Raw genomic sequence first — 144179 nt, forward strand, 5'->3', positions numbered from 1 at the left:
AGTATCTATATTTCATCTAAAATGCAGGAAATGGTTACATGGCATTTTTGACCCATGTGTCATTCCAGTTCAGCTTGACCCATGTTGGAACGTTCTCTTATTCATATTTATTTATTTGTATCTTTGTTTGAAGATTTCTACCCTGCCTTTTAGGACAGATGTCCTTTGAAGGCAGTATACAGAAATAAACAAACAAACACAAACAGACTTTGCTGTCCACGTAACTTTTCTGGAGTTAAACCCATTAGCGCTATGTATTTGAACTTCAGTGAAGAGTCCTTGTGGCGATCCAACATTAACACTAGTACCATAGCTGCCAAGTTTTCCCTTTTCTCGCGAGGAAGCCTATTCAGCATAAGGGAATTTCCCTTAAAAAGGGGGAGAACTTGGCAGCTATGACTAGTACTGGCCCAAAGTAATATAAAACCCAGTAGAGCAGTAAAAGTTCTCTGACTTTGTAAGCTGAATGCCATCATGGCGATATAAACTCCAGGCTTGCCACTAATTTCAAGCATGCTAAACAGCAGGGGTCTCCTCTGGGACAAAGGGATGTTTACAGACAAATAAAGAATTCCCTCAGGTGTAGTAATAAGCATTGACAATCTGTTAAAACCAGAGATGAAATGACAAAGCGTTTGAAGGTCATCAAAGGCTGCAGACTACCGTGCCCTAAAAGGCATAGAAATGTTTTTGGGAACTCAGAATGAAGGTATTTTTTAAAACAGCAGCAACAAAGGTATTGATACATGTATTATTTTATGCACTGTGACTTGCCGTTGCTTTATTGATTATAGTTTAGAAATTTTTGGATTTCTGTTTAATTTTTTATATGCTGATATTCTATACTATTCTAATGGATTGTTGAATATTACTTTATTTGATATAAGTTGCTTATTTTAAATTTATGTTTTATTATCACATTTTTGCATTGGATTAGATTGTCATAAGGTGTACATTCTTTGCTTCTTCAGCTTGCAAACCGCCTTGAGTGCTGTGAAATAGACGGTATACAAATTAAAACTGACGATGATGATACAAGATAACATCAAGACCATATGTTTAAAGTTCATGGGTCCTTCCCCCCCCCCAAAAAAACCCCACTTTTGGAACTGTCGTTTACACCTCACATGGGTAAAATTCTGCTCACTCTAAACCAGGGTTTGTCAACCTGGTCCCTACCACCCACTAGTGAGCGTTTCAGGGTTCTAGGTGGGCAGTAGGGGGTTCTACGGCACAAGCTGAATTCTCCTTCTGTCAAGCACTGGTGAGCGGTAAGGAAATTTTACCATCAAGAAAGATGCATTAGTGGGCTGTAGGTATAAAAAGGTTGACTACCCCTGCTCTAAACAAACTACAGTCCCCCTTATTATTTGAGGGAGGTTTAAATGTATATTGAGGATGTAACTACGAAGAGTCCTGGGAACTTCCGTTGGATAACAGTGCTGGTAATTATAGCAATGCGAGTTCAGCACCCTTAACAAACTGCAGTCCCCAAGATGCAAATACTTGCTGTCACAGTGGCCTGAGTGGACTACTTCAGAGTAACGACGCTACGCAGCTCTGCATTTTATTCTTTTATTGGTGCTGCGTATTTACAGTGCTCAAGTCATTGCTATTTACACGGAGCGATGTTGTCAGTCGGTTTCAGAACCTCCTAATGGCTTTTGGCGCGTCTTTCTCCAACACAAAAGCTTTGGCAGACCCATCCTCTTGCCCCTCCTCTTCCTGCGTAATTCTGGAGTTGGAGGGATGGGTCTTCCCCCCTTGCTTGCCCCTTCCTGTCCCACCTGGGACCCTGGCTCCTCTACCTTGCCTGAGCCTCGGACACGACTTCCTGCTTCCCCACTGGAATCGGAACTCTCCCTGCTTTCCCCTTTGCTCGGGGACGGGCTTGAACTCAGGATGGGAGGGACTTCGCGATATCCCCTGTCCCTCACATCCACCCCCCTCCCAAGCTCTCCTTCACCCCTCCCCAGGCCCCCCCCATGTGTCGGTGACGACTGGAAGCCTAAGAACTCAGTGCTCTCCGAGCCCGTTGGTGTGAATACCTCCCCCCAGTCCTGCGAGCCCCCCCCTTCCGCCTGGGCGGACGGGAATCCCAAAAAGTCCGTGGCGTCAGAGCTGGTGGGGGTAAAAACGTTCTGCCAATCTGCTCCTTCCTCTGACTGGGTGGATCTCGGTGACACCCATACCTCATCCTCTGGTTCCTCAAACTCCGCTTCCCAGCGCCATGGTGAGCTGCTCTCCCGTGCCTCCTCCTCCTCCCCCTCCCTTTCCATGTGCCAGGGCTTGGGTCTGTGGGGAAAGAGGGCGTGAAATTCTTCCACCAAGAATTCCTCCTGTATCTGAGTGGCTGGGACCCATTCATTCTGGGACGGTGGAGCATCCTCCCATGCCATGAGGTACTCCAGTCCCCCCACCCCCCACCTTGAATCCAGGATGGCCGTGGCCTCATTGAGTTGCTCCCTGCCTTCCCTCTCCCCCCCTCCCTCGGGGGTTTGTTCGCTGTCTCGGAGCCTGCTGCTTTCCCTGTACGGCGACAGCAGCGATCTATGAAACACTGGATGCACCCTCATGTCCTCTGGCAGTGCCAGCCTGTATGCCACCGGGTTTACCTGTTGCGTGACCGTGAAGGGGCCCAGCCTTTTGGGTGCCAGCTTTTTGCACCTCCCTCTGGTGGGAAGGCCCTCCGAGGACAACCACACCTTGTCCCCCACCCTGATGACCTCCCCTTGTCGCCTGTGGCGATCTGCCCCCTTTTTGTACGCTTCCTTGGCCCTCTCCAAGTGTTCTCTGAGCTGCTGGTGCACCGTCTCCAGTTCCTCTGCCCAATCCTCAGCCTGTGGGCCCTCCTCCTCCTCCTCCTCCCTCTCCCTCTCTGGGAAAGATCTGAGGTCGCGCCCGTAATTGGCCTTAAAGGGCGACACCCCTGTGGAGACGTGCACTGCATTGTTGTAGGCAAATTCTGCTAGTGGCAAGCGATCCACCCAGTCCGTTTGCCGCTGGCTGACGTAGCATCTCAGGTACTGCTGCAGAATGGCGTTGACCCTCTCCGCTTGTCCGTTGGTCTGCGGGTGTCTAGCCGTCGACAAGCTGACCTCCACCTGCAGGAGGTTCATGAGCCGCCGCCAGAACCTGGAAACAAATTGGCGGCCACGATCCGAAATAACCCTTAAAGGTAATCCATGCAGTCTGAAAATGTGATCAACAAACAGTTTGGCTGTCTCTTCTGCCGAGACTGCCCTGGCACACGGTATAAAGTGACACATTTTGGACATAAGGTCCACCACCACCAACACTGCAGTCTTACCCCTGGACGAAGGCAGATCTGTGATGAAGTCCATGGACACCACTTCCCACGGCCTGTGTGGTGTGGCTAAGGGCTCCAGCAACCCTGGTGGCGCTGCTCTGACCACCTTCGCCCGCTGGCAGGTGGTACAGCCCCTTACATAGTCTCGAACATCTTCCCGCACCCCTGGCCACCAGAAGTGTCTCATGACTAGGTGAGCGGTTTTGTCCCTTCCAAAATGCCCCGCTGTAGGGTTGTCGTGCATCTGCTTGAGGACCGTACGTCGAAGCTGGGTGGTGGGCAGGTACAGCGCACCCTTGTAGAAAAGCAGCCCTCTGCGTTCTGCAAAGTCTTTTGCCTGCTCCCTCCCCCCTCTCAGTTCTCTGAAGATGCGGTTGGCAAATTCATCCGCTGCCGTCAGAGCTGTGAGTTCTGCCTCGCTCACCACAGCTGCTCCGCAGGACCATGCCGACGGGGGGAAAATGTGCCTTGGGGCTGGTGGCGCCTCCTCCTCCATGTACTCTGGCTTGCGGGAGAGGGCATCCGCCCTGACATTCTGCTCCCCCGGGATGTAGTGGATGGAGAAGTTGAAGTTCGAGAAGAACTCTGCCCACCGTATCTGCCGCTGGTTGAGCACCCTGGCAGTTCTCCAGAACTCCAGGTTCTTGTGGTCTGTGCACACCTGGATGGGGTGCTTTGCGCCCACCAGGAAGTGTCGCCAGTGCTGGAACGCCGCGTAGATCGCAAGAAGTTCCCTATCAAACACTGTGTAGTTGCGTTCAGGCTGTGTCAGCTTCCTGGAGAAGAAGGCACAGGGTCTCCACTCCCTGTTGGCGTCCAGTTGCAACAAAATTGCGCCCACAGCTTTTTCAGAAGCATCTGTCTCAATGCGTAGGGGCGCGTCCTGCACCACATGGAACAGGTTTTGGTCTGAGGCGAACACTCTCTTGAGGCTTTCGAACGCTGCTTGCGCCTCTGGTGTCCACTTGAACTTCTGCTTGCCTCTCAGGCAGTCCGTGATGGGAGCCGTAACGCGAGAGAAGTTCTTGATGAACTTCCTGTAGAAGTTAGCGAAGCCTAGTAGGCGTTGGGCATCTTTGCGCGTCCTGGGGCTGTGCCAGTCCAGGATGGCCTGCACCTTGTCCTTGTCCATCGCCAGCCCCTTGTCTGACAGCTTGTAGCCCAGGAAGTCCACCTCTTTGGTGTGAAACTTGCACTTCTCCAGCTTCACATACAGGTGGTTCTCCTTCAGGCGTTGCAACACCTCTCTGACATCTTTCACATGCTGCACTGGGTCATTCGAGTAGATAAGGATGTCATCTAGGAAGACCAAGCATTTCCTGAAGAGGAGGGACCCCAGGACGTGGTGCATGAAGGCCTGGAAGCATGCTGAGCCCCCTTGCAAACCGAAGGGCATCACCAGATATTCAAAAGAGCCCAGAGGCGTGAACATCGTGGTTTTCCATTCATCTCCTTCCCGGATCCTGATCAAGTTGTACGCCCCCCTTAGGTCCAGCTTGGTGAAAATCTTGCCCCTGCGTGCCGCTGTCAGGAGATCATCCACTCTGGGCATGGGGAAAGCCACTGGCTCTGTCACCGAATTCAGCCGTCTAAAGTCCACCACAAGACGGCGCTGTTGCGTGTCTTTCTTGTCCACCCAGAAGACCGGGCTGCCCCCTGCTGCCTTGCTTTCCCTTATGAACCCCCGCTTGAGGTTCTTGTCGATGAAAGCGCGCAGATCCTCCAGCTCCTGGTCTGACATGGCGTACAGCTTGGCTGGGGGTATCGTCGCCCCTGGCACCAGGTTGATCTGGCAGTCAAAAGGCCTGTGCGGGGGTAGGTGGTCGGACTCCGCTTCGCTGAAGACCTCCTGCAGGTCCCAGTACTGCTTGGGTATTGCCTCACCCCCTTTGATATGCATGGTGGCCACCGTGGCTATTGGAGGCCCCTCCCCTGGTTGGTGCTGCATGCAATGTTCCAGACAAAAGTCCGACCCAAACGTGATGCACCTCTGGTGCCAACTGATGGAGGGGTCGTGGCGCGCCAGCCAGCTCATGCCCAAGACGATGGGGGGGTCTGAGATGGTGGTGACGTTGAACGCCAGTGTCTCTGAGTGCCTTCCCACCGTCATTCTCATGGGGGGGGTTTGATGTGTGATGGCCCCTCCCAGCAGCTCCCTGCCGTCAATGGTTGCCACGTGCAGAGGAAAATCCAACTGCAAAAGCTGGATTTGGTGCTCTTCTGCAAAGCTTCTCGAGAAGAAGTTGGCGGACGCCCCACTGTCAATTAAGGCGAGGACCGTCAGGGGATAGCCATTTGGGAGCGTTAGCGTCACTTCTAGAACCACTCCTGCTCTGGGAGGGGTGGGCTGGCTCTGCACCTCTCTGTGCGGGTGGGCGGGCTGGGGCTGTTGTCTGCTGACTGTGCCTGGCTGCTGCCCCTTGTCTCCTGCAGCCAGGCTTTCCCGTTTCCCTGCTGTGGTGCTGCGTCAGTGGGGGAGGGCACCACCGTTCCCGCCTTTCCTTGCCACTCCCTGCGATGTGGGCAGTCTCTGACGAGATGCTGGGGTGAGTTGCAGAGAAAGCAATTCCCGCCCCTTCCCTCCTTGCGTCTTGGCGCCGCTGGGGTTTGAAAAGCCCGCGCGCGCGCGCTATCAATCTGCATGGGCTCCTGGTCCTGGCTGGCTCCAGGCGTGGCTTGAAAGGGTTGTTGAGGGAGTGGCTTCTCCTGCGACCGTGGGAACCAAGCCCGCTTTGCGCGCGTCGCTTGCTTGTCGTTCCACCGGGATTCCTGCCTCACCCCCACCGCCAGAGCTGCTTTGCTCAGCTGATCCATAGTACTGGGCTTTGGACCTCTCGAGAGTTCATCCTTCACCTCCTCGCTCAAACCCAAGTAAAACGCAGCTTGCATGGGAGGCGAATCCAAAACCCACCCCAGTCTGTGCACCAGCATGGTGAATTTCGCCCAATATGCGCGAACTGTCATATTTCCTTGGCGTAAATTATGCAGTTCCTCCTTAGTCTGGTCCAAATGACTATCGGACGAATACATCGTCCTCAAACCTTCTAGAAATTGTTGGACATTTTTCATGCAAGGATTCTTGGTTGCGATTAATGGTCTTAGCCACTCCCTGGCTGCTCCGGTGAGATGTTCCACAATAAACGCTACTCTGTGCTCATCATCGGGGAACTCATTCTGGTGCAGCTCAAGAGCATACACGATCTCAGTCTCAAAGCCCTGAAACTCCTTCGGGTCTCCATTGAACTTGCTTACAAGGGTCCCTGCTCTCCTTCCTGGCAGCACTTGGACTTGGGGAGCCCCTCCCGCCTTGTTTTTCTCTGCATCCAGCTTGTTTTGGAGGTCTACCGCCACCGCCCTTAAATGCTGCTCTTTTTCCTGGAGCTCTCTCACCTGTTCCGCAAGTTGTAGCCGGTCGTCCTGGACCTTCTTAGTCTCCTCTTTAGCTGCCTTCAATTCTCCCTGCGCCTGCAGCGACAGCTGTTGCAGTTCTAGCTGGGCTTGCTCAGCAATCTGCCGCCACTTCTCCGCCTCGGACACGCTCATCCCGGCAACTCCGAAGTAGCCCAAAAATGATTAGGAGGTTGCTGTCACAGTGGCCTGAGTGGACTACTTCAGAGTAACGACGCTACGCAGCTCTGCATTTTATTCTTTTATTGGTGCTGCGTATTTACAGTGCTCAAGTCATTGCTATTTACACGGAGCGATGTTGTCAGTCGGTTTCAGAACCTCCTAATGGCTTTTGGCGCGTCTTTCTCCAACACAAAAGCTTTGGCAGACCCATCCTCTTGCCCCTCCTCTTCCTGCGTAATTCTGGAGTTGGAGGGATGGGTCTTCCCCCCTTGCTTGCCCCTTCCTGTCCCACCTGGGACCCTGGCTCCTCTACCTTGCCTGAGCCTCGGACACGACTTCCTGCTTCCCCACTGGAATCGGAACTCTCCCTGCTTTCCCCTTTGCTCGGGGACGGGCTTGAACTCAGGATGGGAGGGACTTCGCGATATCCCCTGTCCCTCACACTTACTCTAATTAAAAAATACTAGATTAGTCTAGAGGTTTTAATTCGTGCAGTGCTTGGCATTACAAAAAATAATAATCAGGAGTGTACATTGTCAAATGCACATTTCTGGAAATGCCTAGAAGAATGCAGTTCAGTCACACAAATAGCAGGCCCAGCTATCTTCATTTAGTTTCTGGGAGGGTGGTTCTCCGCCTACCCCCAGTGATGCTATTACTAGACCTTGTCTGATCCTGTGAACAGCTGCCTTTTAACTTTCAAATGTATGAATAACAAGGCAACCCTGGTCACGACATGACCCCTGCAGGTTAGATGCAGAAGTAACTTGTACCAGTTAAAAGCAATAAAAAGTCTTCTGGCACCTTAAATTTGTTGCAACATAAGCTTTCTTGGGCCAGAACAGACTTCATGAGATAAGTGAAGTGTTGCAGGTGTATACCAGTTAATGCAATTTGAGGTGGGGGTGGGAAGTTCATTCATTTGGAACTCATAGGAACATTCGGCATCTTGAATTGGAGACACGAGTTTATGGGAAAGTCAGGCTAACTCTCAGCCTGAGCTCTCAACAATAAAACTTGGCCTTTCTATTGTATAATCAACAAACACATTTAGTAATGCTGTTTTGATCCTCCTTCCTCTCTGCCGCAAAAGCAGGAGGAGAAGGAGCTGACCATTGAAGCCAAGCCACTCTTGGCTTTGTGCTTTACCTCTGTGCTTTTGTGACATTAGGTGGGGTGTGTGGCCCCTACCCCAAAAATATTGGGGAGGGGGCAAAAGGGCTCGGTCCCTAGGATCCAACGCTCCTGACTCTGTGGAAAATGTATAGTCCAGATAAACAAAACAACAATCGCTCTGCTTTGTGCACCTCTCTTGTAGGAATCATTAAATGTCAGCAAATTTAAACAAAAGTGTAACCTTATGTACTCTTTTTGCAGAGTCTGATTGCACAGTTCTCATTATTTCTGGAGGGTTGTAGACGGGCTTTCAACAAACACTCTGCCAGACCCTTCAGGAGGCCATAGAATAGTCTACAAATGCACATTTTAATTACAATCTTTGCACCGTTACTCAACAGTTCTGAAATGACCTTGGCTGATACTGAGGCTTCAAACAAACCTTCCCCCTACATCTCCCAATCCAAAGCAGCCCACACGCCAAACAGGGCTCTTTTTGAAGCTTCGGGAATGGTTCTGTGCATGCATGACTGGCTTAAAAGCCAGCTACAGTATTTCAATTTGGTTCGAAGCTAGTTTGGGGGCGGGGGGCGGAGTAATTCATAAGAAACAACAGGATAGGTGGACAGCTAATGTCATGTGTACACTACTTGCCCAATCAGCAGTAGGAGCGCACTGGGCACAGAGCAAAAGGGAGTGTGCACACAGCTTGGTGCGTCTGCGAAAACTGAAAGACCCCAATGCTCTCTCTTGTCAGGTGATGGAAGGAAGAAGACAGGTTGCATTTTGTGATTGACAGTTCCGGATTCCAACCAGTGAATAACTTCAACAGGGCTCCCCTTTGTTACTCCAGTCACATTGTTTTTGGGAGTGAGGTAGAAGGAATTTATCAGGCACTGTCAAATGAGCAGGAAATGAAAACAAAACTTCAAACCTGTTTCCCTGCTCATTGCAACTCATTAATCCTGCACCAATCTGTCGAATGTTTTGTGGGTTATTTACCATTATGGGCCCCATTTTCATTCAAAGAAATGTAAGAGCCAAAAATATATATGAAGTTACAGTATTAACAACTCCTTTTTGAAAACTCAAAATGTTAAGGCTATTTGCATGAGAACACCTGTTTGTATGTATGAAATTTGGCATCGACCCAGGAAGGCCTGCTATGCTTGCAAATTTTCTTTCAAAGAGTACAAAAACAACAACAATGGCATAATCATTTGTGCATTTCCCCATGTAGGTCAGCTTTCTGAAGCACTTAAGTGGGATTCGAACTAAATCTTGTTTTCAGTGCACATTCCCCAATAAATATAATTTAAACATGCACACACAGATGTTGCAGTTACGAGAAAGTAGGCTAATTTGGGGATTGTTTTTTTCCCCCTAGGAGTCTGATTGGTTTTTATTCTTAAAGATATAATTTTGGTTTGTTCTCTTATTTGCATTCCACTGCCTTTGTTTGTTTCTTCTGAGGATTAATGGTATATTCCAGACAGTGTTGCTGAATAAGAAAATAGGATAAAGCAGCTTCCCGATTCTGGTATGGATCCAGCACAGCAGAGGCAAATAAACAGATTTTTATTTTGTTTTTAACAATGTGTGTGTGTGTGTTCAAGTCATCTAATTGAGCAGGAAAGGCTACTACCAATTGCAGTATGTCATGCCTGCTATATGAATGTTTACAAGCCTAATTCAATTCACTTCTGTCCGAAATAATGTTCAATAATAATAATAATTTTTATTTATCCCCCGCCCATCTGGCTGAGTTTCCCCAGCCACTCTGTGGATCAGGACCTTAGAGGCTACAATACCTAGAAGAGGTGGTCACTCTTTTACAGCTAAGGATTTGCTAAGAATTGAGAGAAATTAATTAAGTTGACTTGCTCTTCTGTTATTACTATCAAACCTTTATTAGGCATTTTACAAATAGAATTGCAAGAAAAAGAATCACATACAAAAGTATTTAAAATGCATACAAAGCGGCAACAGTAAACTGCATATACTAATTGTGTGTGTGTGTGTGTGTGTGTGTGTGTGTGTGTGTGTGTGTATAATCTGAGATTTCTTCCTATTAAACTATTCCTTGAGACACTGCTGCCAAAAACTCAGCTACTCCTGCAGTCACCTTATTGTCAATGTCAGACAGGCAGAATCCAACATTTCCACCATGCTGGGGTGTCAGAGCACCCAGAAGGGGGGACAACACACGTTCACGCAGCATGCTGTGGAGTGGACAATGAAAGAGAATATGCTCTGCACTATCCGGCACATTCAGAGAACATCTACAGTATCTCTTGTCTCTGGGAGTGTTCCGATATCTACCCCTGACAAATGCCGAGGGAAATACATTCAGTCGGGCTAGCATAAATGCCCTACGTTGGTCTGGGATTATTAGCTTTGTAATATAGTTGACCCTATTATCTAAGATATTTAAATCATAGAACAAACTCTATTTGCAGCTGCCACAATGTTTTGTCTTTCCCAGCCACTCTGTGGATCAGGACCACAGAGGCTACAATACCTAGAAGAGGTGGTCATTCTTTTTACAGCTAAGGATTTGCTAAGAATTGAGAGAAATTAATTAGGTTGACTTGCTCTTCTGTGCAAAATAACTGAGTTGGGTGGTGATTGGTTCCGAATGGGAATTGTATCTTTGCTTAATCTTTTTTAAAACAACAACAGCAACAGCAAAACACTGCAGAGATTATAGCGAATACCTGTTGATGGCAGCTGTTTCCTGTTTAGTCTGAAAAGCTTGCTAGGAAATGTTTCTGTCACTAACTATTCAGGGATTGAATCCAGCAACAGCAAACATATGCAGCATCCTATGTGAACAAATAAATGGCCAAAATGGACCATGCTATATACATTAAGGCCATACAGCTTTGTATATAGTAAAATGGCATGGGCATTCCATGTTCTCCCACTAATACTGAAAGCAGATACCTTTATAATAATAAAATACTCGAGATTAATTGTCGTGTATGTTGGCCGAAAAATGCCTGTATTATTACTAGCACAATGGTAGTGCACCTGGTTTTCTTATAGAAAGTTCCAGGTTCAATCCTTAGCATCTTCAGGTAGGATTGGGAATGTCTGGGAATGTCTCAAGCCCTGGAAAATCACTGCCAGCCAGCCAGTAGTGGCTTAGAGGGACACATTCTGCCCCCAAGGCCTGAGATTTCCACCCCTGACTACAGACAGCCCTGAATTTCCTACTGGTTAATATAGGGGAGATACAAAATCACACTTTGCACCGGAAAGTTCAAAGCCTTGGTTGTTTTTTTTTAAATAATACCTTGTTTCACTTTGTCTACCAGCTCCATCTGGTACGCAGGCTGAGACCGTACCTGCCTGCAGACTGTTTTGCCAGAGTGGTGCATGCTCTAGTTATTTCCCGCTTGGACTACTGCAGTGAACTCTATGTGGGGCTAGCTTTGAAGGTGACCTGGAAACTACAGTGGTACCTCTACTTACAAATAACTCTACTTACAAATGTTTCTACTTACGAACGGAGCTCCGTCCACCATCTTGGATGCAGTTTAGATAGGATTTTTTCTACTTACGAATTTTTAGATAAGGTTGCTTCGACTTACGAATTTTTTCTCCCAATGCATTCCTATGGGATTCGACTTACATTTTTTTTGGACATTCGAATGTGCATTCGGAACGCATTAAATTCGTAAGCAGAGGTACCACTGTACAACTAATCCAGAATGCGGCAGCTAGACTGGTGACTGGGAGTGACCGTCGAGAGAGACCATACAACACCGGTCTTTAAAGACCTACATTGGCTCCCAGTACATTTCCAAGCGCAATTCAAAGTGTTGGTGCTGATTTTAAAACCCTAAACGGCCTCGGCCCAGTATACTTGAAGGAACATCTCCACCCCATCGCTCAGCCCAGACACAGAGGTCCAGCACTGAGGGCCTTCTGGCGGTTCCCTCAGCCTCCCCTCGAGAAGTGAGGTTACAGGGAACCCAAGCAGAAGGCATCTTGGTAGTTGCACACACACACACACACACACACACACACACACACACACCGTGGAACGCCCTCCCATCAGATGTCAAGGAAATAAACAACTGACTTTTAGAAGACATCTGAAGGCAGCCCTGTTTAAGGAAGTTTTTAATGTTTGATGTTTTACCGTGTTGAGAGCCGCCCAGAGTGGCTGGGAAAACCCAGCCAGATGGGCGGAGTATAAATATTATTATTATTATTATTATTATTAATTTGCAAGTGAATTTAGGTTTGGTGCTTAGTTAAGGATTCCTCTATAGTTAAATGTTGTTGTTTTTTGTCATTTACACAATCCCCTCCCCCTCTGCCTGACATGAACCTTCGAGATTTCTGTGCTCCTTGAACCAATTGTCAATTGCTGTTTCCAGGAATGGTTTTGAAAATGTCTAATAAATATTTTTGGTGACACAATATGGATTCCTAGAATTGCTTTGCAAGGCTTAGGAATGCTGTCCAAACAAGACAGGATAGCTTAAAAGGGCAAAGTGGATGTGAATAAACAAAATCGTTTTAGGCTTGCCCTTAAAATGGTGACCCAACCTATAAGAATAGGAAATACACAAACAAAATTGAGCATTTAATGAGAACTCTGGCAAACTCATTTCAAAGGCAAATAGTGCCCACTTGGATCAACAGACGAACTTCCATTATTAAATCGTAAAGCTGTCAAAGCAGACTGGAATGAATGTTTGTTTTTTCTAGATCTGCTTGCTGAGATATCACAAAAAGAAAGACCCAGACACACCACGTTGGTTTTTTACCAGATTTCCAACTTAATTTCTTTCCCCCCTCCATTTTGTTGTTTCTTTCATTTATATCTATCTATACTGCAGCTTTTAAAGTTCTAAAGCAAAATAAATAAAATATAATACCCACACTACACAAAAACATAAAACAGCACTACTTCTGAAACATCTTAAATAATCATGTCAACATCTCCAGCCAAAACCAACCAGTGCATAACTAAAGGCCTTTACAACATATAGAATGTATAATTTGCAGTATAGCGCATTAATTAAAATCACGGAGAAACACAGAACAACCATTAGTGACCATGTGTACCATTCTCCAGGCGGTAATGAAACATTGGATTAAAATGTATAATACATTATAATTCTTGGTATTAGTAGAACACAACTTCGTAGCTGGCAGTGCAAATTTAGCTCTCTGTTGGAAGTTGGCCCTCCAGATGTTTTGGGACTACAACTCCCATGATCCCTAGCTAACAGGACCAGTGGTCAGGGATGGTGGGAACTGCAGTCCCAAAACATCTGGAGGGCAGAGGTTGCCTATGCCTGGGTTAGAGCATTGTGATCGAAAATCCAGTTCCTAAAAGCGTATGGTTTAAAACTAGCCATTAGAAATGAAGCATTTTTCAAACCCCACTTAAGCACATAGGCCTGTAGCAGAAACATTTGGAAAATGGAGTGAAAATTAAATTTAAAAAGCAGAAGACAACCAAGCCAATAGACCACTTCTGCTCTATGATACCATTTCCACAAAATCATGGTGCTTTAAATGTATAGTGTGGCTGTCCCCTCTGTGACACTATGGCAAGCAATTCTACTCAAATGAACCACCTGTGAACAAGAAATTCCTGTTTACATGAGGTTAGGATCCTGCTCCATCCAAAATGAAGACAAACAGCAGCAGGAGTACTGACACAGAGCTCTGTGTGCATGCAAACAGGAAGAAGAGGCCAACAAACTCAAAGGAAGAGAGATGAGGTGAGGGAATGCAATAACAAAAAAACTTGTAAATTTGTTCTTGAACATTGTTTGCAGGGGAAGCGTATCAGACCCTCCAAGTGTCCCTGTTTTCCCGTGATATCCCTGATTTAAAGAAGCCATCCTGATTTCTGATTTGATCCTGGAATGTCCCACTTTTTGGATGTCCCTATTTTCATTGGAGAAATGTTGGAGGGTATGGAGTTATCCGACCCTGAGCCATCTGAAGGCAATCCTGTATAGGTAAGGGGTTTTTTTTAGGTTTAATGTTTTATTATGTTATTTATATATGTTGGAAGCTGCCCAGAGTGGCTGGGGCAACCCAGTAAGATGTGTGGGGTGTAAATAGTAAAATTATGGAATGGGACATTCCCTATTTTCATCAGAGAAATGTTGGAGGGTATGGCATATCAGAAACATAAAGGGCAGCCTATTTTAGAAGTCATTATTCTTGACTTTATTCTGGGGGGGGGGACACAAATATTCTAAGTCACTGAACATGAGGTCCAGTACCGAGGGCCTTTTGGTGGTTCCCTCGTTGCGAGAGGCCAAGTTGCAGGGAACCAGGCAGAGGGCCTTCTCGGTAGTGGCACCTGCCCTGTAGAACGCCCTCCCATCAGATGTCAAAGAGGAAAACAGCTACCAGATTTTTAGAAGACATCTGAAGGCAGCCCTGTTAGGGAGGCTTTTAATGTTTAATAGATTATTTTATTTTATTTTTCTGTTGGAAGCTGCCCAGAGTGGCTGGGGAAACCCAGCCAGATGGGCAGGGTATAAATAATAATAATAATAATATATTATTATTATTATTATTATTATTATTATTATTATTAAAAGTTTATATCATATGAAAGTGGGGATGGAAAATAATTTCACCCAAACTTGAAATATGTCTGATTTTTTTGCCATGACACACACCCAGATTCCTTTTCCCTTTTTGGTGATGCTGGATTTCCTTTTGGGGCAGGTCAGTCAGGGAAAGAAAGTAATAGTTATGTAACTTTCACATTTGTTTTACAATATCCTGTTTTTCATGGACTGTTTACGTACAGCATTTCCTTTTATTGATGGTTTTATTGAAATCATTGGTGCATTTTCCAAAAGCGACACTTGGTGGTGCTGTTTTCGACTGCCAGATGTGCAGCCTTGTAAGTACATCAAGAAAGATGTACTTGCAGAAGAACATCGCGCTTCTGTTTAAAAGCCTCCAATGAAGGAGAGTCCACTATCTTCTGATGTAGTCCATTCCACTATCAAACAGCTCTTAACATCAGACAGTTCTTTCTAATGTTTAGTCGGTGTCTCCTATCTGAATCCATTGGTTCAGGTCCCACTCTCTGGAGCAGCAGAAAACATGCTTGCTCCATCATCCATGCGACAGCCCTTCTGAGATTTAAAATGTCTCACCGCTCAGAATTCTGGCTTACCATTAAGCATGACCCATCATCCATGGTTTCTTTCTTTGCAAGCCATGAGAAGTCAAACACAAATCTTCAGGATTTGGAAATGTTCCCAGTAATAAACATAGTTAGACAGTTATAAACGAATGATCACCAGTAATTTATGGTGGAAATTGCATAGCAATACAGTCATACCTCTTGTTACAAATGCTGTGGGTTGCGTATGACCCGGGATACATACGCGCTGAACCCAGAAGTACCGGAACATGTTACTTCTGGGTTTGGTGGTTCGAGCGTGCACAGACGCAACAAATGATGTCATGTGCATGCACAGAAGCACCAAATCACACCGCGCACATGTGCAGACGCGGCACTTCATGTTGCATACTGCTCATATTGTGTACGGGGCTCCGGAACGGATCCCATACACAACATGAGGTACCACTGTATTAACACTCGACAATTGGAAGAGCAAAATTGTGTGCAATGCTAAAATAAAGCACTGCTCAAGTGTAATTAAAAGGTAAAGGTAAAGGTACCCCTGACCAGGTCCAGTCGCGGATGACTCTGGGGTTGCGGTGCTCATCTCGCTCTATAGGCCGAGGGAGCTGGTGTTAGTCCACAGACAGCTTGCAGGTCATGTGGCCAGCATGAGCAAGCCGCTTCTGGTGAACCAGAGCAGCACACGGAAACGCCGTTTACCTTCCCGCTGGAGCAGTACCTATTTATCTACTTGCACTTTGACATGTTTTCAAACTGCTTGGTGGGCAGGAGCTGGGACTGAGCAACAGGAGTTCACCCCGTCATGGGGATTCGAACCGCCAACCTTCCAATCGGCAAGCCCTAGGCTCTGTGGTTTAAACCGCAGTGCCACCCGCATCCCTAAGTGTAATTAAGAAAGCCAATAACAAAGGTGTGAAATAAATGACTAGTGATTACATTAAATATTATATAAACATAGGAACATGCTATTTGCTGTGTCAGCTCATAGATCCATGTAGTTCATTTTTCTCCTCACCGACTAGAGTAGAGACTTTCCTAGCCTTGGAGAAAGCAGGGATTGAACTAGAATTCTCCGCATTCAAACCTTTGCTTTGCCAACCCTGCCTGATGGCTGCATTTTACTTAATAAATAGTGCAAGAGTTCCTGATCATGAATTTCGCATGTCACATCCAGTTTGACCCCAGGGGTGGCATGGCACTAATTTTAACTCAGAGGAGCACTATTTAAGGCTAATGGGCCTTATTTAGCCATGGGCATAATGTTAATGGGTCTATTCTGGGTAAAATGTAGTTGAATGCCACCCTAAAAAAAAAAAGTCAGCTTTGTATAACTTACAAATCTATTGCAGAAAAATGTAGTGATCAGTAATGGGAAAGCCCCTGTACAGTCTGCCAGAAGATCACTGGGTGATTGCTTACTCTTTAATCCCTGTTATCATTTGTTACACAGTCTGTCTGCCTCCATTGCCCACATTCTTGTCTGTGCATACACTCTGGAACAACAGAGAAATATTTCCAGCAAGAACAGCAGCTTTACATTGATGCAAAACACCCACTCCCCCACCACACAGACTTCAAACATAGCCCAGTGTTGCAATTACCACAAACACTTCCACTTAGCTACGATGTCAGCGTCAGGAAATATCACATTATTAGACAGTCCTGTTCCTCATTTCTCTTGCTCTCTTCTTCATTGTTAATATGCACAGGTGTTCTTCTGGTGGCACCACGATTATGGAACACGGTCCTTACACCCAGGAACTTTACGAGGGTCATGTGTCAGGTACATTTTATTTGCCCAGGCATTTCTATTCGGTGTTTCGTAGCCTGCTGCTTTTTAGATTTCTATCTTATACACACAAAAGGTAAGACCCTTTGAGTTCAATGAGACTTATTTCTGAGTCCTAACGGATTTTTTTGTGTGTGGGGAGGGGGTGGAATTCAACATAGCACTCAGGAGAACAATACTCACCCTTTCCTTCCCCTGCATGCTGTCCTGACAGAGCAAATTTTGGGGGAGCTGTGGGCACTGGCGGAGGAAGAGGAGTGCAGGCGGAGCACACCGCCCGCAGCAGCATAATCCTGGTGGAGTGCCATCGTGGCTCCCCCCCACGCACTGGGCACCACGCCCCCGCAGGTGGCGTGCCACACCCCAAGGACACGCACCACGCCCCGGCGGGCGGTGCGCCATGCCCCTGGGACGCATGTCAGCCCTGCTCCTGCCTGTTCTCTGCCCCCTGGTGCCGGAGCATGAAGCTCCGCCACTGGTGTGGGAGTGCATAGGAGGTAGAAGGAAGAAGCCCCTGTTGTGCTAGCAGGAGTCCAATAACAGAACCAGGTAGCTGAATCTGGACCTTTATTTGCTGTTCAACACTGCTTTTCAGATTTGTGTGGATATTTATTATTGACTTACATTTTGCTTTTCTGTTTCAAGCTACCTCAAAGATTTCTCAGTCGAAGCAGGGTAGAATAATATGTTAAGCATACAAAGTAATGACACATAGCAAATAGCAGCCACCTTTACAGAGTGGAGGATATTGGGATATTTCCCCCCCGGATGGCCTCTAACCCAACCTTCAGAAGACGACACATATCACTGATAAGCAAAGGAACAGTTTATCCCTTGGCCCTATCCCTCCCTCTTAAGACAAAAACGTCCGACTGAAAACTTGAGAGCCCCAAAGATGAAAACAAAGGGGAAAATTGTGCGTGGAAGAAGATGACTTTCAGACTTGATGCTGATTTGAAAACTAAAAGGAGAAAGCATCCTTTTACTCAGTGCTCTTTTGGGGGGGGGGTTAAAATGAGGGGCCAGGACTCATATTTTGATAAAAGTGTAATGGGCAGCAAAAAAAAGAGGGGCAGGAAAGATTGAGGGCACAAGGAGAAGGGGACGAGATGGTTGGACAGTGTTCTCGAAGCTGCGAACATGAGTCTGACCAAACTGTGGGAGGCAGTGGAAGACAGGAGTGCCTGGCATGCTCTGGGCCATGGGGTCACAAAGAGTCGGACACGACTAAACAACAATACTCCACCACAGTGAATGCTGTCATGAAGACGCACTACTTTTACCCATTCTTGCAATACATGCACATTCTTTGACTCATGTTCTGCAGTGGCATTTGCAGGAGTTCTGAATTAGCCCTTGTATCACAGACAGCCACAGGGAACGGTCAAATTCATCATGTGCTCTTCACCCAGGCACAATGTTGCTTATAAAATCTCTTACTGAACTATTTGCCAGTCTTTCGCAAATTGTGAATGAGTGGGCAGGGACTAGGCCCTGAATAGTCCTTATAGTGAGTGGAGGATATTGGGATTCCCCCCCCCCAATGGCCTTTAACCCAACCTTCAGAAGACGACACATATCACTGATAAGCAAAGGAACAGTTTGAAAACAGGATAGAGTTGGAAACAAGAGAAGAGACCATTGGGAATGTCTAACGAAAGTCCTTCAAATTGCTGTTATCATGCTTACATGAGACAAATGCCCCTACACACACACACACCAGTTACGTCAGGGAATATGCCCTTCAGGAATAGAAAAGACTGGGAAGAATATAGCTCAAACATACTGAGGGTTTCCCACTGCAGCCTCAGCTCTGTTTTGCCAGAGGGCAGGCTGTTGTCTGTCTGGTGCAACTGGCTCAGAAACTAGCACGGCTACGAATATACACAGGATTGCAGCGTAATTATGCATTGTGACATGAGAGTGCTCATTGCTTGGGAGAGCAAGCGATGAGACAAGAACTTCTCAACAATTGATTTTTATTGAGAAAGTATAACTACGCGGCAATTTAATAGTTAACTGCAAAGTCTACCCCAGGGACCCCAGCAGCAGAGAAAGGGATGAAAAAACGATGCTGCAACAAGGTTGCTTGGTGTGAATTGCTTTGCTTTTCAGTGGGAATTGAAAGGCTGGTGTGTGAGAGCACACATATGCACATAAGAGAGAGTTTTACTGTTTCTTCTTTATGCAGAATTATTAGCAATTGGGGAAAATCCAACATGAAGGTAAGAATAAGAGACTTTACTCAGCAGTGACAAGGCTTTGCTAGACAGAATCCACTGGAAGTGGGAGTGAAGGAGAACACTTAAAACTGGGATCAGTCGAGCTGAGTTTATCCCAACAATACCTTTTCTGGAATCACATAGGAGTTCATAAGAACATATGCAGCTAGGAGTTCTAAAACTTTGACACAAGTTGTTACCAAATGTATGAAGAGCCTCTCAAGAGTGCGATAGGGGGCGCCACCCCCCAGATACCGAACTGCCTGCTGGCCATATACACAAACACACCATCAGTTTCATTCTGAAGGCACTGTTGCAACAACAGGTGTAAAACTGTTAGAGAGGTCGTTCAGTGAAAGGTTGCATTATAGAGACCTGTCCTAAGTACCTGTCCTTCCAGGGGAGCGGGTGGCACTATGGTCTAAACCACTGAGCCTCTTGAGTAGTACCAGATTTACGTATAAGCTAAACAAGCTATAGCTTAGGGCCCCAGTCTCTTGGGCCCCCCCCAAAAAAAATTAAAGGAAAAAACCTGGATGTACATTTCCAAAATATAAGATAAAAAACAAATAAAATAAAACCTACATATAGTTAGAGCTTTAAAATTATTTCACTATTTCTGTACTATACTTCTTAATTGTATTTCACTACAGTATTGACATACTTCTTCTTAATTGTATTTCAGTTCAACAATTACTTTGAAAAAATAAACAATTTGTTATGTGCGAATGGCTTTAGATACCTATTAGGTCCATAAATTACCATATAGCATATATTCAACACAAAAACCAGTGACAATTTGTTGTTGACAAAGGACAGCTGGACATAAAAAGGGCCCCATTACCTTCAGTAGCTTAGGGCCTCATCAAACCTAAATCCGGCCCTACTCTTGGGGTTGCTGATTGGAAGGTCGGCAGTTCGAATCCCATTGCTCTGTCCCAGCTGCTGTCAATCTAGCAGTTCGAAAGCATACCAGTGCAAGTAGATAAACAGGTACCACTGCAGCGGGAAGGAAAATACTGTTTCCGTGCGCTCTGGTTTCCGTCACGGTGTTCCATTGTGCCAGTAGCAGTTTAGTCATGCTGGCCACATGACCCGGAAAGCTGTGTGTGGACAAACGCTGGCTCCCTCGGCCTGAAAGCGAGATGAGCGCCACAACCCCATAGTCGCCTTTGACTGGACTTAACTATCCAGGGGTCCTTTGCCTTTTACCTGTCCTTCCAGAAGGACAGCTGCTAATAAATCAGAAACAAATGAAGTAACTGCTGTTGAAGTCAGGAAGGAAGGATTGCACAAAAGCTTTACCAGGAAAGGTATTATGCGTGCAATTTCAAACAAGGCAGTGTTTTTCAAACTGGTGTGGGTAACCACGGATTCTTGCAAGCTGAAAGCCTGTAATAGTAAACAAATCTCCCGGAAGGACAACTTCCCAACACTACTGATCTTCTTCCGCAACATGAAGCTGCAGGGTGAGTGTTTGAGGGCGTATTATCAGCCCGCCACAGGCTGGTGTCCTATGTGAACTATTGCTTAAAACCATACCCAGAATCCTGTGCAATGCTCAGGGGTTTGCGGCAGATATGGGATTCCCCTGCAGGGAAGAATGATGTAGAAAGGACTTCACGGAATCAGAGTTTTTGTAAAGCACTGTCTTAAGACAGCAAATGCCTGAAGTGGTCAAGATGATACCATCATCTAATTGTGATTTGGCATCTAGGAATTGTTACTGAAATAAGTATGTTGTCTTACCTCCCATCATATTAACTCAAGCAATTTCTTTTTTCTTTTTAAATACTTTTTATTGATTTTCATACATAATTCCTAATACAGGCTTATGTGTTCTTCTTCAAAGTAAATATCCATACCAAAATAATATCAAGATATATTCAAGACTACAATTACAATGCCAATAACCGTTATTTCACAAAATATAATAAAAGAGAAAAAATGGAAAAATGGAAAAAAAACCCTTTCCCCATCCCCTTTATTATCTTAACATCTTTTCGTATTGTCTTTCTCCTTTAGTTCCGCCAAACCAGACTTCCACCTTCTTTTACATTTGGTTTTCTATCCTCTTTTATCTATTACCTGCTCTTCATCCTTCGTTTCTATATATTTTCTCTTTCATCAAAATCTCAGTTATGTTCCATTATTACAGTTGTAGATGTTAATTCATGCCAATTAGTGTTATTGTTGGTTTACCATGTTTTTTTAAGATATTCTGTAAATTTTCTCCATTCTTTTTGGGCTTCCTGATCTTTTTGTTCTCTTACTTTTCCAGTCAGTTTGGCCAATTCCAGATATTCTACCATTTTGACCCTCCACTCCTCTGCAGTTGGAACCTCTGTTGTTTTCCATCTTTGCACCAGTAGCACCCTGGACGCTGTGGTGGCATACATAAGTATTTTTTGATCCTCTTTTTTAATATCTTTCCCCATTAGTCCCAACAAAAACAATTCCGGCTTTTTGGGGAATGTATATTTTAGTAATCTTTTTAGCTTGTTGTATATTTGTTCCCAAAATACCTTAACCACATTACAACGCTACCACATATGGTATGTATCCCCATCCTCCAACCGACATTTCCAACATTTCTTGTCTTTTTTCTTATAAATCTTGGCCAACTTGACTGGAGTCAAGTGCCACCGGTACATCATTTTCATTAAGTTCTCCTTCAGTACCGTGCATGCTGTAAATTTAATATATTGGTTCCATAATTTAAGCCAGGCATCCCCAAACTTTGGCCCTCCAGATGTTTTGGACTACAGTTCCCACCATCCCTGACCACTGGTCCTGTTAGCTAGGGATCATGGGAGTTGTAGGCCAAAACATCTGGAGGGCCGCAGTTTGGGGATGCCTGATTAAGCCATAAGTCAATTTCAATATTGTGTCCAAAATCCATAGCCCACTTAATCATAACGTCTTTTGTTTCCTCATCCTTTGTATTCCACTCAAGTATATGATCATATGATTTAGATAATAATTAACTCAAGCAATTTCTGCTAATTTAATACACTGGATGTAGTGAGGTGCTGGTGTGGTACAGTGGTTAGAGCAAGGTGCTCCATCCCAAGGGCCACATGCAGCCCTTGAGGCCATTTGTGGTAGCCCTCAACAACATTCCTCATCCTGCCTTTCCCAGGCTGGGTAAGCGAGGCCCTGGACTTTGGGAAGGAGACGCAAAAGCTCTGTCAGGGTCATAGAGTCCTCTCTCCTCCTTCACAAAGCTTAGTCAACACCATCCTAGCATTGGGAAGGAGGTGGGAGGGGTGTAGGACCCTAGTGACCAGATAGAGGGTCACTGATCCTCATCTATACAACTATACCATACCCTCCAACATTTCTCCGATGAAAATAGGGATGTCTTACCATACTCTCCAACATTTCTGATAATAGGGACATCCTTAGGAAAAGTGGGACATTCCAGGATCAAATCAGAAACTGGGACAGCTTCTGAAAATCTGGGACCGCCCCTGGAAAATAGGGACACTTGGAGGGTCTGCTATACAACCTTTAGAACATCTCAAGGCAATCCTGTATACTATAGGGATGGGGTTTTTTATGTTTAATGTTTTATCATGTTTTTATAGATGTTGGAAGCTGCCCAAAGAGGATGGGGAACCCAGTAAAATGTGTGTGGTATAAATAGCAAAATGATGATGATGGAATAGAATGCCCCTATTTTCATTGGAGAAAAGTTGGATGGTATGTTGTTTTAAGGGCTTCCTTTTGGACAGGCATCCCCAAACTGCGGCCCTCCAGATGTTTTGGCCTACAACTCCCATGATCCTTAGCTTAACAGGACCAGTGGTCGGGGAAGATGGGAATTGTAGTCCAAAACATCTGGAGGGCCGAAGTTTGGGGATGCCTGCTTTAGGACATCAAAAGGTTTTTTCCCATGTGTTTACTAATCATTACACAGGTAGCAAGATCCTTAGGGGCAGAAGGTGCCGGTGCTGATGTTTGCCTGCAGCGCAAAACTTCCAACGTTTCTCTGATGAAAACAGGGACGTCTTCTTCCAACAACAACAATTTTATTTATACCCCGCCCATCAGGCTGGGTTGCCCCAGCCACTCTGGGAGGCTTCCAACATATATAAAATTTTCATAACAAAACCAACCGCCTCTATCCACTCCAAATCTAAAATTCCCCACCAAAGCGAGCGAGAAAGAAAACACAACGCACGCCCCCCGCTCTCTCTCCCCACGCATGCGCAGTGAGCCAGCGTGACCTCACGCCCTCCCACCTCCGCGTCATCTCCTTCCCCTTCCGTCGCCTGGAAATAGCGGGCCGAACCCGGCGAGGAAGGAAAGGAAGAGGAGCTTTGGCGTGTGTGCGCAGGCGCGTCGTCGCCGCCGCGGCCGGGAATTGGCTATCCTTCGTCGTCAGCGGCTGCTGCTGCCGCTGGTGGTAGCGCGGCGCTCCGGGGACCCCGGCGTCGTGTTTTTGGCAGATGCTTGGCGGCGCCTGAGCTCCGTCCGCTGCGCTCCGGGCCTCCCTGTGCCGCCGCCGCCCGCCCCGCCGGGGATGCTGAGCAAAGGGGCGCTGCAGCGCGTGCTCTCCGCCGTCAACAGGAGGAGGAGGATGAAGCTGCTCATGGGGCTCGCCCTGGTCGCCTACGTCGCCTGTAAGTGCCCGGGCAGGCAGGGTTCGGGCTCCCATTCATTCGCCCCTTCCCAAAATGGAGGGGAGGGTCACTGCGCGCTTTCCCTCCACCCCGCACTCGCCTCTTCGGTTTTTCATTTTTGCAAATTGCAGCAGCCGAGGGGTTGCACCAAACGCAGGGAGGGAGGGAGGGAGGAAAGAGAGCGGCGTGGTGGGGAGACATATGTGACATAGCAATTCCGGGAGGGTTTTTTTTTTTTTTTTGCAAAAGGTTCTGGGGGGAGGGAGTCAAGAGTTTCTGGTGGAAGTTTGCAAAAGTCCCCGTCGCTTCTTTGCGTATTTGTTTTTCAGCGGCAGCGGGCAGGAGGGAAACCTCTTGATTGCGCTTTCTGCCCCTTTGGGTGGCTCTTTTTTGGAGGGGGGGGGCGTGTTGTGCAAACTTTTGCAAAGTCTAAAAGCAAAATGCCCCAAACCTCCGACCGTGAACGTGCCTCCAGGTTAGGCCCCAAGTCCGTATTTGAACACTGACCAGAGTGTGCTTTGAGATTTTGTGGTGTGTGTGTTTGCCAGTGGAGGAGAGAAGCTTCTCTGTGTTCTCAGGTGATGGCAGTGCAATACTTAGTCATGTCTACTCAGGAGTAAGCCCTGCTAAATTCAAAAAAACGGTAAGTGGAGTTGGGATCGCAGGCTGAATCAAACAAAAAGATGGTTGTGTGGCCTGTGTTTACGATTAGTATTTACCACAGCTGTGTCTTTTTTCTTTTTTCTCTTTTTGCTGGGAAACCTAATAAAAACATTCTGCTGCTGGTTCTCTGAACTAAACTAATGGCTTGTTCACAGAACCTGTTTCCAGTTTCTAGGCTTATATTCTCTCTCTCTCTCTTCACCTGCCCCCCTTCCCCCCCCTGCCAGAGTTGCATTGTGGCAAATGTCCATCGTACCACCACAAGCAGGGCTTTCCTTTTCACATCCATTATAAGGTATTGGTCAATTTGAGGATATTTTCGGAACCATGCTGGAAACTGAATCCCGCACATAAGGAGGCCAGCTTGTGGGCTTTTTCCACAGGGGTGTGTGTGCGCAAATGCCACAGCAGTAGATCCTGATGTTTTGTACCATTGCAAATGTCGGGTTTGACTGGTAACGAAGTACCTGGCATTGTATGTGCAAAAGAAGGGTCAGATGACCTGTTGGAAGTAAGCACAGTACAGTACAACCTGTAAGCACAGCACAGTGCCAGCCTGTAGAAAAAGTTGGCCATGTTTGTCTCGGCGTCACATAGGCCGAGGAGAACCTTGTATATATGCCATCCTGGCGCCACGGAGGAAGGGCACTATAAAAGTGTAATAAAGAGAAATGGCAATTTTTCACATCCCACCAATTGAAGGGTGTCAGCCTGAAGTAATTAAGTAACAACTTGTACTTTAATTGACCTTGCATGTTTTAGTAATGTGAGGGCTGAAGCAGCGAGGAAGTTGAACATATATCCTGGGAGAACCCTCTTGTCCAGCCTTCCCCAACCAAGTCCCCCCTCAGATGTCGTTGGACTAGAGCTCCCATCATCCCTCACCATTCGCCACAGTGGCTGGGGCTGATGAGAATTATAGTCCAAAATATTGGAGGAACAACAGATTGGAGAAGATGGCTATAACCAGGGCTTTTTTTCCCAGCTGGAACTCAGTTCTGGTACCTCTCAGGTGGGTGCTGTTGTCTTCATAAGAGAACAAGGGAGGCATTCACAGTGGGCACCACTTTTTCTAGGAAGATAGCACAGGATATAACCCACAGGGCTAGATCAGGCAGGTGCCTTTCCCATGGTCTGCTACTGAAGTAGCAGAAGATCACACCTGAGACTTTCTGAATGCAGATCATCTGCTTTCCCACTCAGCTGTAGTTTAATGTAGGCCTTGCTTTAGAGTCTGCACACTTGAGCACTGACATGACTGTTGTTTTTGCTGCGGAAGGAAGGCAAGAGTCCATTTCTGCTTTAGATAACAGTGGTCAAATCCATGAATGTGGTGGCAGTGGAAGGAAGTAGTACAATAAAACACAATATAGCATTTTAAAGCAATAAAAATACAATTAAAAGTCAATATAAATATTTAATTTGATGTGCTGTTTTTTCTTCAACCATTAATCCACAGACACCCTGCGGACCACCTGAATGATGCTTGTGGAATAATGATGGTCCAAACCATGGGCCACAGTTTGGAAACCTATGATTTAGGCCTTTTTGTACATTCAGGCTTACACATTTCAGGGTTGCAATGCAGGCACATCTGATGCACTTGTCTTGCTGTCTATCTTGTTGCACTGATAAGGAGTGAGGAGAAAATCGCCAGAGGTTTCCTGGTGGCTCATAGCAGTTTTCCGCTCTGCTTAAAAGGAGAAACAAACAACAGGCCAGATAGAGCAGTAGGCTAGCTAAGGGCACGCTCTTCCTTGCGCAATGCAATGTCTCCAGGGTTTCCTTATTTAGGGGCATTGTAGTCATTTAATGTAAGGAGAAGCCCTAGGGCTTCAGCTGATTACTTTAACCGGTGAAATAATGCTTACAATCTAAAGTATGTTGTAGACGTCACCTCTTGTCTTGGGTGGTCCAGAATGGCCTAGAAATATTTAAGTAAGTGGATAATAAAAGAAAGTATTTGAATGTGTTTGTTGAAAGTGTGCCTCGGGTTCATTTCAGCTACTTAACTGGCATAGCCTTTTGTGTGTAGTGGAATAAGCTTGTAATCTTCAGCAAGATGTGTTAGTTGTTACAGTTGCTGCACATTTGAAAACTTACTTATCAAACCTTTATTAGGCATTTTGCATTTGAAAACTAGTATTAATAATAGTAATAATAATAATTAAGAATAGAAATGTTTCACAAACTAGTTCACATAAGCAGGAGGATGGTGATGTGGAGGAGGGACTTTTATTTTTTGTCCCTAGTTATGGTACAAACAATATCCACTTGGTGCCTAAGATGCTAATGCTAACTAGTTTTGTGACACAGCTCCCATCCCGCCCGCCACACAAAGTGTTCAATTTTAACAGCGGTTTTTTTGATGGACATTCTATAATTTGTGTAAATTGCTTAGAGCTTGCGGGTGGCTAAGCAGTATGTAAATTCCCAGGAGTAAATATTCCCCATAGCAGTCACAAGAGTTTGCTAGCTAGGCAAAAAGCTGTCAAAAGGCACAAAATATTTCCCCCTCTGATTGCTCAGAAATTGCTACTCGGCAATAAAAGCATTTATTTAACATAAATAATGCAACAAATTTCTCTTGATAGCACAGAATCCGAAAGGCCATTGAAGTGAACTTTTAAGTTCCTCTGGAATGGTAGCAGTCTCAGTAGCTTAACTCGAGGTAGTAAATTATGTGTTACTAAGAGGAGGGGGGCTTGCCGATCAGAAGGTCGACAGTTCGAATCCCTGCGACGGGGTGAGCTCCCGTTGCTCGGTCCCAGCTCCTGCCAACCTAGCAGTTCAAAAGCACATCAAAGTGCAAGTAGATAAATTCCAAGCGGGGAAGGTAAACGGTGTTTCTGTGTGCTGCTCTGGTTCGCCAGAAGCGGCTTCGTCATGCTGGCCTTATGACCAGGAAGCTGTACGCCGGCTCCCTCGGCCAATAACACGAGATGAGCGCCGCAATCCCAGAGTCGGTCACGACTGGACCTAATGGTCAGGGGTCCCTTTACCTTTGCCTTTAAGGGGGGGGAGTGATCATCGCGCTGACTGATGTTCTATATATTGTGTTGTTTTTCTGTGTGGGTTTGCTTTGTGAGGGATTGTCCCCGGAGCAACAAATAAATAAGTATTTTCTGAAAGGGTGATACGTTTTGTTTGTGCTGGTTTTCCTCAGTTTTCTGTAGAAGTCAGATAACACTTAAGTGCAGTAGCTTTTAATAGCCGAGAAGATCGATCCACTTCTGCAGGTCGATGCGCTGGCAGTAGCTGTCTTGATGCTTCCTTGAAAAATGATTAAGTGGTTTTGTGGCAATGGCCTGTCTCCACCCCCTTATTTCAGCATTGTCATTACAGAAGTGTAGTTCTGTGGATGATGCATATTTGCAATATGGTAAAATATCAGCACTGACATACTGAAACAAAAAACTAGGTGCAGTTCATCCAAAACAAAGGCATTATTTAGATTCTAAGGAACATGTACTTGTGGCTGAATGTGTTTCAGAGCCATCAAGATAGCTTTTATACCAGAGCAAGGCTGAGATCCAGGTTCAGAGATGTCCAGTTAATGCGCTACAGTGGGTAAAAAAAGCCTGCCAAGTCAAAGAGACGGGGTGGGATTCAACTAAATGTGTCCCATCAGCTCAAGGATTTCTGCTTGTGGAGTGGGACTTTTGCATTTCTCCTCCCCTTGCATGTCCCCATACCTGCCCAAAATGTGCTCCAGGTGGTTGGAGTGAACCCCTAGAACAGTTTTTTTTGGGGGGGGGGTATGGGTCGGGGAAGAGAGAGAAAATTTTCCGAGGTGCAAGCAGAAATCATTGCACTGACAGACGGATCAGCCAGTGCTAAGGTGGAAGCAACCCAGTGCTAAGGTGGAAGCAACCCAAGTTGTCATCCACTTTTAAGCGAATGCTTGCTTGCTGAACCTTGGAGCATAAAATCAAACTTAATCTTGGCCTTCACGGAAAGTATATCATTTTTTTGACACGTCTGCTCTTAAAGATAGGTGCACCGTGACTTAGTCTGGTGTGGTAAAGGGCCTAAAATTGTAATGTGTCTAATTAACTCTTATGGTTCTATAATTAAATCGCGACAGGAACAATTGGCTCATTGTCCGCTGTAGTTAATGGTAAAAGGCAGCTAATGGATTCGCAAGCAGGGCTTTTAGGGCGGGTTGGTGGCTTTGAAGTTTCTTGAAGTTAATAAAAGAATTGCCTTTCTGTTTATGCAACCCGATAGGGTCTTGTGACTAAATATCAGCTCGATCAGAGTAACTGTTGCCACAGCATTTGTTTGAGCTTTTGTTTCCAGTGTTTTCCGTCAAACAATGCACACCCGTTTTGCCAGAATGGAGCTGCTTGGAACTATGTAACGAGGCAGTTTTTAAAGTAGAAAAATAAATAACTATACTGCTTCCCTCCCACCTCCAATACGTGGTATAGCCATAGCTGCCAAGTTATCCCTTTTTTAAAGGGATTTTCCATTATGCTGAATAGGCTTCCTCGCGAGAAAAGGGAAAACTTGGCAGCTATGGGTATAGCATGTGAAGCAAATTTTTTTACTTAATTTGGGTGCTTCCCTATCTTCCCAGTTATTGCCCATTAGTTTATTCCCTATTGATCACCAGTTTCCTCATTTCAGACTGCTAAATTGCTATGTTGCTCACTAGCTGTCTTCTCTCACCTACATCAGGAGAGTTTCTGGGAGCTGCTGTTGCTTGCATCCAGAAGGTGCGGTGTCCGTTGTAAGGTCCTACTGTTTTGGTGGTCCTGGTGGGACACGTTTAAACATTTTCAGCGTTGCCTATGCTCGATTCTCGCGAGCGCTTGTGCGCGATCTGCTCGCAGGCATGGTGTCGGCTCTCTTTCAGCGGATGTTTTGCATCCTAAAAGGCGAGTGTGGGCAGAGCGCAAGAGGGAATCCTTATCCGGGGTTTTAGTTCATTTCAGTTACGTTCACTATATCTGTGGCACCTTTGAAACGAAGTGCTCACTCACCTTGGCTTGGAGGCTTCTAGCATTAACAGATAAGAAAACCACCTGTCCTTGGCGTCTCTTTCCAAGTCTCTCCAACATGTTCATTTCTCCCCATCTTTGGCAACCACCCTTGCACTGCTTGAGTCTACCACATCCCCTTTGGACAACCATAGACATTTTTGCCGCCGGTTCTTGAGAATGATTAATCCCAAAGTAGACAGCTCACCAGCTTCTGTTGCCTCCCCGCCCCGCCCCCCCCCCGGATCAGTTTAAAAGCTGTTCTACCACCTTTTTCGCTTTAAGCACCCATCAGCCATACAAAATACCATCCTTTTCCGTGTATAAGATAAAAAGTGATGGTTGTCTTATACATGGGTAGTGCATAGGGTGGATGTTTGATTGGTTGCTGCCGTGTCTGTCAGCAGCTTTCGTACGTGTGATTGGTTGCTGCGTCAATGGGTGGTGTTGATTGGCTGACGCTCAAGCAGTTGGGCGGGCAATTGGCAGCTTCTGCCGGCGATGGGACAGACGGGAGGCAGATTTTGTGATGTGTGTGGGTGAGCGATTTTCGGCAATCCCCCCTAAAAAAAAGCTCAACAACCCTGGGTAATCCCCTCCCCCAAAAAAGTTCAACAGCCCTTTGCCATCTCCCCCCATTTTCTTAAATTTGGCTCCCCCAAAATAGGGGGCGTCTTATACTTGGGGGCGTCTTATAGCTGGAAAGTATGACACTTTGATTCTGCGAAGGATGCATATTATTAGGAAGGCATGCTTAAAATCTGGGGCAGGTTTGTTGATATGTTCCCATGGCTCTTGGCAACCCGGCTGGCTAGCAACCAGTCCATTGAGTGTGTCTTGTGTAGTGAATGGGCCTTGGAAGTGTGTGCACATGCCCTTAAGGCAAATTAAGGTGATTGAATAAATGCTTTGTGGTGTGTGAGTGTTTGTGTTCTGTGTGCTCCTCAGGGCAACATGCAACAATTTAAATTACAAGGCCATAGAGTATACTAAAATGCACACACACACTGTTCACATAAGCTTAACCGGAAACCAAAGAATTTGAATGTTTACTGTGCCTGGATTCAGGATATATTAAAGAGAAGGTTGGAATTATTGCTTTGTTTCGCACATAATGGTCAGCTTGTTAATTTTATAAAGCCATCGTCGATATAACAAAATTTCACTTTACTGAAGATGTTTCTTTCTGTTTTCTCCCATATTTTCTTAATAGTTTTAAAGTAATTAAGTGTTTCTGGGTGCTCTTACTGTGATCAGTAGCTTAAAATAACAATCGATTTTTTAAAAAATACAATAACACTAATTACAGTGCATTTGATACTATTTTCTCTGTAGACAAATAAGGAGGAGCTAGCATTCTGTTTTCAGTTGCCTTCACAGCCAGGAAGTGTTTGGAAGGTTGCTTGTATTTCTTGTATATCTTTAACCCACTCACCCATAGGGGAACTTAATAATAAATCATGACGCAGTGAAATATGTCACGTGCTGTTATTCATCTAAGGTTGTATTTACCTAATTTTGAGACCTGCTAAGGAACAGATGGTTGTTATTCTGTCCTGATATGTAAAACCAGAGAATTCAAAGAAGGCAAACTCTTCCCCCCCCCCAATGACTGTATATCTGACTCTGTCTATGGGACACAGATGACGTTGTGGTCTAAACCACTGAGCCTCTTGGGCTTGCCGATCAGAAGGTTGGTGGTTCGAATCCCTGCGACAGAGTGAGCTCCCGTTGCTCTGTCCCAGCTTCTGCCAACCTAGCAGTTTGAAAAGCATGCCAGTGCAAGTAGATAAATAGGTATCACTGCGGCGGGAAGGTAAACGGTGTTTCTGTGTGCTCTGGTTTCCATCACGGTGTTCCGTTGCGACAGAAGCGTTAAGGTTAAGTCATGTTGGCCACGTGACCCGGAAAGCTGTCTGAGCACCGCAACCCCATAGTCGCCTTTGACTGGACTTAACCGTCCAGGGGTCCTTTACCTTTACCTTTTTTTTGCTCTGTGTCTTCATGTCTACGTTCTGCACTCATGTCTCTGCATGCACAAGAGAGAATGTGGGGTAGCTGCTCCCTCTTCTGTTTTGGGCATGCTCTGTCACCACCAGGAGCTGGGTTCTTGGGAAGCGTTGCCCAACAGCGAACATGGCCGTCAGCCGGAGAAAGGAGTTGGCCACTCTTAACTATATGTAGAATATTTCCACATGAAACGAGAAAGCACACAAGGAACAAGACAAATGCTTCATAAACATCCATTCATTCCTCACAAAGAGAAATTGTCCCCCTGCCCTCAGTCACCGTTGATGGTCAAAATTTCAGTACAGTACTGGCTAAAATAGGCAAGAAGAAAGGCTGATTGCCGAAGAATTGATGCTTTTGAATTATGGTGCTGGAGGAGACTCTTGAGAGTCCCATGGACTGCAAGAAGATCAAACCTATCCATCCTGAAGGAAATCAGCCCTGAGTGCTCACTGGAAGGACAGGTCCTGAAGCTGAGGCTCCAATACTTTGGCCACCATGAGAAAAGAAGACTCCCTGGAAAAGACCCTGATGTTGGGAAAGATGGAGAGCACAAGGAGAAGGGGATGAGATGGTTGGACAGTGTTCTCGAAGCTACGAACATGAGTTTGACCAAACTGTGGGAGGCAGTGGAAGACAGGAGTGCCTGGCGTGCTCTGGTCCATGGGGTCACGAAGAGTCGGACACGACTAAACGACTGAACAACAACAATAAAATAGGCACAGCCCAGATGCGAAAATGAGACCCAGGCCCAGCTCTCAGGTTTTGTAAACTGAAGAGACAATCTGCACAAGGGAGGTGCAGAGGGGGGGAATACACAGAGAAGAGAAATGTGTTTGACAATGCCAGAATAAATTAGGGAATTGTAAGCAGGCATTTATATCTATCTGACGTTCTTCCTTGACTACAATGGTATGAGTTCTAGGGGGTGAAAGTGGCTTTGGTCTTCTGGCCAGCAGCAGAAGCCGAAGTTGCTTCACACTTTGAAATTCTTGGAGCAGCAGGGGTTCTTTGTGGACAAGGAACCCAATGTGGGGGGGGGCCAGGCTGGCATTTTTTTAAATACCTCTTGAGTTCTTCCTCCCAGGGGTCCTTGTTCTTCTGGACTAGGAGCAGGGGACACCAGGCGGTAAGGATTGAATGTGCCCCCCCCCCACTCTCTTCACTGGCTCTGCTTTGCCCCTCAAGCATTTCTGCCAGGTTGGAATGCGTCCTTGAACTGCCACAATGCCTCTTTCTTGCCAGGTTGGATGAGGAGAGAGATTTGTGTCAGTGTGTATGGAAGCTAGCTTACTGTGCAGAGTTACATCCATTGCTCTGCCTGCTCTTGTCTCTCTGCCCACCCCCCACGGCATGTGACCCATAGAAGGTTGCCCCTCTCATAGAATTGTAGAGTGGGAAGGGACCCCAAGGCTCATCTAGTCCAGCCCCCTGCAATGCAGGAAGCTTTTGCCCAATGTGGGGCTCAAACCCACAATGCTGAGCTCAATGGTCTTCATGGCTCCCCTTTCAAACATGATGTGTGCTCAGGGGGGCATATGATGCGGGAAAGTGGTAAAATGAAGGGCCACTTAGTTTGCTATAAGATTTCTATGCATATGGTAAAGGTAAAGGGACCCCTGACCATTAGGTCCAGTCATGACCGGCTCTCTGGGGTTGCGGCGATCTTCTCACGTTATTGGACAAGGGAGCTGGCGTACAGCTTCCAGGTCATGTGACCAGCATGACAAAGCCGCTTCTGGCGAACCAGAGCAGCACACGGAAACGCCGTCTACCTTCCCACTGTAGTGGCACCTATTTATCCGCTTGCACTTTGACATGCTTTTGAACTGCTAGGTTGGCAGGAGCAGGGACCGAGCAACGGGAGCTCACCCTGTTGCGGGGATTCGAACCGCTGACCTTCTGATCAGCAAGCCCTCGGCTCAGTGGTTTAACCCACAGCGCTACCCGCGTCCCATGCATATGGTACTTCTGTAAATAAAATAACTTGTAACCTGGTGGTATCTAGTCATATCTGATGGCATTTTTCTTGTGTCTCCCCCGCACCCCGGCCTGTGGGAAGCTTCACAGAACAGTCTAGTATGATTGTCGTATGTGATGACAATATACGTGTTGTACGTTATTTCCTACTTGGAAACCTTCTGTGAAGTAATCTGTATGCGAAAGAGAAGTATATTAAGCACATCCAGATTTGGGCTGCCTGAAGCTTGTTGCAGCTTCAAATGCTGAATGTTTTCCTGACTGTGACAATTAACATTCAGTACTTTGGGAGGGCTAATTACTTTTGGGATATTTCAGCATCCCAATAGTCCTATAATCATTTGATATATACAGTATGACTTGTTTTCTGGAATACCTGCTCTTACCCTAATGAAGCTCACCTCGTTAATACTGTACCTGAAATGAATGTCTTCTGAATTGATTTAAACTATTTTCAAGCAACACTAATTCATTCTTCTTTTTCTTTTCCCACAGCTGTATGGGGAAATGTACTCAACATGAGGTAATAATGAGTGCTTCTTTTTCCCCCCTTTTGTATGTCTGTGAGGATGCGAAGTAGAATTATTTTTTCTGTCAGAACAACAAAAAGTATCTTTTTCTCCAGCCTTTCTTTCCTTCTTCCATGGAATGGAAGGTAACAGGAAACATTCAGTTTCTCTGATTAAAAATGTTGTTGTCACCCACAAATTTTTGGCACGAGAAGAAAAAAAGTGGCAGTTGAAAATGAGTAGACCTATCCACAAGTGTGGGACAAGGCCCTATAACTGTTCTATTCCCCCCCTTTACTATCTCTTCCCATTTCTCCTTCCTGGGGTGCAAACTCAGGAACAACAGTGGTAGATTTGTTATTAGTGAAGGCATTGCATGCGTCCTTACAGGAGCAATTTTTATGCTGGAGATAATAATATACGAGTGGCGTGCTGCTGGTTTGAAAGGATCATACCTCTTTGAGCAATATCTCTGTTGGGATTAGCCATGCAAATGTCCTTCAGAAGTTTATCAGAGTGGGGAAGAGATTGTCACTGTCGTCTTTGCAAAAACTATGGGCCGTATCTAATGTTAACCATTCCATTCACTCTATAGACTTCTTGCTTGTGTAATGGAACTTCTTTCTCTTCTCCCTTTGCACCCTCAAAAATCTGCTCTGGATTGTCTGGAGCAGAATTTGTGGGAGTGCAGGAAGAGGAGAGGGGAGAATACATCCTGCCTGTTTGCACAGTGTTAGATACAATTCTATATCCTTGACTCCCTCTGCCCCAATTCTTTTGTGTGTGCTTTGCAGTCAGTGTTCCAAAAACCTTTATCAAGTATTACGAGATTGCATTCAGCAGAACTGTGTTTCCGAAAAGAACTGTATGCTCCTTCCAAAGAAAGAAAGAAAACGGCCACTTCTGCTTCCCGTTGTAAGTGGAGAGTCAGATTGAATTACAGTGGTACCTCGCTAGACGAATGCCCTGCTAGACGAATTTTTCGCTAGATGAGTGGGTTTTGCGATCGGAGGTTGCCTCGCAAGACGGAATTCATTTTGTGAAAAATTGATCTAGCGAATTGCAGTTTCCCATAGGAATGCATTGAAATTCAATTAATGCAGTCGGACACGACTAAACAACAACAACAATGGGCATTTTTTAAAAAAAAATTCAATGCATTCCTATGGGATTCGCAAGACGAATCGACTCACAGAACGAATTAAATTCGTCTTGCGAGGCACCACTGTACTCCATTGGTGAAAATAAACATTTACTGGTGCTAATCCTTGGCTGAAAGTGAGCTGGGTTCTTTGCTGTAGAAAATCCATTTAACTGTGTGGGTTTCATAGTCTCTGATTGTGTTATCAGCACTTGAAACCCATAAGATTAAACATGTTCATCTGGGGACGTATGTGGTTTCACCCAGTGAACCTTTTTCACAAATGACTCTTAAGGTAACAAAACAGTTCTAACTCTGGAGTAGCTAACCTCTGGCCCTTCAGAAGTTGCTGGACTCTTGACACCCAATATCCCCTGTCAGCACAGCCAGCTGGGGATGATGCGGGTTGCAGACAACCACTGAGAGCCATAGCTTAATCACTCCTGGTTTTAACTCTCTTACTCCAGAACAAGGGCATATAGCCACAGGTTTCTGGTGTATGAAAGGGCACAGGATTGACTTGTAACTTTCAGGGGCTTCCCACACTTTTTATAGAGTGTCATATCTGGGATAGCATTTATGCAAAGGTGTGCATGACCCAAGCTTCAGATCACGCATGGCATTCTATGTGCCAGGAGCTGGGTCTGCGCGAACCCAGGAGTTTTTCTTTGTGTACATCCTACATGCTATGCAGCCGTGTCAATATGTTTCCCCAAACTTGGGTCTCCCAACTGTTCTTGGACTACAACTGCCATCATCCCTGGCTAGCGGGACTGGTGGTCAGGGATGATGGGAGTTGGAGTCCAACGATCCCCCATCTCTACAGTAAGTCTGCAACTTAAACTCATTTAACTTGTGCGCATTCAGTTTTATGTGCTTAGCATTGTTTTTTAAACAAAATTTAAAAGGGGGGCGGGCCTCTTGGGCCGGGAGACTTTAGCAATCCCACCCACCATTGCACCCAATGACTATGCCCAATTTTGGCTTTAGGTGCAATTCCCGTAAAGTCACACTCATGTAAATTGAGGGCTTACTCTATCTAGCTGAACTTCTGTTGCTGGATCCTTGGCCATTTTTAATGTTTTCCTTATGGTTTTCTGCCCAACAGGTCTATCCAGGATAATAGTGATCAGAAAGTAGAAATTAAGATTGAAGAGGTCAGTATGCTGGATATCCAGTATTATAATTCTTGCTATCCCCACAGTCCGCATTTTGCAGGCTTCCACTGTTTTCCTTTCGTTGTCTGCCTTCTTTCCTTTCAATTCTGTCCCCTCGATGGAGCTGCCACTTTTATTTTCCTTCTCTTCAAATGTTGCCAAAGTTCACAATCATTCAGCTCCACGCCAGTGTGTTGCTTTGTAGAGGTCTTCCTTTAACAGTCATACTTTGAGATCCTACTTGTTAGTTGTAAATAATAATATATATAAAACAATTTCTGTTTGCCCCCTCCTCCCCCCATATCCTCAGTTTTTGTGAGTGGGTAGTAACGCATTCATCAGTCTTTGTAAAATAAATAAACACAGTAATAATGCAACCAATATAATGCAGCCTCGGCTTCTCTTCGCACACCAAACGTCTGCTCCCAGTGTATGTCAGGATTGAAATGGGTCATGGGAGTGAAATGCTGATTTCCTGTTGGCCTTCTTTATCTTAGTTTCGGTCGTGCTAATATGTAGCAGACTGCAGCACCCACCCCTCAATTCTTTATGGCTGTGTCATCTTGTACAGCTAATCTAAACCATGGCTTAATGTAACAATGGAGGAATGGTTGTTAAAATTAATGGACTTAGCTGAGATGGCGAAATCGACGTGTTTAATCAGGGGAAAGTCAGTGTTAACATTTACTAAAGATTGGTTTTAAATTATTGTTGGAAGCCGCCCAGAGTGGCTGGGGAAACCCAGCCGGATGGGCAGGATACAAATAATAAATTATTATTATTATTATTATTATTATTATTATTATTATTATTATTACCACCTCACCTGCTTGTGCTGGTCTATAAAGATTTGATTATGAGTAAAGATTGGAAACCTCTCATAGACTTTTGTGTGGAAAAAAGGAAATAATGACACTTGGATTTGGGGATAGAAGATAAAGTTAGTTCATAGAAAGTGGTTTTGTTGGGTGTTAATATTGGAGTGGATGAAGTGAATATTGTTTATATATAGCAGACAGATGAAGAATCAGAAGTTCTTCAGTTTCCAAACTTTGTCTTTTCTGTTTTCTCCTAAGCAATTTTATATCTCTTTCTTGTTATCTCTCTTCCTTCTTTTTTCTTTTTCACTACGTCTTTATCTTATTCTGACTAATTTTGGATAAGAAATATATTTGATATTAAGTTTTGTATTTTTCTCTATGAACACTTTTATTTTAATTAACCAACTATGGCTTAATGTGAAAGTTCTGGTTCCCAAGGAGGAGATAGCATCTGCTCTGCTTTTCCCTTGTGCTTTAGCTCAGTGTGGTGGCTAAGCCAGAGTTTGGCGTAGGATCGCAATTAAAGCTCTCTCTCATCTTTTAACTATGACCTGTAGTTTAAGAACAAATCTTGATTTGTTGTTCTTGCGGGGAAATATATTGATGTAAGGTGTTAACTGTCGCTTTTGCCTTTAGGTTGTCGCGCCTTTAAGAGAGAAGATCCGAGAACTGGAGAAAAGGTACCTTCAAAAGCCATGGCGACTGAAATGTCTTCAGATAGGGCACTGGAGACACAATGAAACCTTGCTTGACCCCACAGCACAGCTGCAGTGGAGCAGACCACAGCTCACTTAATGCAACTCTTTGGAAATAGTTTTGCAGGTAGTGACAGATCAAGGAGAATTAACTGGGACACAGTCCCCTCTCCTAGTGTCAGAGCAACCAAAGCTGTGTCGGTGCTGAAGCCAGGTTGAAATGAATGAATGCAAACTTAAAGTGTGACTGCGGTTGTATGGCTACAATCTTCTCGAGTACCTTTCCCAAATAAAGGATATGTTAGTGATTAAGAGGTAGCTGCTTAAATCCTCAACAGTCTAGGGAGTTTAGAACTGTCACCACATCCCCCCCCCCCACTTCACTGCATGTTTATATTTATAGTAGCCCAAAATAGAATGTACTATTGCAGACTTGGTGGTACATCTGGCATCCAACACTGTGTACCAATGAAGCATTTTGTATTCCTGTTTTCATCCAGGAAGATAAGTGAGAGAAGCTGCAGATCAGTTCACAGTATAAACAAAGAACTCGTGCTTTATGCCACAACATTTGATATTAGTGACTTCTAAGGAGGCTATAAGGGATGCGGGTGGCGCTGTGGTCTAAACCACAGAGCCTAGGGCTTGCCGATCAGAAGGTCAGCGGTTCAAATCCCCGTGCTGGGGTGAGCTCCCGTTGCTTGGTCCCTGCTACTGCCAACCTAGAAGTTCGAAAGCATGTCAAGTGCAAGTAGATAAATAGGTACCGCTCCGGTGGCAAGGTAAACTGCATTTCTGTGTGCTGCTCTGGTTCGCCAGAATAGTCATGCTGGCCACATGACCTTGAAACTGTCTGTGGACAAACGCCGGCTCCCTCAGCCTATAGAGTCGTCTAGGGGTACTTTTACTTTTACCTTTTAAATAGGCTATAATGTTTGATCACCTAAGTCTAATGTTGGATACAACTCAGTATAGTAGCACCTCGGGTAACGTAAACTTCAGTTTGCAAAAGCAGCAAACCTGGAAGTATTTCACCACATGTGCATGCATAGAAGCAGTCTACCACTTCCCCTCGGGTTGCAAAAACCTCGGGATCCGACCAGACCTCCAGAACAGATCCCGTTCATGTACTAATTCATATGTATTGGCTTCCAGGAGTTAATGGTCTGTGATTCTCTTATGTAATGTTTACTGGGTATCGTAGGATAAGCACATGTGCCAGTGATAAGTCTGCCAGCTTCAATAAGGTTTAAAATTTCTCATTCTTTCATTTTGAAATGTTTCATAGTTTTACTCAGAAGTACCCGCCAGTGAAGTTCCTATCCGAAAAGGATCGTAAAAGAATTTTGGTAAGTTGGCAACTTGCTCAGAACTAATCAGTGATCTAAATTTCTGCATAGGTTTAATAAGAAGAAACGACAAGGTGGCCGATCTCTTTGTGGCATGGCACAGATTGAAAAGAAAATTCATTGTACTTAGCTTTTTGGCTCCCGAACACTACAAAGCCAGAAGTGACTGTTCTGGTTTGCGAACTATTTTTGGAAGCCGAACGTCCGACAGGGCTTCCGATTGGCTGCAGGAGCTTACTGCATTCAATCAGAAGCCGTGCTTTGGTTTCCGAACATTTTGGAAGTCACATGGACTTCCGGAACGGATTCCAAGGTACGACTGTACATGTCTGTTTGCGTGTATATAGTCTTTATACACACTACCTGCACATTCTTAGAAATAGCCACATGTGCATATCTCACATGGCAAACTGCTACCACATGATGAAATTATTTTCTACATATAATATAATAGTGATGGTGATGTAGTTTTCATTAAAGGTGAAATTGAGCAGCTGATATCGGTAGAATTGCTCCGTGTCAAACATCTAGAAAGCCTTTTGAAAAGTGAGCCAAATGAACAGCTGACACCAGTAGAAGAACGTTGGCTGTCTTGAATCTCTAAATCAGGGTTTCCCAAACTTGGGTCTCCAGCTGTTTTTGGACTACAACTCCCATCATCCCTGGCTAGCAGGACCAGACGATGGGAATTGTAGTCCAGAAACATCTGGAGGGCCAAGTTTGGGAAACCCTGCACTAATGTGTAGGAGCTGCAGACTGTAAATGCAGGCCTAAAATATTCCTAGTAATTAAATGACATGGAAACTAATTGACTCTTAGCTAAGAGCAGTGTGTTGGTCCATGAACTTTCCATTAAAGCTGTGAATCAGAAATTCTGTTGATGTTACTGTGAGCACAGCATTGGGCTCTGATTAAAGATTTGGTGGTCCTATGTCCTTTTGATAAGCATCCTGTTGTTTGATAGAACTGGAGCTTTGTAGTTTTGGTGGAGTAAACATATACGTAGCAACCCAGGATTTTTGTGAGGCTTTAAGAACGCTTTGACACCCTGATTAAAAACCCATTTACTTACACGAAGACCCATTGATGTCACCTCTCCCGAATGTGCCTGTGTTCAGCCTTTAAATGCAGTCTTGGGGAAAGTGCAGGACTGTAAAAACTATGTGATGTTGCTCAAGCTAAGAGGGTCTGATCTTAACCAGTGAGTGTTTGATGTGAGACAGCCGGGGAGCCATATGTACTGTATGCAAAACTGAAGAAGAGGAAGGTAACCCCAGAAGGTTATTTTTATCAGGATGAAGATGCATATCACACAGTTGCCTAGATTTCCTGAATGACTGTGCTAACCTTGAACAGGTTGTGTCAGTCAGAATGAATAACTTGTGCAGTACGTGTTCATCAGGAATGGTTTTTCAGGAGGTGCGGGGAAGTAGAAAACAGGATTCTGACGAAATCAAGAGCCCTTCTACTCATACAAGCAAACACTTGGGATGCAATCCAATTGCTGTGGTGTTGTACAAGAAGGACACTTTCTTTTCACGAAGATCACGTCTATGGATGGGAAGAACCACATTGTCAAGTAATTCAGTCAGTTGACTACTATTTGTAGCCTCTGGTCTGGTATTGAGTGCAAATCTCTTGGGTTCTGATCAGCAGCTGGCCATTGTGAAGAAGCATTTCCTTCCTCCAGCCTGATCCAGGAAACTTTCACTCTGACCCAGCAAAGCTGCTCTTAATTTACTGGGAAGGGTGTAGTGCAGGCTTCCTCAACCTCGGCCCTCCAGATGTTTTTGGCCTACAGCTCCCATGATCCCTAGCTAGCAGGACCAGTGGTCAGGGGTGCTGGGAATTGTAGTCTCAAAACATCTGGAGGGCCGAGGTTGAGGAAGCCTGGTGTAGTGGTTTCCTCACAACACTTCTAGAATGGTTGGGCTTCCTGATTTGGCTTTGAATGCTAATTCATGAATGATCCTAGTGATGAGGTCAGTCGGAGGCGGGTTCTTCCTTGAACACCACCCCAGCAATGCATGTGTAAAGGAACGTAGGTAGGACCAACCCCAGAATATGTTTCTCGGACACTTTCGGGTATTGCTTCCTTTATGGCTGCCATAATTTGCAAAGTGATACATGGATTGAACTATAACCCAGGCAATATTGTGAATGTAAAACCCAACCTTCTGAGAATGTTGGTTAGCTTAAAAGTGGCTGAAAGATTTCTCAGTCTTTTATTAGATGGCTGGAGATGTATAGAGTCTCTTGCACACAACTCTCTTACTGATGGCATTGTTGTCAGACATTTGAATCAAATAAGGGGAAAGTTAGATTTTAAATTGCTTGGCCTGTGAGGCAAATTAAAAAAAGTTCTTGGTGTGTGTTTAAAAATATATGAATTCAGCAAATTTAATTCCCCTATTATGAAGTAAGGATCACCTTTGCAAATATATTAATTAACAAACAAATAGCCAAGTTAGTGCGGCGTTGGGAATCATCACACCTTTTCGGTAGCTGTAAGAGTCTTCCACTGTTAATTGTTCAAAGCGTTAGTAATCACTTGTAATCTCACAGCTGCTATTTGGATTGCCTTAGCAGAGTACTGAAATTGGCTGTTATGTAATTGACCCTTACGAAGTTGCCACATCAGACTGAAGCTCATTTGTTTTCTTCAGCGGTTCAGTAGTGCTCGGTTATTTTCCTCACCCTTTGGAATGTTGTGTGAATTGAGTGAACTTTTAAGTGGCACCAGCTATGGACCGGGTGACCTATAGTTCAGTCTCGTTGTCTGTGCACTAAGTTGATGAGAGACACTTGCAGGAAAGACCGCAGCGCAGGGTAAATAAGCATTTGCTTAAAAATGCATAACTTTCTTCTGGATGCATTATCTTTCTCAAGGTCCTAACCCGCATTGTGAAAATGAGGGTGTAGCCATGTTAAATTTATTGGCATTTTCCATAGATTTGCCCAAGTCGTGCTTCAGTCTGGTGATAACTGTGTCTGTGAAAATGTCCCTACCTCTATGAGAAAGCTAGGCTGTCAGAAAGATGTCCAGATCAACACTTTTCTCCCTTGATATCTCTCCAGATATATGAAAGTTTTCCACCTGCAGAGAGAAGGTGTGGTTGTTGTTTTTTAAAAAAATATGGGAGTAAGTCAAATAGGCAATCCCATCATCACAACCACCTTCAGTCAGACTTCCATTGCTATTTCTGGACATCTGCACCTGCCCTCTGAGTTAATCCACACCAGGAGTAGCCAGCCTGGTGCCATGCAAATGTTGATGAACCGCAACTCCCATCATCCCTAACCAATGACTTTGCTGACTGCGACTGATGAGAACTGTAGTTCATCTGGAGGGGAACCACATCAATTATACCTGGTCCAGACAGATCTAATTTAAGTAGAATGGGATGCAACAAACAACAATGCATTGCAGGAATGCTTGCTGTTTTCTCATCCATTCCTGGAGGGATGGGATTGTGAAAAGAAGCATGCATTTTGCATGATGGTCCTTGGTGAAAATCCTGTGTGGATCTTCCCTAGTTTTCCTTGTATTCTGGTGAATTTAGGGTGGCGTGGGATAAACCTCTAATTCCTTGAGTTTGGAACATGCTATTTTACCGAACAGGGGGCATCAAACTTAACTTTTGACCTCCCAGGAAGAACTTTGAGTCTCACAAATTCTGTGGTTGCATGAAGTGAGGAGGGAGATGTATCTATTACTACTCTGAAGCTTAATTTAAAACAAAATGGAGTTGTTTTCCCTTCCCCATCCCCTATCAAGATGTAAAAACAAAAAACAACACTCTGAAAGCTGCTGTTGATTTCATTTCATGTTTGTGGACTTTTTGTCTGGTGTTTTCCTTTTAAAAGAGAAGAAACATTTATATGCAAACTGTCCTAATGCAGATAACTGGAGGAGCAGGGTTTGTGGGTTCTCATCTTACTGACAAACTAATGATGGATGGCCATGAAGTTACAGTTGTGGACAACTTCTTTACGGGCAGGAAAAGAAATGTGGAGCACTGGATTGGCCACGAGAACTTTGAACTGATTAATCATGATGTCGTAGAGCCCCTCTACATTGAAGGTGAGTCCCTGCCGAGAGGACACGAGCTGGCTTGCTTCACGCATGAACATTAGGGACCTGTTTCTGTCATCTCATAAACGGACACCTCTGTGTGGCTGGCAAATTCTGCCAGTTTCCTAAAGTCCACATGCAATTGCTTCTGGGAGCATGGAAAGTACCACTGCCCTCACGGGAATTGGGCAGCTGAAGATACCATATCCACAAAGTTAGCCGAGAGGGGAGGACCCACGATGTTTGCGCAAGGGCTTCTGCTTCTGCCACAGAACTCCCCTCTCCTTTCCCCATGTGACTCCCGCAGCCCCCCACCCCACCCTCAATCTGATTGGGGGATTGTGAGGAATTCCTGTATTAGATTTGGACGACACGGGGAGGAGACGGAGGGGAAGTTTAATTTACCTGCATCTTGACATCACAAGTACATAATACTGTAGTTCCTCAGTGAAGGCAGTGAAATCACACTGGAATAAAATTGCTTGGGGATGTACTTGAGTTCTCAGATCTGCTTATTACAATGCAAGTGGGCTTAGGAAACATGAAAACAGGTTCCGATTCTGTAACATCCTCATGGTCAAGCAATTATAGAGGTTGAGCTGTTTAATTCTCTGCTGCCTCCCCTTCCCTTTTAACTCTTCACCCATGCTGTTTTCACACTATGACAATATGGGTGAAATTTAAAAACAAAACAAAAAACTGTGCCCATAATACTAAGCTAAGCCATTACTTTGTGTGAATGACTTAATCTGTGGGCTCCTGGTGAAAAGATCACAACTGCTAACCTCCTTCTCTAGACCTGTTGCTGTGAGCCAAGCCATGGTTTGGCTTAGCATTATGTCTGAATCCATGCTTGTGGCTTATTTGCCCCAGGCAAACTATGAGTAGTAACCCGGCTTGTGAATTTTCTCAACTGAACTAAACCATGAGCCTCGGTTCTGACATAACACTAAGCCAAAACATGGCTGCGTTCACAGCTGTGCAGTAACTAACATCAGGAGTGGAAGAGAAGAGAAGCACGCCCAATCTTTTCACTGGAAAGCCCACACATTTGATTGTTCATGCTGTAAGCTTTGGTTTGGCTCAGTGGTACATACAAACCAGAATGTGAGCATTGGAATAATGCCATATATCTTGCCTTTTGAGGTTACACATGCCACAGGCATGTTTTGCCTCCTTGCCCTCACGGTACAGGTACTACAAATACACGGTGCAAATATACTGTATTTGCAGATATTGTCAAGTTGAGCGAAAAATACATGAGATAAGTACTTTTTAGAAGCTGGAGTTATTTCACTAGGACTACAGAACTTCATGAATCTTTATCTAAATGTACAGGAGGCACACACTGTCTTGAGAAGCGGGGGGGGGGGCATTTGCCATGTTTGCAAGACTATAATATAAATGGGGGTTAATAAGATTCTCCACCTATCCCAGACTCCAGTTTAATTAGATCCCCTAACGACTTTGTTTCTGGATCATGAGGGTGTAGCTGTGCAGTTGGAATTTGCTAATGGTCTGCAACACCTCCCTCGTACAATCAAATGCTTTTGGTTAAATAATACCAGTGGGACGTTATTAAACCGGCAGCCTGTTTTTAGCACGCAATTTCAGCCTTAGCTGGGTATGAATTATATAGTTTCTTTTTGTTGGGTATAATGAAAGGCAATTCCGGTGTGACTCTCTCTCAACAAGAAGATACTTCACAGTTCAAAGTGTTCGCTGTGTGTCTGTGACAAGGGGAAAAAAACACAGAATGCGGAAATCACACAAGCCTGTTTAAACAGCACCCTTAGAACTAGCTAGCCAAACACTTTAAACAAAGATTTCTCTGTAAAATTGTTTTGAAAGTCAGCTTTCATCCCAAAAGGTTAAAAAGAAACCAGCGATAACCCACAAGGATTAAGTTAGTACTAGAAAAGTTTTTCAATCATCTTTGCATCGCTTCAGTATAATTGGGTGAGAATTTGTCTGGGGGAACAATTCAAACCTAAATCATTTGTATGTGAAATGGGATTTGGAAGAAATATTTATTTGGTTGTACATTCTGAATAGAGTGGTGTTTTTCTCCTCTTAAACTAAAAAAAAAATGATATAAGTTTATATTCTCACCACTTTTATACCATCTTCCTAGTTCTACACCCATAGGAACAAGAGAAATGTATCATACAGTAGTTCCTGGTTCTCTTATGGAGAGGAGCCAAAGAACATCTTCCTCCTTTCCCCCTTTTAATGCAGCCTTCCAGCCATGCCTTTGTCTTGCTTCGCTTGTGAGTAGACCCTTGCAAGTAGGCTCTTGCTCATGAGAGTTAGAAGAAGTGATTGTATCCAAATCTGGGCTGCTATTCACTCTTGGACTCTTGCCTTCCATTTTCTTCTGTCAATTCAATTCTCTCATTGGCTCTGTTCCCACATCCGAGAGATCTGGCATGGTGGAAGTGTCCCTGAGTACCTACAACTCCTTCCCACTTTTTTAATCTCCTAACTGAGTTGGTGTAAAATAAACGCTCTTCTCTTCTTCTTCTTTTTTGTCATTGTTTCACAGTGGACCAAATTTACCACCTGGCCTCTCCAGCCTCCCCTCCAAATTACATGTATAATCCCATCAAGACGCTAAAGACCAACACCATAGGGACGCTGAACATGTTGGGTGAGTCAGTGAGTGGATTATGTGAAATAAGCAGCTTGACGTTCATTGAAATGGTACTGTGCATCGCTACTGACTTTTACTGGAGAAAGGCGCAGCATCCTGATTCCAGATGTTTGCACCTGTATGTCTGTTTGTAAATGACTTAAATATTCTTTAGAAACACCCAGCAGGGCATTCATTTTTTGTTTCAAGTTGGTATCCCTACGTGAAGCTAAGTACTTGCATGCCAAAACAGCAAGCCTTAGGGCAGGGGTGAGGAACCTGTGACCATCTGGGGTTTGTTGGGCTCCAGTTCCCATCTACCTTAGCCATCATGGCCAGGGATGATGGGATTTGTAGTACAGGCGTCATGACCAATGGCAGGGATAATGGGATTTGTAGTCCAGCAGTATCTGGCTCTACAGAGTTTTCTTGCCCCTAATTTTAAGGGAAGTCAAACAGTATATTTTTGCCATGCTTCAGTCCCAGGGTAGCCACTTGCATGAACAAGTGTGATGGGGTGAACCAGGGATATGCCCAGTGATGCAGACTGATGGCATTACAAAGAAGATATTCTTGGCACTTGAGGATAGTGCAGGATATTTGCCACAAATAACTTCCTATACCATCTCAAGTCACTTTTCATGCCATTCAGCGAGTTCTAAGAGTTGGCCAAAGATGTATTCTCTTGACTTCCTTTTACAGAAATTTGGGGTACTTGGGAGTATCCTTACCTTATTATATAGACGCATTAACTGTTTTGGATACTTGTAGTCTTATACCAAGTAGCAGGGAATTTCTTGAAGCATTCAGAAAACCCTTAACTATGCTTTCATCCCTGCTGTGCTAGGCTTCCAAATGGGCAGGATGAGAGTAAGCATTTTTGGATATTTTATTTTGCATTTCTGTCCCATCTTTTGTTCCATGGAGCTCAAGGTGTGGGATATATGGCTCTCCCATTCCCCGTTAATCCCCGCAACAACCCTGTGAGGTAGGTTAGCCTGACAGAGGCATGGATTGATCCCCAAAAGCCACATGTTAAATCTCTCTTAGCAAAAACAGCAACGATGGCACCCATTGAGAAGAGCTCTCGCTAAAGCTTGTGCTGCAATAATGAACCCTTACGGTGCCACAAGGCTCTCCACATCAGTTCTGCAGAATCACAGGAGGTCTGAACTGCTGGAGTAATGCAGAGCCACTTTAAAGGATAGTTTTTAAAGGGGTTTTTTGTGGATGAGAAGTTACATTTCGGTCTGAAAGCTTTTACAAAAAAGCCTGCTACTGAACAGAATGTGGAACTCCTGGTTGCTTAGCCCCCTTTGGTCAAAATTAAATGAAGATAAGCATGAGTCCGTTCGTTTTGACTAATGTTCACCCTCTTTTTTTCTTTTCTTTTTTAAGGGTTAGCAAAACGTGTTGGAGCTCGGCTTCTTCTTGCATCTACCTCTGAAGTATATGGAGGTAAGAAGTGGACTTGGCAATGGCTGATTTGGCAGCTAGTCTTTTACTGAAGGGAGAGGTCCCACAAGCATGGAGGCCTCCAAGCATAGTTTTAAGCAAGGCAGGGAGAGCTGTCAAGGGTTCTTCTCCACCTGCTACGTTTTTTGGTCAAATTTGACCCCCTGCCCTGCAGTCAATGGATCTTACTATGCTTTTGTTGAAGATATTGTTTTAAAAATGTTCCTTTTGCTCACCTACACAAACAAAAAGCTTGATCTTGGGGGCATTAATTTCCATGGATAACTGGGCTTGATAGTACCTCAGTACTCCAGGATCAATCCCTCCTCTACCTTTTCAATATACTACGGTACTATCCTTTTCATTCTTCGGTCCCAATAATATTTTTGCTGCGTTCAACAAATAGAACACCAGTGCATGGCATGATATGGCTTAGTTGATTCCGCCCCATAAAGCCTTGACGCATCCTACTTGATTTGGGAGTTTCTGATGTGTTTCCTTTGGTCACCACTGAAGTGTGTTTAGGTGCCTCCTGCTTGGGGGCTACTGCATTTGCTTCAGGTCTCCCCCCCCCCCCTGCATTCTGACCTGTGGTGAAGGTCCTGCAAATTAGGCAGAACGTTCGACTTGCATAATATGTGAAGTGAGCCAAAGCCATGGATAAATTATTCTTGTACCACTGTGAGCTAATGGGACATCTGTAGGTTGTTTATACACATGCATGTACCATATGTGTCTTCCTGTGAGTTACTCTGGCCCAGCAGTAAGCAAACCTCTGGTCATTTTTAGCAGGTCACACCCACCTGTCCTACATCTGATGTCATATATGACATCGTATGTGGGACGAGGGATGATGGGGTGCCAAAAGGGCGGTTTGCGGGCACATTCATAGCCCCATGCTTTTTGCAAGCTGATCATTGGTGCTTGGGTAGGAATCACGCTGAATTCATTTTCCTACCCCAGTTTAGCCTTTCTCTAGCCATCAGTCCTTGGGAAAGCATTTTAGAAGCTGAGTGTGGTTCCGTTAAATCTTTTCAGACAGAATAAAAATGGCCAGCTAGCTCTGAATAACTTCTTACGTGACAGACTATAGGAAGCATTGACCTTGCTCTAAATGGGCTTCATTTGCCCCTCGTGGAGCTGGCAAATGCCCAAGCTTTGCTCTGTAGTGTCTTCACATTGCATCCCATATGTGGTCCTTGATTGGCTGGGATCACTCAGGGAGCAATGAAATGGGGGAAATTGCATCAGAGCAACAGCAATGGACCAAACGGTATCTGAAAACAGCCCCAGCAGTAGGAACAAGGCTTTATAGAGGTGGAGAGTGTCACTTTCTTGAAATTGATATTGTGGCAAAAAAACTTAAGACTATAACTCAACCCTGGTACCCACCACTCTGTAGAGCATGGGTAGGCAAACTAAGGTCCAGGGGCCAGATCCGGCCCAATCGCCTTCTAAATCCGGCCCGCGTACAGTCCTGGAATCAGCATGGTTTTACATGAGTAGAATGTGTGCTTTTATTTAAAGTGCATCTCTGGGTTATTTGTGGGGCATAGGAATTCGTTCATTCCCCCCCCCCCCAAAAATATATAGTTTGGCCACCCACAAGGTCTGAGGGACAGTGGACCGGCCCCCTGCTGAAAAGGTTTTCTGACCCCTGCTGTAGAGAGTACCTTAATAAGTAATCCTTTCTGTGCTGCTGAATAGTCAAACTCATGATTGCTTTCTCCCTCCCCCACTCTCAAGATCCTGAAGTTCACCCACAAAACGAAGATTACTGGGGTCACGTGAATCCCATAGGACCTAGAGCATGTTACGACGAAGGAAAGAGGGTTGCCGAAACAATGTGCTATGCCTATATGAAGCAGGTAATGATTGTGACATTTGGCCGGCAGAATCAAAAACGTTCGGAACTTGAGAGTTGCAACACATGATACAGAAATACAAGGTCACTTAGGTGGTGTGAGTGAATGATTCTGGTGAAATCCAACATTCTCCCGCATGAAAGGTTGCTGTACAATTGGTATAGACTGCCTCCTATTCCTGGTGCTGCTTGGGTACCAAACATGGTTCGCTTAGAGGCCAAACCCAGCAGTATTAGTTTCGCTGGTTTGCTTGAAGTGTTTCATGCACCTGGCAGTTTAGTAGATGAACAATAAATAATTAGGAACCCATTTGGTTGAAACCAGGACCCCTTTGGTAATACCGGACTGATCTCTGAGAAATAGATCCAAGAACAGCAAAATTATGTAGGTAGTATGGAATATGCTAAAACCATGTTAAGTGACTTGGGTTTTGGCATAGAGGCATGATAATTGTAAGATAACACGGCAATGTGGGATTTGTCTCCCCCTTTTCATAAGCAAATATAGAACCTGGCTTTGTGTGTCTTGTCAACTGTCATCATCCTTCTGGGGTAGGGTAGCAATAGAGAATTTTAAAAAGCCCAGTGCATTTTTTAAAAACAAAAAAAGCTTTTTTCTTATTCTTCCAGGAGGGTGTAGAAGTAAGAGTTGCAAGAATATTCAATACTTTCGGCCCACGGATGCACATGAATGATGGCAGAGTTGTTAGTAACTTCATCCTGCAGGCTCTTCAGGGAGAACCCTTAACTGTACGTATTTACCATCCTGCCCTCTGAACTCAATTTGCTGTTCATTGGATTTCCGGGGAAGACCCAAGTAAAATAAATTGTCGCTTTGTGAAATGTCACTTGTATGAATTGTGTAGGTTTAAGAACATGAACCCTGAGCTTGAACGGTCCTGTATCAGTAAGTTCACTAAAATCTCTTAAAACGGTGCAGAACTTCAAGTTATCTGGATAAAGAATTTGCGCTGAACCACGTAATCAGGCTATTGTGATGGACAGTCGTTTGATTCAGGTCTTCAGTTACCTTTAGAGCGCAATCTTTGCATAGTTCCTCACTGTGTTCAATAGGACTTGATCTCAAGTTAAGTGTGCATAGGATTGCAGTCTTAGTAAATATACTAAAAGACAGCTTTCCACAGAAATCTGTTTTTATGTCCAGTTCTATTCTGCTTGAGGGGGGGGGGGAACCCATAACATCAAGTCATTTATTTGGCTATTAACAGGAGTTAAACTAGAGCTTCAGTGTAATTATTTGTTTTCCACACAGGACTGGTTCAAACAAGCATGCACATTGTTGTTGGGGTTTTTTTACCAAAATGAAATACCTCTTTGCTAAACATGTGAACTGTCCCAATTGAAAAGGACCTTGAGCTGATATTGGGTAACCTGGCAGTTGTGACTGTGATAATTTGTCTGTGACAGCTATTCATACACCCAGCCATCCCTTAATGCTGCAGTCAAGAAATGGCGAGGATGTATGTGTTGGACCGGTCCTTAATCATGTCTAGTGTTATGAGATAGCATCTGGTAGCTGGGTGCTTGAGTTACTGTTTTTGTATCCAGTGGTGGCTCTGCTGATGAGAGGCATCCATCAATGCAACATGGAAGGGGACAATCTTTGAAGATTTTCCTCCCAAAATCTGTCCAGGGCTTCCTGGATGCTTAGAGCAGATTTAAGGGAGGAACTGGGGGGGAATTGGTCTTCCAAAGACAGATGCTTTCTGTCCGTCAAGTTGACACCATTGGGTACCACCCAGTAAAAATAAGAAAATGAAACTTCCTATTAAGTTGTGTTGTTTTTTTAAACTTAGTGACCATAGTGGATTAGTTTCGTGACCAGCTGTTACATTAATACTTTATATTAGTAGGACAGAGCTGGGATGTGTCGCAAAGTCAATAACAAAAGTTTTTTTCAGGAGGGCTCTCCTGCAGATATTTTGATGTGCATTTTGAAGAGCAGTAAAATCTCACGAGATTCACTCCAGAGAACTGCAGAAGACTGGCACGCTTTGCTTTCTGGCAAACAGCAGTGTACAAGCAGGGCTCTTGTAGCCTGCGTGTGTTTTGAGAAGACTGTTGCTGGGGAACAAGCTGATGTGCCCAATCGCTCAGCTAGCCCCAGGAAAACAAAAAAGGGTGTGAATTCTTCCAACTCTGCAAACCGTCAGCAAAGGTGCAGGGGATGACTTCAAATCTTGTTTCCTTTTGTCAACCCATATACAAATATCTGTTCCCTTCCACTTGAGGAAACAAAAATAAAATTCATTCCATATGAACTGGAATATACTCTTTTCTTTAAAAAACAACTTTGTTTTGTAAGTGGCACATTAAAGATGGTGGAGAAAAACTTGGTCCAGAGATGCTATAAAAAGTAAAGGGAAATAAAATATGTAGCTAGATCAGTCTGGATCTGGCCAAACTCTGGATACAAGACAGCTTGGTGAAACTCAATTATTCCACCCTATGACTATCAAAATGATAGTGAGGCGTACAGTGGTACCTCGGTTTGCAAACGCAATCCGTTCCGCGGAGGCGTTCGCTCGCCGAGGTATTCGTGATAGAGCACTTCTGCGCACACGCTGCGCAGATCGCTTCTGCGCATGCATGAGCTGCGCAGATCGCGTCTGCGCATCCAACGCCGCGGAACCCGGATGTAAACACTTCCGGGTCCGCAGCGTTCGTAAACGGAGGTAGTCGTAAACCGAGGTTCCACTGTATATAAGCTAGTTTAACCCGTGCATCTAGCCATAGATCAGACCAGGACAGATTTTGCTTTCAACACACTGTCACAAACGAATTGGAGAGGAATTACATGTTTGTCAGTGAAAGTTATGGACATATTGATACTTCTTATCAGTAATACTCATTTTATTTTATTTTCCCCTAGGTATATGGGCCTGGGACTCAAACCAGAGCATTTCAGTATGTCAGGTACATTTCTTTCGCCTTCCTTGTTTCAGTATACCTGAGGAAGGGACACTGAAAAAAAAAAAGAATGAATGTGGAGTGCTGGGGAAGAGAAAAGCCTATTTCAACATTAGTCATGCAGTGATGTCAGAATGTTGCTTTTTATTTCTTTTTGGTTTCATTGAATGCCGCTGTGGTGCTAAATAAATGGTCAAATTTTGTTAAAAACAGAATAGCAGACACTGAAGTAGGAAATAGGTGCCTTGACAGTCTGAAGTCCGAAGAGCAGATTTTCAGTAGACACTAGTTGATATTTCTGATTACAGGTAGGTAGCCGTGCTGGTCTGACATAGTCGAAGCAAAATAAAAAAAATTCCTTCCAGCAGCACCTTAGAGACCAACTAAGTTTGTCATTGGTATGAGCTTTTGTGTGCATGCACACTTCTTCAGATACACAGAATATCTGAATATCTGTAGCTGAAGAAGTGTGCATGCACACGAAAGCTCAGACCAATGGCAAACTTAGCTGGTCTCTAAGGTGTTGCTGGAAGGAATTTTTTTATTTTGATATTTCTGAGTTGAAAACAATCATGCTAGAGGACTCAGTCCATTGCTGCCATCTTGTGTTTGCACAATGGATATGCAATTTGTATTTGGAAAGAGAAACCAGTGATTTTAGCCAGTGGGGCTTTTAATATTATGGTGCACCGACAATGGTGGTAGGCTCTAGTCTACAAAAGGCACAGTAGATTGCTTAACCTTTAAAGTGCTGCTGTAGTCCCCTATTTTCTCCTTCCTTCCTTTTTTTTATCTTGCTGTATCAAAAAAAACCTTTAATAATAATAAAATTCTGCTACAGTCAAATACGACTTTTCCGGAGGTTTTAAATCATGCTGTTGATTATTGTTGTTCAGTGACAGCTTGATTGATTTGGAAGCTGAGGTGGAGAAGAGGGGAGTCTGATTTCCCTACAGGTGAAACTCGGAAAATTAGAATATCGTCGAAAAGTGCATTTATTTCAGTAATGCAACAAAAGAAATGGTTACAATAATACAAAAATAAACAAACATCGCTATTGCATTTCTTTAATTACATTCCATTTATAATTGACCCGCCTAACGACAAATAATTACAATTACAACAAATAAAGGCTTGACATATCTTGCTTTGCATGTCATGCATCTATCCCATATATTGGTTTCACCTTTTAAGTTGCATTACTGAAATAAATGCACTTTTCGACGATATTCTAATTTTCCGAGTTTGTAGCTGAATAGCAGTATATTGTCCCATCCTGCACTTGTCCAAATTTAGTGCGACAAATACATGAAAGCGCAGTTTTCTTTAAAAAACAAAACAAAAACTAGTACTACTGGAATTCTCTGCCCAGATTAATGAACACTGCATACTTAAGTAGAGGGCAGACACAGATTGTGTTTGGGGCCAAGTAAATCAGTTAAATTGGACGTGAACTATTCACATGGTTCCTTCCATGCTCTACTTGAATGCATCTTGTTTTGGCCTGCTGCTTGGTACTGTATGGAAATGGATAAGGCAGAAATTTATTGCCCCAGTGCAGAATGTGCTCTGCTGGGAGCCCACCTAAGGTTCCATGGTTTGGTTATTTCAGGACCGATACTCTGTTAAAGTTGCCACTGCACGGAACTGGTGCCATTAGTCGTCGTCCCCCGTCCCCGTCCCCAAAACCCAGCATTTTGGACAGTCAGGCTGTAAAACGCATGAGGAAGTAACTCTGCTCAAGCTGTGTTGTCATGTATTGTTTTGTTTTTCCAGCGACCTTGTGAATGGGCTAGTGGCCTTAATGAACAGCAATGTCAGCAGTCCTGTTAACTTGGTAAGCAAGTGGTTTTCTTCTTTCCTTTTTCTCCTTGATCTTTTAAGACCCTGTGTTGGAATTACCTGCCCATTCTCTTAATCCGTTGAATCTAGTAACGGGAGAAACATTTGGCACTATGAAGTTCTGAGAATAATGGTAGCGATGTACCCTCCCTTCCTTTCCTCCTTTTGCCACAAACATGCTCAGCACACTGAGAACAATTGGCATTGTGAATTCACCAGCGTTCTTCCTCCTCTTCAGATACTTATCGACTCTGATTGTGAGCAAAGCCTTTTGCAAAACAGAATTTATAAGTTCAGTTCAGCGTTGCAGTGTGTGGACGTCGGCATATGTAATGCTAGAGACTGGGCCAGATTCTGCTAACCTAGTGCACTAGCAGAAACCGCCACAAGGACACATGCTGGCACCATGGGGCTCCCCCCACCTTGCCCTCGTGTGGTCCACTCAGGATGACCCCCAGAACAGCATGTGGGGGGAAGAGAGCAGAGATTGTTCCATCTGGCAAGCAGAATTGCTTGCACCGGTGGAAACATCTTATTAACGCAATGTCAGATTCCATGCTGTGACTTACCCCACCTAAGTTTCCTCTCTCCCAGGATTGTATTATGGAAACAAAAATTGCCTTAAGCAGTTTAGACTCATGTTTGTAAATATTACCTGTGGGCTTTTTATTCCTGCTCTGAAATGTGGTAATGACTAGTGACATCATTTTTGGTTGAAGGTTGCTGGTATGTGATGGGTTCCTCTATTTGCATAAGAAAGGGGAATCAAGGTCGTCTAGCTATTCCTCCTCACACAATTGCCATTCTGTTCGTGAGGGTTTGTTCACTCCCACTCTCAAGACAGCTCTTCACGGAGGCTGCAGAGAGAAGGGGGAGGCAGGAAACCACATCCTGTTCACAGCACAAAAGTTAGGATCTAGTCCAGGCATAGGCAAACTCGGCCCTCCAGATGTTTTGGGACTACAGTTCCCATCATCCCTGACCACTGGGTCCTGTTAGCTAGGGATCATGGGAGTTGTAGTCCCAAAGCATCTGGAGGGCCGAGTTTGCCTATGCCTGATCTAGTCCTTTTATTTGCTAGTTACCTTATTGCAAAATAAAGCTTTTTTTTTGGTAAAATGTCATTTTAATAGTGCTTCTTACATCCTTAGGGGAATCCAGAAGAACACTCTATTTTAGAGTTTGCCCAGTTAATTAAGAAACTCGTTGGTAAGTATGACATATAATTGCCCTGAATAAACTTGGAACAGCTTGCCTACATGTACCTGTTGGGGTTTATCCAGTAGAACTGCATGAGTGGAGAAGAGGTTCACCTGGTGGGGTGGAGCTGCAACACTAGCTTCCCACCAGTGCTGCTTAACCAAAAGGTAGTGCCCGGGAAGTTGGCCCACCAGGAAGCAGCAGCAACCCTACTGCCAGGAAGCCACTTCTGCTTGGTTGCAGACTTTGGGCTGGAGTTACAATGAGGGAAATTATAAGAGATAGATGCCTGGTGCCAACTTTTATCTTTTTAAGGTATCAGGCAAAACCTTCCCATTTTACCTGGGCTTTTAAAGGCCTGTAATTTGAAAGGTTTCAGGCATTTGGGGCCTCTCTTAGTGGGATGTGTTCTGTAAAGCCTAACTTCATAGTACAGTGGTACCTCGACTTACGAATTTAATCCATTCTGAACGGACCTTCGTAAGTAAAAAAAAAAATCGTAAGTAGAAGCCTATGGGGGGGATTCGTAAGTTGAAGCAACCCCTATTAAAAATTCGTAAGTCGGAAAAATCCTATTCGCGCCGCATCCAAAATGGCGGACAGAGCTCCGTTCGTAACTCGAAACATTCGTACGTCGAGTCATTAGTAAGTGAAGGTACCACTGTAGTGGGTTTAAGTTTTTTTATTGGTTGGTTGGTATACTTTTAAGTTGCTTTGGGTCACTTTTGTGAGGAAAGCAACTAATAAATATTAATGATAAATAACGCTATTGCCCTGTTAGGGTGTTCTGATTCCCCACGCGATTGGAATCACACGAGGTACAAGCGAGAAAACGCATACTTGCTTCCTCCACGCCACTTTTTACACGCCTGAGGCAAATGGCTGAACAGGGGGACCTTGTGTGATTCAGAATATTACAGTATGCAAGTAGTATACTTCCTGCTTCAGAAGTTCTCTCTCCAACTTTATGAAGGGTGGCAGGAATTACTGGGGACATGGGGCAACTACTGGGGAAGACCAAAGCCCAGCCCTCTCATCGATACTTACCTCAGCAGATGAGAAATTAGAACTGCTGAATAGGACTTAGGATAAAGGAAGGGAGAAAAAGAATTTACCTGGGCAGAAGAGATTGTGTGCCCGCAGAACACAGGCTTGGAGCCAGCTAAGCTTCCATGATGGTGCACCCCTGTACCTCAGCCCTGCCCACTTAGCAGGTACCCCGACCCTCAGTGGAACATTTTAGGGGTGCATCAGGAGGAGTGGACAAGGAAGCTACTTTCTGCCAGAACTGTTACTTGCGCTTAATGTTGGGATGAACCTTCTGGGTTTCCAACAATAAGGATGATGGGGCTGCACTGGACCTGTCTGGTCTCTTGGACTTTGCACACCATAGTTTAGGGGAGCTGTAGGTGTGTGAAGCCTTTGTTTCAGCCTGTCTTGGAAAACGTGTGTGGTATAGGGGGACATTTGAAAACTACCTGTTTTGATTTGTTTCAGACTTCTGAAACTGTTAGTCGATCACCAGGAACCAGTGTAGCTTTGTAATATTTGCGAGTTTGGTGTTGTTGTTTTTGGCAGGCAGTGGAAGTGAAATCCAGTTTCTGTCAGAAGCTCAAGATGACCCTCAGAAAAGGAAGCCGGACATCAGGAAAGCCAAGTTACTACTTAGTTGGGAACCTGTGGTATGTAATTCTAGAGTTAACCAGTGTTGTGTGCAAGTATTTTTGAAAGGCAACACCATCAAGAACCGAATAATGCTCAGTGTTCCTTGCTGTGCAGGGCAAATCCTTCCATGTTGTGCTACCTCCTTTTGGAAAGAGTTCCCCCCCCCCCAAGAAATCAATATTGCTACTGCTCCTTGATAGATAATAGCCACACTTCCTGGTATTCATCTTTAAAACAAACAGCTAAGCTAGTTAAATCTAGAGCAAATAAGCAGGGGCCCTTGAGAGCGAAAGCGATTTTAACAAAGGCAGTGAAGGAAAATGTGTGTTTTGTGGATCTGACTCTGCTCCCATTGAAACCAGTTTTATTGAACAGTAGGTCATTATAGAGTGGTAATGATTAATTGTGCTTTCTACCTTTCGGACAGAGATGCCTTGAGAATCCTTAACATCCATTTTCTTAGCAGTAACACTGCTAGTAGGAAAGCAGAATGCTTTTTTTGTGTGTGTCTGCATGCAGGTTGGGTGTAGGTTTGAAATTAAGCCTGTGTGAAGCCCTGCTATCCCCCCCCCCATAGAAGCTAGTATACTTTTGTACTATATAGTTCAGTGAGGGGTAAACACTAGAGGTGTGCAACAAATACCTGTCCGCCTTAGTTTAGACACATTCTTACATCTATAATTTATCATCGTTGTGGTTTTGATTTTTTTCAGAGAGCTTTCTTAGGTTGTACCCTACTCTTGTGTCGATTTAATGAAGAGCAGGTTATAAATTACCTAAATTATTATTTTATTTAGGTAATTTATAACCTGCTCAACATTATAAGGGTGGTAATTCAATGGTGCATCTTGTACATAAATAATGCCCATTGAGGTTTACTTCTGAGTTTTGGCTTGCGGCTAGCTTGTTTCTAGGTTGCGTATTTTGTAAGTAGGCAGAAGAAATAGAAAAGCATTAGAGCAAGAGGCTGAAAATTCCTTATTCAGAACAGATCATTGCTGCAATCCTAGCTTCAGTTTATTCAAGTGAGTAACAATCCAAAAATTTCTGAGGGAGCTTGATTATTCGTTTTGTCAGCTGCATTCTTCATTATCTATGAGCAAGTGCTATGCCCTGTCTGCTGAAAGGTGATAGAGGTACGAAAAGGTAGATATGGCGAAGTTGGGCATTCCACTTATTGGGCCCTCAAAACCCACCAGTTCTTCTCAGGGAGAACTTTGGGAACCCAACTTACCATCTTCTAGGTAGCCTTACAAATTCCTATAGGAGCCCAACTCTTCACTCCTGCCTTAAGCTATTGGAAGAGGCGGTGCCTGGAGACTGTGATACTTCAAACACACTCCACAGTTTTCCATATTTGCAAATTTTATCAGTTTGATGAATGACGTACTCTAGTCTATGGTTACTGCCAGAGGTAGTTGAAGAGCTCCCAAACTTATGCCATAGCAGTTTCTTCTTCTCTTTTCCCCCTGTGGCCAGGGATGATGGGAGTTGTAGTCCAGCAAAAGCGGAAGAGGGAGGTGTGCTTCTCCCCCCTTCCATATTTTGCTAATGTAGAGGAGGAATAAGTCAGAAGGGGCAAATGAGAAGGTTGTACCTAAGGACTGCCAGTTACCTACCTCCAGCGCCTTTTTCTTTCCTAGTCCCAAAGGTGTGGACCTCTCTGAGAAGACCCACCGCAGAGCCCAAAGAGGATATCTTTGGGCTGGTGTGTGTGTTTGTCTCCTCGAGAGCCAGACTCTATCTATCATGCTCTGTTTCCAGTGTTGCCTCAGCCGGCTTTGCATGGGCTGTCTTCCTCTTTTCCCCAAGAGGCAGCTGTGGTGGAGGCATAGAGAGATTGTGGGGGTGATGGAAATGTTCCTTTGCCCGCATGCCAGATCTCCCCCGCTACTTGCCACTCATACAATCTCAGGCTCTGTGGGCTTGGCTGCTGCAGTGCCTGCCTTCCCCAGAGCCTTTCCTCTTGATGCATTTCGTCTCCCCCATGAGGAAAGGTGCAGCAAGCCTGCTCAGGGGAAGGCAGGTACAGTGGTGCCTCGCTAGATGAATTTAATTCGTTCCGACGGTCAATTCGTCCAACGAAAAATTCGTCTTGCGAGGCACCGTTTCCCATAGGAACGCATTAAAAGTTAATGCGTTCCTATGGGCTCCGGGGACTGGCGGCAGTGGCGGCGCTTGCTCGCTTGGCTCCCTGGAAGGCAGGAAGACAGGCGGCAACAGCCCCGCAGCTCTCTTTGCTGTCGGTGGCAGAGGGAGAGGAATGAAGGAGGAGAAAGCAGCCCTTTCTCCCCGTTCGTTCCTCTCCCCCCCCCACCCGATAGAAAGCACAGATCCTGGGGTTGCCGGATCTGTCGGGCGGGGGGAGGCACAGTCCGATCCTCCGCTTGTGCCTCCCCACGCCCAACAGAGCCAAATGCCGGATCTGTCAGGCGGGGGGAGGGACAAGTGGGACGATCCCCCGCTGTGTCGGGCGGGAAGCGCAGGATCTTTCCTGCGTTTCCCCCACATCCCGCCTGTCCCTAAGCCGAAGTGCGGCGCGGGAGGGGGCTTTTTGCCGTTTACCTCCCCCTTGGGGGAACGCAAACGGCGAAAAGCCCCCGCCGCTGACTGGCTTGGCGGCGGCGGGAAGAATTCCTCCCCTTCTTCCCGCCGCCGCCAAGCCAGTCCCTGAGCCGAAGTGTGGCGCGGTGGATGCTTTTCGCCATTTGCCTCCCCCTTGGCTTGGGGAAGGCAAACGGCAAAAAGTCCCCGTCGCGCCGCACTTTGGCTCGGGGACTGGCTTGGCCGCGGCGGGAAGAAGGGGAGGAATTCCCCCCCTTCTTCCCGCCCCCGCCAAGCCAAAGCAGCAGCCGCCGCTTTGTGCCGGGCGCAGTTCCTCTGCTTCTCCCGCCGCCGCCTGGCACAAAGCCAGTTTCGTTTCCCTCGGCAGGCACCGCCTAGCTTCAGATGGCGGCTGCCAAGGGAAGCAGCTGTGTGCCAGGCTGATGCGGGAGAAGCAGAGTAACCGCTTCTCCTGCCCGACACAAAGCCAACATCGGACGGGGCTTCAGAAAGGCGCTCTTCTCCGAAGCCCCGTCCTATGCTCCCGGGTGGCCATGGTGTGGCGGTGGGGGAACGTATCCGTTCCTCCACTTCTCCCCCCCTTCTTCCCGCGCTACAGCCCTTTGTGTTCCGCTGGTCTCTGCCGGTTGCCCCTCACTGGCAGAGACCAGCGGAACACAAAGGGGAACCAGCTGCAGCACAGGAAGAAGGCAAAGGAAGATCAGCTGAGAGGCGCTGACAGCTCTCAGCTGATCTTCCTTTGCCTTCTTCCTGCGCTGCAGCTGGTTCCCCTTTTGCTAAGTTTTGCGATCGGAGGTTTTTATGGCCACGCTTTGCAAGACAACGTCCGATCGCAAAACCTATTCATATAGCGGAAAATTCGTCTTACAGGGCATTCGTCTAGCAAGGCACCACTGTAATTGCCATCTACTCCAGACACGTGTGGGTGAAGGAGCAGCCTGCTCCCCACCCCCACGATCTCTCCACCTACCATGGAGATCACGTGGGGTGGAAGGGATTGAGTTTGGGCTACTCCTTCATTCATGATCTCCACACACACACACCCTACTCCTGAGAAATCTCTCCCATTGATCAGGAAAAGAGGCAGCCTGCCCCCACTTGCTCAGGCCAAAGAAGCAGATGATAGAGTACCTTCTCAGGCTTCCCCCGCCTGCCTGTTCCACTGAAAATCCTCAGCAAAGCCCTGCTGCACCTCCAGCTCATGAGGAGACCCTCTCTGAAAGGTGCCAGGACACCATTCCAGCTGGGGGGAAAAAGCCCTGCCTACTTCACAGATCTTAAGGTATGAACTACTAAGTTTTCGCAGGAATTGCCGCTGGATACAAATGCTATCTAAGTTATTTTGGTGAAGTATCTGTAAATGCACCACCTAGAGCTCCTTGGAGGAAAGGTGGGATATAAATGCAATAAGCAAATTAAATAAATAACCCTGCTTGACATACTTATGACAATCACAATGAGCAAATAAGAAGCACTTTTACAACTTGACTTATTTGTCTGTATCTCTCTTTGGTAATAGGTCCCATTGGAAGAAGGCTTAAATAAAGCAATTCATTACTTCCGCAAAGAATTGGAATATCAAGCAAATAACCAATATATTCCTAAACCAAAACCTGCCAGGATAAAAAAAGGAAGAACCAGACATAACTAAAAACTCTTTTAAGTCGGAAAGGAATTGAAAACCTTTCCTTGTGTTTGAAAGGTGTAATTTGTCTTTTGTCAAAAAGACTTCCGAAACAGGTATCATGAAGAAAAACTGGAAATTTCACTCTGAAGCTTGCTTTAAAGAAGTGGATGTGCCTAAATAAGAAAACTGCAATCTTTGCCTTGCACTTTTTAAATCTGTCTTTTTATGTAAAATAGGGTAGACGCATCCTTTTTTTAGTATCTTCAAGTTTTTATATCTTGCTGTGAGATCATTTTGTTGTGACTGTCCTTGACAGTTTTATTTACTGGTTTCTTTGTGAAGCTGCAGATGGGATGGGAAAATGCCAATTTATTTATAAAAAGTGGGTACTTTAAATGAGAGATACTATGCATAAAGAAAAAAAGAGCAAGCAGTATTGTCAGATGATTGAAAACACTGGCATCTAGTATTATAGGATTATAATAAAAAAAGAATTCTGTATGAGAGCTTTATGTATTCTTTTGAAATTGGGTTTTCTTCCCCCCCCCCAATGTTTAGTTCTAGTTGCACACTTGAATTTGAAAATATTTTCACTGACTTCCATGGATAAATGCTATTTTAAATCACTACTGTGTTGTGCACAATCTGGGGGAAAGTTAATGTATTATTGGTTACCAGTGGTTGAATATGCTATTTTAATAAAATATTGAAACTTACAAATATCAGTTTTTCATGTAAGAATGCTGCAACCATGTGTTGCATATTGACAAAGTTACAGAAAACTTACATTGGTAGTCTGTTTTTCTTTCAGTAACTGGTCCTCTTGAGTAGTAACGGTGTATAAGTACAACCTAATCAAAGATAATTTCATGATCTTAAATGAGTTAAGTAGGCACTTATGGTTTATATAGCCTAGTCCACTTTTTTTCTCCACTGTAGCAAATGCAGAGGAAACTGCATTGCTATTTGCAGTACTAATTAACACATTCACACCACTCGTTCATATTCCCCTAATTTAATTATAATGCAAAATCCCTACACAAACAGTATCTTACTATTTTATTTAAAGTAGTAGAACATTATTATAACGGCGCTCATGCTATACTGCTAGCTTGGAGGATTAAAGACAAACTATTTTGAGGGCCACCAACTTGGACATCTTTAAAAATGGGATTTGACAAATTCATGGAAGATGGTCCTACCTCCATAGTAAGTATACTTCTTAATACCAGTTGCTGGAAACAACAAGAGGGGAGAGTGTTGCTGTGCTCAAGTTCCATTTGCGGGTGGCCCATAGTCATCTGGGAGATGGGTCACTGTGAGAAGTGGCTGCTGGACTAAATGGGCCGATGGCTTGATCCAACAGGCTCTTTAAGTTCTTGTTGCAACCCTGTAAGCAATGGTTTCTGCCAATATATGAATGTTTAGGGTCTGATTATCAATTCACACTTTTGGGAGGGCGCATTGATTTTTTACCAAAGCCATATGCCACCCACTGTTATAGTAGACTGGAACGTCCTTCAAGATAACTGAAATTTCATAAGGTAACCATTCCGTCTTACAATAATTTCACCAAAAATACTGGGAAGAATACTTATCAAGAAATTTTAATGCTAACGTTTATACATGTTATGCTACTGAGTGGATATAAAAACATTCCATAACTACTACTTCTTTGTTATTAATGTTTATAACAAACTAGTTAATTTCAAAGAAGCGTAAGAGGCACCTTTGGGCGGCATCCGTATTCCTGGCGTTCTAATCCAGAGAAGGAGAGATGAGATTAATAATCGTCATAATTGACACTTGCTCCATGCCTAAAGGTATGTGGGTTTCGTGGGCCAATAGGTGCATCTTCATCATAATGGTGATGGTAATAACCCCCGTAATATTCATGGCCACTACGGCCTAGATTTGACCAGTAGGAGACATCATCTTCAAATTTCTGCATACAAGAAAAAAATAAGTGCTAGCAATCAGCTACTAGCTGCAACTTTGCCATGCAAAGGGGTCAGCACCTTTGTAAATAGTAACAACTTCCTGTATTGCATTGGAAGGTTTCTCTTTTATTCATACTGTTACCCAAATCAACTTATGCATGCAATTCTGTTATATGCAGTGCAGAATAATTACGGGTCTGAGAAGAAACAAAGCAAAGCTTTAGGATAAAAAAAAAAACCGTTGAAATGATTTGAAGCCTGCCCAATTATTTAAAAAGTTGATTAGAAGCCTGCACAATCTTTCATATTTGAAAACTAGATGACTCTTGGGGGGGGGGACTTCTATGAGCCTATGCTTATGCAACATCACACGTGTTGACTCATTTTCACTGCTCTAGACTCGCACCCATTTTGCACAGTATTCACATTAAATTAAAAACCTCCCTGTATTTAAGTACTTCGTGGCCCGGAAGCTGTACGCCGGCTCCCTCGGCCAGTAAAGCAAGATGAGCGCCGCAACCCCAAAGTCGTCCGCAACTGGACCTAACGGTCAGGGGTACCTTTACCTTTTACCAATTTAAAATTCCTAGACATGAAGAGTGAGTATAGGCTGTTTTCAACAATTTACCAAGCTCAGAGAGGTTTCAAAACTTTAGTTTCGCATACTAACTTGAACTCTGAAATTCTATAAAATCAACTCTACTTCAAGTTCTGACCTATATCCCAAACCCTCAAAATGTTTGCTGTATATTTAATCACTTATTACAGTAGTACCTCATTTCACTGCTCTTAGCCTATGATGATGCTATATCACTCCAAAGAAAACAGTCTCATTAATGTTTATGTTCATGAAAGGATCCCAGTTTTGTTTGTTTGTAATCCAAATTATGATATCTTTAAATAAAGCACAATGTGCCTTGTTACTTATGAAGAAAAGGAATAATTAATATTATTGGATCTTTTTACCTGCCCAGGTGTATGAATTCTTTTGATTCACAATTGTTTTAAAAGATATTTAAAGGTAATCAAATTATGTAGTGGGGACCCAGGTGGCGCTGCGGGTTAAACCACAGAATCTAGGGCTTGCTGATCAGAAGGTCGGTGGTTCGAATCCCTGCAATGGGGTGAGCTCCCGTTGCTCGGTCCCAGCTCCTGCCAACCTAGCAGTTTGAAAGCACATCAAAGTGCAAGTAGATAAATAGGGACCGCTACAGCGGGAAGGTAAACAGCATTTCCGTGCGCTGCTCTGGTTCGCCAGAACCAGCTTTGTCATGCTGGCCACATAACCCAGAGGCTGTCTGCGGACAAATGCCGGCTCCCTCGGCCTATATGAGTGCCGCAACCCCAGAGTCGGACACGACTAGACCTGATGGTCAGGGGCCCCTTTACCTTAAATTATATAGTAGTTTACATTTTTGTAGTTTTCTTAGGCTCAATATTTAAGCTACTGTTAGAATATCTCTCCAGTCTACAACAGCCATGGAACTCAATAAATTTTCCTTTGCTATATTCAGGTACTACAATACATTAATGTAATAAATTGCTGCATTTTAATTGCTGTATAAATCCCCAGAGCAAAATCTGTAATAAGTTTTGTTCCACACAATATTTAGAAGAAAACTATCCAAAAGTTTCCCTTTGTTGTTACATTTTCTTTTTAAAAGGCGGGAACTGCCAATGCTACTACTGCAATAAAGGTAGCATTGAGCAGTGGAAAAGTTGTATCTTTTACTTCCTGTTTTGTGTATATACAAAGTTGTAAAATTGTTGCTTTCCTTGATTGCTCACAAGATTGCCAGTCTTGTGTTTGTGAAGCTGTCAGTTGCCTTCTACATTAAAGTCATTGGGTCAGCTGCTGTTTCCTTTAAAAGGAGGAAAACACGCCGACCTGCCCCGCTCTGACAGTGTTATTAGGTGTTGTGTGTTCAAAATCAGAAACTTGACACCTTAAATGGATGATGGGCAGTAGGCACCTGGAGTCTCAAAGCACTTTTTAACCTGCATCAAACTATTTGCAAGCAGTGCAGGGTGATGTCATATGACTGACAGGTAGGTAGTGCCACCCACCCATCCAATCTGACTCATGAAGGGTAAGGGAGATGACGACGTGGCCACTGGCCCAGATCAGGTTTCCTAGTTCTAAGAGCTGGGGTGGACTATCCGATTCCTGTTTCAATGAACTTCACATAATCAGACCCAAGTTAACCACTAGAAAACTCCCCTTTCCAGACCATGCCTGCTTCTATCTGAAAGAAAAATACTCTAAACCCTGTTTCACGCGAAGACGACGAAAACAATCATAAAAAGTAAATTAATTGACATAACAATTGGAGGGGGCTTCAGTGAGTTGCCTTTTCGGATGTTCCAAAATAGAAAATGTTGCCACTTACTGCTTCATCAAAGCCTAAGTAGAGAAATTGCTGGTACCACTGCTGTACATCTGGTTGACTCCTATCCCACAGCTGCCGCTTCTGACGTTTCAAGCTGCTCAAAAACTCCTTGGCCTTATCTTCTTTGACAGACACATCTGCCTTAACCGGAACAGGAGCTGAAATGCAAGAGACGGCAGACCCAAGAACGGTTTAACCTAAAGGTTGCTTACTCTCTAGATAATGTCACTTGTCACAAGCAGATATCAATTACATGTTTTGGATTGACAGGTGGAAGGGGCTGGTAGGAGTTGGGGGTCCAAACACCTGACAGGTCTATAGGTTCCTCATCCCTGCTCTGAAGTATCCTACAATGCTTATAAAGAACAATAAATAAAACTCCTAATCCATTCTGAAGATCAAAATGTATAAAACCTTTGCATGTGGATCTGTTATGCAACTTTGAATGCTAAATTCTGTGTTGCTTTGTGTGACAAGCACATACTGGACTGTATATCAAACAACATGAGAAGAGGTATTCTGTGATACTGGACAATTGCAGTGAAGTATCCCTGGGTATTGTACTGGCATATGAAGGATGACTCCAGACAAGAGCCTAGAACTACATGTTCTGTCTTCCTCTGATTTGCAACAGTGGCCATCATAGCCTGTAAAAATTAGATTGAAGGGTGCTTTTGACTTTCACTAACTTCGTATTTCCCACAGTCCCTAATGGGACAGTTGTACAAGGGGAAAGACAGGTGGGAAATAAATAATAATAATAATAATTTGTACCCCGCCCATCCGGCTGGGTTTCCCTAGCTACTCTGGGCGGCTTCCAACAAAGATTGAAACGCATTAAAATGTCACACATGAAAAACTTCCCTAAACAGGGCTGCCTTCAGATGTTTTCTAAATGTCAGGTAGTTGTTTATCTCTTTGACATCTGATGGGAGGGCATTCCACAGGGCGGGTGCCACTACCGAGAAGGCCCTCTGCCTGGTTCCCTGTAGCTTTGCTTCTCGCAGTGAGGGATCCGCCAGAAGGCCCTCGGCGCTAGATCTCAGTGTCCAGGCTGAACGATGGGGGTGGAGACGCTCCTTCAGGTATACTGGTCCGAAGCGGTTTAGGGCTTTAAAGGTCAGCACCAACACTTTGAATTGTGCTCAGAAACGTACTGGGAATTAAGTGTCCCTCTTTTTACAAGCCATTTAATCCCTTGAAAATTTCTCCCACTTGCCCCCAGGGCCATCTTAAGTGTATCTGGTGCCCTGGCGCCATGGTGCGAAGATCCCTCCGGTGCCCCCCCGCCCCGTTTCCCGGCACGGCTGTCTGGTGGGTGCAGCGCGGTGCCCCCCTGGCGCCCCGGCGCCCTGGCGCATTGCACCACCCAGCCTTGCCGCCTTCTGAAACAGACCCAAGATATGGGCAGGAGGTGTGGCTCTGGTTTGTGTTAGCTGCTGTTTCTCTGGCAGGTAACAGCTGAGGCAGAAAGAGCCACGAGTTGGGAGACAGAGAACTTACCTTCCCGTCTTTGGAGCATCAGCTTAAGTTTATTTCCTCTTGATACACCTAAAGGAATCCAAAATCAAAATAAACCAGGATTGAAATAATTTACAAGGTTTCCTGCAAAGCACTGCTCTCTTAGCATGAGTTGTGAATGTATTTGTTTGAGAAAGGTGAGCCTGCAGAAAACAAGATGCTTCTGTCGCCAAATGAAGGTCTTTCTCTCCCCCCCCCCCAGTGCTTACTTACAATAGTAAATTGTAGAAATTTGCCTGTCTGAAGCCCCACCCCAATCCAGGGAACTAAGGGGTCTCATTCCAGAAAAGTGTAATGTTAGAACCCGATTAGAGAACCGAGGCAAGGCTAGCCAATGTGGTACCCTTCAGATGTTGTGTACAACTCCCATAATTTCCGACCGCTGCCCTTACTAGCTGGGGCCAATGGGAGCTGGAATCCAGCCACAACCCCCTTGTCTAAAGGATGGAGCATAATGAACTCTGTTGGTAACTGTCAATCTGCAAAGGTTGCTTTGCTGTATGCCCGCCTAGAGATTACACCTATGCCTTTGAAACAGACATGTCAAACATAAGGTCCCCAGTTTTTTTGGGGGGGGCAGACTTTGTGACATGGAATCATATAATTATAGAGTTGAAATAGACCCTGAGGATCCTCTATTCCAACCCCCGCAATGCAGGAATTTGCAGCTGACCCATACGGGGATCCAACATGCAACCTTGGCAACATATATACGACGTGGCAATATTGGAGCTACGGTATCAGCAGGGTTATAAAGGGGATACTTTCTGGAAAAAGCGAAGAGACTGTCCTGGGCTGGGAGTGAAAAACATGATTGCTTCCACAGCTGGCTGTTTAGGCGAGGGAACACAGTCTCTTTCATCCAGCAAAGCAAATCCACATTATATGCATCACATCTGAAGTGTTGTTTACACATTTAATAATATGGAGTATTATTAGCAGCGGTATGGAATGGGCTTTGTTTTGTTTTGAAGTGTGTGTCTGGGCATCTGCTGGGGGGGGGGACATCCCTCCTGGATGCAAAGCTTAGAACCTCGTTTTTATGAGCAAGGGGACATCAGATCAGGAGTTTCCTACTTCCCAGCTCCAACCAGCCATTCTCCCTTGGGGAATTTTGGCGGGAAGCTGCTGCCTTGCTCAGCCTCAGCGTGCGCCCGCTTGCCTTGGGGGGCATCATCCTGCGTGCCCGCCGCCCTCTTTTCCCCCTCCACACAAAAATGCCTCCCTAAGCCCCACTTCCCCGGCCCCTTTCCAGCGTGCGGGGCTGACTCACCGGGACTCAGGCACACGAGGAGGAGGACCAGCGTGAGCGCAGCCCACGAGAGCGCCCGTCGCCCGGGCACCATTTTGGCGGGAATCTCCGTCCGGCCGAGTTTCGCCTGGCGCTGCGCTCTCCCTTCGCCTGCGGGGAGAAAAGCGAGATGCGGCTGGTGCTCTGGACAGGGGGAGGAGCCGGGGATGGGAGGGAAGGAGGGAGCGCGCTAAGCAACGGGCAGGCTGAGCCGGGGGCGCGGCGGATAAAGCGACTGCAGCCCACCTGGTTGCGCATGGAGGAAGGGGAAAAAAGAAAGAACCGCTCGGCGGGGTGTTTGTGTGTGTGTGTGAGAGAGAAGGGGATTTCTGAAGCAGCAAAGCGGCAGCTGGCGCGCTTCCCACATTCCAGATGCGTTTTGTTTGGTCGCTTCGGGGCCACCTGCTCATTGAGCCTCCATGGCGTTTGCATAAAGGTTGTGCGACGCATGTTGCTTCTTGAGCATGCATTCTATCATAGGAGCCAACTCCTTGGGGGCTGAGGTCCCTTCGCCCCCCCACCCCCTTAAGATATTTGCGGCGGGGCTTGCCTCCGACCCCAAGATGATGGACACTGCCATTCAAATCATCATATTAATAAAGGTAAACTGGACCCCTGGACGGTTAAGTCCAATCAAAGGCAACTATGGGGTTGCAGCGCTCATCTCGCTTTCAGGCCAAGGGAGCCGGCGTTTGTCCACAGACAGCTTTCTGGATCATGGCCAGCATGACTAAACCTCTTCTGGTGGAACAGGACACCATGATGGAGACCAGAGCGCATGGAAACACTGTTTACCTTCCCGCCAAGGCAGTAACTATTTGTCTACTTGCACCGGTGTGCTTTCGAACTGCTACGGCAGGTTGGCAGAAGCTGGGACAGAGCAACGGGAGCTCACTCCGTCGTGGGGATTTGAACCGCTGACCTTCCGATCGGCAAGGCCAAGAGGTTCCAGTGGTTGAGACCACAGCACCACCTCCACCCATTCAAATAGTGTGCAGTGCACCACATCATGTGATGGAATATGCAAGGCGGGGCTTACCTGCTTCCCCCCCCCCAAAAAAAATATTGTTTTCAAGTTGGCATCCCTGGTTTGTTATTGAGGTGGCATATAAAAAACACTGTCAAAATGCTTTTTTAAAAAAAGTGCTTTGAAAAACACATTGAATTTGGCGTAGCTCACTGTTGCCATCGAGTGTCACATTTGCATATTGCACTTTACAACACATTTGAGACATTTTATTTGCTGCCGAGTCCTGTCAGTTCCAGCAAATGTCCAGCCACACTTTCCAGTGTATGCAGCCCACACTTTCCTTAACGCGAAATAAATATGAGTTTGGGTGGGGGTAGGCTAAATGCCTGGGGCCCCTTTTAATTCGTGGAATTAAATCATCTCATCCTGGTGTCGGCTTTAGGGTACTGCAGGCAGTTAGCCCACACCAGGCACCAACACAGGGCACCATCGTTCTGCCCGGACACTGAGGTCCAGCTCCGAGTGCCTTCTGGCACTTCCCTCACTGCAAGAAGCCAAGTTACAGGGAACCAGGCAGAGGGCCTTCTTGGTAGTGGTGCCCGCCCTGTGGAATACCCTCCCATCAGATGTCAAAGATAAACAACTATCTGATGTTTAGAATTCCCAGCATCTCCAGGTAGGTCTGGGAGAGAGGTCCACCTGAAATGCTGGAGAGCTGCCGCCGGTAGACAACACTTAGCTAGATGGACCAATGGTCTGGCTCATTATAAGGCAGCTTCCTAGATACTGCAATCTGTTCCGCACATCATGCTAAGCCAAAACCTGACTTGGCATGAATAAGCAGACTCTGGAAGAGGAGAATGCAACCGCTTTGCTTAGCATGGTGTTTTTGCTGCTGCATATAGTTTGGCTTAGTGCCTTGTCCAAGCCTGGACTTGTGGTTTGGCACTCTCTAGACAAACCAAAAACTAATCAAGGTTTTGTCCTGTGGTTCATGGCTCGTGGTTTGTCTGGGAGAGCTAAACAGCTGAGATAAACTGCATCTGGGCAAGAAATTAAACCAAACTATGGTTTAGCTCAGCACAGCACAGCAGCAAAACGAAGAGAAAGGGCACGGACTCCTTTCTGGGAGCTCTCATACTAATGCCAAGGCACACAGTTTGGAAAGCTCTGTATTCGATTTATATACCACCCTTCATCAAAAGATCTCAGGGCGGTTCACAAGATAAAAACATGAGATAAAAGCACAAATAAATTGCTTAAAACAGACACAACAAAACAATCTGTGCATATGTATGTATGTATGTATGTGTATGTATGCATTCATAACCCACAAAGGGAAAAGATGTTGGCTGCAAAGTACATCAAACTGACTACGTGGAGGGGCCTGGACAATGTCTGAGTTTTCAATTTACTAGTATTTGTTTAGGTATGATAGACTGTTAAGGCATCAGTGCTGCAAATAAAAGATAACTCGGCAGGTTTGTTAAACATATCCACACAAGAAATCAAGTTCTGAACATAAAAGCAGGCATTCAGGGCAGGGTAGGAACACATTTCTTTCAAAGGTTCGCATAATGCAAGGCCTATAATAAAACCACCAGTTACCAGCATTGCCCCAAATAAAAATAAACACATTTTGCCAGAAGCCTTAATAAGAGAAAACACTTTCAGTTTTGTGAAGCCCAGTAAGGAATTTTCAATGTCCACGAGGGGCCAGAACTTCTAATTGCATAGTACATAGTGTCTGACATTCTGCTGCTATTAATTTCTTCTAATGAGTGCTGATATATTACCTTAATTGAACCAAGTAGGTTGCAACTTAAATGCACTTGGCATGGCAAATTGGTTTCTAAAGTTAGTTCCAAGAAAACTACAGGAGTCATGAGTTTCTTCCAAATAACAAGAGCATTAAGCTCATCAGTCAAGGCCTCCCGAAGTATTTTGACTCTCATCACTGTGTACTGCGGTTTGCTTTTTGCTGATGCTGAATGGAGGAGGCTAACACTTGACCTTAGGAGGGAAATTACATCTAAACAAGCAATTTGCATCTGTATCTTAATAATGTTCCAGATGTCTGTGCTCAAGCATGTCTGTCTGCCTATTTACATGTCTTGAACTGTTTAATTGGCATAAGCAGGAGAGGTATGGTCAGGAATCTTAGAGGGAGCTTAAAAGACAGGCTCCTGTTAAGGTAATTTGATCTTTCATCTGGGAAAGCTCCCCAACTATTCTTAGAACAATACTGACGATAAGACTCCAGGCCTACCAAGTGTCCCTATTTTCCAGGGATAGTCCAGGATTTACAGAAGCCATCCCAGTTTTCTGACATCCCAGAATGTCCTACTTTTCTTAGGACGTTCCTGTTTTCATCAGAGAAATGTTGGACAGTATGGAGTTATGCGGCCTCCGAGCCAAGGAGATAAGTAACTATACAACCTTTAGAAGACATCTGATGGCAGCCCTGTATAGGGAAGTTTTTTAAAAAATGTTTTATTATGTTTTTATATGTGTTGGAAGTTGCCCAGAGTGGCTGGGGCAACCCAGTGCTCATTGTGAATTTAAGGCAGGAGTGGGGGGGGGATCTTTTTCAGACTGAGGACCTCATTCCCTTCTGGGTGGGTCCTTTCTGTGGGTGCATCCAGAGGTAAAAAGTGAAGGAGCAATGAATTTAAGTCTTACTTTTATATAGCAGGCTCATTTCTAGTCTGTGCACACACACCCCTCTATCCAGGAAAACCAAGAATTGTGGTCAGGAGTTCAAGAACTCTTTCCAGCCAGATAAAAACACCCAAGAGAATATGAAGCTAGATTGTTGCGAGACATAGCCTGGAGAAAGGGGGTGGGCTCTGAAGTGTCCCAAGGACAGACAGATCTGGACAGTAGCATTTGTGCTCCGGGCTGGAAGACCCCCACCCGTTTCAGACCCTCAAAATGCCCCTATTTTCCAGGGATTGTCCTGGATTTACAGAAGTCATCCCAGTTTCTGATTTGATCCCAGAATGTCCCGCTTTTTGTTAAAGGTAAAGGTACCCCTAACTGTTAGGTCCAGTTGCGGACAACTCTAGGGTTGCGGCGCTCATCTCGCTTTATTGGCCGAGGGAGCTGGTGTACAGCTTCCAGGTCATGTGGCCAGCATGATTAAGCTGCTTCTGGTGAACCAGAGCAGCGCACGGGAACGCCATTTACCTTCCTGCCGGAGTGGTACCTATTTATCTACTTGCACTTTGAGGTGCTTTTGAACTGCTAGGTTGGCAGCAACAGGGACCAAACAATGGGAGCTCACCCTGTTATGGGGATTCGAACTGCCGACCTTCTGATCGGCAAGTCCTAGGCTTTTCGTTAGGACGTCCCTATTTTAATTGGAGAAATATTGGTGGGTATGGAGTTACGCAGCGCCCGAACCATCTGAAGGCAGCCCTGTGCTGTATAGTGAAGTTTTTAAATGTTTAATGTATATATATTGGATCCTGCCCAGAGTGGCTGGAGCAAGCCAATTAGATGGTAGGGGTATATATAGTAAGATGATGATGATGATGATGATGATGATGATGATGATGATGATGGGGTAGAATGTCCCTATTCTTCACTAGAGAAAAGTTGGAGGGTATGTTGTTTTAAGGGCTTCCTTTGGGACATATAAAGGTTTTTTTCATGTGTTTCCTAATCATTACCTTAATCTGTTTTGGCAAAATCAGTTTTGGTTGCTCAGTGTGTTTAGTTATTGAAAAGTCAAGAATTATCATTATCATCCATCCTAATAACTGCATGATGAAAATGTTTTTACAGGTTGTTCCTTGTGCCTGTGTATCAAGATTCAGGATGCAACTAGTTGGGCTTGAGTGTTACTACTGTGCTGTTTGTCATGAAGAAATACGCTTTCCAGCCACTGCCTTAGGGCTCTGCATAGCTGAAGACCTGCTCCTGGTTTCCCCCCACCCCACCCCATTTCTACTTCAATTTTCTCTCCATAAAAACAGCAATTCAAGGCAAAGCTACAGAACCCACAAACAATTACAATCCATTAAATGAATCAATAGTGCAGCAAAAATATCAGCAACAGAACTATAAAGTTAATATTCTATTAGAACACCGAAATGCCACAAATAGATCAATCCTCAAGAGCCCAAATGAAAATGTTTTATGCGATCTTCTAGCGGTGAATAGATTTTGGGCTCTCGCTGAGATTTGGGCACGCCTCATTGGAGAGTGGATGTCACAGACAGGATGCTACCCTTCTGAAGGGCCTGGAATCTGCCCCAGGAGATGCAACTTCTCAGCCAGATGGTGCAGAGAACAGAGTGCTGCCCATCAATTGAAATTGGCAGGAATGTTCAGTATGGGAGCAGCAATTGTTTCAGTTATGCTGGACAGTTTGCAGATCTCATGGACCGCATTGTTCCTGGGTTTTTTTTTTGGGGGGGGGGCAGATTGAAGGAAGTGTTCCTACCACTGAAGAGGAGGGAAATAATACAGGTGAAACTCGGAAAATTAGAATATCATCAAAAAGTGCATTTATTTCAGTAATGCAACTTATTTTCTTTTAATTTTTACAAATACTTTCTTTTGGAAATTCCACAGTAATAAAACAAATAGTTACAATAATACAAAAATAAACATTGCTATTACATTTCATTAATTACATTTCATTTATAATTGACCCGCCTAACGACAAATAATTACAATTACAACAAATAAAGGCTTTGCATGTCATGCATCTATCTCATATATTGGTTTCACCTTTTAAGTTGCATTACTGAAATAAATGCACTTTTCGACGATATTCTAATTTTCCGAGTTTCACCTGTATATACTAGATCAGGCATCCCGAAACTCAGCCCTCCAGATGTTTTGGGACTGCAATTCCCATCATCCATGACCACTGGTCCTGTTAGCTAGGGATGATGGGAGTAGTAGTCCCAAAACATCTGGAGGGCTGAGTTTGGGGATGCCTGTACTAGATTCTATAGCCTCATTCTAATTATCTTTAAAACCTTTCAGTTCTGCAAGCATGTTTCCCTTAGGATGCATTGTCCCCTGATAAATGGAAGCCTCTACTTAATAAAGCATTTGTGAAGCTGCATTAAGTTTTGGATCTAATACACAAAGCAAGGTAGGACCGGACTAGGGTAATTGTGCGGAAAATTATAGCTTTGCCTACACTAAAGCACTTCCCATTTCATTTCTGTCTCTGACTCTTGCCCTGATGCAGATGCACAAAGGAATACCAGAGAACAGAGTTGCAGTAGGGTAGTTTATTCAGCGTGCAAAGATTCAGCACCAGTTAACTGCATGGTGATGATGTGAAGAGAAGCTCTCAGAGGAGATTACTCCCCCCCCCTCCCCCGCCCAACTGAGCATTCTGAAATATGAATGCTTTTGAAGAAGTATCTTCTGCTGCTGCTTAGCACATATTTTCGTATCAAGTATGTGACAGCATGTGTGACCAGTGTAATTTGGTGTGGGTAATCACTTTGTAAATTGGGGGCAATAGAATGGAATGCACAAAAATCCTCTCTGTGAGCAGAAAGTCGGGCAAGTACAAAGCGCTCATTCTATGCAGTGTGAAACCACATTTATATAGAGTGGAACTCCCGTACCCAAGAGGCCACTATATGAGCAATTAGGACAGACTTTACATATTAGATACTGAAATGTTCCAGTAAAAAGACTATATATATATATATATATATATATATATATATATATATATATCCATTTTTTTAAATCACTGATCATTTATACCAGGCATCCCCAAACTGCGGCCCTCCAGATGTTTTCACCTACAGCTCCCATGATCCCTAGCTAAGAGGACCAGTGGTCGGGGAAGATGGGAATTGTAGTCCAAAACATCTGGAGGGCCAAAGTTTGGGGATGCCTGATTTATACTGTGAACAATGTGGGGGGTGGGGATTTCCCTGGCAGGGCATTTGATTTAGTTTTCATCCTTTTTACAAACCTTTTTGACATTTGCAAAGAATCTTTGTGCAAATGAAATGATTAAAAAACAGCAACCAAGTGATCTCAATCTTAACCAAAAAAGGCTTGCAGACCATCCTTCCCTCAAGCAGCAAATGATTGGCTTGGAGGGAGCAGGAAGTATTTTTCCTTGCAAATTCTTCCAGTGAACAGTTGGGGGTGGAGAAGTTCAGGAAGAGGAGGAGGAGGAGGAGGAGGAGGAGGAGCTAAATTAACAGAGTGGCTCTGCACACCTTTTCTTTTTTTAATTACAGACTGAGGTGATGCCAGGAGAAGTTAGTGGAAGGAGGAGCCTGGCTTCTCAGCAGAGCAGATGGTGGCCCTACTGTTTTTCTCTTTTGGATGGAGGTACAAGTAAGGGCATTTTAACAGTGCAAGAGAAGTTCTAAGATGATTTTGTAAAAATGGCTTCGAGAGACTTTTCTCTCGTAGTATGAGAAGCATCAGGGCACGTTTGTGCACCGACCCGGCATTTTGCGCATACACAAAGTTATATGGCTTTGTAACTGAGCGGCACAAAGCTTTCCCTGTGATGCTGTCCTCAGGACCTTCTTGGCTAGCAGAGCACCTACACCTTTGAGCATAGGGGGATTTGAACTCCCCTTGAGGGAAGTTCGGCCCTTGTGTGCTCAACTTGAGGAGGGAGGGAAGCATACACAACAACAACAACAACAACAACAACAACAACAACAACAACAACAACAACAACAACATGGCAAGCATGCTCCCTGCAGCCTTAGAAACAAAGCCTACCAATCAAGGACTGTGCCACCCATGCACAGGAGCCAGCAATCTCATTGTGCCCAGCGCATCTTTGCACACACAGCGCTCAAGATAACAGCAGTGTCTCTACTCCAGCCAGTGGCAGAGGTATCAAGAAGCTCAATACTACCGGTACTACTAGTTCCTTGGCATATCCAGACAGGAATTTAAATCCTCTCATGTTGCTCATGAGCACAACAGAGAAAAGGGAGGATACAGCGCCCACATTGCTCTCTGAGCAGGAAGCCTGCAGAGACTCACCTGGGAAAGGAAAGTGCCTTTTCACAAGCAGGTAAAAGGAGGAAGTTAGGGGATGTGACAAGGGCAACCAGAGCCACACACTGACAGAAGAGATCTCCAGAACCTCACTGCAAAAGGCACAGGATATTGCCAACTCCATTGTGGTTTCTGCAGTGTACCTGAGTCAGCCTTTTCTCCTTCCCTGTGGTAAGACTTACTTCGCCAAAACCTTTCCTAGGCATTACAAGTATGGGCCATCATGAAACAGCCATATGTATAATTTTAAAACATATACACATAAACAGCCATGTAAAATATGTAATAGCGAGGATTTTCATTGGAATTTCTTCCCGCTGAATAGTGCCGTTCACCCCTGTGGTAAGTCAAGTTTCTAGCAAGATGAATGTTCCTCTAGAATTTAGTCTGTGAAAGAAACATTTCTCAAGAACAAAAGTTTACCCCTTGAGCCTTAGGCTAGTAAGGTAGTCCTCTCCCTCCCTCCCTCCCTCCCTCCCTCCCTCCCTCTCTCTCTCACACCCCCCCCTTGCTGAAACAGATTACTGTACAGTATTTCCAAAGAGTTCCTTAATTGTTTACTAAAAATCTGCTCCTTTCTAGATACACGAACTCACTGTGCAGAATTCAAAACACAAGCATAGCTAAACAGTGCTAATGTTAAGGGTGAATAACTATTTGGCTTAAAATAAACAGTGTTAAGAGAGTATCTAAACCACATGCAAATCTTCCTTAGCTGCATTGTCTAGTTCTGCTTTTCCTCTTCCTCCCTCCCTCCCTTTTTGGTTTAGACAGTTTTTAAATTTTACTTTGAGCTTGGACTACAAAATCAGATTGAATGAAGCTTAAAATCAATCCAACCATGTCACATTTCTGTTCATCAGTAAATGCCTCATGTAAAAAGATTTTTTTTACCTTTCTAGAAACAAATTACCAGTAAATGTGAAACTGAGGAAAAATTTATTGGGTAACACTTGGATAGTAAGACTTGGATAGTAAGGTATGGGAAAGGTAAAATGTGCATAAAAATCTAGACATGAGCACAACCATTGGAAAAAAATTCAAAAAGGGAGCAATCACTTATGTCCAAAATGCCTTCTTAAAGAGGAATGATTTGTTGTTGTGGGAACCTGTGTGGCATCTGAGGAGAATTTATAAAAACCAGCACAGCATCAGCCCTTAAAGATAAAAAGTGTATTTACACCTACAGCTGATACCAGGTAAAATATACCCAGAACTTGTGCGAAACCCCCACTAAAGTTAAGGAGAGCAGCAAAAAAAGCCAGGTTTTTCAGTCATGCAGAACCCTATGCATATTTGTTTGGAATTGCCTTGGATATAATGGTCCGCGACTCTTACCGCTGTGTGTATAGGATTGCAACCTTTAATTAAGCAAGGTCCTTTGAATTGGGCCCAAGTCTTCAAATACCAATGTAAACAATGCTACTTAATAATGTGCTTCATATTTAGATTACATAATAATAGCGAACCGTTTTCCAGCTATTCAAAATGAGTAATTTTGCTGCTATATAATTTCTAGCCCCTGTTCAGAGGCTGATCTATATATAATAGAGCTAGAGTAGTTTTGGAGTAAAATCACATTGAATAGGGCAAATGTTATGCGAGTAGTGGGAGGGTTGTAGATAATGTATACAGAACGAACTAAAAGAAACCTCTGTCGCAAGCTATATTTTCCTGAGCAAATAAAATACTACAAGTCCATGACATTTAAACCACAGTTCCTACAATCAGCCTGCATTTGACCTTTCAGTACAATAATATAAAGCAGTCAATTTTTCTCTTTCTCTATCTGAATTCAAATTGCTGTTGTTGTTGTTTTTTAAAAAAATCCCATTCCTATAGTAAACACATACTCTTATTTAATAAAATTACCTTTCCAGTAATCAGCTTCCTGCCTTCGTGCTTGGCCAGAAGAAGTGACTCTTTATTGAAGCACACCTTGGACTTCTGAAAGAAATAAGAAACTGGGTAATGGGGGGGGGGGGAGTATTACAGCTTTTTTTTAACCGCTAGGACCAATGTATGAAGGACATATTTATTCTATTTTTGCAGAAATCCAACCCTTTGCAGAAAAAGCTCCACAAAGCACTTCGTGGATGAATTAGGAAGAATCACATTTCTGCTCAGGCAGGAGGACAGCATTTCAAAAGGGAAAGAAATATGATTGCAAGCAGATGCTCCCTCATGTTCTCATCTTAAAGGAATGAATACGTGTGTGTGTGTGTGTTCAGGCAGAATGATGAACAACAGATTTCAGGGTGCATTTAATCTTAATTTCTTGCAGATGAGGGAAACAAGTATATTTTGGCACGACTTGTACACTGCACAGGCAGTATTTCTCTGTTCTTGCTGGAAATAAAAATTTTGCTTCTGGATGTTGCTGGAGACCACTTGTGTCATGGGATAGCAACCGATTAAGAAACAGGAAGCAGAGAGTAGGAATAAATAGATAGCTCTCCATTGGAAGAATGCAGAAAGTGCAGTTCCCCAAGGATCAGTATTGGAACCAGTGCTTTCTAACTTATTAAGGATTTAGAGTTAGGGATGAACAAAGTTTGTTCGTGATGCTGAACTGTGTGCGTTTCCTACTAGAGGGGAACAAAGAGTACAATATTTAAGAAACCTTTCAATTAAAGTTAGGCAGAGTATTTCAATCAGCTATATTTGCATCATATTTTGCATTTTCAGTTCTAGGTGTTATCTGAGCCAGCATCATTATCTATGCTAGTTTAGTTGTAAGGCCTTATCCAGCGGCAACAGGTACATGGGGGTGAAGGGGCTTCAGCTCCCCCAATATTTTTGGGCAGGGGGCAGTGCTTCCCCCAATATTGAGGGGACTGCCACCCCCTGCTGCCACCGGGCACCCTCCATGCACCCCAGAGCCAGGCGGTGGCTGGGACAGGCACGGAGGGCAATCTCCATGCTTGCTCGTCACAGTCGCAGCCTAGAAGCCTAGGAGCTGCGCTGCAGCAGGGACGAGCAAGCACCAAGATCACCCTCCTCACGTCCCACCACCTGGCACATGCCAGTGGCATCACGTGACATGTCACATGACCACGCCCCCTCAATGTGGAGGGCAAGTCTCATTTTATCCTTGGCTTGATTTCTCTTGCAAGAGAAGTGCTGCACCTGTTTCTCTGCCATTTGCTTAGTTACTGTATTTATTCCTGAGAATCAGACATTCTGTCCTAACACAATAGCACCCCTGTATCTTCTCAAATGGGCTTCCATTTCCCTCACACACACACCCAGTGCCGTTTTAGCATTTTATGGCTCTGCACGCCCCCGCCCCCCCCGAGAGACAAATCAGAATGTTCCCTTCTAATATTGTTTGCAGTAAGTTGTAAAGAAGTGCTAGTTTGGACGACGATGACAACAAAGCTAAGACGTACACACCACCCACTCCAATCTTTGGCCTTTTGGAAGAAGAATTGCAACTTTGATGTTTCCTCCAAGTCATTTCTATCTTTGTTCTTTTAGAAGAATGTTGTTACCCAATGGAAAGATGATTAGCATAACACTGTAAAAGAAACTACCACTGAGATCTATAGCCTGATATTGCATGCACCTGTTTACTCAAAACTTTACTCTTCCTCAGAAACTAAGGCTGCTATTTGTTCTGCATTTCCCCCCCCCCCTCTTTCCTGCCTTGCGTACTGTTCACAAATAACATCTATATTCATTATGCTCTGTATCCAGTGACTGAGCTAGCTACGGTAACAGGGAAAGATATGTTCTCCCTGTTTCCTTGGACTCTCCATTAGTGTTGGCCTGCTCCCTTTGCTTCCTTGCATTCCTGTTTACACAACAGTACTTCACAGCTTCTGGACCAATAACTTAAAACCAGCAGACATTTCTATGGCTCCTTCACTTAGACCAGTACACAGAAGTGATGAATGTCTTCTTTGTGTGGTTTTGTAGGTTGAGACAACATCAACAGCGATGAGGCTGAAGCCAGATTTTAGAGGTTTTTCGGGGAACTAAAGGTGGAATGGCAGAATCCTTTTGCCCTTGCTGTTCTGTGCCCACTCATCCTGCTAGGGTCTCTGGTAAATGGTTTTCCTTCGAGTGCCTTGAAAGATGCCTCATCACCTAATACCGAGAGCAAAGTGGATTACAGTGGTACCTCCACTTATGAATTTAATGCGTTCCGAACGCACATTCGTAAGTCGAAATAATTTGTAAGTCGAATCCCATAGGAATGCATTGGGAGAAAAAATTCGTAAGTCGAAGCAACCATATCTAAAAATTCATAAGTAGAAAAAAATCCAATCTAAACCGCATCCAAGATGGTGGACGGAGCTCTGTTCGTAAGTAGAAACATTCGTAAGTAGAGTTATTCGTAAGTAGCTGTATAAGCAGCTTCATCCATGAAAACTTTGAAAACCAATAATCAGAGCAAGCTCCGCTTTTTATAAGTTGTGCTGGGTGAAAGCTGCTTAGTAAGCCATTTTATTCTCAAGTGAAAAGAAACCCTCCTGCTGCACAGTGGGCTGCAAAACTTAAGGGATGGCGTTTGCAAAGAAATGGGATTTGGCTGCAGATTGAGCTCTGCTCCCACCTGCAAAGGCATGCACAACCTGAGGATCGAGGGGGAAAGCCAAACCCCCCTCCCACTGGGGTGGCTTTGTGGAGTGACAAGGCAGCCACCACATCTGCAACTCTCCTGCTCACAGCAGCTGCAGTGGAAGGCAGGGGCAGGGAGAGAATGACTCAGCCCAACGCCATCGTGCATTGAAACCAACTCATGATCTGGTCGATACTAGGCCAGCTCAGCTTTTTTGCTGACTCATTCCAGTGGTTTTTCCTGAATACTTCCAGTGGGCAGAAGGGGCAGGGCTGGTGCCAACAGGGTGATGCTTCTGCTATTCCTTCAACATCATGGGGGTCTGGCTTGCTCTGGCTATCCAGGTCGTTTCTCCTTTCTTCTGTTATGCTTTATGCAAGGCTATCTGCTTTGATAGGGACCCAGGTGGCGCTGTGGGTTAAACCACAAAGTCTAGGGCTTGCTGATCAGAAGATCGGTGGTTCGAATCCCTGCAACGGGGTGAGCTCCCGTTGCTCGGTCCCAGCTCCTGCCCACCTAGCAGTTCGAAAGAACATCAAAGTGCAAGTAGATAAATAGGGACCGCTACAGCGGGAAGGTAAACAGCGTTTCCGTGCGCTGCTCTGGTTCGCCAGAAGCAGCTTTGTCATGCTGGCCACATGACCCGGAAGCTGTCTGTGGACAAACGCCGGCTCCCTCGGCCTATAGAGCGAGATGAGCGCCGCAACCCCAGAGTTGGACTCGGACACGACTGGACCTGATGGTCAGGGGCCCCTTTACCTTTACCTATCTGCTTTGAAGTATTTATTCTTCCTCAAGTGCCTGGTCAGTTGACCTGCTAAAATAGGTTGTGTTTTTCCTCCCAGTGCTTTCTCCTTTTAAACAGCGTTGTTGTTGTTTTTTGGACACACTTTAATTTTTATTTATTAAATTTGTATGCCGCCCTTCATTCGTAGATCTCAGAGCAGTTCATAACATAAAAATACAAGATAAAAACACATTTTAAAAAATCAATTCCCCCCCCACCTCCCACAAACACATCTGAATTGGCCCCAGAAGGTGGGACGGGATTAGTGCAATATGCTCAAACTGTCTTGCCCCTGGGAGCAATCTGGCCACTGGATTTTGTTCCAGCTGAAGCTTCCGAACAGTCATCAGAGGCAGCCCTATGTATAACACATTGCAGTAATCTAACCTAGGGGCTATCAGAACATAGGCAACATAGGGGCACAATAGGGCCACCAGCCCAAGCTGATGGAAGGCACTCCACGCCACTTTAAAACTCTTAAGCTGAGTGCTTACTGTGGGTTTTTTTTAAAAAAAAATTTGTATAGAGGCTTGTGTATACAACAGTAGCATTTTTACTCAACTATTGTTGCTAGATTGGAGAAAATAATATACAGCGTGATTATATTTTTATAATATGTTATGATTCTGTTATGAGTCTGCTGTCCCTTGAAAGCTCAAGCGACAAAACCTGAGCATCTTTACTTTTGTTTTGTTTTTAAGTAACTTATTTAACCTTTGCAGACACAATTTGCAAAATTTCTGATGCACTTGTACTCTGGGGCAGAGCGAGATTGTTACTTTCCCTTCCATGCTGCTCAAACATTTGGAGCACTACAATCTGGTTTGAAGATGAATTAACTGTGACGCATCTGAAGATCTTGTGGCCACCACACCATTGCTTTCTGCACACATCTGGCGAGTATGTGTTACTGCCTGGCTCTCACATTTATCTTCATCTGTTCCATATTCTGCAACTCTGGTCATAATGCCAGAAACCATTTTCCAGCACTGTAAACATTTGTTAGCAGATAGAGGACTGGCAAGGCTATATGGCTATGCCGTAGCAGCTCTTTCAAGAACAGGGTGCAGCATTTAAATTTTTTTTTTCTTTTATTGTATACCCAAGGCATACATTTTCACATTCAAGAGTAAAGGTTGTATCCAATGCTGCTGTTCTGCTCACTCTCCTGCACAGTGAAACTCCACTCTCTTCTCCTACAGCCTGCCATGCACTCTCAAAATATTCTCCAGAGGTTTGGGGAACCCTCTGGGGACAACTGGGGGCACAGGGAGAGTAGAAGAGAGGAAAGTCCTTTTGCCCAAGCAGAACTCTGCTTGCACAGTATTGAGATACAGGTCAAAGCCCAGATGCTCAAAGAGAAAATACAGTAGTAGATGTAAGTTTCAGTTTGTCAATGGGGCCTTACCCTAAGTAAAGCCATTTTTTGTCCATGTGTAATTTATTTTGTAGCGTTATTCATGCCGCTTTCCTTATGCCTGAAGAGATCATTATTGTTCCTGGACGCAATTTATATGGTGTTCATTTCAGGAGGAAAATAAGCAGCAATGGGATGTGAATTCTACAGGGAAAATTATTTGAAGCTTGTGCAAATATTCCAGCAACCAAAGACCAAAGGGAGAAAAATACATTTTTTTGCTCACAAAAGCAAATATTTTAAAATAAACAAAATTCATTTTCAGGTGATTTCGTCTGTCACTATTTGGGTTTTATTTTGTTTTGACACTTACTCCTTTAGTTATCACAGTGGAGGTGTCTGTCCTGCACTTTAACAAATTGCGACTTGGGGAGTAGAAAAGGCGAAGAACTGTGAATGGGTACTGTTCAATTTAATAGGAAAAAAGTGACTTTCCTTATGGAAAATGTGGAGCCAGTTTGGACATAATAGCCAATAAAAGTGAGGGAAAACATTCCTACTTCAATGAAACGGATTTTTGAGGCAGCTAAAGTTATTTTTCTTCTTTTTGTTTTACTTTTGATTACCAAAAAATGTGCTGTATTATAGCACCAAGAAGCCCTAGGCAGGACGAGGGCTGCACTGCGATCTTGACTTCAAGGCGTTGCAAGCTTGATACTAAACAGGATCTTAAGTTGGCTTTTACACGGGGCCTTTGTTTCTGGTCCTGTTCATACCCCAAACATGCCTTTAACTTCTCATGTCTGGTGAAAACATGGGGAGTGTTTTACAAGCTGCTGTCTAGCAATCCTAACCTGCTACTTTCTGTGAACTTGGGTTGACGAGGCTCAGCTCCACACCATGAAGCGGGAAAGAGCTACTTTCTAAAACAAATTCAGGCTTGACAGATAATTGCACAGCAACATGCTCAGGTTCAGCCCCTGACAGTGCAAGACTGTGTTGATGCACCTTGATATTGAGCCGAGTTACTTTGTGAGAAGATACTGTCAGCCTCAGCTTTGTAGTTACCACAATGGGTCAGCTTTTGAAAGGGCACACTTCAAAAAGCACCAACGCACAAAAACAAACTCATTTACTACCACATGTTCACGAGTCACTTACCCAAAGCGTACAATTTAAGCAGGGCAAACTGACGGGGTGTGTGTGAATATGTGGCAGATTCCCCACCTCTTCTTGCATTTCCAGAATAAGAATGTCCTCTCCCATAAAAGCTTTTTTATGGAAATGATGAATCATACTTAAGTGTTCTGGAGCAGCACCTACATCTGTATGTATAAGGGAAGCAAATCAAAGAAGGTCTATTTCTCTGTGCTGACATCTCTTTCATCAGCCAGTTCCCCGAGCCAGTTCCCATCGGCAGCTCCTTCTTTCCTCCCACTTCGGGAGGTAAAATTCTGGTTCCTGCACCAAGACATCACATGCCAGGAGCCAGAAGAGGCTACATTAAGCACCTCCACACATCTAATATTATGCATCCTTGGCTGTTCCATATCATACAGGGTTGGGTTTTAAGTTACTGTTGGATTCACAGGGCTACCCATTAGTAAAACCAGTAGTAAAAATATGTGGCTCACGGCATCAAGAATGGCTTCACTATAGTAATACCATACACCATTCCATACCCTTCCAACTCCCTGGCCAAGAGCAGCTTAGAATAGATGTGTATGCTTCTCACAGGGCAAAACCCCCTTTTCCCACACCTCTCTTGAAATGAAGGGACTTTAAGGAGCAACTGGTGGTACAGCGCAAAACCCTCCTGGAATGACCTGCCATTTAACTATGAAGATCAAAATAACAATGGGTGGAATATTCAGGTTGTAAAACAATTTTTTGGGTGTGTGTAAAGCAGGTGTGGGGAACCTTTGGCCCTCCAGATGTTGGCTGAACTTTAAAACTCCCAGCAGCCTTAGCAAGTCTGACCAAGGGCTAAGGAATGATGGGAGTTGTAGTTCAGCAACATCCGGAGCGTCGAAGGCTCCCCACACCTGGCCTTAAACAATTATTTGGCTTTTGGTGGTTATGAGTGCACAGACCACATACAGATCTATGTCTAAGATGGGTTTATCTCTGATGCCAAAAATGGGAAAAATGAACCCTGATGTGTTTATAAATCCCAGTTGTCATAAAAGACTACTGCCATACAGAAGATTTGAGGTGGGGCATGGAGGGTGGCAGCAGGCCTTTTGTTTTGGCTTAAACGTTTGGCCAGCTAAAGCTGCAAAATATGAAATACATCCATTTCCTCTTGCCTATTTTCCTTCTAACAATAGCCCAGGCTGAAGCGCTTGTGTAATAGAGAGACTGCTATTCAGAAAAGGAAAACTGGCCTTGCTCTCCCTTCCTCCCCCTCTTCTCTCCGCGCGCTCATTTTGGGCCCTGCTTCCAAGCACATGCGCGGCCCCTCTGTTGCCCGCTGCACAAAGCTCTGGGTGGATTATAAAGCCATAAGTGTGTGCGGCTGTTCTACATTGTTTTATTCAACGCCTGGTGCTCTTGTGACAGCCTCGCTCGCTCGCTCGCTGCTGCACATGAAAGAGCTGTCTGTGTCCTTGATTCCTCCAAATGGGGCCAGAGCCCGAAGCAGCTATGCACAATCCCTCAGGTGCCTCACTCCACTTCCTGATACTTCTCCGTCAGCAAAAGTATTTACCACTGCTTTCGCTGTTCCACTTAGCTCTCAGTGTTTTTGCCAAAAAACCCTTTCTTTGCACTCTCTTTTAACGGTGTGCTCAGAATTGTAATTTGGAGTTCACAGACCCCCCCTTTCAAATCTCAGTTCAGCTATAGCGCCGTACTCTCCATATGATTGCAGACCCTCCAGGTGTCCCAATTTTCCAGGGACAGTCCCAGATTTACAGAAGCCGTCCCCAGTTTCTGATTTGATTTTGGACTGTCCTGCTTTTTCACAGGACGTTACTATTTTCATTGGAGAAATGTAGGAGGGTATGGAGTTATGCAACCCCTGAGCCAAGGAGATAAGTAACTATACAACCTTTAGAAGACATCGGAAGGTCGCCCTGTACAGTGGTACCTTGGTTCTTGAACGGCTTAGTTGCCATACAAATCGGCTCCCAAATGCCGCAAACCCGGAAGTGTTCCTGTTTGCAAATGTTTTTTGGAAGCCGAATATCCAACGCGGCTTTCCCCACTTAACTCTTCTTTCATTACAGCTCCAGCAAACACTGCCGCCACCACCCCTCCAACAACAAAGCAGGATTCTGGATGCATGCTTAACCTCACACAAAAAAGTTGGATTTGTGCAAGTTTGTGTGCAATGCCTTGCTTTTGAGGGGCTCTATACTGTGAATGAAGAGGACGTGGGTGGCGCTGTGGTTTAAACCACAGAGCCTAGAGCTTGCCGATCCGAAGGTCGGCGGTTCGAATCCCCGCGACGGGGTGAGCTCCCGTTGCTCAGTCCCAGCTCCTGCCAACCTAGCAGTTTGAAAGCACGTCAAGTGCAAGTAGATAAATAGGTACCGATCCAGCGGGAAGGTAAACGGCGTTTCCATGCGCTGCTCTGGTTCGCCAGAAGCGGCTTAGTCATGCTGGCCACATGACCTGGAAGCTCTCTGTGGACAAACACTGGCTCTCTCGGCCAGTAAAGCGAGATGAGCATCGCAACCCCAGAGTTGTTTGCAACTGGACTTAACGGTCAGGGGACGCTTTACCTTTATTATACTGTAAATGTAGCAAGTGCTGGATAGCTGTCAACAGGAGCATGCTGCAAAGCACCTTGTCTGCTGATATTTGCTATAAAAAGTGGTGAAAGAGTGGGTCAGGCTGTATTCTTGCACTTCCCGCCTCCCCCTGCCACTAAGACTCGTTTGCAAACAAGAGAGACATCCAAAACGCTCTAGAACAGAATTGGGAAACCTGTGTGACCCTGTCCATTATCTATGTTGGGTGGAGCTGGTGGGATTTGGAGTCCAGCAACAGAGGTTTCAGCCGAGCTATCTCTTAAGCACCTTCGCCACTTGTGTCTCAGCTTGAAAGATTGTGTGTTTGCAAGTTTGCATGTCCCCATCACTGACCAGGCAAAAGTTCAGAAAGTTCAGAAACCACGAAGCCCTCCAAACAGATGCTGACTTGTAGTCTGCACAGACCGCAACAAGGCAGGGCTAATAGACATGACCATTTTTGCATAAACGGGTGCCCATAATTTAATTTCACACTGTCTGTTTTGATGCCCAAAGTTCTTCAATCAAATTTTATGCATGCCAATGCCAACTTTTGCTGATTCAACCACCATAATTTCCTCTTAAAAGCAGCATCAATTTGACACCTCCCGGAAAATCCATCATAAGACCCTCAACACACTGCAGCTCCCAAGGAAAACCGAAGAAGGGACATAAATTTTGAAGAGCCAAGCTGGTTTATAAACACTAATTCTCAAATAACTGTTGGAGACCAGAATATTTGCCCTCTCCCACTCTCTAAGGTAAAACACTTGCAAAAACTCTGCACAATCACATCTGGTAAACATTATCCGAGAAAGGCTGGAGAACTTTGATCTCAGAAGAATCTTCTTGACTTGCCTATAAATGCCAGGTCACCATTCTACTCATTAGAAAATGAACAAGAACTGTTATAAGTCTGAATATTTCAACTAACCCCATTGAGAGATCATTACACAACCATCAAAGGGGAAAAATAAAATAATATGTGTTTAAAGTAGGCATGAAAGGGAGGACAACAAATTCTAATTAAATGTTAAACTCAATGGTTAAGCACCTCAAAAAGAGATCTTTCCCACCCTAAGAACACCGTGAACTTAATAAATTGAGTTCCACCCCTCAGTTTATTTCATGCTAACCATTTGCTCAATCCATACTAAACCACCATCATCACAAACACAACAACACCGTGTGTTAATTTCCTGATTAAAAATGGCGAACGAAAGCTAGCATTAGGCCACAAGGAATAACTTATTGCCTGTATAATTTGTTCTTGCTTTAGTACAATATTTCATTAAAGACCTATTCAGAAGCAGCTCTGCATAAACCAAGTCGGTTTCAATTGCTCATATAAGAGCTGGCCTAACTTCAGGGGGAAAATAAAATCTTTTGACCTTTGTAAACACATCTGAGCCTCCATTCTCCTCGCCCCTCCTCCTCTTCCTTTTGGCAACGAATTTCCCGTGCAGCTAAATAAGAATATTTGAACAGTCATTCTTTGTAAAGTGCCATCCAAGCTTTTAGCGTTTCTAACAGTTATCGTAGCTCTGTTCATCACACTGGAAATAGTGTGCGGATATTATTATTTTTAAGGCTGTGAAATAATTTACTGGGATTAATCAAATCACTGCAAAAAAGAAAGGGGGGATCTTGATTAATCCCAGCAGGGGAGGTTTAACTTCATGTATGAACCTGCCTTGGAGGAGGGGGGATTTTCAGTATCAACCAGCAGATCATTCGAGTTTGCTTGAGTTTGATCTGCACTTTATCTGAATTTGAATGTTTTCAATACTTATGGAGCATTCAGCTGGTGAACATAGGTTTGACCTCTGAGGTTCTGTAATGATTTACACCACCTGATCAAAGGCCTGGACTTAGTCGAAAAACGACTGGTGATGATTCAACTTAAGGTTTCTATTTCTGAAATGAAGGATGTGAATGGACAGTAATAAATGGCTCTGTTGCAATAGGAACTTGACATTTTTAAGGGCAAGATAGAGTTCTATGGTTATTGCACTTCTTGCTTTTTTTAAAAAAAAACCTTTCTAAATATTTGAGAAGTGCAGAATAATAATAATTAGAAAGATGGGAGTGTTGTTTTTTTTAATGGATCACTGGAAATTTTATTCAGTTTGCAATTGCAAACTTACAGAATTTGCACTTCTAATACATTACGCCAGGGGTTGGCAAAGTTTTTGTGGCTTGGGCCAGTTCACGGTCCTGCAGATGCCGCAGTGGGCCAGTGTGTGTGTGTGTGTGTGTGTGTGTGTGTGTGCGCGCGCGCATGTGCAAACGCTATTTCTGGTGCTCCTTCCGGTGTGGAGGAGGTGTGCACAGCTTCTCATTGGCTGCAGGAGCTTCCTGCAGCCAATGGGAAGCCGGCCAGCGTCGCGGAAGGTGGTCCCCACTCTGCTCCATGCCAGTTTAGTGCGGCACATGGGAGCCGACCAAGCAGGCGGTGGGGGTCCATGGGCGGCTTAAGGGACCCCCATGGGCCACTTGTGGCCCATGGGCTTTAGGTTGCCGACCCCTGCATTACGCAAACAAAAACACAGCTATCTTTCAAAATCCACACACCCCCAATTTTTGTAGCACAGATCTCCAGCTAAGAAATGTGCAAGAACTTGCATATACTAGGGTAAAATGTGCGTATAAATGCATTTATTAGTGAAAATAAATATCCAAACCCACATTGTATTAGTCAGAATTGCTTTGCAAATCTGAGTGTTAGGAAAAGTTGCATTCAACATGTATATATTAGGAGTTAATATGTTTACTTATACCTATTCATCTGCTTAATTTGAAGTTATTGATCATTGCAAAAGAAAAAGTATGATTGGAGTTGTCCTGGTCTTCAGTGAAAAATGCTCTATTACAACGCAGGCAGTATCTCGTGAATTTCAGCATCTCAAGGGCAGCAGAAGACCAATTTGCATTTGATCTTGATGGTAGTTCTTGAGCAAATACTACCCTTTGTGAGACAATAACTGGACTGGCCTTCTAAGCACCCCCTATTTCATACCCCTTCTTTAAAATTATAATATTTGTATTATAAGGCAGAACTCTATATACACCAGCACATTCGGCAAAAAGAAGTAATTAGTAGCTCAATTCATTCAGGCAATTGAGTTATGCTGGGGAAATTTCCAGGTCAAAAGTTGCACCAGCTGCTGAACATTTGATACTGATACAAATGAATTTAAGTATTTTACCTGCTTAATATATTTCTTGTGTAAGGGATTTTGGGTGCTGCAAACTTCCAGCACTTCACATAGCTCCCACCAACACAATTAAAAATACAGACACAACAAAATACACAAAGCCCTTATAATATTGTTAAGTGCTCCCAGTCATAGAGTTGCGAGTACCCTTGTCAGGTTGCTGAACAACAACATGCAGGGCTCAGTGAAGTGGGAGGCCAACCAACCAGAAGAGTCTCTGAGGTGGACTTACCTGGAGGCAGAGGCAGAATCTGAAGTCAGGTCCAGCCCTAGGGTCGAGCGAATGGCAATCCCCATGGTCAGACAGTCCAGGGGTCAGGGAATCGAATTTCCATGAGATCAGGGCTCAAGACTAGCAGGAAACGGCAAGCGAGGGCCAGGAACTTACAACTGTAATTCCCAGCACCTGACTGCTGCTGGAAGCTCTGCTTGAGAAGGCTGAAGCCAGCTGGTTTTCATCAGTGTCCTCTCTCCTGTGTCCTTGAAGGCTGATCAGCCTCAGGTGGAGTCACTCCACCTTCTCCCCCATTCAGGCTGCTGTTCAGCAGGAGAAACTGAACCCACTGACACCTAGCACACACCTTGGGCGAATGAATGAACTTTATTTGCGTCAGCCATCGGCCATAGCAACAAATGAGCATTGCGATATACACAGGACAGATATAAAAAGTTGATTATATCAAACGCAGTTTAGGGTCCTGAATCAGCAGTCAAATAGTGGAGCTTATTCTGATTGCCCCAGCTAAAAAAAACCTTGAAACCTTTGCTGTCATCTGCTCCTCTTGATCTGCCAGGAGAAAAAGACACTGTGGCAGAGCTTGGGCGACCTGGAATGGACAATAAAAGAGGGGGTAATAATCTCATCCCTCAAGTCTTTATAAAGAGTGCAAGCCAGAAGGGCGTGCGCCACTGATTCGGTGCTGCCACCTCCACAGGGACATAAGCATTTTTCGTGTGGATCTGTTGGAATCGTCCCTCAAGCACAGCCGAGGGCAATACATTCAATCTTGCGAGGGTAAAAGCGCGTCTATAATTTGGAATTGTAGGTTATGCAGATAGGGTGCCAGGGAATCAAAATGGGAAGGTGGAAAATAGTCATACCATGGGCAAAATTTCCTTATTGTGGCCAAGTTGTTCTGATGCTTGATATCATTTAGCTGCTGGCCTTGGGTTTGGTTCTCCTGAAGTGAAGGTCTTTGGAGGCCAAGGACCATAATGTAAGATTTACACACACACATATACACACACAGGCTAGGCATAAGATCAGGCTTCCCCAAACTACGACCCGGGGCCCGTTTGCGGCCCATGAGGCTCTTCTATGTGGCCCCTGGCGACGCCCACCGCCCGCTGCTGCCGCCCACTTCCTGGTTCGAAAAGCATCGGAAATAGCTTGTGCACATGTGCAAGTGTCATTTCCAGCGCACTTCAGGGTCTGATGAGGTCCATGCACATGTGCACAAGCTATTTCCGGTGTTTTTCGAACCCGGAGGTGTGCCAGAAATAGCGTTTGCGCATGCACATGGGTCCACGCTCCCGTGCGCTCCCCCACCTTCCGGCCCACCGCACGATCAGCGCTGCGGGCACCGGCCCGAAGCCGGGTAAGTTTGGGGACCCCTGCATCAGATGGAAGGCTCACAGTATTAACACTCCATTAGAAGCTGCTCCCCCATTCTAGGGGGAGGTCCCTTTTGTTTTGCTTCACCCACAGACACCTTGATGACTTCTCCTTTACTAAAGGGAGAGGGTAAGAAAGACACACTCCTTTCCAGAAGAATCATTAGCTCCTATGGCAACAAATCACCTGCAATGGGCCATCTTTTTAGTGAGGCAGAGGCCAACTCTCCCAGCAAATAGGAACATACTGTACCAAGCTATTTACTTAACAAAAGAAGCCAGCCTGCCCATCTCTTTTCTTTTTTTAAGAGGCAATCCTCCTCTTACACATACTCTGAACGCACACAGCTATAAAAGTACAAGGCTGGAAGGGACCCTAAAACTCAATTCAAGTCTCATTAGAATAGATTCCCTTAGAAATTAAGTTCAACGAGTTAACATTACGTATGCTCAGAGTTTTTGGCATGTCTGTTGGGATTCCTTCCCACCAAATCCCGGCTACACTCTCTTACTGAGCAGCGCTAGTCGCAAATTGCTTTGAAATAGTCTTTGGTTTCCAAAATGGCACCCAAGAAAGACCAGCTCAAAGCTTCCATGTGCAGTACTAGATTCAGTGCAGGCGCACAAAAGCTTATACCAATAACAAACTTGTCGTTGTTGTTGTTTAGTCATTTAGTCATGTCTGACTCTTCGTGACCCCATGGACCATAGCACGCCAGGCACTCCTGTCTTGCACTGCCTCCCGCAGTTTGGTCAAACTCATGTTCGAAGCTTCGAGAACACTGTCCAACCATCTCGTCCTCTGTCGTCCCCTTCTCCTAGTGCCCTCAATCTTTCCCAACATCAGGGTCTTTCCCAAGGATTCTTCTCTTCTCATGAGGTGGCCAAAGTATTGGAGCCTCAGCTTCACGATCTGTCCTTCCAGGGAGCACTCAGGGCTGATTTCCTTAAGAATGGATAGGTTTGATCTTCTTGCAGTCCATGGGACTCTCAAGAGTCTCCTCCAGCACCTTGGTCTCTAAAGTGCTACTGGACATTTTTAAAATTTCTAAAATATATTTCATGTGCAGTACCAGTTGCCCTGTTCTTTGGCTAGGTACTGGGTAAGTATCATGGATGAGGGACCTGTGGCCCTGCAGATGTTGCTGTACTACAGTTCCTATCAGCCCTGATAAGTGGTCATGGGAGTTGAGTCCAACAAAGGTCACGCGTTCCCCATCCCTAGTACATGAGGAGCACGACTGGTGCAGGATTTACTGCAATATCTCACCCACTAATTTTACCAGGGGTAGGCAACCTAAGGCCCGTGGACCGGATCGCCTTCTCAATCCGGCCCGCAGATGGTCCGGGAATCAGCGTGTTTTTCATGAGCTTTTTATTTAAAATGCATCTCTGGGTTATTTGTGGGGCATAGGAATTTGTTCATTTTTTAAAAAAATAGTCCGGCCCACCACATGGTCTGAGGGAGGTGGACCGGCCCATGGCTGAAAATGCTGCTGACCCCTGAATTATACTCTTTCTACTAATGAATGTAAAGGGAGCAAACTGTTATTACCTCTTCTTAACCAGAAAATCAAAGCACTGTGTTTGCTTTGTTTATACCAGGGGTGGCCAACTCCCAAAAGACTGTGATCTACTCACAGAGTTAAAAACTGGCAGTGATCTACCCCCTTGGGGGGTGTGTGGTTCAGGTCAAAGTTGAGCTTTTTTTTTGAAGGAGGAAGACCCATTTTGGGGGGGGGGGTTCGGGTCAAAGTTGTTGAGTTTTTTCAGGGAGGGGGTAAAATGTTGAGCTTTTTTTTACGGGAGCCACAGTTGTTCAGGTTCTTTGGGGGGAGCCAGTGACCTACCAGAGATCTACCGCAGATGTCCAGTGTTCTACCGGTAGATCACAATCTACCTGTTGGACATGCCTGGTTTATATCAACTTCTTACAAATTAGTGAAAGGTCGTGCCCGTTTTAACAAAGCTGGCAAACTGAGCATCCCAAGACTGTTTTATATCATTGCGTTTTACTGATCTATATTACTGATGACTGTGTTCTATTTATTACAAGGTTGTCACTTGTTCCTCTTGCATGGCTATCACTCTCTCTACAGCAAACTACCTCATGTAAATAGACATTAAAGCAGTGCTATTTTTCTAGAAAAAGAGGTGCCGGAACTCACCACGAACGCCTCCCTTGTTCTCTTAGAATGGCAATGGTGCCCACCTGAGAGGCAAGTTCCGCTGAAAAAAAGCCCTGATTACAAGACTCAGAAATCTTTATGGAATTAAAGACATTGAATTCTGTCTAAACACACACGCACACACAGCCCTATTCCCCTCTGACTATTCAAGGGCACCCGTGTTAGATATACAACAACGATGATCTATTGAAAGAATTCCATCTATAAAGCACCCCCCCCACACACACACAGTTAAGTCAGTGGAGGGGAGGGGGAAGCCAATGTTGACTAAAGAGCCATCTGCTTTTCTCTTTGCATAGAACTTGCTGCTAAATCTCCGGGGGAATCGGAGTTGAATGACATCCAAGGACAGAAACGATCACTGTCAGAGTTAATGGCTATGCATCTGCAATTTAAAAAACAACAACAACGAGCTTCTGCAGTGCACAGCCCTGGAAGGTTACCAAAAAAAGGGCCTGTTGTTTAAAAGTATTTATTTGTGCCTTAACGACGCCCTCTGTGCCTAATCCAATTAGTAAAAGAAGACGAGGCTGTATCATTAAAGATGATCTCATTAAAAAAAAGGGACGCTAGTGGGAAGCTTACTTGCATATAAGGCGGCTGTAAATCTAAGCTCCAGTATAGCCTGACTTCCAATGGTGTTTGCTCAGCACATTTTAGTAAGCTGTGATGGAACGCCAGCATTCCCAAGGTCCAAATTAATAAAGCAGATGAAGTCATGCATTCCGGATGCTGCATGAAAAAGAGGGGAGGAAGAGGCGGAGAGGCGAAAGAGAGAGAAGATTCAGTGTCCTAATAAAATTATACAATTTTCCATCAAAAACTCAATACATGAAAACAGCCTAACAAAATATTTATGGGCTACCTTGGACTATCGTCTGGACTAAGCTATAATAGAGGGTGCTGGGAAAGATCCACAGTCTTCAGAGGATTTCAGATTTAAAAGCTTTCCAGACAAAAGCAATAGTGTAGAGGATTTCATTTATTTTTTTAGTGCTTTACTAGCAATAGCTCTGATCCAGAGCTGGAGGTGAGATGCACAAGGGAGGGAGAGGCTTCTTGTTGTGCAGGAGGATATACAAGATTTGTGCTTTGGGGCTGGGGGGCAGAGCTTAAGAACACATTTTTTAAAGAGGTGTGACGAGAGGTCAATGATGCAATTTACTATGTTTCTTGAGTGTTCAAAGCCCTTCGCACACATTTATGCAACAATCCGTACAACGGCCGTCTAAAATGGGCCAGCTTTCCTATTTCAGACAGGGGGTAAAGCCAGGAGAATAGTGCCTTGCTTAAAAGCCACCTAGCAAGTTTGCGACTGGCATTAAGAGTTGGCGTGGGTGTGTCTTGGATCATTCATGTAGCAATGACACTATTCCAGCTCCCAAGCATCTGCATAGCAGGACGATGACACGCTTCAGTAATACAACCTTGCACAGTCCTGAAAAGGTAAAAACACCTCTGAAATTATGACACAGACAAGAGCTGAGGGAAGTTGAGACTCACCAGCGTCTCAACAGGCCACTAGCCAATATATGCCCATGACAACTGCACAGCCACATTCCATATAAACACCCCCTTCAGTGATGGATGTCATCATACCTGGTGGAAGAACCCTTGTTTCCAAGCAACAGAACACTGCACTTTTAAGGAGGGTAGAGAAGCAAATTCGCTTAAAAAACAAGAACCCCAGAAGTACGTTAGGGAAAGACCACCCACATTTATTGCACACCAACATTTTACCTGAGAGGCCTTAGTCGAGTCAGTTATGGAATGTCCGAGCGAAAGCTGCTGCAACCTATAAACTATTAGCTGCCTTGAATGTCAACATTACTGACAGAAAGGCAGGGTATGCATTTTATTTTAGTGATCAACCAGTGGTCTGAAAGGAGAAACTATGATGCATAAGAGATTGGTGCCTCCACCACACCCTATAAGAAGAAAAAGACTCACCTGTGGAAAGGTTACTGGCTTCTTTTTTAAGCTTTTTTCTCCAGCATTCCACAAGCCTTTTATAGATCTTCTTGCTAGCACAGTGTGTGCGTCGAATAACTCATCGAATGAAGTAGAATCCAAATGCACTTCTAACTCAAATGTGCACGGCCCAGCAATAATGTTGATGTTGTTGTTGTAGATGATGATGAGGGCGATGTTGTTGTTGTAAATTAAATATGTATACAGTGGTACCTCGGTTTACAAACACAATTGGTTCCAGAAGTCTGTACTTAACTTGAAGCGTACTTAACCTGAAGCGAACTTTCCCATTGAAAGTAATGGAAAGTGGATTAATCCGTTCCAGACGGTCCGTGGAGTACTTAAAATGAAGCGAACTTTCCCATTGAATGTAATGGAAAGTGGATTAATCCGTTCCAGACGGGTCCGTGAAGTACTCAACCCGAACTGTACTTAACCCGAGGTATGAGTGTAATTGGTTCCGGAAGTCTGTACTTAACTTGAAGCGTACTTAACCTGAAGCGAACTTTCCCATTGTAAGTAATGGAAAGTGGATTAATCCGTTCCAGACGGGTCTGCGGAGTACTTAAACTGAAAATACTCAAACTGAGGCATACTTAAACCGAGGTATGACTGTATACTGCCCTTCATTTGAAAATCCCAGGGCAATTCACAAGAGACCATCCAATACCTTTATTTAATGATGTAGTTTGCTAAATTAGCAGTTGGAACATGTTAAAAGAATTGCAAGGAATTTATGAATTAATATTACAATTGAATTGTTATTGCAGTATTAAGTGTTCTCGACAACTACTGTGGCTTAGTGTTGAATAGTATCCCAAATTTTATAAAATACAAGCCAAACATCTCAGACTTTAATTTTAAATGGACACTATGGACTTTTAAATGAAGGAATCCTTCACATGTATAATGTTGTTGTTGTTTAGTCGTGTCCGACTCTTCGTGACCCCATGGACCAAGTATAATGTACACATACATTATAGGTTATATAATCCCAGATATTCTTCTCTGGCAAGGTTTGGGACTCCATCCGCCTGCCCTCTTTTCAGGTATGCAAAGTATGCAATCCTTTTAATTGAACAATCATCTCTTGGCAAGTGGACAAGCTTAAATAATTCAGAGCTGCGGCCTTCCATTCTATCTTGAAAAGAGTAGAGTGGGGGGGGGATCAGGTGGTTTGCACATATCGGCCAACTGTGGCTTTGGATCATAATCAAGAGACAGCAACACTTGATCAATGTGTACAATTCATTCCACCTCTCTCCCCATGAAGAGACTCAGACCTTCCTCTGTACACATTCCAAGCTTGTCAATATCCTTTGTAAACTGTGGCACCCAGAACTGGACACAGGACTGCAGGTGGGGGCCTGACCATGGCAGAACAGAATGGTACTATTGCTTCCCTTTATCTGGGGGCTGTTGATGCACACTTTCAAGTTGTGCATTAAGAAAAGAAAGAAAATCAGTTGAGATTCTGCCAACTAATAAAAGGCTGTAAATAATTTTCATAACGAGATAAAATAATGTATTTGGACGAAACTTTCTAAGTCACGGGCACAAAGGGATGGATCAATTGTGGACTTCCTTGTTTCCTTAGCCATTTTCTTTTTAATTCATAGAACTCTCTGAACAATGCATTTAAATGAAAATGAATAATCGCCCACTTAACAGAAGTCATTAATCCCCTTTAAGTGCATTCCTGCATGAATCTATTACCATGCATTTCACAAGCTTCAGAGCTAAAATAAATGTTTGATGTAATGTGTGCTACCTACTCTGTTTTAATTAAACAAGCTCCTCAGCCTTAGCTGGTGAAATATGTCATTAGTCAGTAGCACATTCATCTTCAAGGAGAAAGCTTTTGAGGGCTGCCTGATAGATACACTTCTGAAACAGGGGCGTACCCAGGATCAAAATTAGGGGGGGGCAAGGGGCGGGGGCAAGGGGCGGGAGGGGAGGGGCCACAGTGGGAATATGGGCGGGGCTACGTGGCCTGCGTCCTCCCAGCTCTTCTGAGGAGGCAGCCCCAGGCTCTTGTTCCCGGCGCGAAGCTCCAGAGGCGCGCGGGGAACGCAAGCCTGGGGCTGCCTCCTCCGCACCTCCCAGGTCTTCCGAGGAGGCGGCCCCAAGCTCCCGTTCCCGGCGCGAAGCTCCAGAGGTGCGCGGGGAACGCGAGCCTGTGGCTGCCTCCTCCACTTACACTCCCCACTCCCGCTTAGCGCTCCTCCGCTTACGCTCCCCTCGCGCCTCTGGAGCTTTGCGCTGGGAGCCGGAGCCTGGGGCTGCCACGCTGCGCCCCTTAGCCTTTTGCTTCTGGGGGGGCAATTGCCCCCTCCTGCCCCCCTGCCCACGGCACTGGTCGCCCCTCTGGGCAGCTCGCCCCATCCCCCGGGTGCGCTGTTTCCCTCCGTCTCTTACGTTTACACCCCACCGCTTTTGCAGCTCGATAGTGGGAGGGGGAGAGGAGAAAGTGCGATGGGTTATGGAAAGGGGAAAGGGGGGAGGGCTGGTCTGTTTCTTTCTGGCTGGGGCCGCGCACCCCACTTTTTGCATTGAGATTTCTTTCTTTTTAGCTTGGGGGGGGGGCGGGCAGCTGGCTTCTAGAGTAGGGCAGCTGCCCTAACTTGCCCCGTGGTGGGTACGCCCTTGTTCTGAAACAGTGGGAACTATCAGTTTAGCCTTCCCAAGCACTAATGTCCTTTAATGTAATGTGAACTGGTTTCCCTCCCAACTCACCTTTGTTCTGGGCGCAATTAACCAACATGCCATGTTCCCCTTCTCCGAAAGGCAGAAACAAATGATCACTGGAGAAATTTATAAGCTTGTCTTGGGCCTATGACTATGAGGTATAAGGTATAAGGTAAAGGTAAAGGGCGCTCATCTCGCTCTATAGGCCGAGGGAGCCGGCGTTTTCCGCAGACAGCTTCCGGGTCATGTGGCCAGCATGACAAAACTGCTTCTGGCGAACCAGAGCAGCGCACGAAAACGTCGTTTACCTTCCCGCCGGAGCGGTCCCTATTTATCTACATGCACTTTGATGTGCTTTTGAACTGCTAGGTGGGCAGGAGCTGGGACCGAGCAATGGGAGCTCACCCCATTGCAGGGATTCGAACCGCCGACCTTCTGATCAGCAAGCCCTAGACTGTGGTTTAACCCACAGTGTCACCTGGGTCCCTTAATATACTCCATAACTATTCCATTTATTACTGAAAGTCTGTGGTTTCTCAACTGAATCGCCTTTGAAAGATGTGAACTCTTCTTCAGCCCTCAAAAGACCCATCTCCTTTGCACAGCTGTTGGCATGCGTCTGTCTTGGGAAACAAAACAGACCATTGGCTAATCCTTTTTCAAACCAACTCTGGGCTGAGTGGGACTTTGGCCCGCAAGATTTTGCTGCAGGTTCCACCTACAACACTGTTTAAAAACGGTGAGCTGACACTGTTTAAAAACGGTGAGCTGACACTGTTTAAAAACGGTGAGCTGAAAATGATCAGCTAAGTGCTGAGCAGCCTAAAACAAACACCCGTGAGTTAGCAAACACAAATTTTCAGTTGTGCATTTCTCCAGACAAACATCCAAGAAATTCAAAGTAAACTTTAGCAAGTTCACAATATGGTATTGCCTTCTGGTCGAGGAGGAGCTACAGCTTTTGACTGCAAGTTCCTAGATTTGTAAAGGGAACAAGGGAAGACTTCCTGCCATAAGCTGGAATTAGTTCCAGCTGCTCCCTTGTCTCAAAGGATTTTTGATGAGAAATGCAGCGTGGTGAGAGACCAGGGAATGATGACGACGGCAATGGCAGGAAATGCTTCCTGAATAAGCCAGGCTCTCTATAGCCAGTATGGATTTTCTGTCCTAGCACAAGGCATGAGTGTGGCTTTATTTATTTTGTAAACTATTTTTAGGGGATTTTGGAGCCATGAAGCAGGATGTTATTTTTTACACACACAGTAGAGAATGTGTATTCCAAGTGATCAAATTTATGCATTTTGAGAAAATAAGTTTGTTTCAGAATTTCTTGAACACTAAAACAAGTTGGGTCAGCACTCCTCAGTATTCCATTTGTATCTGTCACTGCTTCTGGAAGGCATGTAGACATTTCTGTAAGCATTACAGCAGCCATCCCCAAACTTCGGCCCTCCAGATGTTTTGGACTACAATTCCCATCTTCCCCGACCACTGGTCCTGTTAGCTAGGGATCATGGGAGTTGTAGGCCAAAACATCTGGAGGGCCACAGTTTGGGGATGCCTGCATTACAGTGTCTCTCTTCACTTTCAGACATTTAATCAAGTTGCATACAACAATTACTCATATGTTAGCCATCTTCAAATATATTAAGGGCTGCCGTGTGGAAGGCAGAGCAAACTTTTCTCCTGCTCTAGAGGATAGGACCTGAATCAATGGCTTCAAGTTACAGGAAAGGAGATTCCGACTGAACATCAGGAACATACAGTGGAATGGTCTCCCCTCCGAAGGTGGCAGACTCTCCTTCCTTGGAGGCTTCTCAGCAGAGGTTGGATGGCCATCTGTCATGCATGTTTTAGTTGAGATTCTTGCATTGCAGGGGATTGAACTAGACGACCCTTGGAGTCCCTTCCAATTCCAAGATCCTACGATTCTATATTGTGCAACAGTGCTATCATTGCAATAAGTGCTATAAATTATATACATGCCATTATACAGCAACATTGCTGCTTTTGTGTCATTTTGCAATGCAATACAAAGCCCATTTTCCGTGTCAAATTCACTTTGCATCCATTAAGTAAAACCAATAGGGTTAGGTATTTTTGGAAATTGGTAGATCATCACTTCTGAGGAATGCAAAGAGGTCGCTTCACCTTAATTCACAGAAGAAGAATAAACATTTCATTTCTCATTTTCACAAGTAATGTAAGGAAGCAAATTTGTCCAGTAAATTGATTTTTTGATACAAATTCCTGTGGGAGGGAGCTTGAGAAATACTTAACATTCAGAGCAGCTTCCTTTTGGTGCTGTTTTGTCAAACTGACTGCTCAGAATTCCTGAAAACTCCAACACCACTAATTTGAAGATACGGTAAGCTCCTAACACCTGCAATTCCAAAACTCACTGTTTGTCCTCCTCAGAGCAAAATTTTAATTACCTTAGGATTCTTAAGACAAAAATAAATGGCCCAATAATGTTGGTGGCCTAGGCAGAGGAAGGAGGTTCTGTGGTATTCACATCAAAGTAAGGTAAAGGTACCCCTGAATGTTAGGTCCAGTCGCGGACGACTCTGGGGTTGCGGTGCTCATCTCGCTCTATAGGCCGAGGGAGCTGGCGCTTGTCCACAGACAGCTTCCGGGTCATGTGGCCAGCATGATTAAGCCGCTTCTGGCGAACCAGAGCAGCACACAGAAATGCCATTTACCTTCCCGCTGGAGTGGTACCTATTTATCTACTTGCACTTTGACGTGCTTTTGAAATGCTAGGTTGGCAGGAGCTGGGACCGAGCAACGGGAGCTCACCTCGTCGTGGGGATTCGAACCGCCGACCTTCTGATCAGCAAGCCCTAGGTTCAGTGGTTTAGACCACAGCGCCACCCGCGTCCCTTTAGTATTTGCATCAACATAGTGAGTAGCCCTGTTAAGGTAGGCATTTTAGATTGTGGTAAGGGAAACTCATCAAGATAACTAGGAAGTTGTAGTGCTGCTACATTTCATATACAGATCGGAACACTTCCGAATCATGGACTTACAAACCATGAGTTTGATTTTCTTCTGCTTCTTTCAGCTGTCATTGTTCATGTGAGATGAGGAAAGGACATTTTGTAAAAGGACTGCAGCTTCTGTGCAGTAGTAGTATCCTACTTCACAACTTTAAAGATTGAAATGCACCTTTTACACACACAGAGAGAGGGCACAATGACTGAATTTGATTTCCTTTTCACATCAAGACAAATGAGTCAGCTATATCTGAAAAATCAACAATACCATTAAATATTTTTATGAGCAACTAAATAAAGATCAAGGAGAATATAATCAAATTAATTTACAAAACTATAAGAGGGACATCAGGCAAGACAGTCAATGGACAATAAATACAACTGGAAGATACTCTCATTCAAGCCAGCAGTTAATTGTAAAAAGTTGCCCACAAAGGCAATTTCCTTGGGAAAAGAAAGGAATCTAATTACCAGATACTGTTTCTTTTATCATGCTGATATATTAATCCGTCCAATTCAGTTGTTGGGTTGCAAATCCAGCCCCAAAAAGTTGCCCCAGAATTTTCAACATGTATTTATTTTGGGACATTCTTATACTCCAATTTCTTGTACTGAAAAGATGGTATGAAACTACCCAGCGTCAAAGTCCTTTGAATTATTATTCCTGTTTGAAACAGAGCCAAAGCACATGCCTTATTATTGCAAACCGGCATAAATCCTGGATCGTTTGCTAAATGAAAATATATTTCACATTCCTGAAATGACAAAAGGTTAAGCAAGTGGCACCTCTCTGGCTCCAAGGCTCCTGGCAAACCCATGGTTAGTTACAGTCCAAACTATGGCTTGCAGTATGCATATCACTAACTGCAATGTCATACTTGACTTTCTTCACTAATGTTTTGTTCTGTGTTGTTTAATCTGTTGTTTTAATGCTTTATAAGCTGCTTTGAGATTTATTCGTAAAAATATTAAGCGGTATAGAAATGAAGGGCACAAAAACAAGATAACAAACGTTCGGCAGCATAGTTGCCGATTTACTTCCAAGCTAAAATATCACATTGCAATAGCATTAAACATTGCTTCTCGTGACAACTGACTCTGGATTACAGAAAAGCATAAAGGCTCTGCTAAAGTTGTGAGCATAAGGAATAATACCGTGTTTCTCATATTATAAGACATGTCTTATATTTATTTTTTCCTCAAAAAAACCCACTATGGATTATTTTCAAGGGATGTCTTGTTTTTTTCCTCCTCCTCCTGCCACGGCTGGCATTGCTGCTGCGCCTATCACTATGTCTTATTTTCGGGGTATGGCTTATATTCCTTGAATGCTTAAAATCCTGCTATGGCTTATTTTATGGGTATGTCTTAAAATATGAGAAACAGGGTAATAATAATAATAAATTTATTTATTTATTTATACCCCACCCATCTGGCTGGGTTTCCCCAGCCACTCTGGGCGGCTTCCAACAGAATATTAAAATACAATAATCTATTAAACATTAAAAGCTTCCCTAAACAGGGCTGTCTTCAGATGTCTCCTGAAAGTCTGGTAGTTGTTGTTCTCTTTGACATCTGGTGGGAGGGCATTCCACAGGGCGGGTGCCACTACCGAGAAGGCCCTCTGCCTGGTTCCCTGTAACTTGGCTTCTCGCAGCAAGTGAACCGCCAGAAGGCCCTCAGCACTGGACCTCAGTGTCCGGGTTGAACAATGGGGGTGGAGATGCTCCTTCAGGTATACTGGACCGAGGCAGTTTAGGGCTTTAAAGGTCAGCACCAACACTTGGAATTGTGCTCGGAAACGTACTGGGAGCCGATGTAGGTCTTTCAAGACTGGTGTTATGTGGTCTTGGCAGCCGCTCCCATCACCAGTCTAGCTGTTGCATTCTGGATTAGTTGTAGTTTCCGGGTCACCTTCAAAGGTAGCCCCAAATAGAGCGCATTACAGTAGTCCAAGCGGGAGATAACTAGAGCATGCACCACTCTGTCAAGACAGTCTGCGGGCAGGTAGGGTCTCACCCTGCATACCAAATGAAGCTGATAAACAGCTGCCCTGGACACAGAATTGACCTGTGCCTCCATGGACAGCTGTGAGTCCAAAATGACTCCCAGGCTGCGCACCTGGTCCTTCAGGGGCACAGTTACCCCATTCAGGACCAGGGACCCGCCTCCTCTCCCCCACAAGTAGTACCTCTGTCTTGTCAGGATTCAACCTCAATCTATTAGCCGCCATCCATCCTCCAGACACTCACACAGGACCTTCACCGCCTTCACTGGTGTAATAATGGTTATTACATCCAGGGAGAACACCTAGCTGTTTGACATTGGTAAAATTCTGAAGCAAGAAAAGAAGAAGAGCATAAAGATGAAAAAGAGATGGGTGTAGTAAAGTGAATTAAGCTATACGATGTCAGTTCGCAAACAGAAAATAGCCGATGCATAGGAATAAGCTTCCCTCTTGCCACTATTGGAGGCCTCAAGCTCCACCTCCATTGCTCCCCACCAATGGTACAGCAGCTGCAAACTTATTTTCTTAAAGGCTCTACCTTTGTTTCAGCAACAGTCAAAAAAGGAATCGTTGCGTCACAAGGACAGGTTCAAATGCTAAAGAAATAGGTTTGTATATAATAACAGGAGCAGCGGCTTTTTTCTTTGAAACCAAGCCAGCACCTTGCCAAGCAGTCTGAAAGCTGATGGAAGGAAGAACCTTCCCCCCCAAAACCATCTCTCAGAATCACCAACAGCCAAGTGGAATACTCCCATCCATCACAAAGCGACTGCAAATCAAGCCAGCAGTAACTGCACTAGCTCTTTTTTGTCTATCTATCTATGTTCCAAAGCAAACAAGCAAACAAAACAACAGGCAGAGCAAAACTGGTAAAGACAGCTTCCCATGTCCCCTGAGGCTGGAAAAAAACTCCATTGTCATGTGGGGAGTTCATATGTTTGAAAACATCCCCACATCTCAGACAGAAACTTGCTATTGAAGGGAGAATACAGAGAGCCTTCAAAAAACCAATTTAACATCTGAAAACTGCGATGATGCAACTGCATGGAAGGACTGTGCGACTTCGATGGCTGAACATCTGAAATGGGCTCTCCTTCACTATCGTGAAAACTGTCTCTCTCTCTGGTTTTTTTTTTTTGTAAAAGAAGGTGCCACCTTAATAACTTTAAATGTTTTGTAATGAATTTTTGGTTTCTATCATTTAACCAAAAAAAAAAGGGCCGGTTTTAAAACACCAAACCTTTATGCCTGCAAAAGGACAAATTTGGTTTTTTTTTAGATTGATACCAAAGTGGTGAGGAGCACCAGGAAGAATTTAAAACCGGTTTGTAGATTGATCAGCTAGTGTTGACAAAGTCAAGCTGTTACTCACTGGAAGAAATAATCTGAGCTATTTATTTTGCATTTGAGGTGTGATAAATTAAGCTACCAATTGTTCGAAGAAAAAGGGTCCACATCTCACTATCAAGAGCTCAATCAAGCAATGCATTTTAACAACAAAGGCAAATATTTTGTTGTATTGAAATAGAAAGCAACATGGAGAACAACAGCTCATTGTATAAAACTTATTGCATCCTGTTCAACCCAAGTAATTTGTAGAGTTCCGTACCCCAACCTCTAAAGGGTTTTTTTTTTTTAAAAGTAAGCGTTCAACATAATTAATAAGGAACTACACAAGCACTGTTGCAACAAAGTTCAATAGGGCTGAATCAGAAAGTTTTGGTGCATTGCATTCTTACTCATTCATAAATATTCTCAACTACAGTGCTTACTCAGACTATTCAACTTGAATAAATATAAAATAGCAATTCAAAAAGAATGTATCTGGTAAATACAGAAAAAAACTGAAATGTACTTAAAAGCAATACAATTTAACATTAGTATTTTTTTTAAAAAAAGCAAACAAACCATGATGAATGTCTGTGGATCTACCTCTGTACAAAGGCCATGAACTTATTCAAAATACATTAGACATTCATAAGATTAGATCACCCACATTCACATCAGATGAGCTGAAATTGTTTTCGCTACAGTGCTTATTGCATTTATAGCTTAATCCAGTCATTAAATGGTGGAAGAAATTTGCCACGTGGAGAAAAGGATCCCCTGCCAACTGATTCTCATGTGTCTGCCACCAGCTTCTGCCAGGCTAATGCGGCAATTTTTCTGGTTTGGCTTCAACATTTATTTGTTCCTGACCCTTGGCAATGGAGCACATTCACAGCTGTGGCACATAAGGAGAGTGATCATACTTGGGACTCAAGTCTATTTAGCACCACTGAAGTTTAAGGCTGTAAACATCCAGCCTTCCTTCAACTGTAGGGAAATTCTATCAACGTCAATGCGAGTGCTTCAGAATAAGTTACTGTGGCCTGAATACGTTTAACACACATACTCTGGGCCAGAATATAAGGTGACTCCAGTGAGCTGTGTCCCAGTAAAATTCAGACGAATGTCACAACTGCTCTGCTGGATTCTACCAAAGGTCCATCTAGTCAAGCATCTTCTTTGCCAGATTGCCTCCAGGAAGCTTGCAAGAAGGGCTTGAAGGCAATCATGTTGCGCTACCGGTTTGTCCCCCTACCTTTGCACAAGCAACCAGTGTCCATAAGGATGGAATATGGATTCTCCATTTAGCCACTGCAGCAAATAGACCCCTTTCCCATGAAATTGTCTAATCCCATTCTAAGCCTATTGGAACTAATTCAAGAGTGGTGGGCTTTTGATCATCTTGAGAAGGTAACTTACATATAGAAAAGACCATTAGGTACAATGGTCGTTGGTGACATGAGTTAAAAGAACTTGAAAGACTACCGCAGCGAGAGGCCCTTTGACTACAGGCAGCAGGTCCCCAACGTTCGTATTATATTCAAAGAAATCAAACAAAGCAACTGTCCATACATTTGGCATGAGTTCAAGATTTAAATATAAGAAGAACATTGCAATTTGGTTTGGCTGATCTGATCAAACTACCCAAATCTCACGGTCAGTATATAAATGGTGACATTTAACCACATTTCATCATGCTATAGGACTCTTAAGGATAAATTCAATACTCCATCTTCACATGATACCTTTTTTATTACAATATCCAAAAAGCTGGGTAAGCATGTTTCTGGGATCATCAAGGCCCCCCCCCTTTTTTTCAATGTTCAATTTTCAGGAATGTGCCATCAAGACTATATTTAAAACCATAAGAAGGTTAAAAGTAAAGAAAAAGGGAAAAAAGCATTTTCTTCATATAACATTCTGTGTGTCTTACTACCAATCACATCACCGTTTGTAAACCCTGAATTTTTGTTCCGTTATGCATATATAAAACGTATGCATGTTATGTGTTGGAAGCCCCACCCGCCCATAATTAGCTATGTTTATTAAATGTCTGTATTAGTGTCAATCAGCTACAGATACATATTACTTTAAGAATTAAATACATAATTGTTTAATTCAAACAAGCAGAAGAAGGGCAAGAAAAGAAAGCATTATGTGGATGGCACATTTGGTTGTAGATTACCAAAACATTCAACCATTACAATTCAATGATTCTCTAAGTAATCGACTTTCAATGAAACATCTCTGTTGCAATTACATGTCAAAGTATGCTAGATAGTTTTCTTATTACTACAATTTTTACCGTAGTAGTTTAAGAAGTACTATTACAAAATGCTTTAGTTAGTGTACTCTTCACAAAGAACCAAGGAGGCAAATGTAATAGTTGAGTAGAGAATGTAAAGAGTGCTTCTAGAAACTAGGAATTTCTGGAGTATACTACTTGGTAAGCAAAATAGCTACAGAACTCACAGCCACAATTGTTATGTCTACTATATTTCACTTAGTTAGCTGCAGGTTCAGTGCATTCAAACTGTGCCCAGCCTCTTAATGATGTGTTCTGCCAGCGTGAGCTATCTGAACAAGTTAACACTGTTTTCAATTGAGAAAAAAACCCTTGTTTATGTGAACTAACTATGTAAACGTACACAGAAGAGCTGAGCTTAGAACCTAGGGAAGAATGGTCACTTAAGTGATATTTTCAACCTGAGGGAAACATGAAGCAACCAAATTTTCCAGAGAGGAAAAAAAAAAGACCAAGTAAGCAAGAAAAAAAGAGAGAGAGAAAAAATGGGGTGGGGTGGGGAAACAAAAGAGAAAGAATATAATCAACAGAGCCAATACTTTAGAAAGAGGTCATTCTCTGAAGACTGTCTCAGACTGGACTGCTCTGCTCTATAAAAGTGAATTTAGGACCTAAGGCTTGTAAGTTATAAGAGGCCCCCCAACAGGCCTAAGTCCATCTTCAACGTCACTGAAGTGCTTTCACAAGATATAACTTTTCCCCATGTTCACTGGTGAAGATAGGAGCCTTTTTGTAGTGTTCCACCAACTCATCCATAGTATTAAATCGACGCTGCCCAATGCAATAGACACTGTCCACCAGCTGCACCTTGAAATGTTTATTCTTCCCCGACGCCTTTAGAGACACTGAAAAGTCACTGGGCTGCAAAGAGAAAAAGGAAAGGAAGTGTTTAATGATAATATCAAATGTCCAATTTTAAAGTCTGCTATGGAACGAGGTGAACGAGCTGTGAGTGAGTTTTCCCCCCACTGGGCTCAGCGCTCTGGGTACTTCAAAATACGAATTGCTATCATCATAATCAGCATCTTCAGTGAAAGAATCTCAACAGCACCATATACAGATATAAATTATGCAGCTCAAATGCAAACACCGTTGGTTTAAAGCCAGAGGCCGACAAGTGTCGAGAGAAGTACGCCTATATGCATTCGGAAATACCGAATATTCCTATGCAGAAAGAGCCTAACTAAAAGCAGCATGCTGTTTGAATCCATGGCCACAAGAGGGCCTTTCTTGATTTATTCTGCGGTAAGTAGCTTTTATACATATAAAAAGATCTAACAGTTCATCCTATTTAACTTTAAACAACATGGCACATCTGCTGTATTGTATTACTTACAAAAAATGGTAGTTAAAATCAGTGTCTCTTATTCCACCATAAACTGAGCCGCCAACATTTCTTCAGGAATGGGTGTTTCAAACACCTGCTTACTTTTTTAGTGTGTATATATATATACACTTGTGCGGACAGAATTTATTCCCTCTGCTTTCCTTTAACCTGGGATTGGTGTGCTTTGGTCACCAGCGCAGCATCCTTTTTTTCTGCCGCTTTTAAAAAGTAGATGAGTTCCCAATATGCAATTCTGTGCCAGATTTATTTACTACAATTAACTTCCCATCTGGCTTTACACATTTAAGGCCAATGTATTAACCCAGGGTTGTATAAATGAGCAGAAGAAACAGCAATGTTAAACACTAGCAGACAAAACAATTCATTTAAGTTTGTGTGCCCAGCCATGGATTGCCGAGAGCTTCTTTCAAGCTACAGAACTGGGTAAGAAACAAAAGAATATATCCCTTACTTAGAGAGGATATAAAGAAGCACCTCTTTCCCTACTAATTTCAATTGGCAGTAACTAATGAAAAACAATGCAGTGTTAATTGATAATTGCCTATTATTTCAAATCTTTTAGCTCCACCTTAACAATGAGGCCAACCAAGCTATATATTGCTCTTAGCTAAAAAGCAGTAACATGAATTTTACTGGCAGTTATTTTGGATTACACTCGGTTTGTGGGTGGAGGTTTCCCACTACACTATCCAGGCAATCTGGAAATTCCAGTGATTTAGACCCCTCTGGTTGTTAGCTGTCTGTTCCAGACATTGTGTCGTTCACATCCAGCCCAATTTTCCTAAATTGCCAGCCAGCCTACACACTTCTGGCTGATTCCTCACACCAGGAGGAAATAAGTACACTTAGACAATACTACCTGGAACCAAGGCAGAGAACATGAACTGTAACATCAAGTTACAGTCGTACCTTGGAAGTTGAACGGAATCCATTCTGGAAGTCCGTTCAACTTCCAAAATGTTCGGAAACCAAAGTGTGATAAAGTGCAGCCAATCAGAAGCCCCGTCGGATGTTCGGCTTCCAAAAATAGTTTGCAAACTGGGACAGTCACTTCCGGGTTTGCGGTGTTCAGGAGCCAAAACGTTCAAGAACTAAGATGTTCGAAAACCAAGGTACGACTATATTACTGGTGTAATCCAAGGTGTGTGTGTGTGTGTGTGTGCGCGCACGCACACACACACACACTGTAGAAAAATATGAAAATGAGACAGGAAGCAAATATCTCAGAAGAATCAAGAACATTTCCAGGCTTTTCTGTTGAAATAACTAAAACAGCTTAACAATCTGTGTCATTTTCCAGCAATAAATTCTATTAGGAAAAAAAAATTACTGAAATTACAAGGGATTAATTATGGAAAGCATAACTTAAGTATGAGAAATAACATCACTGGCTACTGGAACACAATTGGTATCTGAAGAAGTGTGCATGCACACGAAAGCTCATACCAAAATAAAAACTTAGTTGGTCTTTAAGGTGCTACTGAAGGAATTTTTTTATTTTACAATTTTTATATTTATGTAATAACAAAAATTTAAGTTATGTGTCATTTGTCAAAATGGGAACCTGACAGATGAATAGTATGCCAAAAGCACAGCTCCCCCGGTCCTCCCTTTGAGAGCTGACTGGGTTTGAACAGCCTTAGTGCTCTCCCGAAAGCCTTAGAGCAGCCATCCTATATAATAATCTCCAAGATGTCCCTGCGTCCAGTTGTCCCGTGTGTCCCTGGGGTACTGCGCATGGGCCCCAGGGACACAGGGACTGGACAGCAGAGACGACGTACACACACGCGCACACGATCTCCCCCCCCACCCCTCTGCCAACTGCCGCTCCCGGCCGGACAAGCGCCTCAGTGTGCTTGCGCTAAAGAGCGAGGAGGAGGAGGAGGCTGCTTTAGCCCCCTTCCCCCCCCCCACGACCAGCAGACCAAGGGGCTCAGTACCTTGGATGCCAGTCTGGTGGGACATGACGGCAAGCAGCCACCAGGAACTGCCGCCTCTCGGGCCGGGGGCAAAGGCAGGAAGCGGCGCCGGGGAAAGAGAGCCGCAACTCAGCGCCTCGCTTGCCTTCGCCCCGGCGGAGGCTCCTTCGGGCCAGGCAGCGGCGCCAGGACTCGGGCCGGAGACACCGGGAAAGCGGCAGAGACGTCTGCTTCCTGTCGGCGGCTGCGGGAGAGGAACGGAGGAGGAGAAAGCAGCGCTTTCTCCTCCTCTGTTCCTGTCCCCCTGCCGCCGACAGCAAGGACGGGTCCCAGGGTTCGGAGAGGCGCTGCACAAGCGCTTCTCCTAACCCTGGGATGTCTGCTTCCTGTCGGCGGCTGCGGGAGAGGAACGGAGGAGGAGAACGCAGCGCTTTCTCCTCCTCCGTTCCTGTCCCCCTGCCGCCGACAGCAAGGACGGGTCCCAGGGTTCGGAGAGGCGCTGCACAAGCGCTTCTCTGAACCCCAGGATGTTCTAGCGCCCGTTATTAAACGGGCTGAAAACCACTAGTTTATAATATTAAAGTAAAAGTAATTATAGGCAGAGCTGTAAGGAAACAAGACTGGAAGCCAGAGACACCTGCACCAGGATTGCACTGTATTTTCCATGGTATTAGGGCAACAACATCAACACTGTGCTATGGCTGCTTTCTATGGCAGCAGCAGATAATAATCTGGGAAGGGGGGGGGTGGAGAAAGGAAGAGAGAGAGAGGGAGAGAGAGAGGGAGGGAGGGAGGGAGGGAGGGAGGGAGGGAGGGAGAATACCTTGAACAGGAGATGTGCAACTGCCCCAGCCTAATTATTAACAAGGCAGACAGGGAAAACTTAATAGGGCTTTTCCGTCACTCGAAATGAGTTCCTACTGAAGGACTGACATTAAAGCAATGATCGCCTTCCAAGATCCAAGATTTACTACCTAAATTTACATATAAAATACAAGTACGTGTCACTTTTCTTCCATCAGGCTACAAAAATGAGATCCTTTCGGGGGTCCTTACGCATTTTTTTTTAAAAAAAAGCAGCGAAAAGGCACTTCAGTTCTTTCGAGAGAAGCACAGTCAAAGAGGAGAATCTGAAGAACTTGAACAGCTGCTGCAAAAATGCCAGGCTCCTGTTCTCCTCCTCCCCACCACGGGCTCATATTTTAGGTAACGCAGGAAACTCGAAGAAAATGTAAAAGTAATTCAGCCTGTTTATTACTGTTTCCCCCTACAATGCAAATAGTTCCATTAAAGTCTAAAACCTCTCTCTTTTTGCATCTTAGCACTGTCATCCTATATACTGCACTGAAGCTAAAATGCAGCCTCAAACTATTCCCTGCTGTCTGCCTTGAACTTGTTCCAAGAGTGTTTATTTTTATATTTTGTGTCTGTTTTTGCCTTTTTCGTTTCAGCTCTTGGCAGATATTTCTGCTCCTTTTCCCACTGGACATAGCTGCTACAGTCGGATGGCTCGCACGCAATCTTTCCCATGCTTGGGCTTCTGGAGTTGTATAGTAGTAGGTCACAGGCACTGTTAAGGGCACATCTGAACTGGTTATTTGCTAGGGGTCAATGCTTCTAAGCGGCATCTAGAAGACATTGCCCGCACTATAATGAAGAGCCGACCTGCACTATCCACACTGGCATAATAACCTAAACAAATATGTGTGATGATATTGTGCAAGGATTAACCAAAACGCAACGAAAACCCACCACCTGCTATTGTAAAAGGAAGTTGCTTGATAATAAAATTGTTGGAAAGCGCTTGAATAATGTTATAAATTGTATGGCGTGAAAGGTTACTGACGCACCTACCTTTTCTACATTCACTTTTTTACACTCACTTTTTCATAGACAAAAGGTAATGCCAGTCACAGTATGGTTTTGCAGAATGTGTGCCCTGTTTTGCACCCCTTCCCGCTATTTCTTGTAGACGAAGGTAAAACAGAAAATTTCATTCCAGCCCACGATTCTGCTGTCTGCTTTCTCACATAACCATGATCTTTACAGCTCTTCTCGGCAAAAGCCTCAATCATTTCCTCATTTTGTAGACAAAGTAATGCACTAAGTCACTTTGGGAAGAATCAAAACACTGAAAATCGCATACAATCCACTCAGTCAAAATGTATTTAACCTATATCTATGGGCATTTAATTCCCCTCATCTGTGGTATGAGGCTTTACTGTAGATCCTTCCAGTGTATGTGGTTCTAAGATGTAGGATAAAACTCCCTGCCCCCATATTATTTTAACGAAGGGAGCAGCTACAGCTCTGTTCTGTTTTTGAGCAGTGGACAATTGTTGAGTTACCAAAGTATACCATGGCCCGACTTCCTACAGGAAAAAAAAACATTGCCTTTGCCTTTGTACTTGTCTAATTCTTAAGACTAATTCCCCACGCAACAAGCCACTTTCAAGGAAGTTCCTCTTGATAGCTGTCCATCACGATGATTGTGCAATGTGCATCTAATTTGTAAGAGCGGGTTCTGAACTTGGTCGTTCCGCATTTGGAACCTGCTGGTGACATTCTTAGTCAGCAGAGAGAACTGAGAATTCATAGGTAGCAAGTTGCCTGAAAAACAAATCTGGGAACTTGGGAGCCACAGCTGGTTTCCTGCCCTGTCTGAAATTCAGTGGGAAGGTTAATTTGCCTCGTAACTAAAGGCCTATGGAAGGATTATTCTTGGGGGATTGCAAACAGATGGATGGGGGCAAAAGACATGGGGGAGCATCAATGGATAGAGAATGCTCACCACTTCATACAAGTATCTTTTGAAAGGCCATGGCGAGGGGAGGGGGAGAGGAGGCAGAGTTAGAGCATACACACAAACGAACTTTAAGGTCTCTTAACACCTCCACAGATCTTGAGATGCTGGCAGGGACTCCAGGAAGAAGTGAAGGTCTGTAGATGCCTCCATATTCCAGGGTTCAACTCCCTCATCTCACATTCTAAACCGAAGCTCACAAAAGGCAGCATTTTAATTATATTATTTATTTAATTCCATTAATTAATAGTTTATCAAGAATGGCATGGAGCATATGAACAGCGAATGGCAACTTAAATGTCATCTTAGCCATGAACTCGCCAGCTACTGCTCTCTTGTTCCCCCTCTCCTCATCTGAAAGAAGGGGTGGCAATAAAAATGAGCCTAACAGGGTTGTAAGGACCAATAAGAGCCAGTGGCTCTTATTGAGAGCCAGTGTGGTGTAGTGGTTAAGAGCGGTAGACCCATAATCTGGTGAACCGGGTTCCCGTCTCCGCTCCTCCACATGCAGCTGCTGGGTGACCTTGGGCTAGTCACACTTCTCTGAAGTCTCTCAGCCCCACTCACCTCACAGAGTGTTTGTTGTGGGGGAGGAAGGGAAAGGAGAATGTTAGATGCTTTGAGACTCCTTCGGGTAGTGATAAAGCGGGATATCAAATCCAAACTCTTCTTCTTCTTCTTCTTCTTCTTCTTCTTCTTCTTCTTCTTCTTCTTCTTCTTCTTCTTCTTCTTCAATAAGAGGATGTACATTAAAGTGTGGTGAACATAAAAAGTTGCAAATATTATACGTTGCATAATACTTTTGAAGGGGTTTAATAACAAAATGGCAAATGCTGTGCTTGTGTTGTTCCATGCAGTAAAATCTGCATTGCATCCCTTTGGAAGTCTCTGGTTAATGGGTGTGGCTTTATTAACCAGGTTTAAAAATTATTTATAATATTTATTTTATTCAAACATTTATTATATTGTTTTAAAATATTTGCTTTAAGTTAATATATGGAGTTTACCAGCCCGCAAAGTCCACTATAATAATAATAATATTTATACCCTGTCCTCCCTGGCCAGGGCCAGGCTCAGGGCAGCTAACACCAAATATAAATTACAATAAAATGTAATGGGGGGGAGGAACAGTTAATTAAAATACGGCTTAGAATACAGCTTAAAATGCAGCCTCATTTTAGTAGTAGCCCAGTAGCTAGAGGAACACTAGCTTGACCATAAGAAAAATACTGGCTCAGGGACAAAATGAACTGCTCCCTGAATCACAAAATGGAATAACCTGCATAAAAAGGTAAAAGGACCCCTGACCATTAGGTCCAGTTGCAGACGACTCTGGGGTTGCGGAGCTCATCTCGCTTTACTGGCCGAGGGAGCCAGCGTACAGCTTTCGGGTCATGTGGCCAGCATGACTAAGCCGCTTCTGGCGAACCATAGCAGCGCACAGAAATGCCGTTTACCTTCCCGCTGGAGTGGTACCTATTTATCTACTTGTACTTTGACGTGCTTTTGAACCGCTAGGCGGACAGGAGCTGGGACCGAACAACGGGAGCTCACCCCGTCGCGTGGATTTGAACCGCTGACCTTATGATCGGCAAGCCCTAGGCTCAGTGGTTTAACCCACAGCGCCACCCACGTCCCTGATAACCTGCATTGTCAACTACAAATTTAAATTTACATCCGACTAGAGATGCTAGAACAAAATTCTAAAAGGTTTGCAGCAGTGCTGCACAAACAGCCGGTTAAATCAATTAATCTCATATTTTATAGGTGAGGAACACAGAGTATAAGTGAGAAGAAATTAGCACAAGGCTATATTTTAATTTTCATTTTCATTTTTCCTTGCTTTTCTAGCTGCACTAGAAGGTTCTGGAGAACCTCAGTATCTTGCAGTCCTACTTCATGTCAAGCATAAGATCTAGATCCTTCCTAACCTACCTTCTGCCATCCCTTTCATAGGAAGCTGAAAGTATAACTTTAGATACCTATGTAGAAAATAAAATTTTATTTTTGCCTTGGAATTTGTAAATTTCAGGACAACGTACATCCTCACACTTTTATTCTTACTCCTTTATATTGTAGCCTTTTTATTGGCATTGTATACTATGTTATTTCACCTTACTTGTTTTAAAACAAGCAGTTAAAAAGCTAAGTATAATTTATTCATCCTGGATAGGGGAATGCAAAGTGAAGAGAATTCGGGTGTCCTAACCTTCTTCCCAGGAAGCAATCATAGGCTGGTACAAAGCACATCCGTTGCCCCTGGGAGGCTGAAAGGGTCAAAATAAGATCTCTTGTTTATCTGCCCTATTCTCTTGCTGTGCAATAGAAGCCTGACAATTTTTTTCCCTTACTTGCTTCTACTGCAGCTGGACTCAGTTTCATGCCCTGACCACTCAAGCACAGCTATTCCCTTAAGATGACTCTTTTAAAAAAAAAAAGAACACACAAAGTCTCATGAAGGGAAAAGCAGTTAAAACTAGGCCGTTGACTATTTTAGTAACTCTGCTACTGCTAAAAAGCAAAAGCAAAAAATATGCAGAGAAGAACAATCAGATTGCGCTGTCTTGTACAGTACACAACTACTGAAAATGTATTACCAGCTGGCTCATACATATGTGCAATAGGGCAGGGGGTCTGGCAAACTAGTTGCCTGCAGAAACAGCTAGCTGCCCTGGGCAAAGAGCGAATTGCAAGGTTGCTAGAGAAGGGTTATTAAAACCACCAACTGCTGCCAAAGCCAGCAGCCGAGGAGACACACATGATAAATGATACAGGAAATTCAGTAATCCTGCTTGACACATGAGAGAATATCTTCTGTTTATAATATACAAACAAAACTCTCGAGTGTGATATAAGGTAGTGTGATATAAGGTAGCTAGAACAAATCAGAAACTGTATTAAAATAACTTCTGAAATTGCCGGGGACGTGTACAGATTTGAAATCCACCCAAACGCATGGGCTTTTCCATTCATTGTTATTTGAGATCGAGTCCATCTTGAAGTGGTAGCTGTGGAAAGCCTGCGTGTGAAACCCACAGGAAGTGGCGAGAAGAAAAAGCCCATCTGAAAAAGAGCTGAAGGGTTATTCAGCTGCATCCAATGACAGCTGTTGCTGCAATAAATTAGTCTGTTTTGAAAGGTGCCACAGGGACTCCTTAGCTATGTGTAGATTTCAGGAAGATTACTCCCAAGTATGCATAAGATCATAATTCTACTCTCTGCTGCAAGAGACCAAACATGGCTGTTCTCTTAGATCAGGGGTCGGCAACCTAAGGCCCACGGGCCGGTAGCGGCCCACGAGGTTTGTCTAACCGGCCATGGTGACCCCTGTCGCCCCCCCCCCCGGTTGATGGCGCCTGTGCGCATGTGCACGGTCACTCCTCCGACCCAGATGTGCATCAGAAATAGCATGTGCGCACGCGTGTGGGACGGAGAAGCGCTCGTGCGCACACACTCCAGCCCATCCACGGACGGAGCGTCGACTGGCCCATCCTCGGATAAGGTTGCCGACCACCTCTGTCTTAGAAGCTTTCAAAGTTAGAAGCTTTTCAAAGTTCTTTCGATGAAGAAGCCAGAAGAAAGGAGAACTTAACTGAGAGAACTTTTACACAGTCTGCTCACATGTAGAATACACACTGCAATATTGGAATTTCAATTGTATTAAGGAAATAATTCTAGTAGAAACAAAACAAAGCCAAGAAAATTATATTAACAATCCAACTCAATTAAAACTTTCACACGGATATTTTGTCATGACCTCAGGTGCATCGGCATCGTTAAACACTTGTTTTGCAAAATAATTTATAGACTCCGAAAAGTCGCTGTAAAAGCTATTTAACAGAACCTCTACCTGCATTCAAATTTTTTAAAAGTATAAAATGACACTGAAATTTCCATTTGCATTTCCCCTTTAAGATGTACTGCACATCATATACTAGATTTGCTTGCTCTGTTTTTCTCTGCCTGCGCATATAACAAATATATTTATACATTAGTTTTAACCAATATAAGGTATTTTGAGATGCAGGCCACTTTCTTTAGCGTAAGAGAAACACTCACTTTCTGTACTATTTCATAAGACCCGCACAATACATTGCAAAATCAAAATACAACGCTTCGCAAAATTTCAGATTCTGAAATGGGTGCCACTTACCGAAGATTCGCTGTCTCTGACAAGGAAGTCCCCTTCCGCTCCCCGTTCATTTAGAGCACATTCTGCCTGATGTCGAGTAACATTCCCATAATACCATTCTCTTCCTGCAAACCGTCCCGTAGTAGCGGGCCCCGTGTAGCTTATCGGAGGTGGGTGGGAACTGTTACTTGTAGGGCCATCGCTTAAGATTACTACATAGTTTTTCGGAACGAGGCCAATTTGCCCTCGGGAATTTTTACATTTCCACCATTCCGGATCATTCTCAGGTTTCTCTATGACTTCCATGGTTTCGCCTTTCTCGAAGTTGAGCTCTTCTTCCGTGACAGAACTGAACGGGTACAATGTCTGAACAACGTGAAGTACTTTCATGGCCTGGCCATTGCTCATGGAGGCTCCCTTCCTCAAGCTGAGAAAACTCGGCGAATCGGCAGTCGCTTCCTCGACTTCTTCTACCACGTAGTTTGAAGGAAACCATCCAATTTGTCCGTTGTAACTCCCTCTCCACCAGCCATCGCTGCACTTTTCCATAACAATGACTCGGGATCCTTTCACGAGAGATAGTTCATCTTCCCTTTCTGCTACATAGGCAAACTTAACATATGCAGGGATGTTCAGATCATAAATCCGATCGGTGTTGCTACCGTTAGATGGGTATTCTGCATCGGTACTAGGGGTCGGTGAGGCGTCTCTGGCACTTGTCTTCCGCTTTGTTTTCCCCAAACCTGTTAAAAAAAAAGTTAAGAAATTTCTAAAAAGCATTAAACAAAACATGGTTTGTAGATCTAATACAGAACTTGAAAACGCTAGGGCTGGATCTAGGCCAGGGGCCAGCAACCTAAGGCCCATAGGCTGGAAGCGGCCCGTGGAGGTCATCTGACTGGCCCATGAGCCGCCACTGAGTTGCCCACTGGCATGCTGCGCTAAACCATCTGCACAGACACTGAAAATCGCAGGAGTGCACGCTCATGCGTGCGCGCGATCCAGCCCACAGAGGGATCTCCGTGGGACTGATCCGGCCCAGGCAAGATAAACATTGCTGACCCCTGATCTAGGCACATCAAAGAAGTGCTTTATTTAAACATGTTGCAAACTTTGCATGAGAAATTGGGTTGGCAAAAACAGAACTCCACAGCGCCCTCTGGTGTCACCGTGTTAGAATGCATAAATAAGGCACATAAAGCTTTTTTTTCTTTGCCAATGTAGTCGAGTCCTAGATGTGTCAACAAAATAATGAAGACATAGAAGAATTGTTCTATGATGCCAGAAAACTGCCAGAGGGGGGAAAGAACCCTGTAACTTTTTAAGAAGCTTCTTTTCATCTCAGAAGGGTAGCTACTAAATGAAGCTTTGATGTGCCCTTTCAGTGCATTTCTTTCCAAAGTCACTAGAGAATTAATACACACAGAACTGTTGGCAGCATAGAAAAGGAAATTACTATTTTTATAACCAGCTAGTATTGCATTGTGGGAATAACAACTCTTTAAAAATGCAACCAACCGATTTTCAATCCATTTTAGTTGCAGAGAAAGAAGTTGAAACAAGGTACCAAAATGTAAAGTTGGTTGTCTAAAGGTTCTACATGGCTCCCATTAACATTCAAATCGATTCTACTGCAATTTCATAGAATTAAAACCATTTAAACCAAGAAATGGTGTAATCATGCACAATGCATATACAAAACTATTTGTGCACATTTTATTGGTAAATTTTGACACTAAGATATGTACATGACCTACATTGTGACATGCAGTGAATTCGTGCAACTTGCTAATGTGCAACAAAACTGAGATCTCAATTGCAGAGTACAGCAGAATAGCAATCACTAGGTATGGTTCTGGGTAAGAGTCAACACAGGATATTCAATGTCACAGCATTTCAGATTTTAGAGGTACTGTGCACCTAATAATCTCCTATTTTGCTTTTAGTTGTGTCTGATCTGCAGTAGCCAAAGGAGCTCACAATTACTTAAAATAAATCCCAGAGGAGTGCAATATTTTGAAGCACAACACTTTCAAAACCTGCAACAGAATATAAAGGTATTTATTAAACAGCTAGCAGCAGTATAAGGAATAATACAACCTTCACCAGCTAAAACAATAATATTAAATTCAAATGTTACTGTGATAAAGAGTTAACACAGGAACTATTCTTTAATGCTCCGTGCACACACACACACACACACACACACACACACACACACACACACACACACAATTTTGCTTGTAAACCTCTGAAGGTAGTGAATTTCATTATGGAATTTCAATTAGGTTGCAGGCTCAGTTTATCTGGGACAAGTAGAATCCAAGCGCTGTTTGGGATTTCAACTGTGGAAAAACAAGGACAACACATAGAAAAAAACCACCCAGCCATAATCTTACACATATATTTGGACTAAAACTAGAGTGAGAAAGAATCCGACTCCCCCCCCCCCAGCTTTCAGTGTGATACAGGATCTAATTAAAGTGCTTTGGTTAACATAAAGGAAATAATTCTGATATGAGCAGCCAAAAACACAAGGTGGAAAATACAGAACAAAAATAAGGTAAAAAAAACCCAACCTGCAGTATTTTAAAAATAAATCCTATTCTAAACAGTTGTCTCTCGCACATGCCATTTTGGGCTGACTACATCACCGCTTAATTACACACCGAATAGTTCAAGTTAAATGCCTGTCTAGGGGTAGCTGAACACCTGATGCATTCTGGCAGATTATTCACCTAAAAGGCATAAACAAAAAATCTGCTGTACAAAAACCTAAGTTGAAATTGCAGCAGGAGGAAAGGGGTGGGTGGGTGGGAATGACACACAAGTATGCTTGTCAAATTAATCTACGGAACGTCAAGTGTCACATTAACTAAATGAGGAAAATGTCAGTGATTCCTCCCGATACGTTCCACAGCTAACTCCCTTTCCCATCTTTCTGCGTGCTTATCTAAAGAACTGTAACTAAAGACTTCCCTCTAGCCTAAAAGTCAGTGGCCATGCAAGTTGGCAAAGTGACAGCAAAGAAACCCAAGCTATTGTGGCGTGTGATACAATTGCAGGAAAACAGTACAGTACTTCAGTCTGCAGTAGAAGTTGGCCACGGTCTGATCTATGATGAAAACTTCTCGCCTGCCACTGATCAATGTCTTGTGTATCAACATACAGAGCACTATTAAAAGGAACCAGAGATGGTAACTGGAAAGATATTGCTATCAAGAGAATGGGTAGTAATTGGACAAAGTACATATCTCAGGTTAATGACCTCATTATCTCCGCATTCAATGGCAGTGACTAAGCCATTTTCCACTTGAATGTACACTTCTAGCAATTAAGATTTCCAAATATTTATAACAAGTCCCTTCTAACAACAGTGAGAGTGCAATTAACACCAGGCACCAGCCCTAAACCAACAACAAAAACCCATGAACAATTTCCCACAAAACAAGGCACTTGATACGTTCCAGTAACTAACAATTCAACAGTGAAATCATGCTTGAATTGAAGATTGCAACCTACCTTCTATTAAATGCCTCGATACCTGCAAACATTTGACCACTGTGAGGACTACTTTTTAAACTTTTCGATATGGAAGAGAAGGAAGGAAACTCGCTGCTTGTAAAGATTTATGCAATACTAGCAGAGCAAGAGTTAAGAACCAGAGGCTTAGCATACTGCAAGGACCATGGTGGGATTCTGGTCAGCACTGATGGGACCAAATACTGTCATGGAAGGGAATGCAGCCCATGACCATGTCTGTTTCTGTATTACAAATAAAAGGTGGTCAACGTTTAACAGGAGTGGGAGCAGATGCATTCAATAAGAATTCATGAAGGCTTATAACAAATTACGTTTCTTAGTACTGAATCTTCTTACAAATTGAGTTTCAAATACATTCCAATATTGGTTCAGAATCTGGCATTCAGGAGTCATAGTATCTGGCTATCAGCCACTTGTAACCAGGTGAAGATGCCCAGGTGCCATGATGTGCCTGACATATCCACCATCTGGAGGTGCGTGCCTGGGGATCCTTGGATCTTGACTGTTTTTACACACTAGCAAGACAGCCTTTAGAATTCTGTCCATGGTATTTTATCTGCCCAATCAGAACGGATTTCAGGAACCAAAAGGTTGTACTGAAAAATACAACTTCTGAGCCGTCTGGTCCCCAAATGGCAGCTAGACATTCCGTTTTGGTGACCGTAATCCTGGTTTAAAGAGCCATTTGGCACCTGGCTTATATATCAGAGTTTTAACACTGGTTGAGTCAGTGTCTCCTGCTCAAGTCCCCCCTCCAAAACAAACAAACAAGCAAACCCATCTCAGCAGCACTGACTTAGCTGGCAACATTCAGCGCTATGAAGAAATCTGTACTTTTCATTCGATATATTTTGGCAGCAGATAAAGATACCTGTTTCTGCAGACTTGTGCCATTTTCTAATTATAGTTTGCAACACTCGATTTGCAACGAAAGCAGGTTCATACCAAGCCTTCACATGTTTTTGCACATTCACAGGCTCTGCTGATTAGTTACTTCATTTCAGCATTTTAAACTCTTAGTATTCTCTGGATGAAAGAACAGAAATGCTGAAAGCAGTGGCTCTTCTGTTAGCCTACGCTCCCCGCTATTTTATCTGTTATGTATAGGAGAGAGGCTGGCCAGCTGTTTTATTATGCAGCTATAGTTTTGGGTCATTCAAGTCGCTACTGTCAGTTAATTGCAAAAGTTGTTTGCCAAATATGATGATTAGGAATAGACTTTCCCCAAATGCAATTCAATACGTAAAATTCCAACAAGAAACGGTTGAAAGGAAATCAGTAAAAGGTACTTTATACTTGGGCATCCAGCAACAAAACTGGATCAAGGAACACCCCAATTTGCAAACCTGGTTCATGAGAAGAAGTGCACAGTCATCAGAAACAGATGGAATACCATCTCTCTGAATCTGTGAACTGTTTACCCACAGAAACTCCACGTTGTTAGACCTGCGTTTCCCATTACTGACCATCATCCGGCTTTTTTTTTTTTCTACAAAGTCTTCCAGCACTTCACCTAATTCAGATGTCAGCCAAATCCCCACATATCTGAAAGTACAAATGACAAGCTGAGGGTACAAACAGGGAGTGAAGCAAAAAAAAAAATCACTTCTGGAAACAGCCCTGCAAGTAAGAATGGAACAACTATATCACCATGCCCCAAACGTGCAAATCACAGAGCCAATTCAGAAACTTATAATCACTAGATGGTAAGGTATCAAAAGCCACAGCTGGACCACACTCCCCCATCCCTTTTCCCAGCATTGTCCAGCCATTAGGGGAAGGGGTGGGGAACTGTTTTAAGGCAGAAAGCTGTTGGGGGGGGCACACATTTCGATACAGTGTGAACGCTGAGGGTTACGCCTTTTCGGGTTGCATTCTGCGCCAAACCCGGAAGTACCAGAACGGGTTACTTCCGGGTTTTGTTGCTCGCACATGTGCAAAAACGCAAAATGACATCATGCGCAGAAGCGCCGAATCATGTCCCGTGCGTTCGCAGACGTGGCGCTGCAGGTCGCGAACGCGTCTCGCGCACGGATCATGTCCGCAACCCGAGGTATGACTGTAATTGGCAAGGCTGGCTCCAAACACGAAATGCTATTTTCCACAGAAACAAAGCCCTATATTTAATTCCTAGTAACGCCACTCAAGTTTCCCCTTCCCTTTTCTCCACAGATTTCTTTTAAAACTAAGTTTGGGTGATGGGGTCCCCCCCCCAGATGGAGACCCTCTCTCAATCCCAACTAGACTAAAGACAAATATAAACTCCATATTCCACGAAGAAGTGTGTAACATGCAGTTGAACTGCAAGCCCTGCTTTACAAATGCTCAAAGCCTCCAACTCTGCAAATGCAATTGTATCCAGAAAAAAGTGAATGCTTGCAGCTGAAAAGTGCATGAATGGTTTTTGCATATTTTGCATATCTCTTGCTGAGGTATTTCCCATCTTTGGGGTAGCAAATAGTGATTCTACTACTCAGGAGCATAATTCCTCCCTCCCCTCAGGAAAAAATATATGGGCCAGTTGGCTCACACAGCGTTTGCGGCAAAACATCAAGTACTTAATGGAACAGTTGTGAAATTGGCAGTTTCTGTTTTGCTCCCTTGTTAGACACACATTATAAACCAGTCACTTATGCAGGTCACTTACTTGCAACACTAAGTCTACAGTCCTATCCACCCTTACCACTGAACACAAGGTATACTTCTGAGTAAACAATGGACACAATTATGCTCTAAGTTTCCTGAAGATGTGGACAGAAGTTACTGGACGGAACACCTTTTCTATGCCACTTGGAAAAGTAAATGTTACTGCTATTTGGATGACAATAGAAATGGTCATAATTTGAACAATAGGAAGCAGAACACATCACCTATTGTGTCCTATTTATAAAGGTTGATATCAGGAGTCGTATTTTTGCCTCTGGTTAATGCTTTTACAGGGGGAAGTAGGGAATGACGCAAAGGGCATTTAATCCCTTTAAAGGCACAAGATGCCAATGGAATAGGTAAGTACGGACAATTGTTATCCTTAAAAAAAAACACAACTTCAGTGACATCTTGAACTCTGCAGGGAGCGAAGAGCAAATACTACACAGACAGGATCAGGCTAAATTCTCCAGAGTTTGTTTTGTCCCATGGAACCTAATTGAAACAGGCTGCAACTGACAGGACGCTTCTTTTGAAGGGGGAAAGGAAGCAAAATTGCTCCCACTAAGGAACTGGGATTACCAAGAAGAGGTACTCCGCATGTGGTAGCAAATCGTGTTTATCATGCCCAAAATAAAGTCTGGGCTCCACAGACAGAGAAGCCAGATGGCCCAATATTTCTCTGCTCCAGAAGAAAATTTCTCTCTCTTCTCCCCCTGAAATAGACGTTATCTTCCAGCAACCACTCCTTCATTCTATACTCTCCCCACGACTGAAGGCATTTTGCTAGCTTTGTTAAAATAATAATAATCGGGAACAATTGTCCTAGGCTTGCTTGAATTATTTGGCTTACTTTATTATACTATTTTAAACAAACAAAAATTAAAATGGAGAGAGAACTTCTTGTGTGTGAGGGAGAACAGTTGCAATAGCCAGACCGCTATTCTGAGCTTAGATGCGGAAAGAGAGAATTAGCTTATGTAACCTCAGTCAGGGAAAAGTCATAAAGTCGCTTAGAAATTCTTCAAAAGCTGTTTGCATATGGTACTCAGTATTTGACCGTTTATCATGCTACACTCCATAAATAGAATTGTGTGTTTTATATCAGGCAACCATAACTTCCAAAAATGTCATCATTAACTACCATACAGAGAGGTCGAGAGACTGGCATGCTTCATCACCTCCTTTATTATTTTCTGCAGGGGTTTTTACCGCATCTGGTTGCAGGGGACAGAGGGACACACACAAAAGAAGCAAAAGCTGGAACAGGCAGGAGAAGTCCCAGATTTAACATGTTGCTATTTCTGTAAACCAGGCTGATTTAATGTCATATCACAATTTCGTTGATTTAAAAGCATATTCTCACCTCATCTTCCATCGTTCACATAGCAGGTACAAAATTTAATGTTGGCCCCCTAAGTCTAGAGCAGATGGTGTTTGGGGATAAAGTTTGCTGTTGGATGATAGACAGATGGATGGATAGGTAACAAACTTTATAATTAAATATCCTTAAGGCTATTATTGGGACGCAGGTGGCGCTGTGGGTTAAACCACAGAGCCTAGGGCTTGCCGATCGGAAGGTTGGTGGTTCGAATCCCCATAACGGGGTGAGCTCCCGTTGTTCGGTCCCTGCTCCTGCCAACCTAGCAGTTCGAAAGCACGTCACAGTGCAAGTAGATAAATAGGTACCACTACAGCGGGAAGGTAAACAGCATTTCCATGTGCTGCTCTGGTTCGCCAGAAGCAGCTTAGTCATGTTGGCCACATGACCTGGAAGCTGTACGCTGGCTTCCTCGGTCAATAATGCGAGATGAGCACCGCAACCCCAGTCGGACACGACTGGACCTAATGGTCAGGGGTCCCTTTACCTTTAAGACTATTATTGACTATGATGGCTGTCACTGGTTTACAGATATTACATTAGCCATTTTGATTTAACAAACCTGAAAACAATTTGTATAAAGCTATGTGGATTAGGGCGGTTCATAAAAAACCTTTTTTTTAAAAAAAAGCCTGCACCAAAGGTCTTATCTTACCACACTAGGGATTATATAGCTACTGTATATCTGAAATTTCATGCATATCAGTTAATATCTTGACCCTCCTCCACAAAAATGGCTGTTTTCCTATGTCGTGAAGGCTGAAATTTCAATTCAGTGGAGCAGGGTCAAGATAGTGTCGATACAAAGGCCTGAATAACTTTTGTGTGCTTTTAGAGCAAGATTATTCTTTTTCCTCCCTTTACTTATGACTTTACTGATTTTTTATTGTTGGCTATCCAACAAAACCCCACACATATTTCCAGTTTTAGAGTGACAGAATCATGCTATTTCCAAGTACGTAACTAATTTCTTAATATTTCAATAATTTAAAATTTGAAGTTATTGCAAATCCAGTTTTACATTTTTTTAAAAAAAAATTAAATCATTTTTGGTGCAGAAAGTGAAAGACAACCTGCCACACTTCGCTCCTACCTTAGAAGCAGCTTGATGTACGTTAACACAAAACTTTTTTTGGCGAGTTGACTGTCAAATAAAAACTACTCATTTCAAACCTTGTTGGGAATTTCCCCCTTTCCCCCATTTGCTTCTATTCTTGGTTCCCAGGGAGAAATATGGCAATGTAAAGATCACTATGAAATGAGGGAGTCTGAGGGAGTGGGATTGTGTAGGTGCTGAAATGAGTCTTGTGCATAGCCAAGTGTCATGTATTCTCATTGGCTGATAGATCTGTTATGGTGATGGAGTGCAACTACCGTCTTTCCCCTTTTTTAAGACACCGTCTTATAACTTTTTTTCCTCAAAAAAACACAGGGTGGCTTACTTTCGGTGGGATGTCTTATTTTTTTTATTACCGGTACAGTTTTTACAGCTCAGGGCGCTGGCTCAGGGCGCTGCTCGGTTCTCTTGAGTGCTCGGCGCTGCAGCAGCCACTGGTTCCGGGTGGCAGGGCAGCAGGCATCCTAGGCCGGGCCAGGCAGAGGCCGCTGGCTCAGGCGCTCCGCCTGCCGCTGCAGGGCGCTCCAAGCTCCTTGGCCAAGCCAGGCAAGGAAGAAGCAGTGAGCCCAGCGGTGGCGACAAGCACAGAAGCGGCAGGGCGGCGATGGACGAGAAGGCGGAGCGCGGGGATGCAGCCAGCAAGGCGGGAGCGCGATCAGCTGTTAAGCGGAGCTCTTGGAGCGCCACTTCAGAGCTGATCGCGCTCCTGCAGTGCCAGCTGCATGGAGTGACTCTGTGAGTGGAGGTGCCTGTGGGGGTTGGTTTCCGCGGAGCGGAAGTATGGCTTATTTTGGGGGTATGTCTTATATTTCTCAAATGCTTAAAAACCCTGCCATGGCTTACTTTCTGACTACGTATTAAAAAAGGGGAAACAGGGTAGTAGAGCAATCATGGCTTCAGCAAGGCACTCCAAAATGTGACTCTGCCTCTGTAGCAAGGCAGCTCTCTTGGAGATGCATCACCCCAAAGCAGCATCTGACTGCCTCGTAGCTATGTCCATCTGTTCGCCAAACACTTGTATTGACATGTCTCATGCACCAGGCTGAAACTTGTCCGTCCTGAAATCTGTGCTCAGCTTCACATTTGTCCAGCTCATAAAAAGAGCTCTGACCACCCTATTTCCTGTGTCTGCAGCAACATTTGCTAACTTCTTTGTGATCTGTACACAATCACAGTCTTCTTCCTGTTTCTCAACCTTGCTGTCCTCTGTGCATTGGTTAATGGCACCTCTTCTAGCACTAGCTCATGTTGCTGTGTGTGATTCTTGCCTTATATGTGTGGGGGGGGGAAGGGTGAGAAGGGAATTGTTAGAACACTCTTTCTCATGAGTTGGATGCGAAGTTATGCTGGGAGAGTAAAGCGCAATGTTCAGTTGGGCTTAGGGGGGGATAGGAGCACACTGGCAGTGGGTGTGTTGCCTCTTTGCTTGAAGTGGAGCCGGCAGGACCAGACGTTTCCTGAACAGCGGCATCAGCTATAACTACCATTTCTTTCCTCTTCTCGTGGCCCGAGAGCCAATTTGTAGGGCAGGCCTTAGTGAGTCACATGTTCCTGGGGCAGCTGGAGCCTGGTCTGGATGTAGTCACGGTACTGATCTGGGTCTATTCCACCGATGCTGGTCAGAGACACCGATACCAAAAACCACATTATATAGAGGATCACCCTAGGTTCCACTCCCAAGCAGTAGCGTCTTAAGCTTGTCTCGCGCCCTGGTGCAGGGATCCCTCGGGCGCCCCCCCACTCTTTTAAAAAAAAAACACCACCGGGGACCGGCCCGCCATTGCCTCTACGCTGTGTTTCATTGGTAGAGCTGCTGCCATGTGGCGTCACCTCTACCAATGAAACGCAGAGCCGGGGGGAGGGATGACCCCAGCACTGCAGAGCGGAACAGGGTCCTCGTGCCCCTGCTCCGCTTGTTTACCTCTCTGCCCCGAGCGGCGCGGCTGGCGGGCGTCCAGGAGGAGGGAAAGGGAGGCCGCCGCGCAGCTCCCCCACTTGCTGGGGCGCCCCTCAGCGCCCCGGCGCCACTAGGGCCAATGGGCGAGCCGCCCCTGCTCCCAAGTGCTTGTGAGTGGCGACCTTCTTCCAAACATTCATTTTCTTCCCACAGTGGGTGGCACTGCAGTGGCAACTCCGCGGGCACATCTCCTTGTTGAGCCAGGCAGAAAGGATATATCTAGGAGAGACCAATGTGGCTAATCCCTCTGAGAGGTCCATGAACACGGAGTACTCTTCAGATGACCAGAATTCTGCTCTTACTCTCTAGGATGCCATCTGTTGAGAGCCATGGCACATCTGCTGGTTCCTTTTTGGCCAGGGAGATGATATTATATCTCCCTGGGAAACACAGGCCTGCGAGCACTCCAACTGGAGAACAGCCTTTAACCAAGGTGTCATCGGTTTTGAAGAGGCTTGGACTCAGGGCAAAAGGGAGAAACGTGCTAAGAGGAAGGCACATCTGGCAAATCAACTCCCACCCGGAAATCTACATCCCCACTGTGGAAGGGCATGTGGATCCAGAATTGGTCTCCACAGTTACTTACAGACTCACTGTTAAAACCGTGTTTATGGAAGACAATCTTACTCGGCTACAAGTGATCCCTCAAGAAGGATTATATCATTATTATCATCGCCATCATTTATATCCCACCTTTTTTTTTTTGCCAAAAACATGGTGTACATGGTTCTCCCCTTCCTCATTTAATCTCCACAACAACCCTGTGAGGTAGGGTTGAGAGGCAGGGGCTGTGCTGAAAGGTTTTCACTCTACAGTGGTACCTCTACTTACGAATGTTTCTACTTACGAATGGAGCTCCATCCGCCATCTTGGATGTGGTTTAGATAGGATTTTTTCTACTTACAAATTATTAGATAGGGTTGCTTCTACTTACGAATTTTTTCTCCTAATGCATTCCTATGAGATTCGACTTACAAAATTTTTCGACTTACAAATGTGCATTCGGAACACATTAAATTCGTAAGTAGAGGTACCACTGTACTTCTACTACGGGTCTGGCAACCCCATCTCTAAAAGTATATACAGGACTGCACATGTTCTGCATTTTTAAAACTTTCTCAGTTTTATCCATGTGAATGCCTGACGTTATTTCTTCCAGATGATTGCACGGGTAAACTGTTGCTACCATTTAATAAGGTTAAGTTGGAATATCATTATATCCTGTTCATTAAACTTCATTGCTTTGCTATTTATCCCTGTATGGATGTGAGTAAGAAGTAGTGAGCTCTGCCTGCTTTAGGTTTTCCGCTCCTTGGCAGCATGGCACCTGCAATGCAAAGCTGTTTCATGTGAGGATGGGGAGGTAGAAGAGGAGTGGGGTGGGGAAAGAGCTCGTTTCCAAGCAGAGTTAGGAGGAAGTTCTTCAGGCAAAGCACCGTTGAAAGTCACTTAGACTTGAGCGTGATTTTTGTTTCCACGCTGCTCTTGCAGCCGGGCTCTATAGGACATGCCACAGTTCACAAACCAACAACAAACCACAGTCAATGGTTTGCATGATGAGACAAACCACAATTGGATAAAAGCCAGCTGTGTGAACCAGCTCAACATCTTCATTCTGATATCTCTCCATTTGACAATCGCTTACTAGAGATTTGTGTACTCTTTGCTTATCCTTTCCCGAGATAGAACTTGATAGATACATGGGCGTGAATCAGCAACTGATAGCTTGCGATGCAGTAGTGCCATTAAAGACTATTGAAGAGAGAGAGGGCCTTCTTTGCGGCAGGCCCTAAACTGTACACTTTCCTCCTCCTCACAGAGGTGTGCTTGGCATCAACATTATGCAGTTTCCACCACAAGTTCTTTACCTGGGCTTTGACACCATATCAATAGATAGGACCCACCCTACTCTTGAGAGTAATTCACTTCCAATTGTTTCAGCTCCATAAAGCTGGGTTAGCTCTGTTGGTGGAGCATGAGACTCTTACTCTCAGGGTTGTGGGTTTGAGCCCCACATTGGCCAAAAAGATTCCTACATCTTTTCGGGTTGGACTAGATGACCCATGTGGCCCTTCCAATTCTACAATTCTATGATATTGTTCTCGAAGCTACGAACATGAGTTTGACCAAACTGCGGGAGGCAGTGCAAGACAGGAGTGCCTGGCGTGCTCTGGTCCATGGGGTCACGAAGAGTCGGACACGACTAAACGACTAAACAACAACAACATGATATTGTAATTTACACAACTGTAACACACCCATCTTTGGACTGCAAAGTGAATGGTGGGGTTGTTGAGTTAATATCAGGGGATGTACAATCTCAGGCTTCTTGACTATTGAAGGATCGGAACAAATGTTAGAAATAAGCAAATGAATTACTGCATGCTGCACCTATTGACTGGTATCTATCCATGCATGCATGCAATTTAATAATGCCAGTATCTAGTGATGACATCCAGTGTGAAGCAGCCCTCAAAATCAATTGGAAAACAAGAATCCTGATTTATTTCTGTACCTGAAACCAGATATCAGAACCGTTTCTTCTGGACACCTTGGAAACAGGCCCACAAAAACCAATAGACCAATAAAAATAAATGGGTGTTTTTGAACTGAAAGGGCTAATAAACTGTGTACAAAATGGAGGACTCTCAAGAGGTAGGCTCAAGAGTTCTGTTCCGGCAAAGTAATTCTCTCTGGAGTGAGATTTGTAAACATTTGGTCACAATCCTATTAACTCCAGACAGAATGGCCATGCAAACCAAGACTTAAAAAGGGGTGAGTGGACATAACAGGATAAAAAAACAGCCCTTTTGGGAAGGGTATAGCTTAGTGAAAGTCCTCAGACAACAAAGCCAATATCTAAACAAATGCTACATTTCCTTTGGTGGTGAAATGGGGAGGGCTGGCACCTGAGGCATCCTGGCTGCTAACAAAAGCACGTTGCTTCAAAAAAGGAAATAACTGACAGTTTCCAGCAAACTTTCAAACAAACAGGAAGCTAAGTGAAAAAAGAAAAAAAAGAAAAAACCAAGCGGCAGGCATACGACGTATTTAGCTTCAAACAATCATAAAACTGTAAAGACAAGAACTGTGAATATCTGTGCTAACCAAATCCAAATATTGCTGAAATTATCACCATACTCAGTGTATCGGAGCATTTAAGTGCTGTTAAAAGGCAGGGACGTCCTATCATCAACAAAAGACTCCACAGCAACAATTATTAGAAACAAATTCTGGACAATTTTTTTTTAAAAAAAATATGTATTTCCAAAGTGTTTCAGGTACGGTTAATCATTGTGTTTTACTGTCACAATATCTGACAAAACCTACGGTCCAGATTTCAGAGAGCTGAAAGCCAGGAACAATTTTCACCAAGACTATCTAGCTTTCAAAATTCATATCAAGCAATTGTCTTTCATGCCCTCATGAACTCAAGGCTATAAATATATTCTGAGCAGGCCTCTCCTCCCAAGGCTGAAGCTAGTGATAAATGTGGTGGGCCTTCTAACCAGAGAGGTCATTGCGAGCACAGAGTATTGGCACGCTGAAACTCTGGCTTCCAGGCACAATTCATGAAACTTAGATTTGACCTATAAAGCATTTAGACCTAAATGGCAAGTGTACATAAAGAGGAACTTTCCATGGCTGACCTACCAATTACAGAATTCGCTCCCCTAGAAGCTAAACCTATCTTGAATGTGGCTGAGCTAGATGGAGACAGTGAAGTGGGCAGGAACACAGGTCAATGGATCGAGCCTTGCCGTTTTTATCATTCCTTCTGTCTTGCTGCCCTTCTTCACATTTCTTAAAGACGCAAATAAAAAGGTAAAGGTAAAGGGACCCCTGATCATTAGGTCCAGTTGTGACCGACTCTGGGGTTGCACGCTCATCTCGCATTATTGGCCGAGGGAGCTGGCGTATAGCTTCCAGGTCATGTGGCCAGCATGACAAAGCCGCTTCTGGCAAACCAGAGCAGCAGCACACGGAAACGCCGTTTACCTTCCTGCTATAGCGGTACCTATTTATCTACTTGCATTTTGATGTGCTTTCGAACTGCTAGGTGGGCAGGAGCTGGGACCAAGCAACGGGAGCTCACCCTGTCACAGGGATTCGAACCGCCGACCTTCTGATCAGCAAGCCCTAGGCTCAGTGGTTTAACCCACAGCGCCACCTGGGTCCCAAATACATGCGACGCAAATACATGTGATCTATTAGGGTCTCCATTAAAAAAACACAACCCAAGGAATTTATTAAGAACCAAATAAGACCTTAACACAGTAGGGACTGCAGGAAGAGATTAAACCTTCCCTCACTTCATGGTCTTCCTTCTACCAGCTATTAACTGGCATGGAGGGCAGGTGGGGAGGAAGATTGGCATCCTTCACCAGTGCCAATCCAATTCAGGGACCAAGCAGCTACTATACTTGTAAAAAAGAAAAAGAAAACAGAGTAGATCCTAATCACAGATCTCCCGTCACATCTATTAAGATAAGGTAAAAGTTCACCTTTTTAAAAAAACGATCGAGCCATGGTTTATAAATAATTTGTACGTTGCTTGGATTAATACACAGTACTCTTTTTGGCGCTACATATTATCAGTTTACATACACATGCTTTAGTGAGCAATGGGATGAATGGGCCTTTTAATTTTTTTGTGTCAAATTTTCAGGAAATGAACTGAGAGTGAAAAGGAAAAGAAGCTAACCGGTATGTTGCTACAAAGCGGTAAACAAATGGTACTGGGCAAATGCTGTTAATTCCAGCATTTGCTCGGTTTTTTTCTGTTTAAACAACTATCAGCAACTACAATCAAAACACCAAACAGCACAATGCGTTCTGTTACATCAGCATCTAATTATACACCAGAACCATGTGTCTGAAGCCTTCCTGCCTTCAATGGTATACAGCCTCATTTTCATTAAATGGAACATTGAAGACCTTTGATTGACAAGACGCTGATCACACTTCACTCTAGACACGCAAGACACTTTAACCTAAAAAACACACGTCTCTGTTCTGATGGAAATTCACACTCGGTTGCACATCTACAATGGAGTTCTCACCCAGGCCCTGCTGGACTGTGTGCGTGAGCATTTTGAGGTGGGCAGGATCCCCATTCCAGATTGATAGTTACCTATTAGCCTACTAGGGCTAGATCTGGATCATGATGTGGGTTTTGTCTCACTATCAACAGGCAAAATTAAGCTGGTTCACTGAAATACCAGGCAGGGGCATGGGGGGTGGGGGTGGGAATGATACCTTAACTGGTAAAAACTCTTGCTTTGTGTCATCAAAAGGACACTTTTTAAAAACATATATTTTTATTGGTAGATGCTGGGGCATGGTGAATTCTTACAAGGAAGATAGGGGCACCATCTTTACAGGATCGTTTGCACATGAACGTTGATGGCTGGCTGGTGAAGGACCCTGTGTGAGAGGCAGGGAAGGGAAGATTTCCTAAGGTGAGGGGGCTGGCAGAAGAAAGAAAAGCTCCCAGGTGAGAGGGGGTCCACCCACTTCTGAGAGAGATAAGGACTGAGATCTACCTTTGAGTGACGGGCCTTCTATTTTCTTTGCTCTTCTTTGTTTTTGCTTTCAATTTAGATTAGTTTTTTTTATTGTACTGTATGATGAAAAGATTCAATAAAATTTATTGGGGGAACTAGGAAAACTTATTATCATTACCCCAGCATCATTATCCTGTCTACTTTTCCATTCTGCCAACCACAGCCAATTATGTGAATTGGAAGTAGAGGAACACGGCAAAATGATATCAGAAAACTGCGTAAGTTTGGCAACTTAGCCTAGTACAGTCGTAACTCGGGTTACGAACACCTCGGGTTACGAACTCAGCAAACCCGGAAGTATTTTTGTCGCGCACGCAGTTTGCGCATGTGTAAAGCACGAAAATCACGGTTTGCGCATGTAGAAAATGGCGGTTTGGTTTACGACCGTTTCGGGTTATGAACTGTGTCCCAGAACGGATCGTGTTCATAACCCGAGGTACCACTGTACATTTAAAGCAAGCAATGAGTTGCATCATAAATAAGAAATTCCATATGAGAGAGGAAGACTATGCATTTCTGGTACATATTCTCAAATAATCCCATGAAATGTACCACCTCTCCCACCACAGATTTGCATATCTGCTCACTCATGTAAAGATAAAAAAATTAGGTCTCCAGCGGGCAGTACTGTAACTGAATTCGGCAAAGGAAAAAACATAGCAGCAACTAAATGGTAGTAATAAATATAGAAACGTGGAGAGGAAGGAACACACAAACAAAAGGTATAGGAATATAAAAGACAGGGAAACAGGCATCACTTAGAGGAGTGATTTTCAACCAGGGTGCCGTGGCACCCTGATGTGCCTTGAAGGGTGGTCAGAGGTGCTGCGGGCCCTTTCCTTCCCTCCCTCTTCTGTTGCCCTCTTATGTCTCTGCCTCTCAACAAGGGTTGTGGGGGGAAGTTCAGATACCAGGGGTGGCAGCAGCGGCTGCCCAGAGGGCTCTCAAGGAGAGGAGGCTGAGGGAACACTCCGTAAAGGAGGGTGTTCAAAAAAGGGCAAGGGGCTGCCAGCTCTGCAGGCAAGGGGTGACATAACTGGGCTCCTGAGCCCCACAGGGGTGCCGCAGAAAGAACGTAGTTGGTCAAGGGAGTCGTGGACTCAAAAAGATTGAAAACCTCTGACTCAGAGACACAATATTTATCCTCAAAGTACAAAGCAAGAACTGCTCGGCTTCTTTGATGATCACATAAATTGAGCAAAGGCCATTTACGGTTAAGGTAGAACAAAAAGCGTAACGAGAATTTTAAGGAAAGAAATTCCTGAAGTAGCAATTGGAGGATAAATGGAGATCATTCAACTCTCGCCATCACTTTGGTACAAGACAAGAGAACATTCAGCATGCTATAAAACAAAGCCCAGAAGCCCACACGGAGGTAGCTGAGGAAGAGATAGAGTGGTATTCAAGGAAGTTCAACTCAGAGTAGACTCACTGAATGCAATGAGCACACCTAAGATAGAATAGACCAGGCATCAGCAACCTTTTTCAGCTGTGGGCTGGTCCACCATCCCTCAGAACATATGGTGGGCCGGACTATATTTTGAAGGGGGGAAAATGAACCAATTCCTATGCCCCACAAATAACCCAGAGATGCATTTTAAATAAAAGCACATGTTCTACTCATGTAAAAACACCAGGCAGGCCCCACAAATAACCAAGAGATGCACATTAAATAAAAGGACATAAAAACATGCTGATTCCCAGACCGTCCGCATGCTGATTCCCAGACCGGATTGAGAAGGATAATAGGCCGCATCCGGCCCCCGAGCCTTAGGTTGCTTACACCTGGAATAGACCCACTGATATTAATGATAACTTAATCCAATACCACTCAAAAATTTCAGATGAGTCTAACAAATTGAAAGTTACCATGAAAGGAGACCAATCCAGCTAAAAACAGGACCACCAGTCATTCTTCTTTAATCAGTGAAGTCCCCATGAGAAATTGAAAAAATGAAGGCCATTAAGAGATAAAAGCTTTTGTAAATTTCACAACAACTGCCCAAGTGCACAACTCGACATAAGTATACCAACAAAAAACACAATCCAAAGTGTTGGCGCTACCGGTACACGTGACGTATTTTAACGTCTTTATTTTTGTAGGGAAAAACAGGGAGTGTGGCGTGTGCATTCTCACGAAAATCTGATAAACAGATTAAGGGCAAAAGAAAATTTCTCTCTACTTGCATTTCCTCTTGATAATACAAAAATAGCTTCTTACAAAAACAAATTCTTCGCTGCTTGAAATGATGAGCTCCAAATTAAGAGCAAATATCCACACTCCTTTTCATATGCAATGCTGACATGATGTTCCCCCTACAGGCGTTTTAACATAATTGGTTTCTGAAAAGAATTAATGCGAGACTCCAAAAGGACTTACCCAATGTGTCTTTCAGGTTTTTAACCAAGGAACCCTTCTTCAAGCTGTTCTTCCTCTCAACATAATTGGATGGCACATATCCTGTTTTGTTGGCTGCGTTCCTTACCCTCCACCATGTTTTGGAATCATCTAACAGCCAGAGGCGTTCATTCTTCTTTATGTCGAGTTCTTGGTCCTGTTGTGCAGTGTAATCCCACTTTGCTATAACAATAACTTCTTCTGTCATCTTTCATGGAGTCCCTCTGTCATGAAACAAATACATTCATTGAAAAACGGCACATACTCCTCCGTTTCACCACTGAAGATTGAAAACATAGAGCAAGCTTTAAAAAGTAAGAACATCCTTGCAGAGCAAAAACACTACATTTCTGAGGCAGCACTAAACCACATTCCCATAGAATAGGTCCAGATCAGTCTCCCCCACCCTTTTTCTAATCTGCTTCCAACAACTTTGTGCACATGTGGCACAGTCTAAGCAGAAATTTACCTTGCCACCACACAGCTTGACTACTTCATGATCCTGCCTCAAAGTTTCTCATCACACTGCATCCAATTTGTTGGGCTGCAATTGATTGCAGATGCTGGAAGTTTAGTTTCATTTTAGGGGAGAAGAGGTTATAAGCTTCGGGAGGATGTGAAGATTAGAATCAAGACAATGAGATGCAGTGAAAGGAAATGCAACTTAAGAACGGCAAAACCATTCATTTTTGTTTTAATGAAACTCCCATAATATACTACTTGAAATCTAACCTGAACAATGAGTGTGGATGAAATATTTTGCCGAACTTCTCTAATATGATTGCCCATCCTTTACTGTCCACTGCTTGAATGAACCTGTTGTCATTTCTCCACCCTTCCATTGGAACTATCCAACCTCCCAAAATTTCAACACCTCTTGTAATGGTTTGACCCCTTTCCGTTTCAACAGTACCAATTCTACAAACACCCTCCATATCTCCTCAAAATCATTTCTCCTGCGTATTCCCCATCTTACCTTAATGGCACATGTTAATTTATCATTAATAGCTATATCCCACACCTCTCCATACCATTCTTTCATTTTATATTCCGCTTGCCCCTTCCACTTCCTAGCTATAATAATTCATGCAGCTGTCAATAAATTTGTGAGCAAGTCCTTCATAGCCCGTAAACCTTCCACCCCATCATAAATTGATAATAGTGCTATCTCTGGACTTTTGGTCAGCTTTAACCCAGTGGTTTCTTTTGTTTGTTTTCTTTCATCTGCGAAGGAACACATAAATCACAAAGAGTCGAGAGTGCCAATGAGCACATAGAAATCCCCACCCCATTCAGGTTACAATTGGTTTTCCCCAGCTAGGATAGTTCATTACAATTTCTTTACTATACAGCTACCGTAGTCAGCATGTAGAACCTTTGACCCTCGCCCTCTCTCAGAATTCCGCACTCCTAATCTTCTACTGAAAAAAACAATGCAAAACATTTCTGCAACCTGAAATGACTTTTAAAACGGGGTGATGCAACTCAACGCAAGGGCTGATAAGATCTCCAAAAGAGCCCCGTAGAAAAAAATACTGTACTGCTACTAGAAGAGCATATGGCAAAGAAAGAGGAAACAAGAAGCAGATAAAGATGGGGAGGTATTTGGAGCAAAGAAATTGATTTAAGGATTAGTGTTTAGGATATTGTTTGTAGGCTATAAAAGGTCATAGCAAGAGGCATATGCATATAACACACCCACACCCACCCACTTTCTTTTCATGCAGACAGCCGTCCATGTTGGTTCATTAGGGGATAAATCCAAATCCAACTGTAACATGCCTTTATTAAGTCCAGATAAAACATCCAAGTAGCAAGCATGGTTCATCTTCATAAGAAAATAACCTTCTACCGCCCATGATGGTACTTCGCTTGTGGGGATTTCAATAGGCCCGCTAACCACCAGATCACACCAAACAATTGGCTTCTGTTGACTCTATGCACCTAAAATTAATATCCAGTTTCGCTTACAGTCCTTTTGCTCTGTCTTGCAATATCCAAGTAACTGTGGGGTCAATTCCACATCATGTCAACATGGTCATGTCACCCACCGTCTCGGATTTTGATGAAACTTGGTGTACACCCTTCCCTTATGGTTGAAGGACCCCCCCCCTTAAATTCCCCCCTTCTATCTCATCCTCTTATTGAGGATGTGTAAAATTTCAAAGTGATCTGATCACTGGTTATTGGGGGGGGGGGAATGTACCTGTGCCTAGGGTCTCAAGAGGGACAGTCAACGCAGATTTCATGAAACTTTGAAGTGCTATAAAATTTAAAACCGTTTGAGATAGAGGGGAAAATTTAAGGGTGTTTCTTTCAACCATAAAGGAAGGGTTTTGTGAGGGACAGGAGCTATAGACTGCCCCCTCCCATCGTGACCACCAGTTCCTCTCCTAGCACAAGCGGGAGCGGGGAAGGAGATGAGTCTAGCGGGGAAACAGGAAGTAGAGGGCAGGGCTCGGACAGGGTCCCAGAGCCTCTGCGCCGACCGGGAGAGGAAGGAAGGGAGAGGGAAAGAGGGAGGCAGGAAAACACGGCTAGAAGACCCCTCCCTCCAGTTCCGGAGCTGCGCATGAAGAAAAGGGGGCAGAGATTGGGGATTCCCAGACTACTTTGTTGGAAAAAGACGCGGGAATCCCCATTCCGGGGTACTGACCCAGACTGAGAACATGTACATTGTACAGCTTCTGCACTGTAAATAGTCTGCACATAATAAAAGCATGAAAAGGCAACGTGTCGGAGTCGTTACTCTAGAGTAGCCGCCAGCGACCCTGTGACAGGTTTACACCAAGTTTCATCAAAATCCGAGACGGTGGGTGACGAAACCCTTGTTTTTTGCATTGATTTGATGTGGAATGACTTATCTTTTCAAAAGCAGAACAGATGTACTCAGCTCGCCTCTGCCTTATACAGGTTTTGGCGCCACTCAGCATTTTGTTGCTACAGTAATGGTCTGTAAGTCTGCAAGCACCTCCTCAATTAAATCTTAATGTATTAACAAATTTGCAGAATTGGGCTCCCCATCACGCCTAGTGATATCAGCCCCCCCCCCCATTCCTGCTTTCCTGACAAAAAGTTTTAATGGACTCAGTAACACCTTGCATTTCAACACAGCAGCAACAAAAGTATCTGCTCAGTGAAGGAATGGATTGCAGAACAGCAGGCAAAACAGCTGTACTCTAGCTAAAAGGACTGTTCTAGTTTTTAAGGTTTCTTCCATGGGAGCTAACACGCAGAGCTAACACCCAGTAATCACAAAATAGGCAGACCACAAGTCAATAAAATGACCTGGCCACGGGGAGATTACAATTGTGCCTGCTCTGGATCCTCTTACTGTCAATACACATTTAGATTAATTTAAATTATTTTGAACATGGGAAGCTGAAATTCTCCCATTAACAACTGCAGTGTTAGCATGAACAGTTGCTAGGTTATCCCCGTAAGGGCATCCACTCACACGACCAAAAAAACTTAACACTAAAACAAAAACCAAAAGCATTTTGCGTATTTTAAAACAAAACTTTTTAAAAAAGAAAACAAGTTGCAATGTAACATAGCAGTCTCAGTTGAACCAAGGACACATAATTGTTAACCTGAGCAGTCAGCCACATTTGGTCACTGCCAGAATTTTGTGATGGGCAGAGTGCCTAGCCTCCAACATTATTCTCAGTTTTGAAGGTGCTTGCAGAATCAATCCACAACTCCTTTTTTGTGTGGCCCCATACAATTGCTGTGCCACCACATTATGGACTAAACATATCTGTGGACATATTCCCTTTGACCTGATCTACGGTAGCAGAGATCCTGATCTGAACAAGCAAGAAAGAGTGTAGTGCAGAAACACAGAGACTATATACTAACTACATGGATGGTAAAGCAATATTAATGCTTTGCTGCTGCTACAGCAAAGTGACTGGGCAAAATCATATAATTGTAGTTTGAAAAGATCCTGAGGATCATCGAGCCCAACTCTCTGCAATGCAGGAATGTGCAGCTGTTCCCTTACAGGAATCACACCTACAAGGACAAGGTCCCAAATTTCCAAGTGATGCTAGTATTATTCATTTCTGGAAAAGGCACCCAGCTTTGAATGTCTACTTAGGCATATCAGTCAAAAATAAAAATAAAAAAAATCCTTCCAGTAGCACCTTAGAGACCAACTAAGTTTGGTCATAGGTATGAGCTTTCGTGTGCATGCACACTTCTTCAGATACACTGAAACAGAAGTCACCAGACCCTTATGAATAGTCAGAGGGTGGGGAGGGGTATATGTGCATATCAGCACATAATTATTATTTTTTAAAAAGCTAAAGGCGCAGTTATTAATTTATGCAAAAACAGGCCAACTCCCACCATGACTTTGTGAAACATGCCACTAGCTCCCTCTTAACAGGATTTCAAATATGGATGTTCCCACCTCACAGGGCTGAGCAATCTGTGAAACAAGTTTTCCCCTAAACAGGATCTCTTCAAAATCATGGTTTGAGTTACGAGAACTGTAGCACAGAAATAGGTCAGAAGTCGGCTAGCAGAGTTGGAGGAGCCTAAGTTAAACATCAAGACACACCTGCAAACACTCGCCCCTTTTTTCAAGGTTGCCCTATACTCCTCTCCACTGGTGTAATACCGGTATGTCTTTTGGCATGCCACCACATCACTATTAATATACAGCTTTTTGATCTGACGCTGGAGCAATGGAGGGGGTTACAACAGAGACAATAAAATCGAAAGACACACATGCACAAAGCTTTGTGTTTGTGCATTTGAACCTGGTATACATTACAAATATTTAGCATCTGTACACTGTAATATCCACCACCATATTCACAGCAATATGAATATGGATTTTATGAATACGAACTTCATTTACTCTCTTTTAATGTAAATACACTGAGAAAGGTCTACAATTGCTACAGATGAAATTTAGACAGGATTATATCCTCCCTCACCTTTAAAATTCTTCCACAGTTAGATACCATTCTAAGACTAAAAAATCCCACAAATGTGCCACCCATTGATTGGACATACCGTGTCAAGTATCTTAACCCTGTTCACATTGTTCCCCTGAAATGGAGGTGTTGGGTATGTAAAAGCCTGGTCTTTTATCAAAGTGTGCAATGCAATGCAATGCAATGCAAACACACACACACACAGACACAGCAATCAGCAACTCTAACTTACATATCCTTTGTTTACAGGAAACCTTAAGTTATGGGCTACCTCAAAAGCTAAATATGCAGTTTCCTTACAAGACGAAAGATTGTTGCACACACCACTAATGGCACAGAAGCTGTACATGCAAACTGCATATACAGTATATGGTTTTAAAACAATATTGCAACAGTATTGCAAAATGCATTCTGTACATCATATTGTTCAACCTTAAATCTGTTATTAATCATGAAATGATTAATCATGGAATGATTTTATTTTATTTTTGTATTCTGATACAAAAGGGGGGATCTGACCGCAGTACCTTCTTGCCCATATTTTGCCCAGTTTTAACAGAAAAACTAACCAATCCTACGCCAAAGGATAAATGGACATAAATCTGACATCAGGAATCACAAGACAGAGAAACCAGTAGAACACTTCAATCTCCCAGGACATTCTATACAAGATCTCAAAGTAGCTGTCTTTCAGAATTTCAGAAATAGACTGGAAAGAGAAGTTGCTGAACAGCAACTCATTACCAAACTTAAAACCATGGAGAGACCTGGTCTGAATAAAGACATTGGATTCTTATCTCATTATACATGATAAAGCTATCTTTAGCCATCTCACCCCTTGCTTTTTCCTGTAAGACCAATTGCAGTCGTTAACAGTCATTATGAGGTTTACCACACCTATCAGTCAATCACCCATTCCCACCACCCTCCTGAGTAATACCCGTCCCCACCCTCTCACTATATATACCGGTAAGGGTCTGGTGACTTCTGTTTTAATGTACAGTATCTGAAGAAGTGTGCATGCACACGAAAGCTCATACCAATGACAAATTTAGTTGGTCTCTAAGGTGCTGCTGGAAGGAATTTTTTTATTTTATTTCGACTACGTCAGACCAACACGGCTACCTACCTGTAACTAACCAATCCTTATAACAGTTAACATAAACCCAGCTCACACGAACACTCCACTGCATCGCCAGCTGTCCTTTCCTTGGCCAAAATGCATGGTTTCAGCCCATGAGTTGTAGGACAGCAGCGAGGAATGAAAGTTAAAAAGCACTCTGAAAAATAGGTGTGCTGGAGGTCAATGAGAAGGCAAGACAGATTCCATCAAGATGGCAAAAGCAATTTTTTTTTGGAGGCAGTGAAGATGTTTTAAAGCAGTTAACAAAAATACACTCCTGTACAATCCAAAACAAGAAGCTCCCCTATCCCTCCCAGCTCATCTGGTGCTCTATTTGAAGCATTAACTGTACAATTGATACCAGTCAAATGTAAACTTGAAGTCTCTTCCAATATGCTATTGTTCAAAGAAAGCTTAGAATCACAGAATTGTAGAGTTGGAAGGGACCCTCATCAATGCAGCCCCCTGCAATGCAGGAATACGCAGCTCTCCCTTACGTGGATCGAACTTGCAATCTTGGCGTTATCAGCACCATGCTCTAACCAAGTGAGCTATCCAGCTGACTTTAGCCTTGAAAAGATTTCTTCTTCTTTAGCGATCACTCGTAGCCACATAAGATTGTCTTCCATGAACACGGTCTTAACAGTGAGTCCGTACGTGTCCAATTCTGGATCTAAATGTATTATGCAAGCTATTTATAGGTCAGGGCTCACTGCCAACTACCTTTTCTACTTGTTGCACCACTCCTCCTTCAGCCCGACTCAACTATACTACTACGGTACGTATCCTACTAGTTAGTCTCAGCCTCCAAGGCCATCCTAGGACTCTGTCCTGACTCAAGATGAACCATGCACAGCGCAGACTGGCACTCTCTAAAGCTACATGTGCAATGTTCTCATTCTCCCAAGTTCTGCCACTTCCCAAGTCATCCCAAGTTCTAGCACTGGCTCAAAGGACAGGTGGGTGAACAAATCCAGAATGCAGCTTCCACAGTTCTACCCTGCATTAAAGGAGGCAGTGCTACAGAAAGTGCACACAGTTCTGTTTCCTGCTGCAGGGAGCAACATTGCTATGGCACCTGAGTATAACTTGCAGGGAACCTGTTCAGTGCTAAACTACTATGGCTGTTGTGGCTTTTTAAAAGGAAGAATGCATGAATACTGATTAACCAGATGTTCCTTGTCAAAATTATCACAGCTGGGGGGGGGAATGTCACTGATAAATATCAAACTGCCAAAAAAAAAAAGCAACCACAAACGCCTAATATATGCTTATGTTCTCAGGCAGGAAAAAACCCTCCTAGAAACTGTGAACCTTTGTATCTTCTGGAGAAACAATGAAATGCCACTTAACAACACACACACACACACACAAATACTACAAGATACAACTTTATCCGAATCAGAAACGTTGTTTCTATATCGGATTACTGTATCTTCAACTTATTTCTATGGGTGATAATTCAACTAAGTCAAGCTGTCGTTCTGGCCAGTAGAATTCTGTATCAATTAATTTTCAGTTCTAATTTAAGATTCTGGTATTAATCTTTAAAGTCCTAAGTGTGGGTCAAGGTTATCAAAATAACCACCTCCACCTACTGTATATGAACCTGCCTGAGCTTTAAAGGTGCCTGGCTCCCTGCTTAGAGCTGTTATATTGATAAGCATTAAAGGACAAAGCCTTTTCTGTGGTGACCCCATATCCTTGGAATCACCCCCCCCCCAAAAGAAAATACACATGGCATCTTCTTTGTTAGTCTTTAGGAGAGACTTGGAGACTTTTGTTGTTGTTGCTCAAGTCTTCTTTTGGGTAATTTTATGGTGCTGTACTTTAATTATAGTTTTTACTGCTGCTGCTATTTTAATTTTGTTTCTGCAAACAGCTTTGAGACCCAGATGAGGTAGTTTTAAAACAAATAAATGATCTGGAGTTTTTAGTTATTTGTTATTTATTGTTATTTATTAATATGTTGTGAGATGCCATTTAAGGAAATATAACCTTAAAGCTGGGACCCAGGTGGCGCTGTGGTTAAACCACTGAGCCTAGGGCTTGCTGATCAGAAGGTCGGCGGTTCGAATCCCTGTGACGGGGTGAGCTCCCGTTGCTTGGTCCCAGCTCCTGCCAACCTAGCAGTTCGAAAGCATGTCAAAATGCAAGTAGATAAATAGGAACTGCTACAGCGGGAAGGTAAACGGTGTTTCCATGTGCTGCTCTGGTTTGCCAGAAGCGGCTTTATCATGCTGGCCACATGACCTGGAAGCTATACGCCGGCTCCCTCGGCCAATAATGCAAGATGAGCGCGCAACCCCAGAGTCAGTCACAACTGGACCTAGTGGTCAAGGGTCCCTTTACCTTTACCTTTAACCTTAAAGCTGGGTGAAAAACCCAACAAGGCATGTCTAGCTAGTAAACATGTGAACAAATTTAACAACTGCCATACCCTGACA

At 44.1% G+C, this 144179-nt stretch overlaps 3 protein-coding genes across 4 annotated transcripts in view; 1 reads left to right on the plus strand and 2 right to left on the minus strand.

Annotated features, from left to right (window-relative positions):
* The first annotated feature begins 23458 nt into the window (after window positions 1-23458).
* Window positions 23459-61674, plus strand: UXS1 (UDP-glucuronate decarboxylase 1). The gene is made up of 15 exons (XM_035115065.2): window positions 23459-23788; window positions 33922-33949; window positions 36185-36233; window positions 37691-37734; window positions 39038-39098; window positions 43002-43182; window positions 45719-45823; window positions 47204-47263; window positions 49007-49128; window positions 49755-49874; window positions 52018-52061; window positions 53832-53892; window positions 55049-55106; window positions 56676-56779; window positions 60847-61674. The coding sequence occupies exons 1-15, from the start codon at window positions 23689-23691 to the stop codon at window positions 60976-60978; spliced, it is 1269 nt and encodes a 422-aa protein (XP_034970956.1). The 5' UTR covers window positions 23459-23688; the 3' UTR covers window positions 60979-61674.
* An 869-nt stretch (window positions 61675-62543) lies between these two features.
* ECRG4 (ECRG4 augurin precursor) lies at window positions 62544-78231 on the minus strand. 2 transcript variants are annotated; one of them, XM_035115067.2, is made up of 5 exons: window positions 77956-78231; window positions 68079-68207; window positions 66788-66835; window positions 65285-65442; window positions 62544-62899 (listed from the first exon to the last, which is right to left on the minus strand). In XM_035115067.2, exons 2-5 carry the CDS (start codon window positions 68149-68151, stop codon window positions 62738-62740), a joined length of 441 nt encoding a protein of 146 aa, XP_034970958.1. In that variant the 5' UTR covers window positions 68152-68207; window positions 77956-78231; the 3' UTR covers window positions 62544-62737. The 2 variants fall into 2 exon arrangements, with proteins under 2 accessions (XP_034970958.1, XP_060129385.1); XM_060273402.1 differs by lacking the exon at window positions 77956-78231 and adding an exon at window positions 68343-68384.
* A 23223-nt stretch (window positions 78232-101454) lies between these two features.
* The window catches only part of NCK2 (NCK adaptor protein 2), a 78509-nt gene continuing 35784 nt past the window's right edge, over window positions 101455-144179 (minus strand). The window contains exons 3-5 of the mRNA XM_035114805.2: window positions 135643-135884; window positions 117073-117794; window positions 101455-107710 (exon numbers count right to left, since the gene is read on the minus strand). Of these exons, the coding sequence (XP_034970696.1) occupies window positions 107516-107710; window positions 117073-117794; window positions 135643-135868 (1143 nt within the window). The 5' untranslated portion in view covers window positions 135869-135884 and the 3' untranslated portion in view covers window positions 101455-107515. The remainder of the gene's footprint in view (window positions 107711-117072; window positions 117795-135642; window positions 135885-144179) is intronic.

This window comes from Zootoca vivipara, chromosome 4 (assembly GCF_963506605.1).
Source record: "Zootoca vivipara chromosome 4, rZooViv1.1, whole genome shotgun sequence".
Lineage (NCBI taxonomy): Eukaryota > Metazoa > Chordata > Lepidosauria > Squamata > Lacertidae > Zootoca > Zootoca vivipara.

What these genes read in the sequence shown, in the direction of transcription:
- UXS1 (XM_035115065.2), top strand. Translation starts at nt 23,689, where the DNA reads ATGCTGAGCAAAGGGGCGCTGCAGCGCGTGCTCTCCGCCGTCAACAGG. An exon ending in GGAAATGTACTCAACATGAG is followed by an intron (nt 33,950 to 36,184) that starts GTAATAATGAGT and finishes TCTGCCCAACAG; the next exon opens with GTCTATCCAGGATAATAGTG. An exon ending in TACTTAGTTGGGAACCTGTG is followed by an intron (nt 56,780 to 60,846) that starts GTATGTAATTCT and finishes CTTTGGTAATAG; the next exon opens with GTCCCATTGGAAGAAGGCTT.
- ECRG4 (XM_035115067.2), bottom strand. Translation starts at nt 68,151, where the DNA reads ATGGTGCCCGGGCGACGGGCGCTCTCGTGGGCTGCGCTCACGCTGGTC. An exon ending in CCTCGTGTGCCTGAGTCCCG is followed by an intron (nt 66,836 to 68,078) that starts GTGAGTCAGCCC and finishes GGATTCCTTTAG; the next exon opens with GTGTATCAAGAGGAAATAAA. An exon ending in ACTTAGGCTTTGATGAAGCA is followed by an intron (nt 62,900 to 65,284) that starts GTAAGTGGCAAC and finishes TCTTGTATGCAG; the next exon opens with AAATTTGAAGATGATGTCTC.